This window comes from Rhipicephalus microplus, chromosome X (genome assembly GCF_043290135.1).
Source record: "Rhipicephalus microplus isolate Deutch F79 chromosome X, USDA_Rmic, whole genome shotgun sequence".
Classification (NCBI taxonomy): Eukaryota; Metazoa; Arthropoda; class Arachnida; order Ixodida; family Ixodidae; genus Rhipicephalus; species Rhipicephalus microplus.
The window spans coordinates 213,225,790-213,369,968 of NC_134710.1; the positions used below are offsets into that span (position 1 = coordinate 213,225,790).

The 144,179-nt window shown below is 45.4% G+C and overlaps 1 protein-coding gene and 2 long non-coding RNA genes across 3 annotated transcripts; all 3 read left to right on the forward strand.

Moving 5' to 3' along the window:
- Positions 1 to 21,013: 21,013 nt before the first annotated feature.
- LOC142775953 (uncharacterized) lies at positions 21,014 to 117,111 on the forward strand. The gene is made up of 3 exons (XM_075878559.1): positions 21,014 to 21,158; positions 114,433 to 114,482; positions 114,819 to 117,111. Exon 3 carries the CDS (start codon positions 114,858 to 114,860, stop codon positions 115,290 to 115,292), a length of 435 nt encoding a protein of 144 aa, XP_075734674.1. The 5' UTR covers positions 21,014 to 21,158; positions 114,433 to 114,482; positions 114,819 to 114,857; the 3' UTR covers positions 115,293 to 117,111.
- Positions 47,892 to 50,471, forward strand: LOC142775954 (uncharacterized). Its single transcript, XR_012887177.1, has 2 exons — positions 47,892 to 48,518; positions 50,171 to 50,471. It is a non-coding gene; the product is annotated as an uncharacterized LOC142775954 (long non-coding RNA).
- Positions 117,112 to 140,618: 23,507 nt separating the features above from the next.
- LOC142775958 (uncharacterized) lies at positions 140,619 to 143,881 on the forward strand. The gene is made up of 2 exons (XR_012887181.1): positions 140,619 to 140,945; positions 141,915 to 143,881. It is a non-coding gene; the product is annotated as an uncharacterized LOC142775958 (long non-coding RNA).
- Positions 143,882 to 144,179: the final 298 nt, after the last annotated feature.

Here is a 144,179-nt window from a genome sequence, read left to right on the forward strand (position 1 = left end):
CTCATCCTTGTCCACTTACGGTTCCTTTGTTTTCGGTAGAAATTGTTCAAGATCAGTAAATAATTGCATTCTGCAAATTCTACTAATAACTCCCCTGTGGTGTTTCTGGTACCAATGCTATAATCTCCTACTGCCTGATCTCCAGCCTGCTTTTTCCCTACCTTAGTAGTCGAATTGCCCATCAGTATAGTATACTGTGTTTTCACCCTACTCATCGCTGATTCCACGACCTCGTAGAAGCTTTTAACTAGTGTGTCATCATGGCTGGATGTAGGCACGTAAGCCTGTACCACCTTCGTATTGTATTTCCTATTGAGTCCAATTACTATACCTACCATCCTTTAATTAATGCTATAGTATTCTGTTATGTTACCAGCTATATTTCTGTGGATAAAGAACCCTATGCAGAGTTCTCTTCTGTCATCCAAGCCATGATGGCAAAGAACATGCTCATTCTGTAGCACTGTATATGCCTCATATGTCCTTCTAACCTCACTGAGCCCTATTACATCCCATTTAACACACTCTATCTCCTCGAATAGTACAGCTAGACTTGCCTGACTTGATAAGGTTCTAACAACAAACGTTGCCAAAGTCATGTTCCAATGGTGGCCTGTCTATACCCAGAGATTCTTAGCACCCTCGGCTGCTTTGCAGATCTGACCACCGCCGTGGTCAGCTGCTTTGCAGCCGCTGCGAACTGAGGACCATGTTTTAATTGACATATCATGTGGGAGGTAGTGGCAAAATACTGCACAGGGGGGCCAATCCTTCTCTGATGAGGGAGTGCGTTACTGGTGGTGGTCACTGGTGAGGCCGCATCCCAGACCTCTTAGGGCAGTACCATCATCACGCACATTTTTTTTTTTTCCAGTTGAGAAATGCTTGGCACCGGGATTCGAACCACGAACCTCTTGCACGCGAGGCTCATACTCTAACCACTATGTCGTCGCTGCTATTGAAGGACACGTATATACATTTACAAATGTAATAATATCCGTGAGGTGGCAGGTCGAACCTCCCTAGCCTCCTTTTAGCTTCGCCACTGAACTGGTCTTTTGAAATCTTCGTTTCTTTAGGTTTGGTCCAACCAATATTGGTTCTTCGGTACGTACGTAACCCCAGTGATAATTGGAAAGGAAAAGCGCTGCCCACAGTCTTTTTGAAGAGTTTTGATAAAAAGTTTCCTTTCCAACTAATCAAACATGTCAGCCTCCAAGCTTACACGGCGAGTTTTTATCAGTAGATATCTGAATGAAAGAACGAAAGGAATTAACTAAGTGCAGGCTATCTTGCAAGGCTACATTATCCTTTTCAAGTGACAAACTCGTTCAAAAACTGCTTTCTTCCATCAAACTGCGTCATCCCTACTGATTTTTCTTTGTGTATCGGTTCTTAACCCCGGACATTTTCCTCAATCTGCGTGCATAGGTTGGCATCGCTTATGGGGGATAAAGTGTCCAAAGTAATTCTTTTTTGAAGACATTGAGGTGTTTGCGTCTTATGATAGAGATGACGAAGTAACGTGTGAAGTCAATGATGTCATTCACTAAATTGATAATTCTGTCACCAGTCCGCAGAGAAAGTCGCCCTCTTGGAAATGCGTGCAGCGAATGCCTGTGTGTCTCTCTGGCTAATTGCTCTTTCTAAGCTAGCTTTATCAGCTATGCGTCCTGATGTTCATTATTTTTGGGAGGAAAAAACCATAAATGTGAAATTGTACCCTGCTCTGTTGCATGTGCCATGCACAAATTGTGGCTTACAGCACCACTGAAAACATTAGTCATGCTTTCTAAGCTTTTGTTGTTTCCAGATACCAGTGTACAAGAACTGTTTATGAAAGGAGGCTGCATGAAGGGGTAAACTCTGAGAAAAGACACGCTCGGGCCGCTGGCTACCTGTCTTCAGAGCCATGTTCTGTGAAGCAAGGGGGCATCACCTGATCATAATGTCGCAGCATGTCGACTCCTACACCCGTGTCTGCATTGGTGGGCCTCTTGTAAAATAGTGCAAAAGCAATTCAGGAAGTGCAGTTGCAATGGCAATTTATCCTATTATTTATGGATTCATGTCGTTATTGCTGTCAACTGAACTTTACCAAGTGAAAAAAATGCCAGAGACTGAAGGGAATATACGTGTGCTATCGGCATCAAATGAAATGCAAACAGTGACAAGTAATAGAAACCATATAGTACGCTCCATCGAGTGATCACCATTGATAGGTGCACATCAGTTATGTTTGGTAGCACTGTGCATGTCTGCCGTGATGTCTCGACGGGACGCTCTAGAAATTGCAGGTGCTTGCGGCTGTTTGCCTTTCATTTGATGCCGATAATACTAATGCTCCTTTCCATTTGTCTCAATGATCACAAATGCAGTTCAGCCGTGATTTGCCAAGAACTATTTATTTTGATATCTTCCTCATATTTTTGTTTTGATTTCTTCCTTCTGCCGGTGAGCGAATTAGCAATAACAGCATCCAGGTGTAGCTTGACTCCGGTAATGCCGACGTCCTTTAAACGAGCAGGCCTCGCACCGATTCTGCGGCTGATTTCACTCGTGTTCTGCCTCTGTCCTGCAAAAAAAAAAAATATGTGGCTTTGATAGTTTTGATCTCATGGTACATTTCTTTTCATTGGTGCCCACTCACCTGCTCCTTGGATAAGTGCCGTATTCTAGGGGTGGGTTGAGTAGCTATGCATGGCTCTGCTCTTGCTGCTCTTCCACAATTTTCATCACAGCATCGGGCCTCTGCTCGAGTTCTCCAAAAAGAAAACGGTGTTAATAAAAATGAAAATTATAAACTTGAGCGATCATAAACAGTATTCAGCAACGCGACATCGTAAAAGAAAACGACGCTTTGCTTTCCGTCGGTTTGAGTCAGGCTTCGTTTGCAAAAAGCTGCTGCCGCCGCAAAAGTGTGGGGGATCCTTACACACTCAATGACATGCAATCTTACTTCTATGTGGTGATCTTCAAGGCAAGGTTGAAAGTCTACAACGAGATTAAACGTGGCAATATGAAAACCAAGGCATCACTTCACCGCGGCCAAACAGTGGCTGATTCAATGTGTGTGGTGTCATGTGATTGCACTTTCTTATTGCCTGAGAGCAATCTGATTCATGACGACATTCCTTCAGCACTGAGTCTGAGGCAAAAGAATTTGAGTAGGAGATTCGCGGTCTACGCTTTATCTCCACTAATAACTTTTCTTCTCACACCCTAGCAAAACTGGACGCGTTCTTCAATGCTCTGCTCATTTCACCTCAACTTCATACTTATTGTTAGCGTACGTTTAAGGTACGGCAACAGGCAACAGGCAAACGGCAACAGGCAAAAAGAAAAGGGCTGTGACTATACTGACAGGGTTCGTCAGCGCAGTACTATCGTGACTACGGTGACAGAGCTCATCAGTGCAGTACTATCTTTAAAGAGAGGGGGCCAGTCATAATTGCAATGCAGCTATAACGATGGGCCCTGTTACTGTAATGCAATGACAACGGTGACGGAGCTTGTCACTGCGGTGTAATGGTAAAAATTAGGGGCCGTTGCCTTAAGTTTGTAGTTGTTTAGACGCATCATCTAGCTTTTCTGGTGCTGTAGTGGGTTGCTGCGCAGTTGGGAAGCGGTCGTGCAGCAGGTCATCAACTCGAACCCGTTTTGTTATTTTTTACATTTTTTAGGAAATGCTTGAAGAATCACGTTACTGCTCCCAAGGAGTGGTAGTCTTGCTTTTGTACAAGAAAATAATGTCACTGTTTGTGCCGGTTGTTAGACAGCCCTACCGCATTTATTTTTCTAAGCGCAGTGGGTACGTTATTGGTGTACTGCAACATGATGCGTTGTTGACGTGCCACTTAAGTTCGAATCGTGCTGACCAAGTGAACTTTTCTCTTTCTTTTATGCTTTCAATACTCTTTTGAGTAATGTTGCCTATTATAAAAAAATAATCGCGTAGGGCAACATTCTACAATGGAGTGATGGGAGCAGCTGCTGGCCAGCAAGAACCTAGACGATCAGCTGAGTCGATGGTGGTGGCTTTAATTATGATGGTTTTGATCACCATAATTAAAAGTGCATGCACAGACTTTACCTCATTGAGACAAGTGATACACCTATAATGATATAATTGTGAGGTGGCATGTTAAAATATCTATGCCTATAGTGACAGGCCGAATATAGCGCTGCTGTTTCTGCTCTTCCAGAAGTGATTGGAGAAGTTTTTTTTTTTACTGCTGTGTAAGGTGGGTGCATTTGAGCTCCTTATGGCTACCTTTCCTCAGCATAGGATACATCAGTGCTGCTAGATGCATGTTCATTCTTTCATAATTTCTTGTTTCATCGACTCCATCACACCTTGTAATTTACCCAAGCCCGCAGTCACATCTGCCTTAACTTGGATGGATGAATGGAAATGACCTTATTGAAAGTCTCACGATGTTTACAACCTGTTTTTCTAGTTAAAATTGGGATTCCTCAATCAGCGGGAATTGGGAAAGCGTGTCCATTAAAACCTGGAAGTTTTGGTATGGTGCCCACTGTTTACTGAATGATTATGACGTGAGGCTTTGGTTGTGCGTGTCGTACACATTGTTGCAGCAGTGGTTGCTTCTTAGTGAAGCCCCGACAGTTCTACTGCCACACCACGAGCTCGTTAGTGGAGCTGGCCGTTGTAGTGTTCAGCGTATGCGCTATCTGAGATAGGGCTATTGTGAATGACGGTAGGGCCCACAGGAGGCATCATTGATCAGCCTTGGCGAAGGCTTATGTGAGTCTTGAATTTGTCATTGTGAAATTCTACCCTGTCTGCGCAGGCAGTGTGGTTGTCGATTGCAACGCCGATGTTGCGGATCGCACATTGAATGTCAGTGAGCAGTTTTCTCATTTCTTCTTGTTCATTCCACCATTGACCTGTTTGTGACCTGTTTTATGCACCCATCTCTTACTGTAGCTTCAAGATTGTCGTGCCATCCAGATTCGGAGCTGGTTGCCACTGGTTTGTTTGCTGTTGGCGCTTCACTATCAATAATGCTCGCAACAGGAGTTTCAACTGAAATAGGCTTATGTATAGATGACTGCACCATCGACTGCTTAATCTCGTGGATTTTTTGTGTTAACTGCTGCACTACCGTACGTAAGTGCGCATTTTTGTGCTGTACAGCTTCTAATGCCGCGTCTTTAGGGTTTCTCATATTGTTAGGTTCTTAGGCAGTAGCTCCTTGAGCCCCACGTCTTCACGTGCCCTTAACCGCATCTGTGAAGCTCTCGTTGCCAGGTAGATTCGGGTCCTAATGACCAGCTTGCTTCAGACGCCGCGACCTGGAACGGCCATGACTCCCGAGGCCGGCTCCGAAGCTGGCTCTGCTGGCGAGATGGGGGCCCATTGACCGCACCTAGCTTCGAGCGTGGGGGCTGGAACGGGGAGGCGGTGCGGACTGTTCGTCGTAGTTCGGCTGCTGCAGCTCGAGCGCGGCCTCCGCTGCTGCCCTTTGTCGGTCACCGCGTCGTTTTTGACAAAATAAGGGGTCCTGAATCAAGCCTTGCAGGTCTTGTCTGTAGTAAGATGTGCTCCCCCGCAGAGGCGACACGTTGGCATGCATTTGTGATTGGAGTCTGGGTTCGAAGCTCCTCAGCCTCTACAGACACAGTCTTTGGGGTTTGGGCAGAAGTCCATGCGATGACCATCATGCCCGCACTGGTGGCACATGTTGATCTTCTTTCTGTACATGGTGCACCTCAACATTGCATCCCCGTAGTACACCCATGTTGGGACCGGGTCACCATCAAAGGTAATGATGACCGAAGCACATGCATGATAAACCATGATGCTTCTGAACTGGTATACAGAGCTTTGTTCTGAAGGTACATATAGTGAAGAAGCAGTTGGCAAACCACGATTTCTTTAAGAGGTCTGATCAGCAGTAAATGTCCGATAAACTTGTGGACCTTATACTTCTTTCGGTTCATTGCATGCATTTAGTGTTTAAAAATGCTTAAAAAAATTTTAAATCTGATAAAGTCAATGCCTAATCGCTTCCTCACTCCCAGTTACTTCATCCATCTGAGAACTTCTGATAATTCAAACTTCTTCATAAGTCAAACAAAATTCAGAGGTCTCTTTGAGTTTGAATTAACGAGAGTCGGCTGTACATGTACTACAAAGTGGTAGGATCAGGAGAAACAAATTTAGCATGCGAAAATCGACGAACCAAAAGGTCGATCACCAGTGATCGATTTGAATAAGCGCGGTAAGGAAAGATTTAATTCACAAGCATACAGTGAAACCTACCTGCCCAGCATTGTATCAATCGCAAATCATCTGGGAAAGGTGATCCTACATTGGACGTAAAAGACTGTTGATAGTTTTATCCCCGATGAATAAACACAATTATCATTTAAAAACAACTAACAATACTTGAAACAATACTGAGTACAGAAAATAAAAGAGAGTGATTTGAACCGAAGTTGGACACCGACACTGCACCACGAAATCCACAGGGCTGTCTAACAACCACCGTAGACAGCGACATGATTTTTTTGTAATAGCAAAATTACGACTCCTTTAGAGCAGTCACGTCACTGCCAAAAAAAAACTGTTGAAAATTTGCCATTATGGCTACTAGCAACGCTGACTAACGCTCCCAAGTTTAATTGCACATAGTGGGGGCATTTATAGGATGCTTCATCACCCTGTACATAAACATCATCAGATAGTATTCTTTATCTTCACTGTTCGTGGGGATAATTATTGAGTCTTTTTGGTGCTTTGGTAGTGATCTGAATTGGCCACGTCTTCCAGGCTTAATAAAGATGCGTAAAGCACTACGTTGCAACGTAAATTGTACAAAGGAATCCCAAGAAAACGAACATGCAGAAAAGCGGAGCCTTCATTTCTTCTCGTATGATTGCGCGGCCGGATCATGGCTCGAAATGAGGGGCCAGCAGTAGGGTTGTCGGGGATGGCTGCAGGAGAGTTGTCCTGCTGGAGCCACGTGGATTCGAGCTCGTACGGGTGCTGGTATGTAGCTACAATGTCAGCAACCTGTAGCAGGGTCCTTTACCTTCAAAACATTGGAGGCAACAGGCTCGATGCCTTTGAGATGATGACACATTTTGTCCCGCTCTGCCATGGAAGCATTGACACGTCGACGGAGTGAAAGAACATCCTCCATTTAAAAGGTATAAGACTCGCTGACTTGTTGTTTGCGAGCGTGTCCTCTTCGCCAGGCTGCATCAAACGTCCGGAGCACCAAAGACTAGTCAGAGATGTTCTCTGAAAGCATTTCATTCGGAAAAGTCGATCTGGTGGTTAAAAAAAACTAAGTCTTTGCCACGCTCGTAAGATAAAAAGAGACGTGGGAGAGCTTTTGTAGATTGTCCCAACATTTTGCCGCATTCACAATATCATATTGGTGTAGCCAATCTGGCACGTCCTCATTGCAGAGTCAAGCAAACAGAGCTGGCTATCCAAGAGAGAGGATCTACGGCAGTAACAGCCTGATAGTAGATGAACTTTCTGAGGGTTTGACCTGCAACATGCTGGTGAACAAGTGGCCCAAACAGCGACCTGAGGGAAGCTCCAGGAGTTAAAGCAGGCAAGTAGGGACAGGGAATTGAGGAGCAACCTCCACCACTTACGACGTAGTGCTTTACATGCCTTCTTTAGGCCTGGAATATGTGGCCAAAACAGCTGCATTCGAGGCAGAGACATGACTTGAGAGACTTATTGTCACATACTATGAAGATGAAAAACATTATCTGATGATGATCATGTGCAGGTGATGGTGAAGCGTCTTATAAGTGCCCACAATATATATACCTCATAAAGTAAAGATGTGAACGACCATGGCTGTACCTCTGTCAGGAGAGCATCATGCACTCGAGTCCCGGCTGCGGCGGCTGCATTTCCGATGGAGGCGGAAATGTTGTAGGCCCGTGTGCTCAGATTTGGGTGCACATTAAAGAACCCCAGGTGGTCTAAATTTCCGGAGCCCTCCACTATGGCGTCTCTCATAATCATATAGTGGTTTTGGGACGTTAAACTCCACATATCAATCAGAGCATCATGCACGTTATTAAAAAGTCACAAGTTCGGTCTCTGCCAGCGGCAAGTTATCTATGCGTCCTGGTTTTTTTTTCACGTTTATGTTACAGTTACTACTACTGATTGCATCCCCTATATTTTTCTTGGCATCATTGCCTGTCAGCTCTTATTTACATTGAGTCGAACAAAAAAAGTTGGCCCTTAAGTTTTTGCTTCTTTTTTTCATTTATTGCACCTGTGTCACATGTTGTTGCCTAAGACTAGAATGGTTCGCCTATTTTTTCATATTGTGACATGAACGAGCAGAAGGCATGAACCTCATACGCATTATTGCTCATAATCTGAAGTTTACTGTGTTGTACATTCTTTCATATAATATATTGTTATGCATATGTGATTTGGGTATGAGCCTCTGGGTAGCAGGGAACAGGCAGATTAAAGAAGAGGACATTCGGCTAGCGAGATAGGCCTCCGGTGCACGACCCCTTCAAGTCTACCAGTAAGCCACAACGTAATGAACACATTACTAAATGTAACAGAGTAGTGGAGGTGCTGGGTACAACACCTCCACCACTCTGTTACGTCGACGAACCATGGAGCCACAGCTGTTTAAACTTCGCCAGAGCCGTCGTCTTGCTGGTCTGCCACCGACAACAACCGTCATGACCGAGAGCGAAGGTGACGGCTTCTCAACCACGCAAAGGTCAGTGCCGGCTGCACCTTGGTATCGCAATATGAAACCCTGCCCATTCGCGGGAGGAGCAGGGGAAGACGTGGATGCGTGGCTGACACATTACAAAAGGTTGTGCCGGTACAACGGCTGGGATACCACCGACCAACTGGGAAATATCGCGCTGTTTCTCACGAAAACCGCCTTGATGTAGTACGAAAACCACGAAGATTCCTTAACAACGTGGCATCGTTTCGCCGAAGAACTAAAGAAATGCTTCGGCGACTCTGATTCGAAAAAAAAAAGCGTGGAGCGCACGTTGGTTCAAAGAGCCCAGACTCCTGGAGAAACGTGTACCACTTACATAGAGGAGGTTCCGATGCTCTGCAAGATCATAGACCCATATATGTCTGAAGAGGGCATGGTGGGACACCTTCTGAAGGGTATAGCAGAGGGCAGCTACAATTTTTTGATGGGCAGGGAAGACCTCACTTCCGTCTCCGCCATCCAACGTCACTGCCGTACTTTCGAGAAGCTGAAGACCCGTCGTATTGCCCCGAAATTCGGTAGGCTGGCAAATGTCACAACGACCGCCAGCGTCGACGTAAGCCCGCCTGCCGACCTTGCGATCGCTGTAGCGAAGAGCTACAGCGACAAGACACAATGGTCGACGACACCATCCATCATCCGCCTACCTGTTCATCCTACTACCCGACGCCGTTCGCTTTTCTGCCAGCATCGGTATGTGCGACGGACTTTAGCGAAGGTGGAACTTCCTGGCCACAACGAAACTCATTCGGGCCTGACTTGTGGTATGACCGACGCCTTCGTACCGGCCCGCTCCGCAGAGGCGGGCATTTCACGTTCAGCAAGCTCCTCCACTCCATTCGGTTAGGCGACCTTACACAGCGGAGCGCTCTCAGCAGTGGTTCGGCGAACGACCCCTACCCGTCTGCTACAACTGTGACGTCGAAGGCCACATTGCCAGGTACTGCAACTACCGGCAGCCATTAAGGTACGACCGCTCACCGAGATCCCACTTGTCTGGTTTTGCACGAGCACACACGTTTCCTGGAAGCGCATCCCACGAGATACCAAGGCCGCTGCGACACCGTTCTTTGGCCTCTGACCGCAGTCTGACACCCCCACCAGTCCCTCGCTCCAATCGGTCAGTCTCCTAGGCGCTGCTACCCTTCACCGCCGCCGGAAAACTAGTTGGCGCGACCGTTGGAGGTGAGGTCGCTCGGCACTCTTCGATTTCCATAAAAGTGCCTCCTTTAATTTACATGTTTCGAAATGGGTTTGTCTACTAATCGACTGTGTCTCAACAATGGCCTTAGTGGACACAGGCGCAACTATATCAGTAATGAGTCTGGCATTTAAACTCCTTCTTGGACGAAAGATTATGTTCTGTTGGGACCGTGCTTATACATTTCGTGGAGTAAGCGGAGATGTCTCACAACCTGTTGGTGTCTGTACAAAGACTGTTAGTTTGGGTGGCCAGAATTTTAACGCTGATTTTGCTGTTCTCTTTCATTTAACGCATGATGTAATTCTAGAACTCGATTTCCTGAATCTTTGTGGTGCCACTGTCGATATCTGCACAGGAGAGATTACAGTAGATTCAAATGTTCCAGTAGCGTTTATGGAAAGCCCACCTTGTATGGAAAGCACCCTTTGCGTGTCCATGGTCACAACTGTACCACCCTTGTCTGCCAAGTGTGTTCCTGTCGTCAGTTCACCTGCAGCCGAGATGACATTTGATGGCACCGTAGAGCCCATTCACCTCAGCTGCATAAAGAAAAATGTTCTAATACCCTATTGTACGTTTTCGATTGTGCAAGGGCATACTGGTTTGTGGGTGATCAACGGCTCCAATGAACCTTCGGTACTGCCAGAGCGTCTACAACTTGCTAAGATCCGTCAACATCAGGTGTTCTTCCTTGCCGTTCTTGCAGAGAGCAGTGATTCTCTGGATAAGCCCGATTCCAATCATTTGCATGCCAAGGACAGCTCCATAATGGCAATGATTGACAAGAGTCTTAGCACCATTGAGCGTAATGACCTGGCGAGTATTCTGCGCAAACATGCTGGTCTTTTCGATTTCATACAGCTACAGGCTCTACTGTCATTCCCTGCTTCTCATGTAAAGCACCGCATAAATACAACATTCCATAGACTTCTCCGACAAAAGCCATACCGGGTATCCCCTTCAGAACGTGCAGGGATAAATGAACAGGTTGGCGAGATGCTAAAGAAGAATGTGATTCAGGAATCATGCAGTCCGTGGGCCTCTCCCGTAATATTGGTCAAGAAGAAAGATGGAACATGGCGATTTTGCGTTGACTACCGCCGTCTCAACGCTATCACAAAGAAGGACGTATACCCACTATCACGTATTGATGATGCTATAAACTGTCTTTCATCAGCCTCCTACTTTTCGTCTGTTGATTTGAGGTCAGGGTATTGGCAGATTCCAATGCATGAGGAAGATAAAGAGAAAACGGCATTTGTTACACCATATGGTCTTTTTGAATTCAATGTGATGCCATTCGGACTATGCAATGCGCCTGCAACTTTCGAGCGCTTCATGGACAACATTCTGCGTGGTTTGAAGTGGGAAGTATGCATGTGTTATCTGGACGATGTTGTGATTTTTGGGCGCACTTTCTGCGAGCACAACACACGCCTCGACCTCGTGCTGAACTGCCTAAGCAAAGCACGCTTGGTGCTCAACTCAAAGAAATGTCATTTCAGAGAGCGCCAAACACACGTCCTTGGACACTTGGTGAACAAAGAAGGCATATCCCCGAATCCCGCGAAAATGGCTGCACTGGAGGCATTCAAGCGACCTCACTTAGCGAAAGAGCTACGCAGCTTTTTGGGCCTCTGCTCATACTTGCGTCGATTCATCCCTGGATTTGCTAATATCGCGCACCCACTCACGTGCCTGCTTCAGAAAAGCATGCCATTTGACTGGACTCCGGAATGTACGTCCGCTTTTTTTGAGTTTAAATTTCTTATGACATCCCATCCGATTATTCGACACTTCGATCCTCTGGCTTCTACAGAACTTCACACAGATGCTAGCGGTGTCAGTGTGGGCGCCGTGTTGGTTCAACGCTTGGATACTAAAGAACATGTCGTTGCGTATGCAAGTCGCTCACTAAGCAAGTCCGAGCGTAAGTCCTACCTGTACGGACACCCCTTTACCATCATGACAGATCATCATTCGCTCTGCTGGTTGGTCAATTTTCGTGACCCATTTGGTCGACAAGCGTTCTGGGCCCTCCGTCTACAGGAATACGACTTTGCAGTTTCCTATAAAAGCGGTCGTCGTCACGCTGATGCAGATTGTCTTTCGCGACTACCGCTTTCATCGACAGACTGCGACGCGGGCAACTTCGACCCCTACATCGCGCCATGGGACCTGCCATTTCCTGATACCAACGCCGTTAGGATTGAGCAGCAAAGGTACCACATCATACAGGAGCTCCTTTTTACCGAGTCAAGACCATCGGCGACTCGCTTCTGCATGTGCGACGGGCTTGTGTACAAAAAAAACTATGCTACGACTGGCTTACGATATCTTCTCGTAGTTCCAAAGAGCCTTCGCGTTTCCGTCTTGCAGGCTATGCATGATGACCCAACGTCCGGCCATCTAGGCACAGCGAAAACTCTTTGCCGGCTTCAAGAAAGATTTTATTGGCCGAAAATGTGCCAGACGACGGAACAGTACGTCTCTAGTTACAAGTGCCAATGCCGCAAGCGCCCTCCAGAGCTCCTCCAGGGCGACTACATCCTATTCCACCCCCTAGAACTCTATTCGAGCAAGTTGGGATTGACCTTCTAGGTCCCTTTCCTAGGTCTTCTAATGGCGATCGCTGGATAGTCGTATGTACCGATCTCTTAACACGTTACTGCGAGACAGCTGCTATACCATCGGCAACTGCAGCTGACGTGTGTTTATTCATGCTGCGTTTTGTGGTTCTACGACGTGGACCTCCTAAAATTGTTATCAGTGATCGTGGGCGACAATTCACTGCAGATGTGGTGGAAGAGATGCTTCGTCTATGCACTTCAAGCTTTCGGCACTCTACGCCATATCATCCCCAAACAAACGGCCTGACGGAACGAAGTAACAGGAGTCTCACAAACATGCTTTCTATGTATGTCGCAGCAGATCACAAGAACTGGGATGGCGTGCTACCTTTCATCACTTATGCATTTAACACCTCACAGCATGAGACTACCAGCTGCAGTCCGTTTTTTCTTCGTCATACCTTGTCATACCCTAGATACCGCCTTCCCGTTGATAGGCCACCATGATTCCGGTATATCCGAGATCGTCTGTCTTGCAGAAAAAGCCCGACGTCTTGCTTACCTGCGCACCCTCGCTTCGCAAGATCGCTTGAAGACACGTTTTGACCGTCAACGTCAACACGTGACGTATAATTGTCGAGACCACGTGTTGCTGTGGACGCCAAATAGGAAACGTGGGTTGTGTGAAAAATTACTGGCACACTATGCGGGACCTTATGTTGTTCTAGACCGCATAAGCGATGTAACTTACTGCGTAGCACGTCTTCATTCAAATGGCCGACAATCTGCAAAGACTGAACTTGTCCATATAGCACGTTTGAAGCGCTATATTCCCAGAGAGACTCTTTAACTCGCCCGGTGGGCTTCGTCTGCGCGGATGAAAAGGTTATGCATATGTGATTTGGGTATGAGTCTCTGGGTAGCGGGGAACAGCCTGATTAAAGAAGAGGACGTTCGGCTAGTGAGATAGGCGTCCGGTGCAGGGCCCCTTCAAGTCTACCAGTACGCCACAGCGTAATAAACACATTACTAAACGTAACAATATTTCTCTTTATTATGTATGAAAAATATTGCCACAAGGCAGTAGTGGGATTGGGGCATAAATTGGTAGAGGGTCTCTGCTTAGAAGAAAAGACTACGAAGTGGATAAAGACTGGTCCCAGCCCACCAGTGTGTCAGCCATTGCCATCTCAAGTAAACATCGTAAATATCCGCAATTATATGTTTCCTTGTAAGATTATTGGTGGAGGTGTGGGGCAGCTTTACCTGGCTCTCCTGGCAAACCAACACAGAACTTCACAGTGGTCCCTACCTTAATTTTCCTGCAATGGCTCGACAGGCCTACCCACAAGAGCAACAACAGCCGCAGCAACAGCAGCAGCTGCAGCTGCCTCCTCTGATACTCCTGCCTCCACGACACCCCAGAACCTTCTTGGGCACAGACAAGGACAAGGTGAATATCGAAGATTGGGTCGCATAGTACGAGCGCGTGAGCGAATACTATAGGTGAGACTCCACGTTGATGCTGGCCAACGTTGCTGGCCAACGTTGGCCAACTTGCGATATACAGCACTCACTTGGTATGAGACGCATGAGTTGGAGTTGACCAGCTGGGACATTTGCAAAATGAAGCTTGTCGAGTTGTTCAGCAGGCCATTTGCGCGACAGCAGGCCGCGAGGAAAGACTGGGAAGGCCGCGTGCAGACATCGACGGAATCGTATGTATCTTATATACAGGACGTATTGAGCCTCTGTCGAAAGGTGAACGAGAACATGAGCGAAACTGACAAAATCGCCCACATATTAAAAGGAATTGCCGACGATGTCTTTAACCTGTTGATCATTAAAAATTGCACCGCCGTCGACGCAGTGGTGAAGGAATGTCAGTGCTTCGAGCACGCCAAAAACCGTCGTATAACCCACCAGTTTGCGCTCTTGCCCAATACTGCAGCCACTTCGACCTGTGAAGAGTGCCCCAGGTTCACGCAAGCTACATCATCCGAAAATGTCACCCGGATCATTCGCCGCGAAATCGAAGCAATGGCTCCTGCAACTATCGCTTCGAATGGCCCTCAAGATAGCGCATCCACTATTTCCCTCATTCAAACTGTCGTTCGCCAAGAAATAGCAAATCTCGGCATCGCACCTGTTTGCGCTGTTCGCACTATTGACAGTTCGGTTTCGGTTAACCAGATCCCGCTGTGCCCTTTACGCTACCCTTCCCGCTACTGGAACCTTGCTGAATAGAGGACGCCGGATGATCGACCGATCTGCTTTCACTGCTCTCGCGCCGAACACCTTGCGCGCTACTGTTGCAATCGTTGGACGTCCAATTCATCCGGAAACACTGGGGACGTCCAATTCATCCGGAAACACTGGGACATGGCGCCGCTTTGAAGACAACTCTCGTCGGTTTTCTACTCGGTATGATCCCTAGCCTACTGCTACTAATGTTCAGGGCCGAAGGTGCAGCCGGTCACCATCACCCCAAAGCCGCCGATCTCTCTCGCTGATGATTCCTCGATTTACGTCCCCTGCACGACCTGGGTCCTCAATCTCGGGAAACTAGACCATGGAGCTCCTGGAGGTGACGCTGCCTTAACGACCCGGTCTGCAAATCCTCTGTCGGCGATTCCTACACGCCGCAATATTTTGGACCTTTTGGTTGATGACGTAACCGTTACAGCCCTCATAGACACTGGCGCACAAATTTCAGTCGTGAGCGCTGCTCTCTGTATGAAACTGCGAAAAGTGATCACGCCTCCTCTTAAGTGTGCAGTAATTATTGCCGATGGGAGCACATTTACCGTTCTCGGCATGTGCACCTCTCGCATGTGTATTGCTGGCCGTCAGACCGTCGTATTGTTCACCGTGCTTAAGCAGTGCCCACATGACGGGATTCTCGGCCCCGACTTTCTCTCTGCACACTCTACTCTTACCGATTGTTCAATGGGCCTTCTTTAGTTGGAACTGCCTTTTGACGCCGCTGTTGCCCCTGATGCTGAAAGTCGCCTTTGTGCCACCGAGTTCCTGCATCTTCCGCCGCAAGCCGCGACTTACGTGCAGCTCGTGTGTGATCTGCTTGTGCACGATGGTGAATATGTCGTTTCACCCATTACCGACGTTGTACTAAAGCATTCCATTGCTGTCCCGCACACCGTCATGAGAGTACGCCACAACCAGACCTATTTGTCTCTTTTGAACTTTGCTTTCTTCACACACGTGCTGCCTTCTGGCATTAAACTAGGCATCACGTCGTCGTTGAAAGAGTGTGATATCTCTGAACTGTCAGCTGAGCAACCTACTCCTCATGTCAACTTGCTTACTGCGCCTAACCTCTCAAGCATTGACATTGCCAAAATGATAGCGCCAGATCTTTCGCCCTCCAAAGCACAAGACCTCCACCGTCTCTTGACATTCTATGCGGACATATTCGATCTAGACAACCACCCTTTAGGCCAGACATCAGTTGTGACCCGTCACATCAACACTGGCGATGCCAACCCAATACATCGCCGCCCTTACCGTGTCTCTGCTGCCGAACGTTCTGTCATCCAGAAAGAGGTCAAGAAAATGCTCGCCAAAGGCGTTGTCGAACAGTCATCTAGTCTGTGGGCATTCCCGGTCGTGCCTGTCAAGAAGGACAACACATGGCGGTTTTGCGTCGATTTTAGACATCTCAACAAGGTCACTAAAAAGGACGTTTACCCCTTACCAAGAATAGATGACATCCTTGACTGCCTTCATGGTGCAAAGTTTTTCTCGTCTATTGACCTTCGATCTTGTTATTGGCAGATTGATGTTGACCCACGAGAATGAAAAAAACAGCATTTGTAACCCCCGATGGGTTATATCAATTTAAAGTAATACCGTTTGGTCTTTGCATTGCTCCGGCCACTTTTGAGCACATGATGAATTGCCTTCTGCGCGGCTTCAAATGGTCTACTTGCTTGTGCTACTTGGATGATATAATTGTTTTTTTCACCGACATTCGCGAGCCATCTTGAGCGACTGTCCAGTATTCTTCAAGTATTCCGCAACGCTGGTCTCCAGTTGAACTCCTCCAAATGCCGTTTCAGCCGTCGCGAAATAACTGTCCTTGGTCACCACGTTCACGCATCTGGGGTACAGCCCGACCAGGGCAAAATTGGCGCAGACTCAATTTTCCGTACCCTCTTCTGCCAAGGATGTCCGGAGCTTCCTTGGTTTGTGCTCAGATTTCCGCCGCTTCATCCGGAATTTTGCTGATCTTGCACGGCCTCTCACCGAGCTTCTTAAAAAAGACGTCCCATTTGATTGTAATTCGCCTCAACGTGCTGCATTTTCGGCGCTCAATGCAGCCTTCACGACTACGCCAATATTAGCCCACTTCGATCAGACCGCACCGACAGAAGTTCGTACTGATGCGAGTATCCACGGAATTGGTGCTGTTTTAGCTCACCGTCAGCATGGACGTGACTGCGTCATCGCCTACGCCAGCCGCCTTGTGTCCCCTGCCGAGAAGAACTATTCTATCACCGAAAAAGAGTGTCTTGCTTTTGTTTGAGCTGCCACTAAATTTTGCCCGTACCTGTTCGGCCGCAGTTTTACTGTTTTAACCGATCATCATGCGATCTGCTGGCTTTTGTCGCTAAGGATCCCACGGGACGTCTTGGTCGTTGGTCTCTCGGCCTCCAAGAATACACCTTCTCGGTTGTGTATAAATACGGTCACCTCCATCAAGGTGCCGACTGCCTGTCACGGTATCCAGTGGATCCGCCAGACGCCACAGAGAGAGCTACTGAGGCTTGCGTCCTATCAATATCAGACTTTTTTGATATCGCTTCTGAGCAACGCCGCGACCCGGATTTACTTCCCATCATAGAAGGCCTGAGTTCCGCTACTCCACCCACTTCTCTGAACTTGTATTTCCTTCATGAAGGGGTTCCCTACCGCCACAACATGCGCCCTAATGGTCGTGATCGCCTTCTCATCGTGCCTTCCCATTTGCGTGTAGATGTTCTCCAACAGCTTCACAATGAATCTGCCACTGGTCACCTGGGAGTCGCCCGCACTTATGATCGCATCCAGTGCCGTTTTTTCTGGCTGCGTCTATATTGCTCTGTGCAAAAGTATGTCGCCACTGTGACTTTTGTCAACGTCGAAAACGACCAATATTGTTTCCAGCTCGCCTCCTTCACCCTATCGAGATCTCTGCTGAACCATTCTACCATGTAGGGCTCGACCTTCTCGGGCCATTTCCCACTTCTCCATCCGGGAACAAATGGGTTGCCGTGGTGACCGACTTCGCGACACGTTACGCGATCACCCGCGCTGTCCCAACCAGCTGCGCTACCGATGTCATCGACTTTCTACTGCACGACATCATTTTGCATCATGGTGCTCCTCGACAGCTCGTTGCTGACCAAGGCCGATACTTTTTATCTCGCGTTGTCCAGGATCTTGTACGTTCCTGTTCCACAAACCACACGTTCACAACGGCATACCATCCGCAATCTAATGGACTTACAGAGCGCCTGAATCGCACTATCACCGACATGTTGTCGATGTATGTTTCTGCAGACCACCGCGACTGGGACGCAACGTTACCCTACATCACCTTTGCATACAACTCCTCCAGACATGACACCGCAGGCTATTCCCCGTTCTACGTTCTTTATGAACGTGAGCCCTCTCTGCCTCTCGATATACTCCTTCCCGCTGGTTCAAGCTCCCCTGTCACATACGTCTGCGATGCCATACAACGAGCCGACGCAGCACGGCAGATTGCCCGAGAACGATTCATACTTTTTCAAGCCCCTCATAAAGATCGGTACGATCGTCACCACCGTGAAGTTTCATATGCACCTGGTTCTCTAGTACTCTTGTGGACCCCATGTGGTCACATCGTCCTTTCAGCAAAGCGCTTATTTCGCTATGGCGGACCATACAAAATCCTACGCAAAGTCACTAACCTCACCTATGAGATACAGCGAGTCGTCGATGAAGAGCTCTCAACACCACCACCAATCTACTCTTGTGCACGTCGTAAGACTGAGGCCTTATATGTAGGCCAACACTCCACTTTCGTGACAAGCGCCGGGTCGGCGCTTTTTTGCCACGGGGTAGTGCCAGAAGGCAGTAGTGGGATTGGGGCATAAAGCGGTAGAGGGTCTCTGCTTGGAAGAAAAGACTATGAAGTGGATAAAGACTGGTCCCAGCCCACGAGTGTGTCAGCCATTGCCATCGCAAGTAAACACCGTAAATATCCGCAATTATACGTTTCCTTGTAAGAATATTGTAGTTTGATAGCTTCACACGCCAGCAGGTGTATACATACTTACGCCATTAGTTTTGTGCCAACTGCACCATTTAACTCATGTGGCATTAAACTACTGATCCAACCATACTCATAAAAATACTCATACTCATTAATACTCAAATAGGCACTGATAAATGGAGCCAGTTTCAACTACATTAGAAATTCCCTCTATTTTTTTTTTCAATTAGGAATGCTATTGATCTGTTGTGGAGAAGACCTTTGCTTGGGATCAGCCTATGATCACTTTACCTTCACCACAAGTAATGTTGGTGGACATAATCTTCACCTCTTGAAATATAATTAGCAGATGCTATTCTAGTTGATCAAGTGAGTTCTGGAAAAGTCTGCAATCTGCTTAGTGAAACATGCATTTTAGTGTTTGTGAACACTTTGCTGTGTGGTTTTTAGTTTCAATATAGCATAGACACACAAAGGTATTAAGGACTAATTAGGGGACATCGATTTTTTACTTACGATTCCGCCGCTTTGTCAGCCTTCTATGCATCTTCCATAAGTACCACTAGTATTTGTGAACCAGTCGTCTCTGGATTGAAATTCCTTCGTATATATATCGTCTTTATATTCATCTCAGTTACAGACGCATCTTTGGCCACACACAGTCATTCAATAATTCTGCTTTGCCTTACCTCATCGCACTTTGGCATAATCTTCTTCGTGAAATTGTTTCATTAAGAGACCCTGAGAAATTTCATAAGCATTTGGAAGTTTGTACATTCCCTAATTTTTATGTAGACATTTGTTTTTTTTTTAATTTTGTATTTTACTGCATTATATTGTAGTGTTTTGTTCTTTTCTCTTCCATTGTACAAATTTTCTTCATTTAATTTTTCGTGTAGTATTTTTTATGCTTTATTTATTGTGATTTTCTATAACCCCTTCATCTATTCGATGCTTTTTGGGGCCAATGGGGTACAATGCATAAATAAATAGCTAAATAAATATATAAATATATTCCGGATCAAAATTATAGAAATACTTATGAGAATTTGTTCGTAACACATGTAATATCTGTGAATATAGCATACATTGTGTGAATGTGGCTTATATAGGTGGCTACCATAGTTGTGGTTAACCTGTAGAAAAATACCTGGAATGCATAAATACCTAGTGTGCTTCTTAAAATAGCAGAGACTGAATAGGGGCACAAAGGTACTTCACATGAGCGAAGCTTGTGCAGTAAAAAAAAAGACAGACACATCCTGGAAAGTGCAGTTGTTCTCAGTTGGTCCTATTTGGTGTGACTCATTATCCAAAGGCTCTTTGCTGAAGTTTTTTTTACCCAGTTTGCATGACAACACAGCTGGATGATCTCCACTTGTGATAAATTTTTATGCATGAACTGTGTTCTAAATTGCAGGTAATAAATGTTTAAATTCAATGTTCCCAATTAGTGCCTGTGCATGTGATGACCACCTTATCACTGTACCTGACTGAGAAAAAAATGCAAAAATTTTTGCACACCGATCTTTCACATTCTTATAGTTCCGAGTTATTAGCAATCATGGTTACAACGGCAGCTACAGAAGCGATGAGAGAAAGGGCAGCAGTGAAGAACAAGATGCTTCAAATTTCAGATTGCCAGGAACTAGAAGTTCAATGAAGTGGAAGAGGAAAACGTTAAAATTTTATAATAATTTAGAATCTCAAAATATGCCTTGTTCAGTGGGTACAACTAATTGCTTTTGGTACCTTGACTGTACTTGACCAGAATGTTCTAGTGACAGACAGATAGGTGGGTGAAAGTGCACCTGCTTGATGTAATTGCAAAGTGCAACAAGTTCATGGCCATGGTTGGCCATGAACTTGTCCAATTGGCCAATTTGCGCATTATTACCACAATTCATTACACAGATCAAAGTTGACTGTTTGCATACATTTGCAAAGATTTTGGGTATGGCATATTGTTGTGGCAGGATGAAAGGAAGTGTGCAGTGATCTCAAAAACTCAGACATGACCTGGACATGGCGAAGTGAGCAAAACAGCAATGCTGACCATGTCTGTTCCCTTTGCTATCCAGGCAATCCTGCTTGGTAGCGCTTTCTTCGAGTTCGTCTGTCATCAGAAGTCCATATTTCTGCCCTCGCCTGCCTCGTCATCGACTACCGCACCACCGCGCATGCCTGAACCCAGGCACGTGCTGTATAGTCTCCTGCCCGTCGACTGCTCCATGGCGCTCCTGCCTGTGACGTGAGCCTCAGCGCGGGCTATAAAGCCTGGCCTACAACGCTTTCACTTCAGTGGGCATGGCGAAGTGAGCAAAACAGCAATGCTGACCATGTCTGCTCCCTTTGCTATCCAGGTTAGTAGCAAACACAGCTGCGTACATTCTAATAATAGGCTTTCGATTGTTGGGCCATGCCCACATAAGTGCATCTGTATTGCGTATGATTGTTTCCATGCTTGGAAACATGCTTTGTGGAGATGTAGAGCTGAATCCCAGTCCTCAAATAGAAAAGATGCTTACTGAAATCCTGGCGCAGCAAGGTGAAATTTTGAAAAGCGTAATCGATTTGAATAGCAAACAGGCTGTCCAGAAATCCTCTCTTGCGGTTATGGCCGAAAAAATTTCTCTGTTAGAAAAAATGGTCACCGAAACAGAAGACACAACAAGCAAGATCGATCTGTTCGATTCAAGCTTTCAAGAAATAAGGACTTCCGTAGTAGGAACATCAGAAAAGATCGTTGATATAGAAGACCGCAGCCGCCTTTCAAACTTAGTCATGTACAGTGTTGTAGAAAAAATAGATGAAAAGGAAGTTCACCTAAAAAATGAGGTTGTTAAAGAACTATTTGGCAAAAAGCTTGGCGTTGAGTGCAAGCCGATTGGACGTATACACAGACTTGGAAGGGAAACTGGAAATCGTCCCATAATTCTGTACCTACAAGATTACAACGAAAAGCAAGAAGTACTAATGAATGCCAAGAAGCTCAAAGGCACGGAAGTTTTTATCCACAAGGATTACTCCTGCTGCACGCTCTGCAGGTGTAAACTGCTGTGGGACAGTGCTAAAAACTATAAGGCTAACGGCAAGAAACCCTATCTTTTGCATGATAAACTCCGTATCGATGACGACACGTTCATGTGAGATGACAGCAGCAGTCGCTGAGTAAAAGATCCAACCATTACCCGTCCAAGTTTATCATCGGCACTTAAGCCCCCGGAAAACGCCTGACAAATCCCGCCTCCACATAATCAAACCTTGTGTCTTGTTAATATCAACGCACGAAGCATTATCAACAATGTTGCTTAACTAGAGAGCACATTGTTAGCATACTCTCCTCACATCATGGTCTTGACTAAAACTTGGCTGCACGAAGGTGCCAGTGATGCTGAAATTGTTCCTTGCAACTTTAAAGTGTATAGAAGGGACAGACCATCGCGTTGCGGAGGTGTTGCCGTTATTTTGAGCTGTCATGTGATGGTTACGCCTTTGAAACAAATAGATGGCCATGAAAGCTTATGTTTGAAACTGAACGTGTTTGGAAATTCTAATATTTTAGTAGCGGCCTACCGCTCTCCGACTTCAGATGATGATTTCTTTTTTCTGAAATTTATGATTTCTGTGTTGAATATTCTGGAAGCCACCTAATATTAACAGGGCATTTTAATTTACCCAATAATAATTGGTCCAAACTATGTTCTTCATCCTCAAGTGACCACGATGTTTTTTATTTAATGCTGGCATGCAATCTCGAACAAGCTGTGAATGTGCCGACAAGGGGGCAGGATGATACATCGTCTATATTAGATCTTGTTTCATGACAAATTCTTTTCTGACGTACATGTATCTGTTTATTATGGTCTGTCTGATCACACTCAGTCTTGGTAATCGATCTGACAATATACACGAGAAACAGAAAGTGTTCAAACATATTTTAGAGCCTATGATGAGACAGTTCTAGATTATCTTGATGTAGCCTTTGATCGCTTTCCTGGTGATGATGTAAACTATCTGTGGAATACCTTCCGATCACTTTGTAGCTATTGCCTTGACAATTTTATTCCTAACAAAACTAAAAACCAACATCCCAAAAATCCATGGATAACTAGAGAAATAATTCAAATTGCATGGAAAGTAAAGCGTATGAGAAAGCATAACTCAAAAGAATTGCCAATTCAGAAATTAAAAAGAATGCTTTCAGAAAGAATACGGTCTAGCAAACACGTATTTTATTCTGTTAAATTACCCCAATTCCTTAAGAGTGATCCAGCCAAGTTTTGGCGTCGCATAAATTTAAGCAACAGAAAACTACAGATTGCATTGTGCTTGGGGATCAAATTATTCAAGGTAAGAAACAAATGGCCACAGAATTTAACCGTTACTTTCGCTCTGTTTTTTCCAATCCATGCTCATTTAATAGTGCCATTGGCAGTAATTCAGTAGAATTTGATCCTGACTTCATAACGTTTGAAGGTATCTTTTTCATGCTTCTGAACCTTAAAACAAAATCTTGTGGTCCAGACAACCTGCTAAATAATTTTTTACGTCGTTACGTTGTATCACTTCCCGCTTCCTTGTAGTAATCTTTCATTTATCATTATCTGAAGGCATTGTTCTTTTAGACTGGCGCATCGCTCGAATAATTCCGGTACTTAAAAATGGAAATAACACTTTTTTGTCTAACTACAGACCAATATCTCTTACTAGCACTTGTTGTAAACTTCTAGAGCACATAGTTTCTAACTATATGATTAATTTTCTAAACGAGCGCAATGTACTATCACCATTCCAGTACGATTTCCATAAAGGTCTATCGACGACAACCCAATTAGTTTCCTGTATACATTCTTTCTCCTCAGTCCTAGGTAAATCCGGCCAAACTGACATCATCTTTTTTGACTTCAGCAAGGCATTTGATAAAATGCCTCACTCCAAATTAATTCACAAACTTAACTTGTTTGGTGTTCCCGCAACCATTGTTAAACGGATAACATCGTATCTGTCTTCTCGCACACAGTTTGTTGATATAAACGGTACCTACTTCAATCCTCTTCCCGTTAACTCCGGAGTTCCCCAGGGTAGCGTCCTGGGACCACTGCTAATTTTAATCTATACCAATGATTTTACATCCTGTGCTAAATATGGTGTTTAAATGTGGCTGTTTGCCGATGATTGTCTTCTGTTTAGTTCAGTTAAATCCACAGATGACCAAGTGTTATTGAACCAAAGTGTTGATGCACTTAATACCTGGTGTGAGTGCTGGGACATGTACCGTATTTACTCGATTCTACCCCGCCCTCGATTGTAACGCGCACCCGATTTCCAGCGCGAAAAAAAAAAAAAAAACGTAAGACATCGATTGCAACGCGCACCCATTTTTCTCGCTGGCCAGCACGACCACACCACTCGAAAAAACGACTCCTTTCGGGAGCGTGTTCCATTTAAATATGAGGTACGGGCGAAGCTTGTGCCCATCTGACGTGTAACAGAGCATTGCCATCACTGTAGTTTTACCATGGACCGATGTCAGCACGCGAACTTGCTTCGCCCCCTTCTCCTCGACGGTTGTGGTGCCAGGCATGTCGAAATAAAGAGGCGTCTGATCGGCATTCCCGATTTGCCCAAGCAGGCAGCCGTTGTTGCGCCGCAAATTTAGAACGAACCTCTGAAAACTGTGAAGTTTTTCATCGTAGTCCACCGCAAAACTTTTCGCATATGCATGTTCCCCTTCGAAAGGAAAAGCCTTTCCTCTTCATAAAGTTAGTTAGCCAGCACCTGCTCGCTTTAAACTGGCTCCGCATTAGACCTTTTTCTAAGATTGCATAGCCCGCACTTGGAGCAGTTTTGTCGTCAGGGGCCCCTGTGCCGCTCGCTGCTCAAGCACATACTCGCCGAGCAGCTCTTTAATTTGCGGAAACCGACCCTGCTGTGGTTCACTGAAGCCTTTGCGTGAAGCTTTGCTGTCGACAATCTTCTGCTTTTGTTTCCGCCGGTCCCGCACGCACGTTTCGGGAACTCCGAACGACCGCGATGCGCCCGATTCCCGCCCGTTTCTGCACACGCGATGACTTTTCTTTTAAAAGCGGCATCGTGGTGCACTCGAGTTTTTGGAGTCGGCCCTTCCACGCCGTCGATGCTAATGCACTACTACATGACGAACTCCTCAGCACACGTACGAAGTGCCGCACATGGGAAACACATAGGCTGAAATGGCCGACGCGCCATGCCGACGCACATAGGAGGCGGCCATTTTGGATTTGCCGATGGCAATAGATTGACCGTAATTTTTTTGTTCGTACTCGATTCTAACGCGCATGCGATTTATGAACTCGCTTAACCAGAAAAAAGGTGCGCGTTAGATTAGAGTAATTACGGTACATGAATCCAGAGAAAACTGTATCTATGCACATTACTAACAGAAAACAACCCCTAATTTACTCGTACAGTATTAAAGGAACTCCAATTTCACTTACACAAAGTTATAAATATCTTGGCATCACAAGCACCAACAACTTAACTTGGTCCTGCCACATTGAAAAGATTTGCTCTTCTGCCAGTAGAAAATGAGGGTTACCAAGGCACACCCTCAAAAGCTTTCCCCCTAAAACTAAACTGCTTGCTTTTAACACAATAGTCCGACCTTGTTTAGAGTACGCATCTGAAGTCTGGGATCCGGGCACTAAAAAAGATATTAATAATCTTGAGAAATTCTAAAGATTAGCTGTTCGGTTTATTTACAATGGCTTCCGCCTGTCTGACTCCCCGACAGAACTAATCTGCGTCGATTACCGTGCGCTAAACAAAATAACGCGCAAGGATGTTTATCCTCTCCATCGGATCGACGATGCACTGGATTCATTACAGGGCGCTGAGTATTTTTCTGGCCTCGACCTTAGGTCAGGCTACTGGCAAATACCAATGTCAGAGCTTGATAAAGAGAACACCATCTTTTCAACGCCAGATGGGTTGTACGAGATTAATGTGATGCCTTTTGGACTCTGTAATGCGCCTGCCACCTTCGAGCGCATGATAGACGGCGTATTGCGTGGTTTGAAATGGAAAACATGTCTGTGCTATCTCGATGACATAGAAGTGTTTTCATCCATGTTATCGCAGCATCTACATCGTCTTGACGAAGTCCTCACATGCTTTGCAAAATCCGCTCTTCAGCTTAACACCAAGAAATGTAACTTTGCTAGCAAGACAATCAAGGTTCTCGGCCACCTCGTCAGCAAAGAAGGAATTCAGCCGGACCCCGAGAAGCTTGCAGCCATCCTCGATTTTTCTCGTCTACTATGTCAAAAGGACCTGCACAGCTTTCTTGGCTTATCTTCTTACTTCCTGCGCTTCATACGTAGCTTCGCGGAACTTGCCTCTCTGCTTCATCAACTCCTCGCAAGGAACGTCCCCTTCATTTGGTTCGAAGACTGCGAAAGCGCGTTCACGGCATTGAAGCAAGCCCTCACGTCGGATCCTGTACTGTGCCACTTCGATTCCACTGCACCCACCATCCTTCACACCGACACAAATAGTCATGGTCTATGTGCGGTACTCTTGCAGCGAGACAAAAACTCACGCGTCGCTGCTTACGCAAGTCGTGCTCTTTCTGCTCCAGAAAAGAACTACACTATCACCGAGCAGGAGTGCCTTGCTATTGTTTGGGCACTGAAAAGATTCCGACCATATCTTCGCGGCCCTCATTTTACCGTCGTCACCGACCATAACGCCCTATGCTGGCTTTCAACGCTGAAAAACTTATCAGGACGCCTCGGTCGCTGGGCGCTTCGCTTGCAGGAGTATGATTTCGATGTCGCTTACAGATCTGGGAAGAAGCAGATGCTGATGTTCTATCGCGCTGTCCTTTGGCCAGCGGAAGCCACTCATCATCGATACTCCAAAATGACAGCATCTCTCCAATCGCAGCGCTAAGTTCATCACCTGCAATCTTATCCATCCTTGTTTCACAACGACGTGTCGACCCATACTGCCGCACCATCTTTGACCGCTTGACCGGCTCTACTACTCCTCAAAACGCAAGACTCCGTCGACAACTTAAACAACTTAAGCTTGTCGGTGGTGCTTTATATCTCTACATTGATGGCAACAAGTGGGTACTCGTCATCCCATGTTCTCTGCAACGTGAAGTTCTGGAAGCCTTTCATGATGATCCCACCGCCGCCCATCCAGGCTATCACAAGACTTACTACAAAATACAAAGTCGTTGTTTTGGCCTGTCGCTAAGTACGTTGCCTCATGTGTCATTGCCAATGGCGAAAACGACCGACAACTGCTTCGGCTGGCTTAATGCAACCTCTTCCTTGTCCCGCCTCGCCTTTTGAAGTCGTTGGAATCGACTTGTATGGCTCTCTTCCTACTCTTCCTATATCATCCAATGGGAATCGCTGGATTGTCATGGCCGTCGACCACCTTACCCGCTACGCAGAAACAGCTTCTATACCATCTGGGACTGCCACTGAGATTGCCAATTTCTTTCTTCGCCACATCTTTTTGCGTCATGGAGCTCCACGCATTCTCTTCAGTGATCGTGGCAAAGTCTTCCAATCTTCCATTGTCGAGCAACTCTTGCGCGCCTCGAACACTGTTCACAAGACCACTTCTAGCTACCACCTGCAGACCAACGGATTGACTGAACACTTTCATCGGACCCTATCGGACATGATCGCCATGTACATTCACCCCAACCTAACGAACTGGGATGCGATTCAACTCTTCGTGACATTCGCCCATAATACGGCTGCTCAACGCACTGCCAGCTTTTCTACATTTTTTCTCGTCCATGGTCGCTCGCCGAGTTTCGCTCGGGATGTCTCTTTTCTTTCGACCCCTGCACCCTCGACGACTCCTTTCTCTGAAAAGTTTTTATTTGATCTCCCACACTGCCGTCACCAGGTCCGTGTTAACACCGGCCTCCCTAAAGACACTCGAAAATCTCGCTACGACACGTCTCGCCGTGTTGCGAGTTTTTCCCCTGGTGACGAAGTTCTTCTATGGACTCCACTACACATCTCCTGTCAATTACCACGTTTCTCCTATTAGCGCTAATCCTGATCATCGTTGCCGAGGAACAGAGATAGTGCACGTATCTTGTTTAAAGCCTTATGTGCGACGCATTTCATAATACTGTCAAGCGACCAGGTGGCCGCTTTCAAATGCGCGGGGGATTAGTGGGAGCGCAACAAGCGAATGACTCTTCATTCTCTTTAGATATCATCATCACCTGTACATCTTCATCATCTGTAAATATCATCACCAGTGTGATTTAGCTCGAGCCCGGCTGAATAAACCGGTTCCTCACAATATTAAGGAAATTTGGAAAAAATAACTGTGCACAGTAAACTGGAATGTAGGGGGTGGAGTAACTGATCCAAGCAAGCATAAAGGGGATATTCTTCAACGCAGCCTTGAAGGAAGAAAGTCCACTTGCCAAAACATGGGCTTCAGTGGCACCACCACGTGTTCATGATTTTTTCACCTTAAAAGGCCCCTCACCAGGTGAGTAGCGAGGGCTCTCGAGCAGCAAAATTTTTCATTTTGGAGTAATCTGAAACAACTAACTTCAAATCCTGGGGTAAAAGCAAGTTGCATTTACAGTTAAACCTGGATATAACGAAATCGATAAATTCCCCGAAAAATCCGATATAAAAAGAATTTCGTTATATGCATGTTCGATATGAAAATTCTAAAAAGAAACGCGCAAATTGAACAAAAGGACAACTGAAGGCAGAGCTAACCCAAAACACTTATTTTACAGTAAAAAAATACCTTATTATTGCGATAGCAATTATATGAATAATCTCGGTTTTTGCCGTCGCCGCCATGCTCGGTAACAAGTTCAAATCGATAACATGCCCTCGCGCAGCTTAGCTTTCACCATCAGGTAAAAGCGCGCGTGCGCTGCTGAAGCAGAGATCAAATGAGTCTGCCTATCCCTGTCACCTGGGAAGTGCATAGGACAGATCTCCCGCGTGTTAGAACTGCCGTCGAATGCTCAAACAGAAAGGAAACCACGCGTCTTGGGCGAGCATGCAACAACGAGGGGAGAGGGGGGGGTCTCTCGAGTAGCAATAATGAACTTGGATTTTAAGGGCGGTTGCAATCGCTGGTGCGCTTGCTATCTCGGCGAGTATCTGTGCGGTTTAAACGCGAAGGGGCCATGTGAAACGAGCACTTCTTTCTAGAGCGGCCGTATTTGTCCACACCAGCGTTTTGTAGGAGTTCCGTGATATCGGATCCAAAAGAGTTGGCTGCCAGCCTTACTTCTTATACCATCATAATTTTCTGCTATTGCGTTCATTGCATTGCATTCAACGTGCCCTCGTGTCACCAGGACAAATCGGCTAATCGCGAAATACACCAGAATGTAAACTCGCGGCGTAAGACGGGAGCGCGTGACAAGACGACCTCCGAACATCCGTCGTCACCCTGGTGTCGGAGAGTTTCCATCAGTGTCTAATCTTACATCGCCTCGGTGGTGTCGACACGGTTGTTCGAAATTAAGAAAAATCACAGTTACTTTGCAAGGGCAAAGCAATGAATGCGATAGCAACAACTTTGAATGTAACGCTGAGAACGGCAAGCAGATCGAAAGGTGCAGCGCGCTGCTCACGCACAAATGACGCCGGAAAACAACATACACAGGACGAGAGTGAATCAACGTTTACCGCTGGACACTTAATGCGCTGTTTAACAAAAAAAGGCACGAAAAGTAATATATGGTACAGATATGAGTGCAAACTAACAAGTGCCCAGTTGTTACTTCGCTGTGTTTGAAAAGCTCTCTCTTTTCACAAACGGTGCCTGTCCAGCGAGCAAAGTGATCTTTGTGCGCCAGGCAACTAAACGCAATTGTCAAAGTCGAAGACGCGCGATTCTCCCCACCATAAGCGCACGCGCACACAAGCATCTACCCCCCCCCCCCCCCCCTCCGCCATTCGCGGGGCGAAGTACGTGTGAGAGATAGACGCGCGTCGGCGCATCACGACAAGCTGGGCACCTAGTTGACTGGCAGAACATGGCAGAACCTAGGTGACTGGCAGGACCTAGTTGACTGGCAGGACCTGGTTGACTTGCAGAGCATGAGAGAGGCCTTTCTCCTGCAGTGGGCGTAGTCAGGATGATGATGATGATCCTATGGTGAAAAGCATTTGAGGGGGGGGGGCACGTTCTTGATGTGTCCCCCTTGGCTACGCCTCTGGTCATCATGTTTTGTGTAATGTCCCAATCTTATTCTCCGCCCCCCGCCCGCATCATCTGCTAAGCCATAGCCTCCTTTATTTTCTGTGCCTGCGCTTTGCCGCCGGGATCAAAGGGAGCCGACCGTCAGGCTGAGTTCCCGCAAGCACCACCAGGCGGCGCTGCCTTCCCAGAACCGGCAGAGCCTGTTCACTGACTCCGGTGCTACCGCCGGCACTGACGGATAGGTCCTTCGTTGTGCGTTTGTAAGCGCGGCAAGCTTAAAAAACAAAAGTGTGATACCACTCCCGTGTGCCACTCAAATATTTAGGAGAGAACATATGCAAGAGAGAAAGAATAAGTACGCAAGATAGCACATTGAACAGAACACCATACCTTCAAGGAAACGGTAGAGAAACTTGTTTATTGCGTATTAATTCGTTGCCCTCGCTCAGGTTCTCTGATAGCGCTATTAACGCTTCTCTCGGGAAATGTTCCGCAGCCTGCACAGCAATGACTGGTCGCCGCGTCACTTTTCGGGGCTTTTGTCGAAGGCTGCAAGTAGCGCGGATATTCTTCGAATACGCTAGGCACCACACCTTTCATAAGCCTTCGTGTTTTACATCCTTGCTTGAAATCAGAAGCAGCGAAATGACGACTGCACACGGTTGAGTAGCAGGAAGTGGTGTTCGGCGTCCAGTTGTCTCGTGAAATGACTTTTATCCACTTTTGCCGCAACTCCTCGTCGCTTGGAATTTCGTGGAATGAAATTCCTACTTCCTTCTTTTTGCTTGAAGACTTGCAACCGGGCACGCAACAGTACGCCATCGCACCTGACGCGGGTCATCACAGCCGAATGAACCACGGAGACTTGTGTGCGTAGGCCGCTGCACGGGACAGAAACGAGAGAAACCGTAAACTAACATTCCAGATTACTTAGCGAAATTCGCTGATAGGTGCGCGGAAAAGCCTCACGAGAAAGAAGCGCGAAAAATGATAGCAAAGCATGAAACCGGCCCTGCAAACACGAGGTGCAAACGACGTTATTTGTTTACACGCACTCACTTATTGTCGCGTGTCATCTGTTCACGCAACACAATGAAGCAACAGTTAAACATCATACTTGCTGAAAGTACTACGCTGCGAAGATAGGTGCACGGAAAAGTATTGCCAGAAAGAAGCGCGAAAAATGATAGCCGCGCTTGACAACGGCCGTGCAAACGCGGGGTACAAACGACGTTGTTTGTTTATACGCACTCAGTTAATGCCGCGTGTCATCTGCTCACGCAACACAATGAAGCAACAGTTAAAATTATACTTGCTGAAAGTACTACGTACCGTTTTGGTCGTAAATAATTGGTGTTGCAAACGTATGCGACACGAACAAAGGTTTCTTGGAGATGCGTCGCCGCGGCTGAATGCGCCGACTCGATTCTGGGATGCGAGCGCCCCTGGCGGACAGCAGACGCAAAAAGAGAGGAGGATGCGGGAGGCGGCCGAACGGGCCCGGCGGACTGACTGCGCGGGCACAGAAAATAAAGGAGGCTATGGCTAAGCCCAATGTTATCAACTGCGAAGTGTTAAACAATACCGTGCATAACTGGTGTTATCCTGTCTCATATATTTCAACAGTCATTGTTTTCCAGCATTCTGGCGCATGATTGGAAATTCGGTAAGATTGTTTCAGTGCCTAAGACAGGTCCCTTGAGCTACCGCCTAATATCTCTAATCAGTATCTGGTCGGAAATTATAGAAAATAGGATCTATACCCATACTGTCAATTTTCTAAATTTTTTGAGCTTGTAAAATCGAGGTCAACATGCGCTTCGAAAACTTCTTTTCCTGCGAAACCCAACTTGCATTATTTCTCCACAATATTCATGTCGGCCTTGATCAAAACATACCCATAGATGCCCTTTTCATTGCTTTCGAAAAACGTTTTCGATAAGGTGCCACATAAACGCCTAATAATTAAACTTTCCTGACCTAACTTACATTCCCTTGCTTTCGTTCACATTAATAAGTTCCTCACTAACCGACAGCAATTTTTGCATGCAAATAATTCAACATCGACTTTATCCCCTGTCTTATCCGGTGTACCTCAAGTACTGTTTCGGGTCCACTCCTTTTCCTCATTTAGTTCAACTACCTGGCCAGCAACATTTCTTCAAACATATGCCATTTCGTTGATGACTTTGTCATTCATCGCTCGATCATCAACATCATCGATAACTTAGCGCTCCAAAACAACTAACGAAAATCAGATAAATGGTGAAGTGACTGGTTGATGGTAGTGATTACTCACAAAACATCCCTGGTTTTGTGTAGTAGACGGCATGAGTACAAGGCATTCAAATATTCGCTTAGCGGCAGCGTCATTTCCTCTGAACCTAGTGCTGCGTAGTCTGGTACGACCTCAATTGGGCCACTCACGTAACTAATGTTACTAATGCCGCCAGCCGTGCTTTAGGCTATCTTGAGCGAAATTTAACACATGCATCTCCTTCAGCGAAATTGAAAATACTGTATAGCTTATGAAACAATAATCCGACACAAATTTGAGTTTAGATGCTTGTTCTGTCTGGGATTTCCCTGAATGCGTTTTAACCGATCTTATAGAATTAATGCACAATGGAGCCATTAGATTTATTTTGATTATTCTGACATTACTAGTGTAACTAACCTAAAAAAAGGCAGGTCTGCCTATTTTGCAGATGCGTCGCTGAATTGCAAGGCTTTCACTCTTTCATAAGTTTTTCATGTTCTGCGTAATATTTTCTCCCATCCATCCATCTCTCAATGCTTTTGGCATGATAAAGACGCCTATACCCTCCCAAACGCTCACTGCCATGCATTTTCAATCATTCTTCTTGACGACTGCGATCGACTGGAACAATCTTCCCTCAGACATCGTCCTTCACATCAACCATGCTCATTTCAAGAATTTCCTTGAGTCACATTTTGTAAATACTAACTTGTTGGCATCTCCCACTCTCGTGTAAAGTCGTGTGTACAGGGTCCTTGAGGTATCTTCAATAAATATATAAATGGGTTTTATTCTCAGGTAAAAGTGCGTGAGTGGGGGCGACGAACACAACTAAAGGATAGATAAAAAATAACAGTATATCCACGCAGTTAATGAGGATGAGTGGGGCGAATCGTCCGTGCATCTGTTCGTCTTATTGCACACACACATTTATTGGACGAACGCCATCTAGCAAATGAGATGAGAAATGGTGAGGAGACAGCGCCATATATATTACTGTTCACGTGATACTGCCGGTTACGCCTGACGCAGGACAAGGTTATAGTAAGAGGAGCTCAACCTCATAAAAGAGCCGACCTATCTGTTTTGCGCTAAGGGCGGATGCGATAACATCACCCCGCGTGCCTGGCCTATAGCACTTATTGTTTCTCAAGTAGCGAGGAATGCGCCGCCCGTCCCCAACGCAAGAAGGGTTGGTGGAAGGGGGGCGGGTGCGTTGTATGAAATTATGGGTGTGATCGCTGGCGCACGCGCGCTATTTTCGCAGGCATTGAAAATGGCTGGTATACCCTTCTACCCTTTACTCTCTGCACGAACAGACTGTGCGAAAAGCGCTTCACTTTGTAAAGCGGCCATATAAGGATATGCACTGAGCTTTGATTGCATGGTGGTGACACCATCGTCGTGCCATTTTGCAGGTCCATTCATATGCATTGTTCGTGCTGTACAGATGGAATCGCACTCGTAAAGCAGCGGAGCGCGTGCCTATCCGCACTGTTGTTGGCCGCAGCTCCCTCACGTTCTACATGCATACATTGATGCTTACATTATAGCACAAGTTCCTAACATGCAGTCAAATCATGTTTGGTATCTCTTACATATTTCTGAAAAAATTTAACGGCAGCGGGAGTGGCCGGCTGGAGGTGCTTGACTAGACAAGTCTGATTCCATCTTTACGTGCATCGGTGTGCAAAAGGTGTTCCGGGCGTGTCTAGTCATCCAAGTCGCTGTACCAATATCGAACACCGCGCGTGCAGCTAGTTTGTGTGAAAGCGGCAAGTGAGCGAACCTTTGATATGGCAACCTCGCTGCTAGCGCTCTTCGCGGATCACGTTGTGGCGGCAGCCAAGTCAAGCCAAATTTTTTGGTGTCTTATTGCTGATAGGCTAAAGGGTCACTAAAGTCAAAGAACAGTTTATGTCAGAGTGAAAGGTCAATGTATGACAGCGTCTAAAACGACATTATTACCAAGAAAGATGCTCTACTTACCAAGAAATTAAGGTAAATGCATGAGCACACGTGCGCTACGATAGGATATTCGCAAAAAGATCCCCATTACGTCAGCGGTTTACCGCCTACAATTAATCACTAGTAATTGAACTAGCTGCACTAAATAAAGAACCTTCCATGCATCAAGAAACAGAATAAAATGCTGCTTGTTTGTTTCTGTTTGATTCATGAAAAGAAAAAAAAAATCGCCATGCCTGCGCAGAAAGCACGGCATAGTCAGAGCGAAAGCTAGAAGAGCGGCCTTTCAGAGCCTTTTCAAAACACTCATTGGGTAACTGCTGCAAGCACATTTGCTGGGGACCCGCTACGGCGTTAATAATAACAATTTCTGGGTATTAGGCCAGCATTTGCTATGCTATATTTTTTGTCATTCTTCTGAGAAGCGTGGTATTCGCTACACACTTGCAAGGAATTTCGTGGCAATCGTTCATGGTGTAGCACAACGATGAGGCGTTATGCCTGAAGGGGGTATGCGCACCTTGATTAGGTGATCAAGAACAAGCTTTGCTTTTTTATTGGGTTTGAGCATGGACGACCCACTCGTTACGCTATTCGCATTGTGTGACATCTCATTTTTCTTTTTGCTGTTTTAAAATACTTTATTACTCATATTAATGGGATTCCTTTCACGACATCAGTCCTGCGTGAGGCAAGTTTGTGAACAAGTCCCAAGCACTGGCCTGGCTCAGTGATAGAATACGTGGCTAGCACGCAGCGGACCCAGATTCAAGCCGAGCGTTTCTTTTCTCACAGAATCCATGCGGGTAACTTGGAACAATTGGAACATGTAGAGTTATTTATCCCCAGGAAAACCTGTTGCTTCATGGCGGGTGTGTTGTCTGCGATTTTTGTATGCGCGTGGATGGTGTCTTATGGTGTCCTGCTGGCAAGGTGGGTATGATCGCGTACTCCTGTCACGCTCTCGCTCTCTGTCGGTTCCAGTTAGAGTTATTGTATATGCTACCTTTAGGTAGCTTAGAGTAATTCTATTTCCGGTTTTTACAGCCATCAAGCGTTTCAAGAGTGCTGGTTGCTTCTTTGCTTTATTTTAGGGGCCTTGCAATTAGTCGTACACGTAGGTGAACTCTTTGCATGTGGGTATGCACTTGAAATAAGTAGCGTATCTGGACGAGGCGTGGTACACATGTTATCGTGGTAAGGCAATTGTATAAACGATGGTTAAGCTTGCGTCTGGGAATCCGGGACAAGTGTTTGATATTCAACACGCTGCGGAATTAATGCAGGGGCGGTTGCATTGTGGGCTGTTCGGGGTGAAATCCCGCGTACAATATGCATTTTTTAGAAGTGTAATTTCTTTGTCAGCGATACTACTTCGTAGGAAGCATAATTTTTCTATTAAAATATAATCGCAGTAGTTTCAACATTTGTCACTGACAATCCCGGTGGTCCCATTACAAACGACATATCACGTCATTGTGTTTGGCCTCTGTGGGTATCACATTTCTGAACAGTGATCAACAGATGCTTTCGTCAGCCAGGAAAAGAAAACACCCCATCATGACGAAGAAATTTTATGTGGATCAGGCCCGATTGTGGCCGCAAGTGGGCAGGATATCTATAGCCGGTGTCGCACGTGCACTTTTGATAACGACCAGGGTAGAGCTGGACCGGATGCTGCTATAGACGCCAAACTATGCCCAGGTAGCGTTGCAAAAACGCCACCAACAGCGCCCCAGTCGCCGCGCCGCCCGTAATTTGGTAATGCACAGAGAGCCGTAAGCAAGCAAACGTGCTAGGCCCTCCTTTTTCTTTGTCTTAAGGTGCGGTTTTCTGAAAATTGAGGACCTCGCAAGCTTCTTCCTTCAATCCAAGCTCATTTCATAAAAGTAAGAAGCTCATCAAAACGAAGTGCGGGCAGAATGCAAAATATGTTTGATTTATTTCGGATTGCTGCACCTGTCCATTTAAGTGCAAGTGAGCATTGCATGACATCTAGCTAGTTTTGTGGCAAGCACTAAACTAAGTGCATACACGAACAATCTATGCGATCAGTGGTACGAATCCCACTTTATCCGGCACTAATGACCCTGGTGGGCCCTGCCGTGGTGGTCTAGTGTCTAAGGTACTCGGCTGTCGTCCCACAGATTGCGGGATCGAATCCCGCCAGCGGCTGCTGCATTTCGATGAAGGCGGAAATGTGTTAGGCTCGTGTACTCAGATTTGGGTGCATGTTAAAACCCCCCAGGTGGTCGAAATTTCCGCAGCCCACCACTACGGCGTCTCGCTTAATCAAATGGTGGTTTTGGGACGTTAAACCCCAGATATCAATCAATGACCCTGGTAATTTTCGGTTTGAAGTTGCATTCTTGCTTGCAGTTGCTTACTGTGCATTGAAGGGTTTTATTACGCATGCTCGAGTGCTCTGTTAACAGTTGTCTTCCGTGTGTATATACTGCAAATGGAGATACATAAGTGTCCACTTTCTCAGTGTACAACAAAAGGCGAAACCAATGCCTCCGAGATAGCAGAGCGGTAATGCCGGTGACAAACGAAAAAAAAAAACAGTGTGGTCGTGATCATATTGCGATTTACCTGTTTGATGCATGTGTTTGCAGTTCCTAGTTAAAGCCGGCACTTAGACCCTTCAAAACCCTAGTGTGCGTAATGCTGTGTGATAGCGAAAACTTCAGATTGTCGGTTGTTGCAGCGTGTGCGATGTTTATTGCGGCCGGGCGTCACCTGTCTACTGTTGCACGTTGCGAACCGCGGTAGAGGGTATGTTAAGCTTCATAATCAAAGTTACCATGGTTCTTCGTCAAGGCTACTCAAAACAATAGCATGACACCTACGTTATCACAGTTACTCAAGCGAACGGCTGTGGAGAACGCGAGTATTCGCATACCCAACACGTTCGCTATGGCCTGTATTTAGCACTCTCGCAATTATGCTTTGCGAAAGCTTCGGAAATCAGTAAAACTGAAGTCATCTACGTACGTGGCAATTCCCAATACAACAGTAGCATAAACTAGGGTCTTTTTTTCGTAAAGCGCGGAGCTGTTGCGTTTGATCTTGTTCTCGCCGTCATTTAGACAAGTGAACCAGTAAGCACTTCACGGCGATTCGGTGATGCGCCCGACTTGCGGAGATAAATTCAAAGCTTTTTTTCTGAGTATTCATTGTGCAAATACATTTAATATTTAGCTCAATCGTTGTTTCGTATGCTGTAGTTGCACCTGGTTGTGCAGCAAACTGTGCAAGGGAGTCGGATCTTGCACTACTCAAAACTGCGTCGATAGGTGGTGCTGCGTGTCTACAAAACTCCAGAGTCGGACGTCTATACTCGGTTCAGACTAATCTGGATCGAGTTTTGTGCAGAAGCCATTCAAATCTGGATCCGGTGTCTCGGTGCCCGAATTGCGATTGATAGTGACCATGAATCGGCACACAATACAAATCGAGACTGATCGCAATAAAATTTGTCCGTGTGACACCCGTAATATGATGAGTGAAGTGCTTTTTTTCATGTCAATTCAATGAACACTGATACATAATGGCAAGAAAACCCATCTGGTGCCGTCTTTGGATGCTCTCAGAACGGTACACGGAAGTAAAAACAAGCACGGACGTTAAGTGACGGCACGGCAGGGCTACACACCTCGGTGGCAGACCACGTATGCACCACCCTGTCCGTCAGCAACATCAACAAACCTCTCCCGCCAACGCCAAAAAGACAGCAACAAGCTGGCCTAGAGATAAAATTCCATCGCACATGTTCATAGATAGTACCTAGGCATATGAAGATCTTCAAGGAAAAAGCGTGGCGAAAGCTTCCCAGATCCTAGTTACCCGGATGGATTCTGTGAGAAAAGAAACGCTCTGCGAGTTCAAGCCCTATGGTGTCCTTGGTACTAGGTACCTTTTTTTTTTTTATTTCGAGCGATAGTGGTTATGGACACCTGCAGCTTCGAACAACTACGGCGCCGCGCGTGACCCAAGTTGTGATCTCGTAACAGCTTTCGCTGCAAAAAAACTGCCGGACTGATGTGGAATGTCTATGTGGAATCTCGCGAGTGGTTCAAAAGTTCAATTTTCGCCTGGGTAAACTTAATTCCATACGGGAGCACAGTAGCGCATAACTCCACCATCTTGCCTAGTTAGCAACACGGCGAAGGCACGTTCTGTTTTTGCAGGCGACATTCTTAAGCTTGTTCTAGAGCCATTTTCTACAGAACGCGGCACGAAGGAGCCGAAATGCACTGCTTCGGGTCACTCGCATTGTTTGCGAAGTTCGCGCACCGCACCAGAATTACCTGGCACCACGATTGTCGAAATGACCGTACTTGACCATAAAAAAAAAACTGTCATCACAGTGCTGCTAGACAAACTCGTATTAGTCTGGCCGTGGTTTTTTCTTCCGTGTGCACAAGCTGGCTGTAATCACTTGTCACAACGTCACGCCCTAGTGTCCCTGACACGATCCGGCAAGAAGCATCTTCACTGTGCCACATGATAAGCAAGAAAAAAACACTTTCGGATATCTGGACAACCTACGATGTACGATGCGATACGCCATGGGCCATGGCTATTGGTGTGTAATATAGAACTATAGCACATTGCCAAGTGAGTAACACACATCCCACTTGCTCTTGTGCTTTGCCGTTTATATTCAAATAATAATCACTATCATCAGCCTGAACTTAGCTTTTGTTAGCGCGGCACATATGAAAATAAAATGGGAAAGACGACAGAGACGTCTGGAAAGATCTACGTCCACTGCAGGACAAAGGCCTCTCCCATGTTCTGCCAGCCAACTCGGTCTTGTGCTTGCTACTGCCATTTTGTACCCGAAAACTTCCTAATCTCATCTGGCCACCTGACTCTGTCTCCCCCTAACCCGCTTGCCTTCTCCGGGAATGCAGTCAGTTATCCTTAATGACCAGCGGTTATCCTGTCTTTACACAATACATTACTGGCTCATGCCCGATTCTCTTTGATTTCAACAATGATATTCTTAACCGGGTTCGTTCCCTGATCCACTCTGCTCTCTTGTTTCTCAAAGAACCACTGACACCAAATTTGGAAACTCTGTATGATTATGTTGTTTGATAGTCCTGGATGCGGGGACGCCTCTGACTGAATATTAGTGGCGAGCGTTGCCTAGAAGTTATTTTAGTTGGTTTTAAAATAAGGGTGCGTGCTCCTCTGAGTATTCAGGTACAGTCGACATTTTCTGTGGCTTCACGTAGATAGGGGATCGCCTCATAATGTTGCAAAGGTCAAAAGCATTTGTGGGGTGTATACAATGCAGCAACTGGCGCCCGGCGAGAACTTTTGTTCGTCACCCTTCTGGCTCTGCTTCTGCTCCGTAGGTAAGTGCCGGCAAGATGCAGCTGTTTTATACATCCCTCCTGAGGGATAGTGGCAATCTGCCAGTCATGATTTGAAAGTGCTTGCCAAATGTTCTCCACCCCATTCTTATTCTTCTAGTTCAATCTTGTGGTTCGGATCCACGGTTATTACCTGTCCTAAGTAGGCATAGTCTTTTACAACTTCAAGCCCACTATTACCTATCTAAGAGTGCTGTTCTCTTCCGGGGTTATTGTACATTAGTTTTCTGCAGAATACTTTTAAGACCTACTTTTCTGCTCCCATTGTCTAACTCTGTAATCATGAGTTGTAATTCGTCCCCTGAGTTACTCAGCAGTGCAATGCCATCGGCAAAGTGCAGGTTACTAAGGTACTCTCCAATAACTCTTATCTCTAACTCTTCCCATTCTAGGCTTCTGAAAACCTTCTCTAAGCACGCAGTAAATAGCATTGGGGAGATTGTATCCCCAATGGTATTCAAATAGGTAACCGTTTATTCTACGACCCATTTCTTTCCATTTTGTTTTATTCAGATCTATTTGCCATAGCAAATAAACCAAAACCTCCTCTTTTTTTATGAAGGTTTTGAACCTTCTAGGGAACTCTCCAGGCACATGAGTGAGGAGGAAAGGGGAAGTAGTGCTACCTTGGATAGCTGTTTCGTCTAGGGACCTTATCCCCACTAGGTCTACAGCATTGCATATTTCAGTATGTTTTTCGAAAATGGTGGCAAATCTACGCACATACTTTAACATCAGAGCTTAAGGACATTTATCTGAATCAATTAAAAGCACCAGTTTGTCATAGCTAACGAGCTACAGAGCGCACGATGGTCACTTGCCAGATTTCGCGAGGATGGCAACCATGCACTTTCAGCGGTGCGGGCGGTGGACCAACTTCTCTGCAGTGCATGGTTGCTAGTGGTGTTGTGAACCAAATGCGCTACTCTACTACCTAAAGGTAGCGTATACAATTACTATAGGTATCCTGTTCACTATACTTAGTTGAACTAGGTAAACTGGACAAGTCGTGCCATCTATCAGGGTTCACTTGAACCGCGCAGGTACAGTCTAGTTCGGTTGTAACCTGCAATCTTGAAGACCATGGCTAAACACTGTTCAATGGCCATTGTTGCTGCTGTGGCTCACGCTACTTTCCTTCTGCTGCTACTAGTGTCGGTGGCCGCGCAGTAAAGCCGGGCAATGCTTTACGACAGTGACGGCAGACTCTCCGTATAAGCGGAAAATTTGAAGTGAGCGAACGCAATGCAGACCAGTAAATTTTGATCTAATTTCAAAGCTCTTCCTTGGCAGAAAAGTAACACTGCGGGGTTTTTGGACCACTATTTCAAAAATCAACTTCGACCTAATAGTTGCCTTAAGTGTCCCTTTAAGCGAAAATAACAAATTGTATCTTTTGGACCCAATATCGCGTAACTCAGAAGAGCACTGGCTTACGGGCAGTGATAACTCCAGTTGCCGAAGCGGTTTTCGTGCTGTACGTTATCTAAACGTGAAGCAGATGTTAGTAATTTTGAATTCTCCTTCCAATTTCTACTTCTGAAGTGTAGGCTTTTTTTTTTTCAATGCGACAGTGATTACAAAAGCGGACGTTATGCTGCAGGGAATTACGAAATAGCTCTTCTGGCTGTGTTCATAAGAACATCGGTGCATGTCCATTGACCCCCTTTAATTTTGCCTGAAAAAATATGTTTTGTTTTTCAAGTTTCCACAACCACAAAACCACTTTTTGTTTTGCAAAAAAAGAAACTTTTACCTTAAAAAAATTCGCAAGTGTTCACTGAGCTGCAACCGTTTCTTTTGAATTTTGTGAAAATAGGATTTTGATGAATTCCTGAAAAAAAAACTGTTGTGGCTATAAGTCTGAAAAGTTTAGGCCACATACTGAGAATAGTTTGATAAAAGGTTATTACCTTGCAGTTTTGGCACTGTTCTTTGAAGCGAAAAAATCACGAATTTCAGTCATAGTTCAATATTTCTCAAATTTTATATTTTTCTCCGCGCATATAAATGTCAGAGTTCCCAAAATTTTCAAGAGCATTGCCCCATGTTATGTTAACAATTTTTGTAATGCTATTGCTGAGAGCGATGTCAAACGTTAAGCAGGAACATTTAACTGAGGACATGTTTCTGAAAATGCAATATTTTGAGGACCATTAAAAAAAAGCCATCTTCGATTTCTTTCAAACTCTTCGGAATCAAACCCAAGCACATGGTCTAACGTAAAATGTAAAAATATGTTGCATGACTTTTGTGCGAATGAAGTTACAAAGCATGAAAAGTGGTAAAAAATTACGTAAACTGAATAACCATGACATCGAGCGAGCAGGAAGCTATATATAGTTGCCTTATCAATCATTTTAGGTCGTGAATGTGTTTTGTGTATGTCAATAAATAACGGATTTACCAAGAAAAATACAAGAAGAGATGGTTTCAAAGGCAAAGACTACATTTTTCTGCACATTTCACAAAAACTTGTATGTGGATCTTAGCCACCGAGTGTGCCGCAAGGCTTAGTCACAAGCTTCGCAAGAATCGGTTTCAAGGTTTTTTTGCGAATGCAAGCCTGTGTACACACCATGAAGAGTGTATCACCATGTAGAGGATGCACCGCTGGATATTTATCGCTTCCCGTGGCATGACGGTAATCTAATGACGCAGAAGGTGCATGGTGGCACAAGCAGCGTGCCTGCAACTTGATTGCGCTCAGCAGCTCGCTGTGGAAAATAGCCGCTGCTCCAAAGTGTATTTGGTTCCTGCAAGTTTGTAGAGTTTGTATCTGTTCTTGAGATGACTCGGGGCACCGTCACTGGCGTATCTGACATGTGCATATAACACCATGAGCAGCACCCTCGAGCCACTCGTGCACCATTGCGAAAGTGCAGCTTGCGTGGGCGGTGTCATGGTAAGTGGCATCGCTGTTCTCGGCAAGACTATAGGTTCCTTTTGTAGTCCCAACGACGCATGTAAGTATGGAGGCTTGTGTCTTTTTTTTGTCAGTGATACCACTGAACTTTTCCCGGTAGAACTACGGTCAAGTTTTTTGCGAAGAAAAAGTAAAGGAGAACGTTTCTTCTTTCGAGGGATTGTTTAGCTTCACGAATGGCTCTGCCCTGAAAGCACCGAATGTACTCGTGTGGCACCAGTTTCTTTAAGCACTGTTAAAGGTGTTCCACGAAAGTGTCCGGATTTACTTGTCTTCTGAACAAGTCTCCTTTATGCCAAGTTGCGAACAAAATTTCATATTCTTCTGGGATCCCTTGGTCACAGGCGGTAATAGCTGTGGTAGTATTAAATAATAATAATAATAATAATGATATTTACTCGGATTTAACATCCCAAAACCATCATAAGATTATGAGATACGCCATAGAGGATTGCTCCGAAATTTCGACCACCTGGTGTTTTTTAACCTGCACCTAAATCTAAACACACGGGCCCGAAGAATTTCCGACTCCATCGATAAAGCGGCCACAGCGGACAGGATTAGTTTCTGGGACGTGCGGGTCAGCAGCTGAGTGCCTTAGCCACTAGACCACTGTTGAAGTTTCAGCTTTGGCAGACAGCCGTTTCATGTGGCGCAATTGGCCATATTGTAACTTATGTTGCCTTTAATAATTTCAAATAATTAATACTATTACCCTGTGGATGCACCAAACTATAGTTAGAAGAGGAACAAGTGAAAAGAGTGAAAAATGATCTTCAAGCAAAAAGAAAAAAAGGCTTTGTGTTAATTCATTCGTTAACCTGGGGATGCACTTCTCAAGTGAGAACATACTTTTTTCGGTGCTTCGGATCTATAGCCTTCAGCCACAAGAACACTTGTGAGAACACTTGTGATGCCGTTTGTACTTACTTTCATGAAACTAAACAAATTAAGTTCCTACTTGTGTGAATAATATTCCTGGAACAATATTGCCATGTTCCATTTCCCAAGTTTTTGTTATCGTCCCAAAACACCACACGATTCTCAGCGCAAACCGCGCCTGCAGTTTTTGAGAAAGTTCCGCAGAATCGGCGAGGGTGAAAGCCTTGACGGCGAAAGCTCATTTACCGAAGGTGGCCTGACGGTGCAACATGGAAGCAGCGGAACAAGCCGACGCAGCCGTGACCCGACGCCACGCCCTAACTGTAATGCGAGACGGCGAACTAGCGACCTCGACGTTCTTATCGACGACCACAGTGTGACCGCTCTCGTCGATACTGGAGCCGACTATTCTGTCATCAGTGGGTCGTTCGCTGCGAAGTTATAAAGAAAGTTAGGACAGCTTGGAAAGGCCTTGAAATCCGCACAGCCGGAGGTCATCTCGTAACGCCTGCAGGAATCTGCACAGCGAGAGTCACCATTAACGGCCGTATTTATCCTACAGACTTCGTGGTCCTACAGCGTTGCTCGAGAGATGTCATCCTTGGCATGGACTTCTTATGGCTCCATGGTGCTGTCATCGACCTAAAAACAAAGTCGATAACGTTATCCACAGAAGCACTACCGCCGCACACGCCGTCAGGACACCATGCCTTGAATGTGCTGGAAGAACAAGTCACCATTCCGCCTCGCTCAAGCGTCATTATTTCCGTCGGCGCTCCTTAATCACCTGACTTTGAAGGCGTCATTGAAGGCAGTCAGTATCTGTTGGTCACCCGAAATATTTGCGTCGCAAGAGGAATCGCAGAGCTGCGGGGAGGCAAAGCAACGGTTATGCTCACGAATTTCAGCAATGAGTACAAACATGTTAACAAAGGAACGACGGTCTCATACATCGAAGAAATTGTCGAAGCCACCATTGCTTTCGCCCTCGTCGATTCTGCGGAATCGTGTGGTGTTTTGGGACGATAACAAAAACTTGGGAAATGGAACATGGCAATATTTTTACATAAAAAGGGTTTCTTTGTTCATACAAATTTCTGTCACTGATTACGACTATACTGGCTTATCTGAATGATTGAAAAACAGTCATTGCACTCCTTCCGTTTTACGTACGTTGTTTTTTTTTTTTGGGGAATAGATATTGAATACCGAAAATGTCTCACTTAATTATAAAATAAATTCTTCCCTGATCCCCCATGAGTAGATATGAGTTATGCTTGAAAATTCATCATCTTCATAAGTTCGCTCCAGTACTGCTTGCAAATTATTTACGTGCTTGTGGCTTTGCCTGGCAAGATTGGCCAAAAAGTGCTGAACGATTGCGTCCTTGCGAATGAGACATCGTGATGCTGAGTATCCGCAGCCAAGCGAATCAAGCCAATATCGAGAAGCGCATCACGGGAAAGCAAGACAGTTCGAGTGCAACAATAGGAGCTCTACGAAGGGAAGTCCAGAAGCCAAAGCGTGAGCTTATTGACTACAAAAACTTACAATGTTTGTTAGGCAAAGACCCCACAGAACAATTCAACGACATCTTGTACGAGAAGAGCACGTTCAACACTGTCAACACATACTTCCGCTCCCGTATGAAGGCTCTCCAAGAAACCGCTGAGCGCCTCACTATCAAAAACGCGGAACTTTTTGGCACAGCAACCACGTGGCGCCGTCTATCGCCACGTGCCATCACCAGAGCATGGAGAGAGGCAACGAAGCGGCAGTACGGCGAGAATGCCTGCCAAATGATTGAGGCGCGCCTCAGATCCCCGCATCGTCCATTAAAAATAAAGGGACAGACAACTACCCGGAACATAAAATAATATGACTACACGGATGGAAAGATCGTCCCTCATAGCGACTCAAACCAACCCTGTTTATCGCGCTAGGAGCTGTATTGTTACCTGGAAAATAGACCCCGTGGGCGCAGACTTTAAGGTATATGCATATATTACACACACAACTGTTTTGTTCAGCTAACTGCCAATGCGAAGAGCTCGCGGGCAGTTTATCTGCTGTAGTCCTCTTGTTCGTCGTGTTTATCACTATGTCAGTGGTACGGGGCAATATCTTTATTTCATTGAAAATCGTGAGAAAGGGCCAATGGCGCCACCTGGCGGCAAGAGTTCAATTATTCAATGTACCCTGTCACGTGACAGTAGACTGGTGCACGTGGTCAACAATTTCCTTGTTAATGTTGAAATATTGTTTGCTTATTTGTAGTAAAAGATCTTTGTCCACAAAAATGTACATATATGCATGTGTTAGTAGTCATTGATGAACCAACTCTTTCGTTAGTGGGAAGGAAATACTCTCCCTCACTCTTCAGCCAGACGCAATTGCACTGTGTGGTTTTTCATACACACAGCGCTGGTTGAAAAGCGTAAAAAAGGGACACGTAGCTAGATTTAAACGGCAAGCACTGGGACAACATGTGTATATATGTATGTCTTGCGTCTTGCACATAATAGTATTACATAATACGCTTTTTAAGCACTATCTCGCAACTTTCCGCTCGAATACAGTTATAGTATTGCCGGCCTCTCTAACACAATATATTTGCAATATTGAATGAATGTTCAATGATTAGAAGCAGGTCACTAAAACATGGCATTTTAAATCCAGGGCAATCCCTAGAGAACCAAATTGTTTTGAGCATTTATAGCTGCTTATTTATATATCTCGTTAGCTACGTGTTAATACTCTCGTATTTGCCTGATCACTTTAGTACAGACCGAAAGCAGCATGGTACGGGGCACGAAAACATGACAACATGCGTATGCTGACGAACTAACGTGAAAATCGTGTGTACGTCATGAAACTCTTTCTTTCAGTCATATTTCCTATACCTGTACATCACAGGCTGCGGCATGCGGGTATGCGCCCTAAAGTTTGTATCTACGTAGGAACAGCAACAACAGACGTTTTAATCTAAACACGAGAACCTTTCAAAAATCTGGCATTGGCAGCGTTGACACTATGAGTGCTAAGAATAAAAATCGGGTTCCAGAAGGAATCCAAATCCAGCATTTCGTGTGGCAGTCATGTATTCTACCACAGATCTGCTTTGGTAAAGTAAAGTTTAATCTGCTTTGGTAAAGGTATTGTGCAGATAACGAGTTGGTGCAAAGTGATTATGGCTACTATGCTACCTATATAAATTTATGACAAAAGATTGATATTCCATATGTACTCCTACTATACAGATGCACGCCATGTCTGGCTAAACTTCTACAATATGGATGAACGTCATGTCCTGATAACATCACTTGTATATATTCAGTATCGCACAACAAGGAGCATTCAGGGACAATTGTCACAGCAGAAATTTCGCAAAATGTTTTCTGTATCAAATCATCCCCTGGTAACATTTTCATTTTGATATGTGAAGTTTTACGTCCCAAAACCACCATATGATTATGAGAGACACCATTTTCATTTTCTCGTAACAACGGTAATTTAGCGATTACTGTGGTGAAGCAAAACTTCACCTTAGTTCTTGGTTTCCCCAGCATGCAACCGACAGTGACCACGGTTAAATGTAGCGGGGCTCAGTCCCCCCAACTTTTCTCTGTGGGGCGAGCGAGGGGGGTTGCGCTTCTCTTGCCTCCCCCCTCCTGGCTAATACGCCTATGTTTGTAGTACGCATTAAAGTGGCGCTGTCCTTGCATAACATAATAATCCCATGCTATATAGAGGTAAAATGTAGGAAAGCTGTAGAAAGCCACATCGTCTCATTGTAATGGCTCAGAAGTAGCTGTAAAGCTCAGAATAAACGTGATTAAGCATAGTTACAGGAACTCCGGCAAACGCAGATTAAGTACAGCATGCACGCACAAATCGCTATAAGGGCTAAGGGCATACTATATAGAGGTAATATGGTAGAAGTTCTGGAAACTGACTGATAGCAACACCACACTTGGTTTGAAATCCAACTCAGCTAAACGAATTTATGCACTCTTTAACCGCAGGAAGCAACAGATTATGAGGAATTATTTGTATTATTCTATCCTGCATGATGTGTTGCTTTCTGCGGTTGAAGAGTGCATAGATTTGCTTGGGTCTGTTAGATTCCAAACCGAGTGTGGTGTTCCTAAGAGTCGGTTTCTAGAAAGTTTCATCATTTTACCTCAAGTCGACGTACATTTCATGGGATGAGAAGCCTTTTATTCAAAAGGGCGGAATTTGTTTGGGGTTATGCATAGTGCCCATTTTAAGCGACATATTCTAAAGTAGAATTGACAGATCGATTAACCTATACGTTTTGATAAATTGAACGTCAAGAAAATATTCAGGATGTGGGAATTGAGGCTGGCCCGCTGCCTTTGCGTGGGCTTTCCTGCCTTTTCTGCCGTTCTCGTGTCCCGACATGCCTGCCCTCCTTTGTTGTCTGCCGTGCTGGGAAGGGCGGAGTGACGTTTAACTCCCTCACCCGGAAGCGGATGTGGACTGTGGCGCCGCGCGCGGGGACTCCCGAGAGGTTTTCGCGCGCTGCGTCGGGAGCGGACCGTCAGATACTCTCCGGGACAGCAAACGGTGAGCCACGCAATGTTTCCGTCCATCGACTCCCGTCTCTCGGGGGCTCGTCAGATTTCGCTGACGGCGCCTCGCGCCAGCGGAAAACGCTCACCTTTTGTTGCCCCGCTGCGTATGCACGGCCGAAGGGCGGTACGGTGTCCTAGTGCGTGGCCTCGCTACGCCGACCCGTCTCCCTTCGAAGCCAACGCGAGCGCCTTCGCCCTCGCTGGAGCAACCGGGCCTTTGTTCCGGTGTCTCCGTGGATCACCTTAACCGCGGAGACGTGCTCGTGGCACCCTGTGTAGTACTTTGTGCCCGTGGCGTGGATAAGCCTACTTGCTTACCCGCCGCGCCTTTTTTCAACGGGCTGTACTACGTTTGGTGATGCCACAATGAAGTGTTGCGACGTTGAGCAGTATCGTGTTCTCGTCACGGCGACGGTTAATGCGTGCCCTGCGGCTCGCTAAGACCGGACCCACGCTGGTGGCCGTACTCCTTCGGGATACGTGTACCCCACAAGGTATGTCGATGGTTATCTTGTTTTGCTAACTACACAGCATATATGAGGCAAGTTTGGTAAAAAAAAGCTTAGCAATTTTCTTAGTGTTTTAAATCCTTGACTCTTACTTACGAACTGTCTGAGAGCGATGCTCTAAAATTCCTCGTTATCTTCTTTACCTTTTACCCTAACTGTATTTGCTGGGCAAACCAACCATGCATAAACAAACCGCGGTCCTTCCTTACCAACAGGCTCATTCCAAACTAGTAAAAAGAGGCATTATCAATCATTATTTCCGTCATGCATTAAGCAAATTTTGTGAGCACAAAATCGCTAAAAGTTTTCATAATCAGGGAGACTGATTGTCAAAAGCAGGTTATGCTCTGCATGTTCAAACTTTCGTTGCAGCAGGCTTGCTTCGTAGGCTTCGCAACCCGGGATCTACAGCGCCTCATGATGCCGAGAAACCGAAGCACCTAGTCGTCATAGCATACTATCACAAGATATCGCACAACCTAAAAAAATGAGCTAAGCGCTTTGAAGTTCGCGGTGTCTTTTCGACTCACAAGAAGTTGGCCAGCCTTTGTGGCCTTCATGACCACGACGGAAAACCCAAAGGTTGCAATAAGAAACATCAAACTGTTTTTGTTCCCTGCGTCATTTGCATTGTTTATCTGTCCCGCTATCTTGTGGTAAATAGTGTATTGCACAGATGAGCCGTTGCTTTAATGATAGATTAAGAGAACATTGTAAGAAAATGAAAAATGGCCAAGGGAGTTGGCTGGCCAGTCAATGTAAATCCTGCGGCTGCTCACCGATATTCAATGCATGTACAGTTATCAAGAGAATGTTTGACAAGCTGACTAGAGATATTATTGAGGCTGAGGCTTTCGCATCAATTGCACAGATGAGCCGTTGCTTTAATGATAGATTAAGAGAACATTGTAAGAAAATGAAAAATGGCCAAGGGAGTTGGCTGGCCAGTCAATGTAAATCCTGCGGCTGCTCACCGATATTCAATGCATGTACAGTTATCAAGAGAATGACAAGCTGACTAGAGATATTATTGAGGCTGAGGCTTTCGCATCACTGGGGTCCAAGTGTGTCATCACTCCCTCGCTTATGCTCAGTGATAAGGAATTGTATTTTTTAGGAAATTAATGTTTTTTTGCTCATCATATATGTCATGTGACATTCTTCTGGTGATATAGGCGAGTGTCCGGTGGTAATAAACTTTGTTTGAAGTTAGCGCCTGTATCGTGTGTCCTCTTCGTGAGTCTTTATTTATTTGCAAATACTTCAGGCCCTATTAAGGCCCAAGAAGGGGTGGGTGCAGAAATGTCAGTGAGATTAAAAAAAATCAGTAGACGGTACGAAAGTTACAAAAATTTGCAACATGAATGAGGAATGTTATAAATATGTAGAAATACAAAACTGCAAGAATTCGCAGCAAGAATGAGCTTTAGGTGCATGTTAATTAACATCGGCCAAAAGTAAGCTCGATATTCCACAGTGTTGCGCTTTCTAATCATAACACCATTGAACTTATTAAGTTTTTAACAGTAGAAAGGCAGGAAGTTTAACTGAAGCGAATATTCATTTTGTTGATATTTATTCATGCCGGTATTCAGTCATGTGATGTTCATCATTTGCTTATTTGCTTTTTATTACAGAATGCCTACACCTCATTGGACCTGAAAGGCCCCGAAATGCAGTGGAGATCGTCGCAAAGTTTGAAGACTTGTCAGTGGAGATCCTGGATGTCATTGCTGGTGTGACAGCCCTTGTGCAGATATATTATGCATTTATAGTGCAATATGCACCGCACAATCAAAACGCATTTCCTGTGCTGGGACGCTTCTGCGGGCTAAAGTGTGTATCAACCACAAGGGAAGTGGTTAATCGCAGCTATAGAAAAGAAACATGGCGAACGATTGAGGAGCCCCACAATTTAAATAAATGTTTCATTCATAATCTGTATTTTTGTTTTTACTGCCAAGCTGAGTGTTTGTTAATACTTACTTGTTATGAAATGAATCTCCACTCATGATTTTTATCCAACCTAAATTTCTGCGAGTTAAGCTGATGCATTTTCTTTATATATAGTATCATGCAGTTTTGTATTTTATTACACTATTTGGCAACATTATAGTTCATGAACTTTAGTAATGTTGTCAAGTGTTGTCACTAGTTTGCATCGCTACTCGGCAATAGTAAAGGTTTACTGTGAAAGTTTATTTACATATTCTACTTTCCTGCTTGTATAGTAACCAACCTAGTAACCTTTTTGGTAGTAAACTTAGTAGCTCAGCTTACTACCTTCCAGTAAGTAGTAAAGAACTAGTTACCATCATGATAGTAATATTACTAGCTTAATTTTCTACCCTTCACTAAGTAGTAACAAGAGCTAGGTGCCATTATAGTAGTACATTTACTAACTTTATGTTCCTGCCTTCTGGTAGGTAGTAACTGCAGCTAGTAGATGGCATGGTAGTAACTTCACTACATTATCATTTACTACCTATAGTTACTACTTGGGTAGTGAATGTTGTGACAGCAATTTACTACCTCAAAGTAAGTAGCAGCACCTTTTTTTAAGAGGGATGGACTCGGACTGCGCACAAGACGACTTAGTGAGCATACCTGACAAATGCTTCAGCATGCACCCATCAGGGGTGCTTGAGCAGTTGCGAGAGCGCGTGACAATTGAGCAAACAAGGTCGAAGAGCTATACATATGCAAGACGCGGCATTTAGAATAGTGATTCCTAAATGAAAAGAAGATAAAAGTGAGCCCCGTTATTGTCTCTCAGGGGGAGGATACCTCAGCAGTAGCTCACGAGGGATGGGATAAGGAGGGATTAAATGGATTGGATAAAAAAGTATAGAGATTGAGAGGAGGGAAGGAGAAAGCTTGGCGCAGGGACAGCGACACCCAGAAGCAAGGAGAAGATAGAAAATATGGACACGGTCGGAGGAGTCAGATGACGGGGCACCACTCAGCGAGTGCTCTTGTCGATGTCAGGAGATGGCGTATGGCGAGCCAGTCGGCCAGAACTGCGCTGTCGTCGGAGATAGCAGAGGCACAAACGGTCGGCACGAAATCCAGCAAGCGACCGAAATCAAGCAACCCCAACTTTGTCGTTGGTGAACACGTGTGGTTTAGATTACCTCCCGTTTCTGGGAAGCTTTCTTCATAGTTCTCCACGCCAAACATAATCATTGAAAATTGTGGATATGCGCGTGGAGAACGCGTCCAAGTTAGCCACTGTTCACCCTGCAGCTGTCAGCAAAATAAGATCCGGCATCTCTGCTGTCATGAACTCTGGTCACCGGCATCCACTCAATCTTCTGCTACAGCTTGGAGTGGTCTATCGCATCCTGGGTCATGAAGATGAGATCATCAGGAAAATCTGAACTTTACTACCCCAGCCGCTGCAGACAGTGTTTGTGGTTCACCCAAACTGTCGAGATGCCAAGCACGCATTAAAAGAAGCAAGTGTAAAAGGTAGACACCACGGAAGTTTGACTACATTTGATGGCAATTTTAAATACGGAGCGTTTCTTAGCGAACTTCGGCGACTTTGAGCGTATCTATCTATCCATCCATCTATCTATCTATTTTGCCCCGCCACAGTGGTCTAGTGGCTAAGGTACTCGGCTGCTGACCCACAGGTCGCGGGATCGAATCCCGGCTGCGGTGGCTGCATTTCTGATGGAGGCGGAAATGTTGTAGGCCGTGTTCTCACATTTGGGTGCACGTTAAAGAATCCCAGGTGGTGAAAATTTCCGGAGCCCTCCACTACGGCGTCTCTCATGATCATATGGTGGTTTAGAGACGTCAAACCCCACATATCAATCAATCAATCAATATATCTATCATCTAGCCTCCTACGACTTATAGCTTCCTGGACATTTCGATGATCGAATCTACACCATAATTAGTGTGGGTTAACATGACAGTATGACGAGCAGCATAGGTGACTTTTCATAACATGAAAATCGTGACGTGTGCCTTGAATGTCATGATTTACATGTAATGGTCTTGCTGTTCTTGCTTTGGTTTCGTTCACATCACATATTGCAAAACTGGTATGGTATCAAATGACTGCATTGCCAATATAATTGACAGGCCCTTACATGAAAATCATGACATGCATGTCATGTAAGACATGACTACACGCCATACGCTCATGAAGCTCTCGGGGTCATTTCGCGTGCTTCACATATACCAAATTTGGTATGACGTGACGCGAAAGGACGACGAAAGTAAATGACACATCCGAACATGATAATCACGACATGTGTGCAGGGGCTCCGCAAGTATATGTAAAGTGTGGGGGCGAAGTGTGTGGCCAAATATATATATATTTATATTTATATTGTAGTGGGGAATTCGCAAGGCACTGACTAGTGGGACCATCCCTGAGTGCGGAGCGCGAGCGTGGGCACGAGCTGTAGACGCTGGGCTGCCCGAGTATTTGTGTCTGTACCGGCTGCCTGTGTACTACCTGCCGTCGCTATTAAACTCTCTTGCAAAGTGGTGAAAGTATGCTGGGTACGCAAACCTGGAACTTCGAAGCCGGAAGCTGCCCACTGCATCAGCAATGCCTGATCAGACGACCAAGCAAGGTACCACCCTGCAAAGCACGGCCCAATCTCAACTGGTCATCGTACTTACCACCCTGCGTCACAGGGATCCCCCCTTCTTCAGCGGCACCGAGGACCGAGATGTGGAAGATTGGTTGCAGATGTTCGAAAAAGTGAGCACCGCCAACAAGTGGGACGACCCCTCGAAATTGGAGTATGTCCCATTTTATCTTTAAGACGTCACCAGCCTGTGGTTCACAAACCACCGTACTGAATTTACCACTTGGGCCGCTTTTAAGACCACCCTTGCAGCTGTGTTCGATCGCCCCGCAGTGCGCAAGCTGCGTGCTGAACAGCGCCTACGCGGACTAGCACTAAGGCAGGGCGAAAGCTTCACAAGCTATATTGAAGATGTCATCAATTTATGCCGGCGCTTTTAACCCTGAGATGACCGAACAAGACAAGATTAGGCATATCTTGAAAGGAATAGACGATGATGCCTTTCAAATGTAGCTGGCAAAGGGCCCAAGTACCGTATTCGAACTTGTGACCTTGTGCCAGAGCTTGGAAGAGATTCGGAAACAACGTGCTTCAGTTCGGAGGTCGATGACAGTAGACGACTCTCTCGCTGCCCTGGCCGTGGGAGGTGACAGCACCCTGCTGGAGCAGATAAAAGACTATGTATGCGAAGAGGTCGCCTGACAGCTTTCGCGTCTTTCGTATCTGCCGACCACCGAAGCACCAACGAACTGCCTAACGCCGACAATCAGACAGGCTATTCAGGAGCAGGTCTCCGAGGCGTTGCCATTACCTACGTCTGCCTCTCCACCAACACCTGTTGCCGCGCCACTAACTTATGCGGCCGTCGCGGCAATGCCTCCACCTCGTATGCCACTGTATACGCCACAACCTGTGCGACCTTCCACCGCGGCATTTCCACCTACACAGCAGCACGGCGGAAATCCTTGGCGCACTGCTGACAACCGGCCCATATGTTACTTTTGCGAAATTCCAGGTCACGTTGCACGTTTTCGCAGTTAATGCACCCAGATACGCTGACTACTGGTTTCGGCCTCCATACCACACGTCTCCTGTGCCACCTGAAGTTCACGAACGCGATGCCCAAGCTGCTTTCAGCACCCGAACCTCCGCTTCTCGACGTTCTACTTCCCGCTCGCCTTCTCCTTCAACAAGTCGTCGTTCTGTATCGCCTATGCGTCGATTACCCATCTCCATTGAGACAGAAAACTAACTGCCGCAGCTCCGGAGGTACGAGCGGCGTCATCGTCTAATCGTTCGAGTCCTCGCCTGGATGGTTCGATCCGGTTCTGCGTAGACTACAGGTGCCTAAACAACAATACGAGGAAAGACGTTTACCCTCTTCCCCGCATAGACGACGCTCTCGATTGTCTCCAAGGTGCAGAATTCTTTTCCTCGCTTGACCTTCGCTCAGGTTATCGGCAGGTCCCAGTGGCTCAGTCTGATCGTCCAAAAACGGCATTTGTCACACCGGATGGTATTTACCGGATGGAATTTACCTATCGTAATGTCATTCGGACTCTGCAATGCGCCCGCCACATTCGAGCGAATGATCGACAGCATATTACGCGGTCTCAAATGTAACATATGCTTGGGCTATCTTGATGACGTTGGTCTTTTCACCCGATTGCACTTCGCATCTCACTTGTCTGCGCAAGATTCTACAGTGCCTTATAAACGCCAGGTTTCAGCTTAAGCTGAAGCAATGTCACTTTGGGGCTAAACAACTCACCCTACTTGGTCATGTGGTCTCGAAAGCCGGCATTCTTCCTGACCCTGACAAGTTTTGTGCTGTTGCCGAATTTCCTAAGCCGACTACAGTTAAAGAACTACGGAGCTTTGTGGGCCTGTGCTCCTATTTTTGTCGGTTTGTCCGGAACTTTGCTTCTATCATCGCTCCGCTCACCAAACTTCTTGCCAGCCCTGCAGATCTGTCGAGTTGGACGGCAGCCTGTGACGAATCCTTCGCAACACTGTGCCAACTCCTTACCTCGCCACCCGTACTGCGTCAATACGACCCTACTGCACCGACACGGATGCAAGTGGCGTCGGTCTTGGTGCAGTACTCGCGCAATGCAAACCAGGTTTTACGGAGTATGTGGTCGCCTATGCTGCCAGCCGCGCCCTCACTAAGGCAGAAGCCAACTATTCCGTTACGGAAAAAGAGTGCCTGGCGATTGTGTGGGCGTTAAACAAGTTTTGCCCCTATTTGTATGGCCAAACTTTTGATGTGGTAACTAACCATCACGCACTATGTTTGTTGGCTTCACTGAAAGATCCTTCTGGTCGCCTCGGAAGTTGGGCACTACGCCTCCAGGAATTCGACATACGCGTCGTCTACTGATCGGGGCGAAAGCACTCTGACGCAGATGCGCTTTCACGATCACCCGTGAAATCTGATGATACGGAAATATCAGCCCTTGACCTTCCCCTTTCTACCGTCAGCGTCACAGACATGCCATCCAAACAGCCGAAGTACCCTTGGATTGGCTCGCTCTTGAATATGCTTTCTGACGCATCAACTTTCGGTTACCCGCGAGCTCTTCGCCGCCAAGCAACGCATTTCACCATACGGGATGGCTTGCTATACCGTCGCAACTACTGAGTGGTGGGTCGTAAATGGCTGCTAGTCATACCCAGCCATATGTAGTTATATATATCTGGGAATATTTTCATGCTGAGCCGCAACACGCACACGCTGGTGCGCTAAAGACGTATGAGCGGATCCGCCAACCTTATTGCTGGCAGGGTATGCACACGTTTGTACACAAACACATTCGCTCATGTTCCCTGTGTCAGCAGCGCAAGACATTTCCTCATTCACCCGGTCAACTGCAGCCTTCACCATGTCCTGCACGCCCATTTGATCGTGTTGGGATTGACCTTTACGGCGCACTGCCGTGCTCTGTTGGTGGTAATCGATGGGTGATTGTGGCTGCCGACCATTTGACAAGGTACGCCGAAACGGCTGCACAACCTTCGGCTGGTGCTCGTGACGTTGCAACCTTCATCTTGCATCGGTTTGTTCTTCGTCATGGTTCACCACGGAAGCTCCTGAGTGACAGGGGCCGCGTATTTTTGTCCGAAGTTCTGCAGCAGCTTTTACATTCATGCCGTACGGTACACCACACATCAACAGCCTACCACCCTCAGACGAACGGCCGAACAGAATGTTTCAATAGAACCCTCGAAGACATGCTCGCTATGTATATTGATTCCGACCACTCCAATTGGGACGTTGTTCTTTCTTTCGTGACGTACGCCTACAATACGGCGATTCAATCTACAACAGGCTTTTCTACATTTTTTCTGTCATATGGTCGTGACCCATGTAGCACACTCGACACAAATCTGCCATACAATCCTGATGCCTCCGAGTTCAGCCCAGTTTCTGAAATGGCCGGACATGCCGAAGAGTGTCGTCAGCTTGCATGGTCCTTCACAGCCGATAATCAAGCCCTTCAAAAATATCGCCATGACCGTGATCTTGTTCAGGACACTTTCCCCGTCGGTTCTCTGGTGTGGCTCCGACTGCCTTTCCACTCTCCTGGTCTGACTCCCAAGTTTGCACCGAAGTATACTGGCCCTTACTGCTTCATACAGCACCCTTCTTCTGTCACTTATGTGATTGAACCACTCAAGCCGTTCACAGACAAGGGTCGCCTTGGTCGTGAGACGGTCCACGTCAGTCGCCTGAAGCCCTGCTATGACCCTCCTGTTCTCTCGTCACCTTGAGTCGCAAGGATGGCTCGTCTTCGTCACCGGGGTATTGTAGTGGGGAATTCGCAAGGCACTGACTAGTGGGACCATCCCCGAGTGCGGAGCGCGAGCGTAGGCACGAGCTGTAGACGTTGGGCTGCCCGAGCATTTGTGTCTGTACCGGCTGCCTGCCTACTACCTGGCATCGCTAATAAACTCCCTTGCAATATATATATACATATATATATATATATATATATATATATATATATATATATATATATGTATATATATATTGTGGGCATTTAGTATACCAATCCTCTTCATCTGTACATTATCATCATTATCATGTGTTGCTCATGCATCCTCATCGTTGTCACGTAGCATCATCGCATCATCATCTTGGTCCGTTCATCTCAGCTGTCGGCTGCCGGTTCTTCGGGCCTAATAAAGGTCTTCCAAACCAAGACTTCATACGTGGTGGAGGTGCTGTTGGATCCCCCGTCATCCTCTCGACCACTCTACCCCCTGGAGCTACGTTCAGGTCGCCGCTTGAGCCAGGTGTCCGGAAATATGTCGCACCAAGAAGAGGTCGGTGCTGCAGCCGTTCCCACTCCGCCACCGCGTGCAGCGCCTTTTCACGTCATTAACAGCCTCCAGCGTGAGCCCCATCCCTTCGCTGGTATGCACGGGGAAGATGTGGAGGAATGGCTGGACGATTTCGAACGTGTCGGCGCTGCTAACCGGTGGGATAACACCTACAAACTCGCTTACGTGTCATTCTACCTCACGGGTGTCGCGAAGACGTGGTTCCTCAACCACTACATCGACATCCCCGACTGGTCAGCCTTCAAAGATCAGCTTCGCCATGTCTTTGGCACACCGGCTGTTCGTTCAGCTCTCGCAAAGAAAGCTCTTGCGACTCGGGAAACAGCACATCGGGGAGTCGTATACATCCTACATCGAGGATGTCCTTTCACTTTTTCGCCGGGTTGACACCCCAATGACAGAGTCAGACAAGGTACGCCAGCTTCTTAAGGAGATTGAACCCGTCGCATTCAATGCCCTTGCAATCCAGAATCCGGCTACCGTTGCTGACATTGCGACAACCTGTCAGCGCCTCGAAGAACTTGAGTCGATGCGCCTACAACCGGACAGTGACGCGGCCCGTATTACGACTGATCCAAACCTACGAGAAACGATAAGGGTGATAATACGCGAAGAATTAGAATCAATGGGATTCACACTACCTTCAGTATGTACCATTCAGCCTTCTTCAACGTCATTGCGGGATGTCATCAGGGAGGAGCTTACGTCCATGACCCATAAGGCCCACCTGCAGCCCACTGTCGATCGTACTCTCCCATCGTTCTCGCATGCCGTCGCCACACCATCAGGCACCGTCAGCTTGACGTCGCCACCACGAACGTACGCGTCGGTTGCTGCCGCACCTCCCAGAAGCTTTCCCACGAGCTTTGCATCACCACCGCCTGAGCCATCATCTGTCCCTCTCACTGCTCTCTCTCCCGGTGCATCTAACACAAGCTACCACCCGCCTTATCGATCGACTCGCCCTACGTGCTATTATTGCGGCTATCGTGGTCACATTTCACGCTTTTGCCGCAAGCGCCAGCAAGATGAGCGCCGAGGGTACGACATACGCGAACGAGACTATATCGCAGGAGCCTTGTACCAGGGCCGTCGTTATTCGTCACCGCCGCGTCGGTCTCCATCTCCGCCAGCATCCGGTGAACTGCGCAGTAGTCTTCGATCAACCAGACGCCGTTCACCATCGCCCTACCGTCGCTCCTCTTCTCCTCTTCAGCCTGCTTTCCTCGCTTCTGATCGGCGTCCGGAAAACTGAGCAATGCAGTTTTTGGAGGACAAACTGCATTTCTACACAGTACTCCAATTCCTCCAGCGCGCCCTTACAATATGATTGCAGTCTCAGTTGAGGGCGTGGACGTTGATGCTTTGGTGGACACTGGGGCTGGGTTTTCTATTAATAGTGCTGATTTGTGTACCCGTTTTCGAAAAGTCACGACGCCTTATGATGGACCAACACTGGTTACAGCCCAGGGAACGATGATTCGCCCTTCCGCTCTCTGTACTGCCCGCGTGCTAATCGACGACATTCTTCATCACATACAATTCGCTGTGCTATCCCCGTGCTCCCACGAACTCATTTTAGGCTGGGACTTTCTTTCGTCTGCTTCCACGGCTATTTGTTGTGCACAACGTGTCGTCCATCTTACTGACACAGACCACTTGCTTAGTGACGAAACCTACAGGCCACTTCGACTCATCGCTGCTGTAGACATCGAGTTACCCCCGAACGAACATCAATTAGTCACAATTTTGTCCAACGACGTCGACTCTGGTGACATTTTGGTCACTCCATCACCCCGTTGCCTTAATAAAGGCATAGCTCTCGCATCAGGTGTGGCTCGCTTCAACAATGGATCAGCTGTCCTCGCTGCTACGAACACCACACCAGATAAAATTTTACTGCCGCGGGGCACTACTGTCGCCTGCGTTGCCGATCTGGAGCCTGTGTGCGTCGTGCCTCTTACCCCTGCCTCCTCTAAAGGCCATCCTGGAGATCATGCTGCTTCCTCGGCCTTTACAGCAGCCATCAACAAGGACTTGACAGACTCGCAGAAGCAGCAGCTGCTTGATTTGTTGCAAAAGCATGCAAACTGTTTTGACTTTCATTCATCCAGCCTGGGTCAGACAACTGCTACAGCACATCGTATTCAGACCGACGGTGCATCCATTGTGCATCGTCGTCCGTACCGCGTCTCCCTAGCCGAACGAAAAATCATTGAGGAAAACGTAGACGATATGCTGCAACGGGAGATAATCCGACCCTCAACCAGTCCTTGGTCGTCTCCAGTGGTTCTGGTGCGTAAAAAAGACGGTTCCGTACGATTTTGCGTCGATTACCGAGCACTCAATAAGATCACTAGGAAGGACGTATACCCCCTGCCACGTATCGACGACGCCCTCGATTCTTTACAAGGTGCTGAATTCTTTTCAAGCCTCGACTTGTGTTCCGGCTATTGGCAAATCCCCATGCACGAAGAGGACAAAGAAAAAACTGCGTTTGCAACCCCGGACGGCCTATACGAATTCAATGTTATGCCGTTTGGTCTATGCAATGCGCCCGCAACTTTTGAGCGCTTGATTGACACCGTACTGCGTGGCCTGAAATGGAAGACTTGCCTATGTTACCTCGATGACATTGTTGTATTTTCATCGACGTTTCCTCAACATCTGCAACGCTTGGACGAGGTCCTGACTTGCCTTGCGGGCGCTGGTCTTCAAATTAACACCAAGAAGTGCCATTTCGCCAGCAGATCTATCAAGGTCCTCGGTCATGTTGTGAGCAAGGACGGAATTCGTCCAGACCCTGAGAAAACTGCTGCGGTGCTTCGCTTCCCTCGCCCTGACAAGCCGAAAGATTTGCGAAGTTTCCTTGGTCTCGCCTCTTATTTTCGGCGATTCATACAAAACTTTGCCTCCATAGCCGCACCACTACATAAGCTACTTGCTTCTGGTACGCTCTTTCAGTGGTCTCAGGAATGTGAATCGGCTTTCGACAAATTGAAGAGTGCCCTCACGACCGATCCTGTACTTTCTCACTTTCACGATGGTGCACTGACCTTCCTCCATACAGACGCTAGCGGCCACGGTTTAGGAGCCGTCCTCCTCCAGCGCGACAACTCTTCGCGAGAGCGAGTCGTTGCGTACGCCAGCCGCGTCCTCTCCACAGCCGAGAGGAACTACACGATCACCGAGAAGGAGTGCCTTGCCATCGTTTGGTCAGTGCAGAAATTTCGTCCCTATCTTCATGGCCGCCATTTCACCATCGTGACCGACCACCATGCTTTATGTTGGCTTTCGACAATCAAGAACTTGTCGGGACGCCTCGGCCGCTGGATTCTACGCCTACAAGAGTATGATTTTGACATCGTATACAAGTGTGGCAGAAAGCATAGCGATGCCGATGCTCTCTCTCGCTGCCCACTACCAGCGGCTCCCCTCAGCGTTTCCGCAATCACTTTGCACAACACGCCCTCGGAGACCACGTCTACGGCGGTTTCCTCTCTCGCCTCTATGGACCAGCTGCCTTCGAACGACCCGCACGATTTTTCTTCTCGACTGCTGGCTGACCCCTACTGTCGACGTATTATAGGCTACCTCACTGGCAGTTCCCGTCCACCTAATGCGAGGCTCCGTCGCCAACTCTCGCAGTTTGAGCTGGACAACTCGGTGCTGTACCGCAAAATTTACCATCCTGACGGTCAGCGCTGGGTTCCCGTTCTACCCCGATCGCTTCGGTCCGAAGTCCTCAGAGCACTTCATGACCATCCGACGGCAGGTCACCTTGGTTACCACAAAACCTACGATCGCCTTCGAAGTCGGTTTTATTGGCCAAGTATTACCACTAGTGTAGCTCGGTACGTTGGGTCCTGCACTACCTGTCAATCTAGAAAACTACCCACATCTACTCCAGCCGGTACACTACAGCCTCTTCCGTGCCCAGCCACTCCATTCGAAGTTGTAGGCATCGATCTTTATGGCCCCCTTCCAGTCAGTGCTGCTGGAAACCGAAGGGTAGTAACAGCCGTTGACCATTTGACGCGCTACGCCGAGACGGCATCCGTCACTACCGGTTCAGCTTCTGAAATTGCCGATTTCATCCTCCGAGCCATTATACTGCGTCATGGTGCTCCACGTGTATTGCTCAGTGACCGTGGAAAGACCTTCCTTTCACAACTAGTGAACGAACTTCTTCGCGCTTCTGGCACAACTCACAAGACTGCCTCTAGTTATCATCCCCAAACTAACGGCCTCACTGAGCGATTTCACCGCACTCTTTCTGACATGATCGCCGCCTACATTCAACCGGACCACAAGAACTGGGATGTAGTCCTACCATTCGTCACTTTCGCCTACAATACGGCTATTCAGCGGACAACCGGCTACTCACCATTTTACCTAGTTTATGGACGCTCCCCTACTTCTCTCCTGGACGTCTCTTTCTTTACTTGCCATGTGGATTCATCTCCATCCTCTTCAGAGGAATACGTTCTACGGCTCGCAGAGAGCCGCCAACGTGCTCGTATAAACACTGAAGCCCGACAGCAAGACAGACAGCTGGTTTATGATGAATCCCATCGTGCTGTATCCTTTCAACCTGGAGACGAAGTGCTTCTTTTGACGCCTATTCGCACACCTGGTTTGTGCGACAAATTCCAGCCACGGTTTATTGGGCCGTACACAGTTCTTGAAGAAACTTCACCAGTGAATTATCGTGTGACGCCACTTGTAGCCCCAGCTGATCGCCGTTATCGAACTACTGAGGTCGTCCATGTCTCCCGTATGAAGCCCTTCATGCGACGTTCTTTGTCCCCTTGACTTGCCGCGGCCAGGCTGGCTGCTTTCACGTGGGGGGAATTAGTGTGGGCATTTAGTATACCAATCCTCTTCATCTGTACATTATCATCATTATCATGTGTTGCTCATGCATCCTCATCGTTGTCACGTAGCATCATCATCTTGGTCCGTTCATCTCAGTTGTCGGCTGCCGGTTCTTCGGGCCTAATAAAGGTCTTCCAAACCAAGACTTCATAATATATACATATTTGTATATATATATATATATGTATATATACATACATACAAATATCAAAGTGATGTTGGGCTGATATTAAAGTGACATATCAACCTTCATCATTCGTGCTTCGCATATATCGTCGATTCCCACATCACGTAGGATCCCCCTGTTTTTTTTATTTTTCATGTTATAATGCGTCAAGATTGACGTTACTGTTCTCAAGTTGTCGTAATTTTGCTTTTTTTGCAAAAAACATATTGTCGCTTTTTCTGCCGGTTGTTCACTGTCATGACTGGGGACTTGCAGTGCAAGAGATGCCCATCAGCTGAGCTCTCTCAAGCGGTGCTCGTCGACGAGAACGCTGTCTGCGTCCCACCAGAGCGCGGGAACACTCCCAAGTGCACTGCAAGGAACGCGCACCGGCGTGCCAGTGATACCCGGTCTGCGTCGCACACGAACGCTGTGACAAGCTGTCGGTGTTTCAGGAAAAGCGCGGGCACGGACAGAGGGAAATAAAAAGCGTGTCGCATGTGCGCAGGGGTGCTCTCCCTCTGTGGCCACGTAGCATTCACCGCATCAAATGCTTGACAGTCACATCGGCACCATCACAGTCACGTGTCGAACTCGGGCCTTCTCAAAATAAACGAGTTTGTATACGAGGTTCTGCATCTATCATTTTGATTGGCAGACCCCCGCGGCAATTATCGAATCCCCCCCACCACATTTGCCCTTGCCGAGGAGCAGTGTTCACGCCACAATGCCAGGGAACGTACTGTTCATCTACTAGCTTTATCGAGCCGGTTATGCACACACACACATGCAGAAGTAAAGGTTATGTCACCATGTGGCTACTAGAACGGATGTTTAGAATAGCGCACCGCGAGCCCTTGCGGTGCGGTCGCTGCCACTGCGCATGTGTCGTGACGCGAGCCGCCGTTCGCGTTCGTGGCATGCCCGCAGAAAATCCGAAATAGCGTTCCCCCATCGCGGCCCGTGAGGCCCGCGAAATGCTGTGTGTAGCTTCCGTGCATTCGGGTTTGCAGTCGGGGCGAATTTCTCTAGATTTTTTCTAGAGGAAGCAAACGCTATTCTAAAGCTCTTATATGGTGCCCGTAACTAAAGCGACTCTCGCAACACCGGCGAACATTATTCTAAAAACCGCCCTATGTCTCGAATTAAATTCAACTAATTGGAGTTTCATATCCAATTGCAGCCGTGTTGCAGACAAGATGCGAGCCCCCCTGGCGACCACCTGTCCTTGCAATTATCCGCAACACTTGATAGAAGCGAAACGAGCAGCACGAGGGTGCTGCCTGTGCAGTCTTGCTGTATTCGAGAGTGGAATTTTCCTTGCTGCAGGTGGAACTAAAGAACTCGGGCGAAAGAGCATATACGAATACGAACACGCCTGTTGGAAGCGCGTGTTGAGTCGACAAAAACAGAGCACGGCAATCACGCTGACGTCGCTGCACTGCTAAAATTTTGAGTCGGAGGCAACGCTGACGTGCTAGCACGGATGTTTCTTTGATAATTACCCCAAATGTCCCATATGCGTTTCCAACGCCATGCGCGTTCGTGTAGCCATTTTTTCAATGCTGCCATCACGCACCCCGCACTGTCTTCATGCAATGGCCACCGCAAGGGAGCTCGCAGCAAACTCAGCTGCCTGAGAAGCTTGGGCTATCTTGCATTGCAGCCCTGGTCTGAACTCCCTCCACCGCAAAATTGAGTGCACTACTGCAAGTATAACAAGTTCCCACCATCACCATTAGGAGCGCATGCACGCACTACCGCGTCAAGGTATAATGCAGCCGTATGATGTAATTGTGAGATGGCCTGTTTTAACAGCACTGCCTATACGGTGACAGGCCCCAACATGGTGCTGCTGTTTGCGCTCCTACTGAAGTGGCTGGATAAGTTTATATTGCTTTTTCTTTACTGCTGCGTGGAGCTTATACCTATAACGCCGAGGCAAAAATATTTTGCCCCACCTAAGATTTCAATTGAATCCTTAAGAAAAGTTTGTTAAATAACGTTTTTGTTATTCAAAAGAACGCAACTGTTTGTGATATTCGTTTCTCTTTTAAACAATGAGAAAGTGCAAAGAACTCCTCATCTTCTCTGCGATAAGTTGTCCCCAGTGATAGTCCCCGAAATATAGTTTAACGCAAAGAAAAGGTAGAAATTGCGGCATCCTTCGGACTTCTCTGCAACGTCAATGTGCTTAAAATTAAAAAAAAACATTCATATTGTATAGACCTAAAACATACAGAGGTCATATAGTAGTTTTAAAATATAGCGTTCGCAAAGATAGCGTTCGCGGTGGTCCCCCGCTTTTTACCTCCTTTAACAGGGGCCTGCAAGAAGATATTGTGCTACGCATGCAGAGAGGTGACAAACCTTAACGCAATGCTTTATGTGCCCTATTTTAAAGCTCCTTATTGGGCAATAGATTTGACGGCCTCCATATACGCGGCAAGCAATACTGATACCCCACGTGGTTTTCACCATACTATTATTGGTACATCTTGATGCCTGGAATATTTTCCTACTTCATCCGGTTACGGGCGCAAATGTTTAGATCTTTTCGCTGGCAGCCCCCTGCGCGCCGCCATATTCCTTTCTGGACAGCGCTAATTTGCCCCCCCCCCCCCCAAAAAAATGAGCTGCCTGTGCTCTGACGTCAGCCTTTGTACTCCGGCGCGCAGCATACCATCACTGTTTTTTTGTCCTGCCTTTTATCCTTTTTTATGGAAAGAGTAAGGCGCGACTGAAACGAGCATATAGGAAGAGACATGGCTGGACGAATGCCTAAGGTGTTCGTCTACGTCTCCTCTTATGTTTCTCTCATTTGTGCCTTTTTGGTTCCGTAAAACATGCACCAACTAGACCAACAAAAAGTTCCACTTTAATGTCTTTTCTCTCCCTCTCAGAATGCATATATCATTCTGCCTTGTTTCTCTAGACCAAATTCTCGCTTCTTTTTTCGCAAAGACACGTTCACTGAGCCTGTTTCACACGCAGGCGCACGCCTCTGCACGCGATGCACATTGATGGTTAACGTAACAAACCGACGACTTCCATGGGCACTATCGCGTGCAGCCAGGCCATGGCCGGGCTATGTATTGTACAGCGGAAGTTGAGCGCAAGATTTGAAGGTTATTTCACCACAGCTGTTACATATTTTCAAACATTTTTGCTGTCATTCATGAAATAAGATACTATGTGCGGTGTGAAATGTGGGAAAAAAACTGCGGTACGAACGAAGCTTGACTATCCCCACATCCCCATAGTACAAGGCTTAAAGAGCAACAGCAATCATGAAGCCGTCTAAACAAGTAAGCAGACACAAATATATAGTTAAAAATACCCGCACTCAGTAAGAAATGTGAATCAGAAATGTTTACAAAACTATACTCTTCGAAGAAATAATAAATGTAGAAATAAGCAAAGTACAAAAAATATCTTCGGAACCACCAAAATTTCTGCTAAATTTTCCCAAAATGTCTGCCTTCTTTAAATCACCAATATCTTCCGAATTATTTTCTTTTATTTTTTCGAAAATGCTGATAACTTTGTATTAATCTGTTGGGGAAACATAAATCCACGATGCTACTGCTTGTGCGGACATGTAACATAATGCGGTAATGTCGCTGGCACGATCCACTAAAGAAGAATATTAGGCGATTGTTAAATTTCTCAGCCAATTACTTACCTATGTATGTTCGATTGCTTTAAGTTATCCCTTCTACACTAAATTTAGCTTCATGTATTGAAGCCAAACCTTTGCCTATGTATGTTCGATTGCTTTCAGTTATCTCTTATACATTGAAGTTAGCTTTATGTAATGCAGTAATTAAATTAACTAGCTCCTCATCTTCCTGACCCCTGAAACATCCTTGAGCATGCAAGAATAATTAGTGGGTTTCGGTTTTTTCTCAAATTCAGTCGAATTATTTCTAAATTTGCGAAAAGAATTCCTAGCGCCTGGATAACGATTTTCGAGAAGAGTTGATAAATGCCATTTTTCTCATTCATCATGTTCAACACGTTCTTTGTAAGCCATTGTTTCCGCAAACATTTTCAGTCTTTTATTTCTTTGTAGGGAAAACACCGCTTGTAAATACAAGAAATTATCTGCATAAAGCTGTCAGCGACCGCCAACAGTTTGTGGTTTACGAAGGCGCATTATCAGGGACGGCTTCTGTAAAGTCAGGTGTGCCCCAAGGCTTCGTCCTTGGGCCATTATTATTTCTTATCTAGATAAAAGACACTATAGCTGGCATAGACCTCAAAACTAGGCTTTTCGCTGATGACTGCATTATTTACAGGGAAATTAAAGACAGCGATGACCACAATGCACTAAATAGTTGATTGGAAAAAATTGCTCCCTGGTGTGAAGAATGGCAAATGTCGATAAACTTGAAAAATACAGTCTGTACGACGGTGACCAGAAAAAAGACACCCTCTGAGTTTACTTACACAATAAACAACACACCTTTACAAAGAGTCACGCTGCAGAAATATCTCGGTGTCACATTAACTTCTGATCTGAGATGGGAAGCGCACATAAATAACGTCACAGCTGCCGCTTCGCGCAGGCTGTTTTTTCTAAGAGGGTGTCTCCCACTTGCACTGACACAAACTAGGCTCTTAACCTACACAACATTGGTTCGTCCAATTTCATAGTACGCCAACGCTGCTTGCTTTTCTCGATATGCCACTCATATCGCAAAGTTAGAACGGGTGCAAAGGAAGGCCATAAGGTTTATTTAAAACAAGTATATAAATGCACCGACTCGCCCACTAACCTTTTAGAATCTTGCGGTCTTCCTACGCTAGCGACAAGAGCAAAACGGGCGCAAATAAAATTTCTACACAACCTGCTTCATAATTGCAGCCGCATCGATGCATCAAAATACATCTCCCTGGCAGAACCCAGAGAACTAAGACACAAACATTCATTCACCATTACAGAATACACCTTTACTAACGATTGCTTCAAGCATTCATGCTTTCCCCTGTCAATAAGAGAATGGAATAATCTATATTCCTCGATTACCTGTATACAATCATTGTCAGAGTTCACCTCGAAAATCGAGGACATGTTCAGCCAATCATTTTCCAGTTATCTTTTTCTCATTTCATAAGCCATATTATAGTTTTTTCTAGCAGTTGGTTTTGTGGAATAAATGCTCGCGTTCAATGGCGCGTAAACGAATTTGTTTTGTTGAGTGCAGTAACTGGTTGTAAGTTACCTAAGTGTGTATTTTTCTGGTGTATTGTTCCCAGTGCTCTTGTGTTTGTGTACAACTAGTGTTGTATTGTCTACTAGATAAGAACGGTCTTGTATGCCATCTTTAAGTATGTACCGATTGTTCAGTGTTTATATGCAATTAACGCCATTTTTTCAAAATGTACTTGTTGAATTTTGTAACGGCCTCGAGGCCCCTTCAGCCATTTCTGCCTCCAGTCACTCTTGAATGTTCTGACAAATATGGCACTGTACAAATGTGAAACTGAAAACTGAATTGTGTATCCAAGAACTGATGCCCTTCTGCTTTGGTCTCGTATGAAACTGGCAGTATCGAAAAAAAATAAAATAAAAAAATATGCTGGGTTGACTGATGAGCCAGAAAACACTGCTGTCCAAGTAGTTCTGGAGATTTGACGAATTTCATCTCGAAACTGCGAATGGGGTTTTTCGATTATATTCTAGTACCAAAAGTTTTATTTAGGGCTTGATTTGATTTGGCGTTTATTACTAATTAAACATATTTATTTTATTTATTTATTGGAAATACCTCAAGGACCCTCTATACATCACAGTGTTTTACATGATGGGGTAGGAGAAACAAACAAGTTAGTTAATATTTACAAAGCGTGACTCAACGCAGTTCTCGAAATGAGCATGGCTGATGTGAAAGACGATACCTGGGGAAGGTGGCTCCAGTCGATGGCAGTCTTGACAAAGAATGATTGCTGATGCGTGGCAGTGCGGGCGTGGGAAGGGTATACGGCTTTATCATGACTGTTGCGTTGAGAGATGAGAGATGAGCTGGATTGATGGGAGAAAAGTTACGTAGCACATGAAAAAACTTATGAAAGAGTGAAAGCCTTGCATATTTGCGCCTAGTCTGGGAAGCAGTTAGACCTCCCTTTTTCTTTAGGTAAGTTACACTAGTCGTGTAACAATAATCAGAATAAATAAATCTCACCGCGCGGTTTTTGAGTGATTCTACTATATTGGTTGAAACGCGTTCAGGGGGATCCCAGGCGGAACAAGCATACAGTAATTTAGACTGAATGAGTGTTTTATAAGCTAGTGATTTTACGGGAGGAGATGCATTTGTTAAATTTCGCTCAAGATAGCCTAAAGTACGATTAGTGGCATTAGTAATTTTAGTAATGTGAGCAGCCCAAGTGAGGTCGTAATGAAGAATAATAATCAAGTATTCAGCAATAGGTTCTGAAGAGATGACGCTGCCATTAAGAGAATATTATAATGCCTGGTAGTCATTCCATCTAATAAATTAAACCAGAGATGTTTTGTTAGTATTCACCACCGTCAACCAGTCACTGCACCATTTATCTAATATTCGTAAGTTGTTTTGGAGCGCTTAGTTATCGGTGACGTTGATGATCGGGCGATAAATAGCACAGTTATCGACGAAAAGGCGTGTGGTATAAGCAATGTTGCTGGGAAAATTGTTGATGTAAATGAGGAAAAGGAGTGGGCCCATTACAATGCCTTGTGGCACTCCAGATAAGGCAGGGGATGAAGTCGATGATAAATTATTTACATGCAAAATTGCTGTCGGTTAGTGAGTAACTTCTTAATATTACCGAAAACAAGGAAATATAAGTCAAGTCGAGAAAGTTTCAATAGCAAGCGTTTATGTGGCACCTTATCGAAAGCTTTTTCAAAATCAATGAAAAGTGCATCTAGGGGGATGTTCTGATCAAGGCCAACATGGATAATCGTGGAGAAAAAGCGCAAGTTTGGTTTCTCAGGAAAAAAGCCTTTGAAACCCATGTTGACCCTGATTTAAAAAAGTTTACAGAATTTAGCAAAGCGACAGTGTGGGTATATATGATATGTTCCATGATTTTCTAGCAGACACTGGTTAGATAGATAGCGCGGTAGCTCGAGGGGCCTTACTTAGGGACTGGAACAATCTTACCCAACTTCCAATCATGTGGCAGGGTGTTGGATGACAATGGCTATTGAAAAATATGAGACAGAATAACACTGTTTATACACTTGGTATTTTTTAACACTTTGGAGTTTATACCATCGGGTCCGGCAGATGAACTTACCTTTAGTGAATCAATAATTTTGACGATACCTTCGGATGAGACTGTAATTTCGGGCATAATGGGGTGATTAGGGAGCGGAAATTGAGGAAGGTTATTATGATTTTCTTTGGTGAAAACAAGGCAAAACACGAAATTCAGGGTATTCGTAACTGCAGCATTGGGAATGGCATTACCAGTGTCGTCTTCGAGATATAAGGAGGATATATGCTGTTTTGGATTGATAATCTTCCCAAATTGTTGGGGGTTATTAACCAAGAATTGAGGCGGAGTGAAATTAAACAAAAGAGCGCCTGGTCTGGGCTATAATAGCGTCGTATACCTTAGCTGTAGTGCGATATTTTGCCGAAAGCGCGCGGGTGTTAGAATTTTTCGCCTGCCTGAAATGTCTATTTTTTAATTATTCTTCAGCCCTTTTAGCTCACGGTTAAACCAAGGTAACGTTGCACGGTCTTGAACGGAAACTGTGGGAATGTACTTTTTGATAAGCCTGTGTATTTTTGTTTTAAAAAAAAGGACCAGTTTGTTTCAACAGACCGTGATGAGAAGTGAACTGATGAAGAATGCCAAAATTCATTAAGCTCCCTATTCATATTTTTATAATCTCCTTTTTCATGAAGTCTGAGCATTTTTTTTTAGCTTTTGGGGGACGTGTAAGTTAGCAATGGAAGGATCCATGAACGATTAGGTAGTCACTTAATCCATCAAGATAAGTGAGAGGGGGTATGTTCTCAGGATCGGACGTGAGTATGAGATCAAGAATGTTCGATGTAAAAGTGCCACGAGTGATGGAAGAAAAACTTGAGATATGCTGAATGTTATGCACGTGTTTAGAAAATCACTTTGTTTTGTTTCACTGTCGCCCATGACAGATTGGACCAAGTAATTGCAGCGTAGTTAAAATCACCAAAGAGCAAGATGCTAGCATGACTGTACACAGATGTTACGTGATGAAGGGCGTCATGAAAACGTTCGACGAATGACACCTCCAAATCGGGCGGCCGATAGCACTCACCTATTACGATAAGAGGATAGAGGCCTTGCAGATGACAAAGATGATTTCGAGGGTTGATTGATTGATTGATTGATATGCGGGGATTATCGTCCCAAAGCCACCATATGATTATGAAAGACGCTGTAGTGGAAGGCTCCGGAAATTTAGACCAGCTGGGGTTCTTTAACGTGCACCTAAATAGGAGCACACGGGCCTACAACATTTCCGCCTCCATCAGAAATGCAGCCGCCGCAGCCGGGATTTGATCCCGCAACCTGTGGGTTAGCAGCCGAGTACCTTAGCCACTATAGACCACCACGGCGGGGCGATTTCGAGGGTTGAGGAAACTGATCTAGGAATGCAGTTAGGTCACAGTGAGTGGCAGTGAGTACGCGTCCTCCTCGTTTATTTTCACAGTCTCGTCTAAATATGTCGAAGTTAGGGCGAGAAGGCAGAATTTCGCATACATTGATGAAGGGCTGAAGCCATGTTTCAGTTAATAGCAAGAGATGTGAATTTGGTGATTTTAGCACGCTGCACAGTTTTCCATGCTTGGGTAATAAACTCGTAATGTTAGTATATTGAAAAGATAGATCCTTGTCTACACAAGAACTGGCTGGCTCTTTAAATTGCCAGGATGTTTTACGGACAACTTTGTTTCTGGCATGGTGTAAAACATATGGGTCTTTACTCTCAGTAAGTCTATCATGTCGCAGCTTTGATTCAAAAGGCTGCAACTTTTTAAATTCATTCAGGTGTCAACGGGCGAGACGCGTGTTGGCAGAAAAATCCTCTCTAACAATAGTCCCAGGAGCTTTGCATTTTCTGCTAGCTTGAAGAATTCGTTCTTTGTATTCAAAATTAGCCAGTTTTAAAAGAATGGGTCTGTTTTATTTTGCAGTAAAAGATTCAAGTCTGTGTGCGCGCTCAATTTTTGGGGGGAGGATTGCTTCTTTGAAATGGATTGAACAAACATCCATTACTTTTTCTCAGAATCCTTCCAGCCTTCCCCTTTTACATCTTCTTATCCAAAAAGTATTAAATTACAACGACGCGTGCGATATTCCGCATCATCTAAACGGGCCATGAGAGATGCCATCTTGACTGAGTTGCCTTCTGCGAAAGCTCGCGCTTCCTACACCTGAGTTTTGATTGTACCAATCGAGCTACAGTCCTCCTCTGTTTTGGCAAGTCTTTGTTGAATTTCGTCCCGCAGGTCGCGGGTTCAAATCCCGGCTGCGGCGGCTGCATTTCCGATGGAGGCGGAAATGTTGTAGGCCCGTGTGCTCAGATTTGGGTGCACGTTAAAGAACCCCAGGTGGTCGAAATTTCCGGAGCCCTCCACTACGGCGTCTCTCATAATCATATAGTGGTTTTGGGACGTTAAACCCCACATATCAATCAATTTGTTGAATTTCGTTTAATGTGCTGTCATTTGTCGCCGGTTTAGTTCGAATCCATTTTACTTCGAAAAAAAGCTGTATTTGACCATCTTTCAGTTCCTTTGGGACAGCGAGAAGGTCAGACTCAGAAGAGAAGACACATCGCCAGGAGAGCATGTATTGGGTCCGGTATTTTGTTCAATATCTCCGGACTGACAAACATGTGATACGACAGAAGCGCAATCATTAACAATAGTATAAGAAGAGTGTGTTTGCTTCGTAGCCCGACTAAAGCAGCAAAATGAGTCCGCTTAGCAAATAGCCAGTGGCAATTGGTTACCTGCATGAAAAGAAACAGGTTGCGTTGAAGCATGCTCGTTGCTTGCGTGCCACCAAGCACACTGGAAGCGGCCACGGGATGCACACGTGTTTTATCGAAAGACAGCCATATAGGTGGCAGATCAGATGTTCCGGTCTTGGGAGCTGACATTCGCGGAAGGGGAGGTGGCACAGATTGATCCGGGGTGGGACACCCATGCTTTAGGCAAGGCTGACCGCTAGGTAGTAGCCATGGGTTACTAGTCGAAGGGGTCGCCCGGTATAGGTGTTCCTACAGGCATGCCCTCGATGCCGTAGCCTCCCCCAGGAGAGCGTGCTGCCCGCAATGGCATGAGGACACCACGGGATGACACCGGTTGACTCCGCGCCGAATCAGGACACGCGAACAGCACACTATGGAAAGCAGCTGCATGAGAAGAAACGGGTAGCGTTAAAGCATGATCGTTGCTTGCATGCCACCAAGCCCGGCAAATAACTAGGAATTATGTCGACTGTCAAAGAAAGCAGGTTTTCACGTGTTAAGTCTCTCTGAGAAATATTTCGATTACTGTGAGTGAGCTCAATTCATTCTATGTTCGCGAATTTCTCTGCTTGGACACCGCACTTGCCTCGCTAAAATGACAATGAGAGGTGAGAAATAAACAGGTAATGGCCAGATGGCGAAACTAAATAGGCTGACCAGCCAAACGACACAGAAATTACCCTTGAAAACACCGCAAGTGACGTACGGAGAAAAACACAAAATACAAAACAAGTGCTTGTCCCGTGGTGTGTGTGTGTGCTTCTCCTATGTACCTCTTGTTACTTCATGGTCTAAAGCCGATCACCCACTACAAAAGGCACATTCACGGCGCTTATTCCCCTAAGGCCACGTAGTGGGTGTCACGACGAAAACCAGCCCCTTCAGTAATTTAGAGGTGCATTTGGAAGGCCTCAAAATACGTCGAAAAAGGCTGGGATAGTGCACAATCACCGCTAAAAACACACAGGAAATTTCAAACAGCTCTAAAATTGGACAACTATATCCACCTTGCGGAAAACATGTCATTACTTTTCAGAGGCATTGATCAAGCAAACAGCGAACGCTAGATAATGTCTGTGAGGCATTGTCAGACTCTTTATGACCTCCGAGATGGCAAGCTTGCTGCGTGTATCTAGGAGGCCCTGCGACTCTCGCTTACATCGAAAACCTATACATATCATTCGCGCACGCGCGCTGGTACAATCTACTGTGTGTGTGTGTGTGTGTGTGTGTTCGTGCATGCGTGTGTGTGTATGTAACAAAACATATTAGTATGCACTTAGCGGGTAAAGGGTGCACTAAGGGCCGGATTTCGCTATCGCATTAAACTCCTAAAAGCGAATTAGGGTCCCCCAATTTATTTTTCATGAGTTTTTTCTTGCTTTTACACACACACACACACACACACACACACACACACACACACACACACACACACACACACACACACACACACACACACACACACACATATATATATATATATATATATATATATATATATATATATATATATATATATAGGTATGGGATATGGCACAACGGGAGCGTTGTCAACAAGGATAAATATATTTATTTCTAAACAGTTTTTGGAGGGGTCCTCCCTTCATCAGGAGATGATATATATATATATATATATATATATATATATATATATATATATAGCTGGTGGACCAGCCTTCGTCAGAGAAGCTTCGTCAGGCTTGCTGTGCACGCATTCATAAAAACATTATCCCGCCATTGTCTCTGCTCGAATGCCCCACCGCGGTGGTCTAGTGGCTAAAGTATTCGGCTGCTGAACCGCAGGTCGCGGGATCGAATCCCGGTGGCGGCGGCAGCATTTCTGATAGAGGCGGACATGTTGTAGCTTGTGTGCTCAGATTTGGGTGCACGTTAGAAACCCCAGGTGGTCGAAATTTCTGGAGCCCTCCACTACGGCGTCTCTCATAATCGTATGGTGGTTTTGGGACGTGAAACCCCACATATCAATCATATAAATCGATTCTCTACTTGAATGGCTTAACCACAATGTTTTTGTTTAGGTTTTAGGACGATAGAACTTTTTGTGTTCGTTTGATATCAGTCACAACAAGTAGGTGGCCCGCCCACCTTTTTCCCAATATGTATTATCACTTCAACAAGGTCTTTGGAGGACTATTAAAGAGTGCTTTTCATTTTGGCAATTGCCCTTCGAGAATACCGTTCAGCCCCATGTACTCTAATAATAATATCTGGAGTTTAACATCTCAACGCCACGATATCATTATTTGAGGTGCCGTAGTGGAGAGATATGGAAATTTAGACCACTTGGGGTTCTTTAACGTGCACTTCAATCTAGTACACGGGCCTCGCACATTTTCGCCTCCTTGGAAAATGCAGCCGCCGTAGCCGGGGATGGATCACGCGACCTTCGGGTTACCAGTCAAGCACCTTGAACACTAGAGCATCGTCGAGGGTCCAGAAGTGTTCTATTTTCAAAGTCATTCTCCTGCCGTGCGAAATCAAGGCACTACACCTTTAGTTCAACATTTGAGGTCCTTTGGGCTTAGTTTTCTTTCCAAATGTTTTCATTTTTCTAGTTTACCGTAGCCAAAAACGTTTTATTATCCCTTAGTTCCTTGCGAAAATCTAACTCGATGGTTTCCTTGAAGTATATGAACTCCTCCCATGTTCCCGGTTTATCTTGTCAAAAAGAGTTTTGATCTCCTTCATCATCCTCTAAACAAACAGCTACGCCAAGACTAGAAAATGAAACAAATAACGGCAATGTGAACAGTGCCAGCAGCTATCAGAACAAGAAGTAGACTGGTTTCCAAACTGCGAAAAAGTCTGTGAGCACAAGAAAATCGAACTTGCACCCTTGCTGCTAAGTGCTATCGCTTTCTCATAGTTTAAAAAAATGATAACATATATGACTGCCCTTGGGTTGATAACAAAAAAGTTAACTGAGTTCTTGTTAATCATTCACTTCTGTGTAACTTTAGGTGCCGCAAATATTTTTGGCCAGCACTGTTCGTGCACAAACATGACAGGTGCCATCAGCAGGTGACTGGGATGTAGCATTTTTAATAAATATCTTCTTTACCTATTTAAAAACGTCCTGCATAAGGGTATTGGTGGGAAGACCGCTTGCCCGTCCATAAATCATTGTGATTCAATGCCACGAGGGTTGCCATTGGGTGGACTGGAAAAGGAGCCAGAACTCAAGCTAAAAGTTGCCATACTGGCCAAGCCGTTCAATTCATCGCCCAGTTTGCAGCCAAATGGTCGAAAAGCGGCCTGATGAAAAAAAAAGTTTGTGGCATGGAACGATGGAAAATATCATTTTCAAAGAGCGATTGAATAGAATTGGCTCACAGTTCTTTCTTTTCTTCCTTGATCTTCGAACCATAACAAAATTGCAAATAAATGAACAAAGCATAAGTTCAGGGCGCCCGCATATAACTCATGTAGAAATATAAGGAGTAATTGCCAGAAACAAAGAAAAAGCACCAGGCCTGTGTGGAACGAGCAGGGCTGTCATAGCGAAAGCTGGAAGAGCGGCCTTTCAGAGCCTCATTAAGGGCGAAACTCATCAAGTCTTTACATGCTTGTCTCGAGCGTCGCTACTTTCCAAAGTTTCAGGGGTTTTAGGTGAAAGGTCGTCACAGCACTCCCACCCCCTATTATGTAAATGTGGGACAGCGTTTTCGCCCTCGGTGACTAAGACACCAAGACACCCCCCCCCCCTTAGCATGTCCCCGCCCATTGCACACGCCTACGACCATTGTACTCAATTTCGACGCCTCCTTTTAAATAACCATGGAGCTGTTGAAACAGTTCACTTTGCTTGATTTGCTGGAAAAAAGACAATATTTCTCTGCGGAAGGCAAAAAATAATACACGCTAAAAAGTCTGATAAGCAAGGCCTTCACCTCCTCGGAAAGTCTCCGATTCACATTCGCAAACACTGTGATGCCTGTTCGCGTTCTCCTTCATTTTCTGCTTGGCCACCCAAACAAGTGCACCTGGCATGCGCTCACCCGCTGGGCGTGCTCACTTGTCCGACGTGAAGTGCAGTAACACGGATTTTCGATATAACCAGCACAGGGCGCAAGAAATACTTAGAAACATAGAGACATAGATTGAAAACAAAGAAATAGAGCAAGCAATACAAAGAAACACGAAAAAAAAATATAGAGAGAAAAAACAGGCATATTATAGAGCCAGAAAGGCAGAGAGAGAGAGAGAGAAACAAAGTAACTAAATGCACCAATTACAGAAAGAGAAAACGATAGAAACATTCATTGATACATGTGGAGAGAGTGAAAAAATAGACAGACACGCAGACAAAGAAGGAACAGACAAAAGAAATCGCAGCATATCGCTGGGGTGAATAATGGTGAGTGGGCGACACTCGCACTGCACGGTCCTCGCGGCACGGCCACGCAGGATGACGGCTATGGCTTCGGCCTCTCGCGCCCGCACGGCGGGGTCGCTTCTTGCAGCGGGAGCCGCCGCTGCGTTGCGCGCACGCCGCTCGGCAGCCTTGTTCCTACTTCGTCGACGAACCTCATTTGGCACGCGCGCCAACACGGCACCACCGAAGAACACGCAATCGCCGTGGTGTTGATCTCTCTTTCCTTCCGTACGTGTGATGTAAATCTTGTTTTCATAAAACTCCGCTTTAATTATTATCTTTTGCTACAAAACGCCATCTCATGTGGGATGATTTGGCGTTTCTCAGCGTATATGATTTCACTACATAGTACAAGGAGTGCCCTTTCTGGATGGAATGGAGACTCAATAAGCAGTGGTTACAAGCGATAACGCGGACGAACGGGTGACGCCTTGAAGAGCTTCGCCCCTCAAAAAACGGAGCGAACAGAAAAATTAAAGTGGATCAAGGAAAGCCGCCCAGCTACGCAGTTGGTTCAAGCCTTCTGCCACAAATGAAAAGGTGCACCAATTTTTCTTTGTACAGTACTCGCCAGTGAATTGCGGGATATGCGCAAGTCTACCACACAGCCACGCTTCTGCTTGTGAATACAGCGAGAACAACTTCCTCTGTTTGGAAATGCAGTGAAAGTAATTTTCATGCTTTACAAACAATCGCGTCCTGTATACAAGCTTAACAATACAAGTTGAAATAGGGCGACAGAGCATGTGAGTAGAAATAACGACTTCATGGTCTAAAGCCGATCACCCACTACAAAAGGCACACAATTCACGGCGCTTATTGCCCTAAGGCCACGTAGTGGGTGCACCGCAAGTTCAAATATATTTTAGTGCTTGAAGTATGCAATAGGGACAGGATATATCACTAAATGTTCGGGAAAGCATACATATAGATTGAGTTTTTGCTGCAGGGCTGGCACGTACGCGCCTTATTCTAGCCACCGTGAGGCCTGCACTTCGCGTATGATAATGACGATAATGATTCCCGTAAGAATGGCACTACCCGCAACGGTGAATCATCCTTAGTGCTTTCGTTGGCCTTCCTCTTTTTCTTAATTGCTACGTAGATCTTAGCGAGCGAGCGTGTCATATGCGCGTGGTCGTTCGTTCTGCAAGGCGTTCCGCGTCAGCTCGCTCGTTATCATGTTGGAGCCTCCGAGTCAAGTCTTCGACCTGCATTTTTCAGCATGTGCTCGTCGCGACTTTCGCCAGGTGACCACAAGCACGACCGAGGCCTTGTTGTCTCCCCCGTTTAACGTAAAGCGTCGTGAAGACACAAGACTACGCATGTCTTTGCTTCGTGAGCCTCCCCAGCGACACCGTGTTTGCATCGGACAACACGACTGCGGCATCACCATCTCGAAGCGCAGAGCGCAGGGTGACGGCGAAGACCTGGCGTTTGTGTCAGAAGCGCCGTTTTTTACTTGCGGGGTTCATGCGGAATGTATGGGACATCGTCATGCACGGCCGCGAGCCCATTCACAAAGTGCCTCGGCTCCGCACCTGTGCCTTCTTGGCGAAACGCCTTCCGGTAGTGTCCTGCTGTCACCCTCGGCTGTTGTGGAAGCACTACCGTGGGGACGTCAGCGAGGGAAGCGTTCTATGTGCTTCAAGGCCGGCACATGCATTCAGCGTCAACTACCCGGCCTGAGCTACGTCAAGCATCTGCGGCTACTCACAGAGTACTTCACCGGCCAGCATCATGGTTTTATGTCCAGTTTCTTGCTGGGCCACATGATGACGCACAGCTCCTTGAGCACCATGTGCGGCTGGATTGGTACCGCCATGCGTGTCGAGTACCACATTTCTTATTCCTTGAAGAGGCCTGCGAGATCCTGCACAACCATCTTAAAAACGCACGGACTGCAGGGTCGCCGTGAGTGGCTTCTTACTTCCTGAAGGCTTCCTGCAGGATAGCAATGCGCCTTTTCAGGATGTGTGTTGGCCATGTGTGCAGCGGCTGCTCAGGGGACTCACGGCATGAATTCGCCGTGTACTTGGACAAATTGAACGTTAAATACGGATGACCAACACGGGTGTGCTTTATGATACGCCGTACAGTAGCAAGTACTGCATCGGGAAAGTTGTTTACCTTTTGGTCACACTGGATTTATAAATAAACGATAATATTGCAGTCTCGCCTGATTAATTGTGACGTTAGGCCTGGTTATAGTGTTCCCCAAACAGCTGAAAGCTCTTTTTTTCTCGAAGCATCTTTCATCTCCCACTGTCATCTCCACGCCGCCTTTATTACGGGCAGCAGGGCTGGCACCCAGATTTTCATATTGTTGCTATGAATATCGACAATGAGAGTAATCAGCGCTACGGAGGCAAGGATGGTCATGATTGAAGAAGGCGGCTTTCTATATAGAGTGCACAGAAAAACATTATTGTCAATAAAGCCATCATTACCGTTGAGGTGACTACAGCACGTCAAGTTAACAGGAACATCACAATGAAAATATCCATATTTTAATAAACTGTAGGGCATTTTTAGATATCCATTCTGTTGCAAAAGACTAACTTGTAAGGTATGTGCTGTGTCTTTTAGGTCAGCGATGAAGGTAACGTGGGCATTACGTGTGTGTTGTGGATAAGTAAATTGTTGTTAGAATCGTTGTCCTGACGCAAGCAGCACAAATGTGGGGATAGGAATCCTTGTCACGTTTTTAGAAGCCACTGGACTGGATGCACGCCTGTAGAATTACCCCAACCTAACAAGACCATCTTCTCATTATCTACATTAGCATCGTCAGTCACCACTTTCTCACTCCGCAGTCACCCTTCACCACTCTAAAGAAGCAGGCCAGAGCAAACTGTAGCTCAGATTTTCCTAATTCGCTTTCCGCTCTAACGCAGCAGACAAGTCGCAAATATTGTGTACTGCCACTTCTCACACAGGTTTTAATAATTATTTGTGGGGTCCGCTTTTTGTTACTACATTACATGGTTACAGAATTGTTAATCACGATGGTGGCCGATCGCAGAATGGTATCCTTGAGCTCAATTACTTCAATGGGAGGGGAATACTTTTTCGAGTACTTCCTCGAAAAAAAGAAGTACATGTGCAACAATTTGTAAAGTTTTTAAACGTTTGAATTTCAATACACAACAGCACGAGCTGAAGTCTATTAGTAACATTCTGAGATCTCTCAACAAAAAGGATTTCGAACCAATAGATTACCTGCTTCGAGAAGCTTATTCTTCATTCGAAAACATAGAAACAAAGGAATGAAAGAAAAAATAAATAAACGAACGAACAAAGAATTGAACAACCAAACAAATAAACAAATCAAATAATGATTGCCATCATAATCTTCACCCTCGACCGGTTCCAGGTCCAGTGCAGGACGAAGGCCTCTCTGAGAAATATTTCGAATACTGTGAGCGAGCTCAATTCATTCTATGTTCGCGAATTTCTCTACTTGGACACCGCACTTGCCTCGCTAAAATGACAATGAGAGGTGAGAAATAAACAGGTAATAGCCAGATGGCGAAACTAAATAGGCTGACCAGCCAAACGACACAAAAATTACCCTTGAAAACACCGCAAGTGACGTACGGAGAAAAACACAAAATACAAAACAAGTGCTTGTCCCGTGGTGTGTGTCTGTGCTTCTCCTAAGTACCTAATGTTACTTGTAGTCCGAGTATTCATCAAATGCATGCCATAGGAAGTACTTCTCTGGAAATGCGTCGAAATGTTCAGTGTTTATATGCAATTAACGCCATTTTTTCAAAATGTACCTATTGAATTTTGTAACGGCCTCGAGGCATTTCAGCCATTTCTGCCTCCAGTCACTCTTAAATGTTCTGACAAATATGGCGCTGTACAAATGTGAAACTGAAAACTCTATTGTGTATCCAAGAACTGATGCCCTTCTGCTTTGGTCTCGTATGAAACTTGCAGTATCGAAAATAAAAAAAATAAAAAAGTATGCTGGGTCGACTGATGTTACGAAAGACGGCGACGCCAACACGGTCCCGAAGGCACCACTGCTTCGAACTCCGCAGGGAAGGTCACCAGCCGTTTGGTAGCGTAGGTTTCTCAGCTCGCGACTGCTTCTGCGCTGAGCTGATAGACGAGCGGACGAGACGACGGTGAGTTAAACAAGGTTTATGTACAGCATATATACACAGAGGCGTTACAAATTCGGCACTGGGGCCGACAGAGACGCGAAGAGCCGAGCTCTTCTCTCTAACACATAGCTCTACTCTCAAATGGGTCTGCTGTCAAAGGGGGTCTCCCTCGACGCGCCGCAGGGCTTCTTTAATATGCACCGGGTCCAAACCAAATGTCCAACCAGAAGCGCCGCTGGTCGTCAGGTCAGACTCCTCCAATGGGGGTCGCTCTGGGCCGCGTCATTCTTTCTCACCGAATCTGGAGAGGCTGCGCTGCAGGTGGCTGCACCCAAGGACGAGTGACGTCGCCGCGCATTGCGTCAGACCCCCAGACATGAAGACGCCCGTTGTTTACTCGTCGGGCTCGCTTGCTAAGGTGACTCGCTGCACGTGCACGCCAGAGAGGCGCCGTGGCGTGACGATGCCGTTAAGTTGTTCGCGTCAGGCGGGGCTCGCGGGCTGGCCTTGACACAGATTGCCTTTTTCAGAGGCACGGACGTTCGCTGTCGACTCGCAGGCATAACAGCACCCCCGCCGCCAGACATTGCGCCGAAAAGACGAGCTGCTTCCATGGGGCTCGTATGTCAGGTGCGCTCGTTCGCCATGTCCCTCCAGGTTCGCCTCCAGGGCCATGGGGAGAATGCAGCTTCAGACTCCGTTCCGGGAACACATTCCATTCTTGAAAACGCATCCCAGCTCCACTGGCTTGTCGCCACAACTTGCCGGCCAGCTTCGCTCGTCTCTTCTGAGGATCCTTGGTTTCAGCACTTGTCGATGGTTCTGCAACTTGTCAAGAACGGTTCGACAACAGACAACACACGACACAAGCAAGTGCCCTCGGTCACCCGACAGAACACCAGACAAAGTATAGTACAACATATACCTATCTACGTGTCTATCGGAATTTCGTTCCCTCTACATCAAGAGGCACATGTGGGACACAAGACTCTTAAAATGACAGCTCAATTTTTTTTCTCACGTACAACAACGTAACGAATTAGTATACAACATAAAGTTGGCTCGTTGAGAACACTCTGAACGAGAGCGCTCAGCAAAGGTCGTGATGAGGTCAAAATTTTGCCCCGAATCGCCAGCGAGAAACCGAAAGGTTGAGAAGGTACTAACTAAATGCACGGTTCAATGCGTCGGCATTAGCATTTAGCTTTCCTTTTTTTTAGCGAACGTCAAAGTTGCGCTGTCGGAGTATCACGCTCCATCTCAGTAACCGGCCACTTTTAGGCGACGATACCTATGCGGTACCACGAGCGGCTCACACTTGCGACGTTGCACAGGGGAACAACGATACGGCTTGCTACGGATTGACTCCTCACCGCTTAGCTCGATATCGTGTTCGATCACCCTCGTGTTTCCGGGGCGGTCCGAAAACGCGTTTCCAAACTCGGAAACACTCCTTTTCAGGTCCTCCTTCTGGACTTCTCTTAACGTAGGCGCTAGGTTTATCTGCTCCCAGATTACTTTCGATCCCCCTTCGATTACCTCACAAGAACTAAAAATTTCTGCTCCCTCTTCCTCTGGAGCATTCAACAGCAGATTTACAACTGCTTGACGTTAAACGTATGGTTTCCTCAAGTTGTAAATTTTGTTCGGCCGCCTTCCTAATTTCACCTCATAATTGGTATCGGAAAGCTTCGATATCACTTTGGCGGGTCCTTCCCAATGAATCTCAAGCTTGTTCCTTTTGGACGGCTGCAGCAGCATTACCTGATTATAAACTTCAAAAGTGCGCTTCTTCGCCGATTTGTCGTAGTACTCTTTCGACAACACTTGTGAAGCTTTCATGTGGCTTTCCACTGGAGCTTTAATCGAGAGGTCCTCGCGCTGCTCTTGAATGGGCGTCTCTCGATCATCCCTCGACAGCTCGCTTCAACTTTCCGCTACAGGCGAGAGCGTTGCAACCCTCTCGCTCTGACTCAATGGCGCCATGTCGTCTCCCTCTACGCATACCGCGCCGGTCGCTTCGGCAACGGGCCGCTCGCGTGACTGCTCACATGACTCACGCGGAAAATTTCCTTTCTGGGGTTCCGTCGACCCGCCGACAAGGTCACTTTAGAGTTCACCGCATTGAACAAGATCAAGCTTCTGCGAAAGCTTCCGCGCTTGCGATCGCGTGAGGGCCATGTACGCTAAGTTGGGGAAGAATGATTTACCCTGCTCTTTGAGAAGCTACTCTGAGTTGTTGGAGAAAAGATAAGGAAAACGATCGTTTAGCGTGGTAGACACAGCCGCTTCGGTGCGAAGCTTACCGAACGGGCCTTCAATGACAACCGTGGCGATTGGTAAGCGAACACTCAGCTCCTCAGCGACTTCCCTGATACACGCGCATTCTCCTGTAAAGTCATCCGGAGACACCAATGAAGGATGGACAACATCCATGGTTGCCGCTGAGTCTCTAAGTGCTCGGCACGTTTTCCCATTCACCCTAATTTCTTGGAGATACGGCTGCAACAACCGCATGTTTTTTTTCTGATTCTCGGATTGTTGGGAAGGCAAACTTTTCCTGACAGTTTATCGCGATGTGTCCTTCCTTTTTGTAGTTGTAGCAGATTAGCGGCTTCCGTGATTCAAATGCCCGTGTGGTATCAGTGCGTTGTTTAGGAACCTCACTCGATTTCTCCGCTTCTGTTTGCCCTTCCCCTACACTGTCCTCCGTAAGAGACGGGTCCTTCTTGAAATTACGGTGCGGAGTGGGTCTCCGTTGATCAGGTTTCTTTGAAAAGCCCTCTTTTCTCTCATCCCTTTCAACGCGCACTGCCCTGCTGTGCAACTTTCGGCGAGTACAATACTCCTTAGCTAACTCTGCTTCCTTGTTTAGCTGTACTTCACCAAGTTTGTCCTGCAGCCAAAGTTTGACATCCTCCTCGATGAAGCGGTAGATTTGCTCCAATGCAACGCATTCCACCACTTTATCGCGGTCGTCATAAACACCTTCGCCCTTGAGCCATTCAATTGAATCGGCTTTAAGACGAAACGCGAAGTCAACGTGTGACTCATTCCCCTTTTTAGCATACCGGAACCTTTGCCTGAAAGCCTCGGGTGACAACTTATAACGTCTCAAGAGCACTTCCTTAACCTCGTCATAGCTCTCAAACGCTTCCCTCGACAAGCAAGTTATCGCGTCGGACACTTCGCCGGGAAGAAGAGCTAATAGGTTCTGCGCCCAAAGAGACCGCTCCAAAGCGTTTCGCTCACAGACGTGTTCAAACTTGACGAGATACTTCGCCATGTCCTCGCCTACTACGAACGGTGGCAGTTGGTCCCGAATTCTAAAACCACTGACCTGAATCGTCGGAGAAGCTACGCTAGGCGCCTGTGAACACTGTAGTATTGCCAATTTTAGTCGTTTCGACTCGAGGCGCTCCTGTCTCTCGGCCTCCTCGCGGTGTTCTCGCCTTTCAGCTTCTTCACGTTCGCGAACTTCTCGCCTTTCAGCTTCTTCACGTTCGCGAGTTTCTCGCCTTTCAGTTTCTTCACGTTCGCGAGCTTCTACTTCTCGCCTTTCAGCCTCTTCGCGGCGTGCTTTCATATCCACCCAGGCCTCATCGACTTCCTCAGCCGACACTCCCTCATCCTTCATGATCTCAAGGATCGCTTGCTTTCGTTTCGCACGGCCCAAAGTATTGCCGAGTTCCTCACAAACTTCGATGAGTTCCTTCACTTTAAGGTTCTCCATCGTTCACACTAGCCTCTTGCTGTTTGCCCCTGTTAACAATTTACTTGCCGTACCCACTATAAGTCAACTAGCAAGACGCGCAAGCAATTTTTCACACTCCTGTGTTTACCCCTTCCGCATTAACTTTGGTTTCAAAGCGCTTCGACTTGGCTTGAAACGATCAAAGCTCACTCTAATGCTTTACACAGCCCTTCTCTAAACTACTATAACCTGAGCTAGAGTAGTCTGGGGAACTGAGGGGAAAACATCAGGCACTTAGCGCATCGATGTCGCTGACGCCGGCCCGTCCCGCAGCTGCCAACCACTGTTACGAAAGACGGCGACGCCAACACGGTCCCGAAGGCGCCACTGCTTCGAACTCCGCAGGGAAGGTCACCAGCCGTTTGGTAGCGTAGGTTTCTCAGCTCGCGACTGCTTCTGCGCTGAGCTGATAGAAGAGCGGACGAGACGACGGTGAGTTAAACAAGGTTTATGTACAGCATATATACACAGAGGCGTTACAAATTCGGCACTGGGGCCGACAGAGACGCGAAGAGCCGAGCTCTTCTCTCTAACACATAGCTCTACTCTCAAATGGGTCTGCTGTCAAAGGGGGTCTCCCTTGACGCGCCGCAGGGCTTCTTTTATATGCACCGGGTCCAAACCAAATGTCCAACCAGAAGCGCCGCTGGTCGTCAGGTCAGACTCCTCCATATGGGGGTCGCCGCTAGGCCGCGTCATTCTTTCTCACCGAATCTGGAGAGGCTGCGCTGCAGGTTGCTGCACCCAAGGACGAGTGACGTCGCCGCGCATTGCGTCACACCCCCAGACATGAAGACGCCCGTTGTTTACTCGTCGGGCTCGCTTGCTAAGGTGACTCACTGCACGTGCACGCCAGAGAGGCGCCGTGGCGCCATGACGCCGTTAAGTTGTTCGCGTCAGGCAGGGCTCGCGGGCTGGCCTTGAATCAGATTGCCTTTTTCAGAGGCACGGACGTTCGCTGTCGACTCGCAGGCATAACACTGATGAGCCAGAAAACACTGCTGTCCAAGTAGTTCTGGAGATTTGACGAATTTCATCTCGAAACTGCGAATGAGGTTTTTCGGTTATATTCTAGTACCAAAAGTTTTATTTAGGGTTTGATTCTATTCGGCGTTTATTACTAACTAAACATCTTTATTTTATTTATTTATTGGAAATACCTCAAGGACCCTCTATACATCATAGTGTTTTACATGATGGGGTAGGAGAAACAAACAAGTTAGTTAATATTTACAAAGCGTGACTCAACGCAGTTCTCGAAATGAGCATGGCTGGTGTGAAAGACCATGTCTGGGGAAAGATTGTTCCAGTCAATGGCAGTCTTGATAGAGAATGATTGCAGATGTGTGGCGCGAAGGGTATACGGCTTTATCATGACTGATGCGTTGAGTGATGAGATGATGTATTGATGGGAGAAAAGTTACGTAGCACATGAAAAAACTTATGAAAGAGTGAAAGCCTTGCATATTTGCGCCTAGTCTGGGAAGCAGTTAGACCTCCCTTTTTCTTTAGGTAAGTTACACTAGTCGTGTAACAATAATCAGAATAAATAAATCTCACCGCGCGGTTTTTGAGTGATTCTACTATATTGGTTGAAACGCGTTCAGGGGGATCCCAGGCGGAACAAGCATACAGTAATTTAGACTGAATGAGTGTTTTATAAGCTAGTGATTTTACGGGAGGAGATGCATTTGTTAAATTTCGCTCAAGATAGCCTAAAGTACGATTAGTGGCATTAGTAATTTTAGTAATGTGAGCAGCCCAAGTGAGGTCGTAATGAAGAATAATAACCAAGTATTCAGCAATAAGTTCTGAGGAGATGACGCTGCCGTTAAGAGAATATTATAATGCCTGGTAGTCTTTCCGTCTAATAAATTAAACCAGAGATGTTTTCTTAGTATTCACCACCATCAACCAGTCACTGCACCATTTATCTAATATTCTTAAGTTGTTTTGGAGCGCTTAGTTATCGGTGACGTTGATGATCGGGCGATAAATAACACAGTTATCGACGAAAAGGCGTGGGGTTTAAGAAATGTTGCTGGGAAAATTGTTGATGTAAATGAGGAAAAGGATTGGGCCCAATACAATGCCTTGTGGCACTCCAGATAACCCAGGGGATGAAGTCGATGATAAATTATTTACATGCAAAAATTGCTGTCGGTTAGTGAGTAACTTCTTAATATTACCGAAAACAAGGAAATATAAGTCAAGTCGAGAAAGTTTCAATAGCAAGCATTTATGTGGCACCTTATCGAAAGCTTTTTCAAAATCAATGAAAAGTGCATCTAGGGGGATGTTCTGATCAAGGCCAACATGGATAATCGTGGAGAAAAGCGCAAGTTTGGTTTCTCAGGAAAAAAGCCTTTGAAACCCATGTTGACCCTGATTAGAAAAAGTTTACAGAATTTAGCAAAGCGACAGTGTGGGTATATGTGATATGTTCCATGATTTTCGAGCAGACACTGGTTAGATAGATAGCGCGGCAGCTCGAGGAGCCTTACTTATGGACTGGAACAATCTTACCCAACTTCCAATCATGTGGCAGGGTGTTGGATGACAATGGCTAATGAAAAATATGAGACAGAATAACACTGGTTGTACACTTGGTATTTTTTAACACTTTGGAAGTTATACCATCGGGTCCGGCAGATGAACTTACCTTTAGTGAATCAATGATTTTGACGATGCATCGGATGAGACTGTAATTTCGGGCATAATGGGGTGATTTGAGAGCGGAAATCGAGAAAGGTTATTATGATTTTCTTTGGTGAAAACAGAGCAAAACACAAAATTCAGGGTATTCGCCACTGCAGCATTGGGAAGGGCATTACCAGTGTCGTCTTCGAGATATAAGGAGGATATATGCTGTTTTGGATTGATAATCTTCCCAAATTGTTGGGGGTTATTAACCAAGAATTGAGGCGGAGTGAAATTAAACAAAAGAGCGCCTGGTCTGGGCTATAATAGCGTCGTATACCTTAGCTGTAGTGCGATATTTTGCCGAAAGCGCGCGGGTGTTAGAATTTTTCGCCTGCCTGAAATGTCTATTTTTTAATTATTCTTCAGCCCTTTTAGCTCACGGTTAAACCAAGGTAACGTTGCACGGTCTTGAACGGAAACTGTGGGAATGTACTTTTTGATAAGCCTGTGTATTTTTGTTTTAAAAAAAAGGACCAGTTTGTTTCAACAGACCGTGATGAGAAGTGAACTGATGAAGAATGCCAAAATTCATTAAGCTCCCTATTCATATTTTTATAATCTCCTTTTTCATGAAGTCTGAGCATTTTTTTAGCTTTTGGGGGACGTGTAAGTTTGCAATGGAAGGATCCATGAACGATTAGGTAGTCACTTAATCCATCAAGATAAGTGAGAGGGGGTATGTTCTCAGGATCGGACGTGAGTATGAGATCAAGAATGTTCGATGTAAAAGTGCCACGAGTGATGGAAGAAAAACTTGAGATATGCTGAATGTTAGGCACGTGTTTAGAAAATCACTTTCATTGTTTTGTTTCAATGTCGCCCATGACAGATTGGACCAAGTAATTGCAGCGTAGTAAAAATCACCAAAGAGCAAGATGCTAGCATGACTGTAGACAGATGTTACGTGATGAAGGGCGTCATGAAAACGTTCGACGAATGACACCTCCGAATCGGGCGGCCGATAGCACTCACCTATTACGATAAGAGGATAGAGGCCTTGCAGATGACAAAGATGATTTCGAGGGTTGATTGATTGATTGATTGATTGATTGATATGCGGGGTTTAACGTCCCAAAGCCACCATATGATTATGAGAGACGCCGTAGTGGAGGGCTCCGGAAATTTAGACCAGCTGGGGTTCTTTAACGTGCACCCAAATCTGAGCACACGGGCCTACAACATTTCCGCCTCCATTAGAAATGCAGCCGCCGCAGCCGGGATTTGATCCCGCAACCTGCGGGTTAGCAGCCGAGTACCTTAGCCACTATAGACCACCGCGGCGGGGCGATTTCTAGGGTTGAGGAAACTGATCTAGGAATGCAGTTAGGTCACTGTGAGTGGTGATGAGTACGCGTCCTCCTCGTTTATTTTCACAGTCTCGTCTAAATATGTCGAAGTTAGGGCGAGAAGGCAGAATTTCGCAATCATTGATGAAGGGCTGAAGCCATGTTTCAGTTAATAGCAAGAGATGTGAATTTGGTGATTCTAGCACGCTGCACAATTTTCCATGCTTGGGTAATACACTCGTAATGTTAGTATATTGAAAAGATAGATCCTTGTCTACACAGGAACTGGCTGGCTCTTTAAATTGCCAGGATGTTTTACGGACAACTTTGTTTCTGGCATGGTGTAAAACATATGGGTCTTTACCCTCAGTAAGCCTATCATGTCGCAGCTTTGATTCAAAAGGCTGCAACTTTTTGAATTCATTCAGGTGTCAACGGGCTAGACGCGTGTTGGCAGAGAAATCCTCTCTAACAATAGTCCCAGGAGCTTTGCATTTTCTGCTAGCTTGAAGAATTCGTTCTTTGTATTCAAAATTAGCCAGTTCTACAAGAATGGGTCTGTTTTTGTTTGCAGTAAAGGATCCAAGTCTGTGTGCGCGCTCAATTTCTTTGGGGAGGATTGCGTCTTTGAAAAGGATTGAACAAATATCAATTACTTTTTCTCAGAATCCTTCCAGCCTTCCCCTTTTACATCTTCTTATCCAAAAAGTATTAAATTACAACGACGCGCGCGATATTCCGCATCATCTAAACGGGCCATGAGAGATGCCATCTTGACTGAGTTGCCTTCTGCGAAAGCTTGCGCTTCCTACACCTGAGTTTTGATTGTACCAATCGAGCTACAATCCTGCTCTATTTTGGCGAGTCTTTGTTGAATTTTGTTTAATGTGCTGCCATTTGTCGCCGGTTTAGTTCGAATCCATTTTACTTAAAAAAAAAGCTGTATTTGACCATCTTTCAGTTCCTTTAAGACAGCGAGAAGGTCAGACTCAGAAGACACATTGCCAGGAGAGCATGTGTTGGGTCCGGTATTTCGTTCAATATCTCCGGACTGACAAACATGTGATACGACAGAAGCGCAATCATTAACAATAGTAAGAAGAGTGTGTTTGCTTCGTAGCACGACTAAAGCAGCAAAATGAGTTCGCTTAGCAAATAGCCAGTGGCAATTGGTTACCTGCATGAAAAGAAACGGGTTGCGTTGAAGCATGCTCGTTGCTTGCGTGCCACCAAGCCCACTGGAAGCGGCCACGGGATGCACACGTGTTTTATCGAAAGACAGCCATATATGTGGCAGATCAGATGTTCCGGTCTTGGGAGCTGACATTCGCGGAAGGGGAGGTGGTACAGATTGATCCGGGGTGGGACACCCATGCTTTAGGCAAGGCTGACCGCAAGGTAATAGCCATGGGTTACTAGTCGAAGGGGTCGCCCGGTATAGGTGTTCCTACAGGCATGCACTCGATGCCGTAGCCTCCCCCAGGAGAGCGTGCTGCCCGCAATGGCATGAGGACACCACGGGATGACACCGGTTGACTCCGCGCGGAATCAGGACACGCGAAGAGCACACTACGGAAAGCAGCTGCATGAGAAGATACGGGTAGCGTTAAAGCATGATCGTTGCTTGCATGCCACCAAGCCCGGCAAATAACTAGGAATTATGTCGACTGTCACAGAAAGCACGTTTTCACGTGTTAAGTTTAAATGTCTAATAACGTACAATGTAAAAAAAGATTGAGTAAAAAAGGTGTCTTTTTGTCCCACAACAATGATCATCATCCAACGAAGCGAATCATGTACCAACTGGCCCAGGTAAGCGCTTTAGTGTAATCATCATCTGGCCCCGCCACGGTGGTCTAGTGGCTAAGGTGCTCGGCTGCCGCAGGTCGCGGGATAATATCCCGGGTGTGGCGGCTGCATTTCTGATGGAAGCGGAAATGTTGTAGGCCCGTGTGCTCAGATTTGGGTGCACGGTAAAGAACCCCAGGTGGTCGAAATTTCCAGAGCCCTCCACTACGGCGTCTCTCATAATCATATGGTGGTTTCGGGACATTAAACCCCACAAATCAACCATAATCACCATCTGGCTTGCGTTTACATTTTGAAAACTCAGTGCTGCCCACATTCCTATCAAGAAGGCTATTGTACCCCTGATAAGGCGCAGGTCGTTCGTGACTTGAAAGCGCCGGCCATGCGGCGATAGTCAAAAGACAGGAACGCTAGATATATATATGATGATTATTTTTGTGGGACAAATAGGCGCCCTTGTTTACTTGATCTTCTCTTTGAGTGTTGCGCTATAGTTGCTGAAACAAGAGTTGGTTGCAGTGTCACGATTGACAACAAATACGAATCAAGAAGCGTACAAAACTGAACCTGTTTTGATGTATTTGAAAAACCGTCAGTGCTTAGGTCACCACGCTGAACTAATTTATATTACTGTGTATTAACACGAGAAAATATGTCGTCGAGATGCTCCAAAAATTACTTAAATTATCATCGTATGGACCGCACAAGACAGTGAAAACAAACTTTCCACATTTAAAACATATTACCTCTCTATCTGAAGTACATAAAAATAGATCATAAAGCAGTTCATAATTGATACCATGTTTACTGAACATGCATACGCCTCCACCTGTTCTGAGGCATTTCTCTTTTCAAACTGTGTTATATATCTCTCCCTGTGTATTTCATAATCAGGCGAAACCCACGTTTCTGTCGACATAATAAAAGAAAACGAGAAGCCGAAATCACTAACAAATATACATAAATCACCCTGTTTGCAGCCTGTTGACTGCACGTTAGGATGAATAAAAGTAAGATGTGAATCGCATTTCTCAACCGTATTAGGCATTAACTCTTATGAACTCATGGTAGAAGTGCTCACTTTAAGTGCTGATTGGTCAACAGGAACTCGTGCGCAGAAGGGCATAAAACCGTGCAAATCGCGAAAATCATGCATCCTAAAAGCGTGCGTTGGGGTGACAGATCAACACATAATTAGCGACAATTATTCTTATTGAACAAAGTTTCGAGTCAAGATAGCTGCACCATTGAAAAAAAAAAGTCACAGCTTTGCCGCAAAGGCGAAGTAATCAATGCGAGAGCAACAAATTGGAAGGTCGTGCAAAGAATGGCAAATAGATCATGACGTTCCCCGCATTTCTCATGTAAAAATGAAGCACGAAACGTACTCACAGGTAGACATGAATGCGAACGTAGTTATACAGGAACGTCTCAGTTGTTACTTCGCTATTTCTGAAAAGCGCGCCCTTTTCAGAAAACGGAGACAGTACAACGGTTGCACTGACCTTTGTGCACCCGGTAACTAACAGAATCGTTCCCGTGAAAGGCATAATTTCTGCGTTTGTCCTCACCGCGAGATAAGCCAGCGCCCGCGAGAGCGTCCCCTCTCCGCGGGGCAAAGTACGCGAGAGAGATGAGAGCGAGCGCCGCCGCGTCATGACAATCTGGCAACGCGAGCTCGCTGCGTCGTCTCGCTGCTACTGCTGAAAACATGATAGTAGTTTCGCACGAGATGCCTGGGACCAGCGGTAAGTGGTAGGTATAAATAGCTTGCCGTTTAAACTTTGAAAGAGGTGGTCCTCCCTGATGCAGTGGTTAACGCCTCGCACTCACGATGCAGAGGTCCCAAGTGCGATGCTGCGAGCCGTGGTCAGAGCTCGTGTCGTGAAAATTCCGCCGTCACCTCAGCTCCGTTGGTTGTGAGAGTAAAAATGTCCGTGATTGAAAAAGCTCGTTACAGAAATCGCCGTGGGAGGCCGCTACATATACACGCGTGTGCGCGCGATTACACTGAAAAGCCTCATATTCGAAGAAAAAAAAAAGAAGAAAAAAGTGCTCAAGGTCACGAGGCGCGGGTGTTGTAGTTTCTTTGCTCGTGTCACCTCTCCCTGCTTGGCTTCGAACGCTTTCGTCGGGACGAGAGAAGAGAGAATGCAATTGCAGCATGTGACCAGCCTTTGTAACTCCACTCGCAATGGACCGATTCTTAAAATTTTTGCGGCGTTGAATTCGTGAGGCAGTAAGCTCTTATAGTGAATATATTTCGTGGTTATTAAAAAAAACTGTGTCAGGGCCCCTTTAACGAATTTGTTTGACAGGTGTCACGACAAAAACCAGCCCGTTCGGTAATTTATAGGTGCATTTGGAAGGCCTCAAACTACGTCGAAAAAGGCTGGGATAGTGCGTCAATCACCGCTAAAAACACACAGGAACTTTCAAACAGCTCTAAAATTGGACAACTATGTCCACCTTGCGGAAAACATGTCATTCCTTTTCAGAGGCATCGATCAAGCAAACAGCGAACGCTAGATAATGTCTGTGAGGCATTGTCAAACTCTTTACGACCTCCGAGATGGCAAGCTTGCTGCGTGTATCTAGGAGGCCCTGCGACTCTCGCTTAGATCGAAAACCTATATATACCATTCGCGCGCGCGCGCTGGTACAATCTACTGTGTGTGTGTGTGTGTGTGTGTGTGTGTGTGTGTGTGTGTTCGTGCATGCGTGTGTGTGTATGTAACAAAACATATTATTAGTATGCACTTTGCGGTTAAAGGGCGCACTAGGGGCCGGATTTCGCTATCGCATTAAACTCCTAAAAGCGAATTAGGGTCCCCCAATTTGTTTTTCATGAGTTTTTTCTTGCTTTTACACACACACACACACACACACACACATATATATATATATATATATATATATATATATATATATATATATATATATATATATATATATATATATATATATTGTGGGCATTTGTAACTTACATCGTCCTCATCCCTGCATAATCACAATCACCATCATCCGCTTGTCTCTTTGCCCTCATTGCCACTCTGGATCATCATCATCGTCATCGTCTGTGTGCTGGCTCTGCCTGTTCGTTTTGCGAGGTCCTTCCTCAAATAAACGCTGTCGCAGCCAAAACTACCAAGACTTCATGCGTGGTGGAGGTGGATTTTCGGTCCTCTGGCCTCCCGCAGCCCGCTATACCCCCTGGAGCTTCGTTCAGGCCGCCGCTTGCGCCCACAGTCAGGCAGCATGTCCCAGACCGAGCCTGCCGGCACTGATGTCATCAACCACGCACCGCCGCAAGCTGCCCCTCCTACTTACATACACGGACATCAGCGGGAACTCCCGCTCTTCGCTGGTCTTCGGGGAGAAGACGTAGAAGACTGGCTTGATGACTACGACCGCGTAAGGGCCGCTAATAGGTGGGACGAGGCCGCCAAACAGCGCTACGTGCCTTTTTATCTGGTTGGAGTCGCGAAGACATGGTATTTTAACCATGTCGTTGACTTACCCGACTGGGCTACCTTCCAGCAGCAGCTGCGGCACGTCTTTGGGACACCAGACATTCGATCCGCCGTCGCGAAGAGGACACTCGATACTCGCCGACAACATCCCGGTGAATCGTATACTTCATACATCGAGGATGTCCTCGCACTCTGCTGGCGTGTCAATAAATCCATGCCGGAATCTGACAAAGTGCGCCACATATTGAAAGGCATTGAGCCTGTTGCCTTTAATGCCCTCGCTGTGCAAAACCCAGCTACCATCGCTGATGTCGTGGCGACATGCCAGCGCCTTGATGCGCTGGACTCCGTCCGCCTTCAACCAGACATCGGCGACCACCACTCCACGTCAGATGGCCATCTGCGTGACCTCATCCGGGACATTATACGCGAAGAATTGCGGTCTATGGGCTTCACACCTTACACCGCGACCTACACAGCCTTCGGGAATGCCCTTACGTGACATCATCAGGGAGGAACTTACATCCCTGACTGGCTCTGCGCCCGTGCAGCCACCTGCTTCTCACCCTATAGCCACGTACCCTCAAGTTCCGGCCGTGCCTCCCAGCGACGCCCACACGACATTGCCACGTCCATCCTACGCGCCAGTTGCTGCCACAAGGCACTACTGTGGCCCGTGTTGCTGACTTCGAGCCTGTACTCGTCACGCCACTTCAGGCCATCGCGTCCAAAGAACCTTGCCTCGGTTAGCATGTTTCTTCCTCCGCCTTTACCACCACTATCAGCAGCGAATCGACATATTCACAGAGGCAGCAGTTGCTCGCATTGTTACAGAAACATGCAAATTCTTTCGATATTTGCTCGTCTAAGCTGGGTCGCACTAATACTACAGCACATCGAATTCAAACTGTTGGGACATCTATTGTACACCGCCGACCCTACCGCGTGTCTCTAACTGAAAGAAAAATTATAGAAGAAAACGTTGCGGACATGCTTAAACGGGAAGTCATCCGTCCCTCATCTAGCCCTTGGTCGTCTCCTATTGTTTTGGTCCATAAAAAGGATGGCTCTGTGCGGTTTTGCGTGGACTACCGGGCGCTCAATAAGATCACACGCAAGGACGTGTACCCTATGCCACGCATTGACGACGCCCTTGATTCCCTACAAGGCGCGGAATTCTTTTCAAGCATCGACTTGCGTTCTGGGTACTGGCAGATCCCCATGCATGAAGACGATAAGGAGAAAACGGCATTCGCAACCCCCGACAGGCTATATGAATTCAACGTGATGCCTTTCGGGCTCTGCAACGCACCCGCGACTTTTGAGCGCATGATAGATACCGTGCTGCGCGGCCTGAAATGGAAAAGTTGCCTTTGCTACCTGGACGACATTATTATCTTTTCGTCAACGTTTCCTGAGCACCTAGAACGATTGGATCAAGTTTTGACGTGCCTTTCCGGCGCCGGGCTTCAAATAAACACGAAGAAATGCTCTTTCGCTAGCAAATCTATCAAGGTCTTAGGACACGTCGTTAGCAAAGATAGTATCCGGCCCGACCCTGACAAGATTTCTGCAGTCCTTCACTTTCCGCGCCCCAAAAAACCAAAGGAGCTTCGCAGTTTTCTTGGCCTCGCCTCCTATTTTCGCCGGTTTATCCAGAACTTCGCTTTTATTGCTGCTCCATTACACCAACTACTTGCTTCTAACGTCCCCTTTCTGTGGTCTCAAGAATGCCAAACAGCATTCGACCTGTTGAAGCGGGCACTCACGTCTGAACCTCTGCTCTGCCACTTTGACGAAGCCGAACCAACTATCCTCCATGCCGACGCTAGCGGCCTTGGTATAGGAGCCGTTCTTCTACAACGCGACAAGTATTCCCTAGAGAAAGTTATTGCATATGCCAGTCGCGTACTCACCGCTGCTGAAAAGAACTACACTATAACTGAGCAAGAGTGTTTGGCTGTGGTTTTGTCGGTCTAGAAGTTCCGTCCCTATCTCCACGGGCGTCACTTCACAATCGTTACGGACCACCATGCCTTATGCTGGCTTTCTACACTGAAGAACTTGTCCGGACGCTTGGGTCGGTGGATACTACGCTTGCAGGAGTACGACTTTGATATAACTTACAAGTCAGGCAGAAAACATCAAGACGCCGATGCTTTATCTCGTTGCCCGCTTCCAACTACCCATATGAGCGTTGGTGAGAACTCAACCGCCACATCTACCAAAGTTCATACGCTCGCATCAATAACGCAACCCTTTTCGGACGACGAGCCAACATTTATCTCCCGCCAGCGGTCCGATTCATACTGCTGACGCATTATGGACCACCTTTCGGGAGTTTCTCATCCACCAAACGCGCGACTCCGTCGTCAACTCCTGCACTTTAGGCTGGACAATGGGGTTCTCCACCGCCACGTGTACCACCCTGACGGTCAGCGCTGGGTTCCTGTACTGCCACGCTCTCTTCGACTTCAGGTGCTCGAAGCCTTCCACGACGACTTGACTGCTGGTCATCTTGGTTTTAAAAAAACTCTTGACCGCATTCGATGTCGTTATTACTGGCCTGGCCTTTCTTCTAGTGTAGCTCGGTACGTCGGTTCCTGCTACCCATGCCAGCGTCGTAAACTCCCCACGTCGGCACCTGCTGGACCTCTACAGCCACTTCCGTGCCCTTCAATGCCGTTCGAGGTTGTAGGTGTTGACCTTTACGGGCCTCTCCCCGTCACATCTGCTGGCAAACGATGGATAGTGACTGCCGTGGACCACCTGACACGCTACGCTGAGACTTCCTCTGTTATTACAGGCTCAGCTGTGGAAGTTGCAGACTTTATTCTTCACGCAATAATACTGCGTCATGGGGCTCCTCGTGTACTGCTTAGTGACCGCGGCAAAGTGTTCCTGTCACAAGTTGTAAATGTAGTACTGCGCGCATGTGGAACTACTCACAAGACAGCTTCAAGCTACCACCCTCAGACAAATGGTCTCACAGAAAGATTTCACCGAACCCTTGCAGACATGATAGCCGTTTACATCCAACCCGACCACAAAAACTGGGACACTTTTTTACCATTCCTGACATTCGCTTACAACACCGCTGTTCAGCGAACAACTTGCTACTCACCGATTTACCTCGTGTACGGACGCACCCCGACTACCTTTCTCGACGTCTCCTTCTTTAGCAGCCATGGGAATTCATGTCAGTCTTCTAGCGAAGAATACATTTCCCGCCTGGCCCAGTCTCGCCATCAGGCTCGCATCAATACTGAAGCGAGACAGCACGAGCGGAAGATCATCTATGGCGAATCCCACCGCGTTGCGTCTTTCCAACCTGGTGACGAGGTGCTGCTTTTGACACCTATTCGCAATCCTGGTCTCTGTGACAAATTCCAACCACGCTTCATCGAACAGACGTCGCCGGTTAATTATCGTGTCACACCACTCGTCGCCCCAACAGACCGCCGCTACCGCAGCACAGAGATTGTCCACGTTTGTCGCATGAAACCTTTCACGCGACGTTCCCCATCACTTTGACTTACGGCAGCCAGGGTGTCCGCTTTCAAGTGGGGGGGAATTAGTGTGGGCATTTGTAACTTACATCGTCCTCATCCCTGCATAATCACAATCACCATCATCCGCTTGTCTCTTTGCCCTCATTGCCACTCTGGATCATCATCATCGTCATCGTCTGTGTGCTGGCTCTGCCCGTTCGTTTTGCGAGGTCCTTCCTCAAGTAAACGCTGTCGCAGCCAAAACTATATATATATATATATATATATATATATATATATATATATATATATATATATATATATATATATATATATATATATAGCTGGTGGACCAGCCTTCGTCAGAGAAGCTTCGTCAGGCTTGCTGTGCACGCATTCATAAAAACATTATCCCGCCATTGTCTCTGCTCGAATGCCCCACCACGGTGGTCTAGTGGCTAAAGTATTCGGCTGCTGAACCGCAGGTCGCGGGATCGAATCCCGGCTGCGGCGGCAGCATTTCTGATAGAGGCGGACATGTTGCAGCTTGTGTGCTCAGATTTGGGTGCACGTTAAAAACCCCAGGTGGTCGAAATTTCTCGAGACCTCCACTACGGCGTCTCTCATTATCGTATGGTGGTTTTGGGACGTGAAACCCCACATATCAGTCATATAAATCGATTCTCTACTTGAATGGCTTAACCACAATGTTTTTGTTTAGGTTTTAGGACGATGGAACTTTTTGTGTTCGTTTGATATCAGTCACAACAAGTAGGTGGCCCGCCCACCTTTTTCCCAATATGTATTATCACTTCAACAAGGTCTTTGGAGGACTAGTAAGGAGTGCTTTTCATTTTGGCAATTGCCCTTCGAGAATACCGTTCAGCCCCATGTACTCTAATAATAATATCTGGAGTTTAACATCTCAACGCCACGATATCATTATTTGAGGTGCCGTAGTGGAGGGATATAAAATTTAGACCACTTGGGGTTCTTTAACGTGCACTTCAATCTAGTACACGGGCCTCGCACATTTTCGCCTCCTTGGAAAATGCAGCCGCCGTAGCCGGGGATGGATCACGCGACCTTCGGGTTACCAGTCAAGCACCTTGAACACTAGAGCATCTCGAGGGTCCAGGAGTGTTCTATTCTCAAGGTCATTCTCCTGCCGTGCGAAATCAAGGCACTACACCTTTAGTTCAACATTTGAGGTCCTTTGGGCTTAGTTTTCTTTCCAAATGTTTTCATTTTTCTAGTTTACCGTAGCCAAAAACGTTTTATTATCCCTTAGTTCCTTGCGAAAATCTAACTCGATGGTTTCCTTGAAATATATGAACTCCTCCCATGTTCCCGGTTTATCTTGTCAAAAAGAGTTTTGATCTCCTTCGACATCCTCTAAACAAACAGCTACGCCAAGACTAGAAAATGAAACAAATAACGGCAATGTGAACAGTGCCAGCAGCTATCAGAACAAGAAATAGACTGGTTTCCAAACTGCGAAAAAGTCTGTGAGCACAAGAAAATCGAACTGGCACCCTTGCTGCTAAGTGTTATCGCTTTCTTATAGTTTAAAAAAATGATAACATATATGACTGCCCTTGGGTTGATAACAAAAAAGTTAACTGAGTTCTTGTTAATCATTCACTTCTGTGTAACTTTAGGTGCCGCAAATATTTTTGGCCAGCACTGTTCGTGCACAAATATGACAGGTGCCATCAGCAGGTGACTGGGATGTAGCATTTTTAATAAATATCTTCTTTACCTATTTAAAAACGTCCTGCATAAGGGTATTGGTGGGAAGACCGCTTGCCCGTCCATAAATCATTGTGATTCAACGCCACGAGCGTTGCCATTGGGTGGACTGGAAAAGGAGCCAGAACTCAAGCTAAAAGTTGCCATACTGGCCAAGCCGTTCAATTCATCGCTCAGTTTGCAGCCAAATGGTCGAAAAGCGGCCTGATGAAAAAAAAAGTTTGTGGCATTGAACGATGAAAAATATCATTTTCAATGAGTGATTGAATAGAATTGGCTCACAGTTCTTTCTTTTCTTCCTTGATCTTTGAACCATAAGAAAATTGCAAATAAATGAACAAAGCATAAGTTCAGGGCGCCCGCATATAACTGATGTAGAAATATAAGGAGTAATTGCCAGAAACAAAGAAAAAGCACCAGGCCTGTGCGGAACGAGCAGGGCCATCACAGCGAAAGCTTGAAGAGCGGCCTTTCAGAGCCTCATTAAGGGCGAAACTCATCAAGTCTTTACATGCTTGTCTCGAGCGTCGCTACTTTCCAAAGTTTCAGAGGTTTTAGGTGAAAGGTCGTCACAGCACTCCCACCCCCTATTATGTAAATGTGGGACAGCGTTTTCGCCCTCGGTGACTAAGACACCAAGACACCCCCCCCCCCCCTAGCATGTCCCCGCCCATTGCACACGCCTATGACCATTGCCCTCAATTTCGACGCCTCCTTTTAAATAACCATGGAGCTGTTGAAACAGTTCACTTTGCTTGATTTGCTGGATAAAAGACAATATTTCTCTGCGGAAGGCAAAAATTAATACACGCTAAAAAGTCTGATAAGCAAGGCCTTCACCTCCTCGGAAAGTCTCCGATTCACATTCGGAAACACTGTGATGCCTGTTCGCGTTCTCCTTCATTTTCTGTTTGGCCACCCAAACAAGTGCACCTGGCATGCGCTCACCCGCTGGGCGTGCTCACTTGTCCGACGTGAAGTGTAGTAACACGGATTTTCGATATAACCAGCACAGGGCGCAAGAAATACTTAGAAACATAGAGACATAGATTGAAAACGAAGAAATAAAGCAAGGAATACAAAGAAACACGAAAACTAATATAAACAGAAAAAACAGGCATACTATACAGCCTGAAAGGCAGAGAGAGAGAGAGAAACAAAGTAACTGAAAGCACCAATTACAGAAAGAGAAAACGATAGAAACAGTCATCGATACATGTGGAGAGAGTGAAAAAATAAACAGACACGCAGACAAAGAAGGAACAGACAAAAAAAATCGCAGCATATCACTGGGGTGAATAATGGCGAGTGGGCGAAACTCGCACTGCACGGTCCTCGCGGCACGGCCACGCAGGATGACGGCTATGGCTTCGGCCTCTCGCGCCCGCACGGCGGGGTCGCTTCTTGCAGCGGGAGCCGCCGCTGCGTTGCGCGCACGCCGCTCGGCAGCCTTGTTCCTACTTTGTCGACGAACCTCATTTGGCACGCGCGCCAACACGGCACCACCGAAGAACACGCAATCGCCGTGGTGTTGATCTCTCTTTCCTTCCGTACGTGTGATGTAAATCTTGTTTTCATAAAACTCCGCTTTAATTATTATCTTTTGCTACAAAACGCGCCTTATTCTAGCCACCGTGAGGCCTGCACTTCGCGTATGATAATGATGATGGTGATTCCCGTAAGAATGGCACTACCCGCAACGGTGAATCATCCTTAGTGCTTTCGTTGGCCTTCCTCTTTTTCTTAATTGCTACGTAGATCTTAGCGAGCGCGCGCGTCATATGCGCGTGGTCGTTCGTTCTGCAAGGCGTTCCGCGTCAGCTCGCTCGTTATCATGTTGGAGCCTCCGAGTCAAGTCTTCGACCTGCATTTTTCAGCATGTGCTCGTCGCGACTTTCGCCAGGTGACCACAAGCACGACCGAGGCCTTGTTGTTTCCCCCGTTTAACGTAAAGCGTCGTGAAGACACAAGACTACGCATGTCTTTGCTTCGTGAGCCTCCCCAGCGACACCGTGTTTGGATCGGACAACACGACTGCGGCATCACCATCTCGAAGCGCAGAGCGCAGGGTGACGGCGAAGACCTGGCGTTTGTGTCAGAAGCGCCGTTTTTTACTTGCGGGGTTCATGCGGAATGTACGGGACATCGTCATGCACGGCCGCGAGCCCATTCACAAAGTGCCTCGGCTCCGCACCTGTGCCTTCTTCGCGAAACGCCTTCCGGTTGTGTCCTGCTGTCACCCTCGGCTGTTGTGGAAGCACTACCGTGGGGACGTCAGCGAGGAAAGCGTTCTGTGTGCTTCAAGGCCGGCACATGCATCTAGCGTCAACTGCCCGGCCTGAGCTACGTCAAGCATCTGCGGCTACTCACAGAGTACTTCACCGGCCAGCATCATGGTTTTATGTCCAGTTTCTTGCCGGGCCACATGATGACGCACAGCTCCCTCAGCACCATGTGCGGCTGGATTCGTACCACCATGCGTGTCGAGTACCACATTTCCTGTTCCTTGAAGAGGCCTGCGAGATCCTGCACAACCATCTTAAAAACGCATGGACTGCAGGGTCACCGTGAGTTGCTTCTCACTTCCTGAAGGCTTCCTGCAGGATAGCAATGCGCCTTTCCAGGATGTGTGTTGGCCATGTGTGCAGCGACTGCTCAGGGGTCTCACGGCATGAATTCGCCGTGTACTTGGACAAATTGAAGGTTATATACGGATGACCAACACGGGTGTGCTTTATGATACGCCGTACAGTAGCAAGTACTGCATCGGGGAAATTGTTTACCTTTTGGTCACACTGGATTTATAAATAAACGATAATATTGCAGTCCTGCCTCATTAATTGTGACGTTAGGCCTGGTTAGAGTGTTCCCCAAACTGCTGAAAGCTCTTTTTTTCTCGAAGCATCTTTCTTCTCCCACTGTCATCTCCACGCCGCCTTTATTACGGGCAGCAGGGCTGGCACCCAGATTTTCATATTGTTGCTATGAATATCGACAATGAGAGTAATCAGCTCTACGGAGGCAAGGATGGTCGTGATTGAAGAAGGCGGCTTTCTATATAGAGTGCACAGAAAAAGCATTATTGTCAATAAAGCCATCTTTACCGTTGAGGTGACTACAGCACGTCAAATTAACAGGAACATCACAATGAAAATATCCACATTTTAATAAACTGTATGGCATTTTTAGATATCCATTCTGTTGGAAAAGACTAACTTGTAAGGTATGTGCTGTGTCTTTTAGGTCAGCGATGAAGGTAACGTGGGCATTACGTGTGTGTTGTGGATAAGTAAATTGTTGTTAGAATCGTTGTCCTGACGCAAGCAGCACAAATGTGGTGATAGGAATCTTTGTCACGTTTTAGAAGCCACTGGACTGGATGCACGCCTGTAGAATTAACCCAGCATAACAAGACCATCTTCTAATCTCCCTACATTAGCATGGTAAGTCACCACTTTCTCACTCCCCAGTCACCCTTCGCCACTCTAAAGAAGCAGGCCAGAGCAAACTGTAGCTCAGATTTTCCTAATTTGCTTTCCGCTCTAATGCAGCAGACAAGTCGCAAATATTGTGTACTGCCACTTCTCACACAGGTTTCAATAATTATTTGTGGGGTACGCTTTTTGTTACTACATTACATGGTTACGGAATTGTTCATCACGATGGTGGCCGATAGCAGAATGGTATCCTTGAGCTCAATTACTTCAATGGGAGGGGAATACTTTTTTTGAGTACTTCCTCGAGAAAAAGAAGTACACGTTCGATAATTTGCAAAGTTTTTAAAAGTTTGAAACTCATTACACAACAGCACGAGCTGAAGTGTAATGAGTTTCTGTAACGAGCTGAACCTTCTGAGATCTTGCAACTAAAAGGATTTCGAACCAATAGATGACCTGCTTCGAGAAACTTATTCTTCATTCGAAAACAAGGAAACAAACGAATGAAAGAAAAAATAAATAAACGAACGAACAAAGAATTGAACAACCAAACAAATAAACAAATCAAATAATGATTTCCATCATAATCTTCACCCTCGACCGGTTCTATGTCCAGTGCAGGACGAAGGCCTCTCTGAGAAATATTTCGAATACTGTGAGCGAGCTCAATTCATTCTATGTTCGCGAATTTCTCTACTTGGACAGTGCACTTGCCTCGCTAAAGTGACAACGAGAGCTGAAAAATAAACAGGTAATAGTTAGATGGCGAAACTAAAAAGGCTGACCAGCCAAACGACACAGAAATTACCCTTGAAAACACCGCAAGTGACGTACGGAGAAAAACACAAAATACAAAACAAGTGCTTGTTTCGTGGTATGTGTGTGTGCTTCTCCTATGTACCTCATGTTACTTGTAGTCCGAGTATTCATCAAATGCTTGCCATAGGAAGTACTTCTCTTGGAAACACGTCGAAATGTGTATTTTGGGGCAGGTTATAAAATACTTGCAAGAAACCGGAGTGTTGACTAAAGCTGAATAGCAGCTTATAATGTCATTGCATATTTAGTCTTCACAAGAAAGGTGCAACAATTTTTTTTCCGGTGAGCGAGGGGCGGGGGTATTGTTGTAATTGTGTCCCATACTTGTTTACGTGTTTTATGTGCTGTGCCTACATGTGAAATGGTTACGTCACATATTCATGCGCATTTTCATTCAGAGTCTTGTGCTGCTTTATCTCTAATAAACACATCGTGGTGTTTGGACGTTAAGCATCAGGAGTTATTAATAATGTTGCTTCCAGATCAATTCCTCGAGATTAACATACCTCGTGCAGCTAGTAAAATGGTTTATTTTGTTTGTTATGTTGCTCCTTGCGGCACAAGGAGAATTGATCCTCCTTGTTGGAGCGCGACCAACATCTTGATATTTTAGAAAAAGATTACTCCACCGTACGACGATACGAACACACGGAAATTGTGTATAGAACAAGAAAAGAGCATACACAAATGACTAAGCACAATATAGATGAAACGTTTTCAAGGCAATCTGCAAGTCCACAGGGTGTCTGAAACACATGCTAACAAGAACCAACATACACACACCTATAATATGCGCAATGTATGTGAGGATCGATAGTATTCAATAGACAAGACTTGGCACGCTACATCGCCAGTCTGATAGCCAGAAGGCGCGAACAATTTTCTTCTTTATTTGCAAGTTAAAATTACACCTTCCCGTTTTGGATTTATATGCTAATGTGCAAAACCACTAAATTCTCCGATCCCACACAATGTTCGTGACGAGCACTGAGTGGACAATCAGAAGAACAACTTCGTCACTCCTCCTTGGCAGGCGCGCTGCGCGTTGCGTTGAGGTGTGTGGACGAGCATCAGATGGCTGGCGGGGGGTGGAGTACTGCATGCATCGACATTACCTTCAGAACAGCTTAGAAACAAAAGGTAGCTACTGGGCTTGCTCGGTATTTTATCTGGAAACAATAAAAATGGCTATGAACTGCGCCCCTATATAAGTCGAAAGTCGCCAGAAAATAGCCTTGGCCCTAACCTAAATTTTTTGTCGCTATAGTCGTTTTTGTCGCTAAGTCGTGAAGTAGCCATTTTGGCACATAATATATACACTAACAACAAGCCTGAACCTGTGACAGTGAAACTTCCAGAAACGTGAGCACAATGAAAGTGCCGCGGTGTCGTGCGCGGAGCAGCAGGGTACGAAATAAAGCCTCTGAAACTTCGCAAAGTAGCGACGTATGTGATACGCGCGCCTCCTCTTCTATCTAACTCAAGGCAGGCGCTGCGTCGGTATATGGCGTATTCATGTGACGTCACCACAGACGTCACATACTGCTCTCCGCCATTTTGGCGTCCTTGGATCGGTGGCTCTGGCGGCAACAGTGGTTCAGTCATCAACGCTGTGTAAACATTGTAGGTAATTCTTTGTGTTTTCGGCTCTTCAAGTGGTAATTACGTGAGTGGGAAGGCGACACAATGCGGCGTTTCGTATATAAGTAGCTTGTGCGGTTCTGACAGGCAGCAATACGAGGGAAAAAAATGAACTGTGGCCCCGCCATGGTGGTCTACTGCTAATACTCGGCTGTTGACCCGCAGATGGCGGGATCGAATCCCGGCTGCGGCGGCTGCACTTCCGATGGAGGCGGAATATGCTGTTGACCCATGTGCTCAGATTTGGGCGCACGTTAAAGAACCCCAGGTGGTCGAAATTTCCGGATCCTTCCACTGCGGCGCCTCTCATTATCATATGGTGGTTTTGAGACGTTAAACCTTACATATCTATCAAAAATTCAACTGTGCGGCATGGACACTTTCGATACCGGCTTACAATATGTTGTGAACGTCGACCTTCGGCCACGCGTGGACAAATGCGACATTATAGGTTTTCTTGTTCTGAGGACAAGTTTCGTCACTCGAAAGCAGCTCAATGCATACAAATCTATGGATGGCCAGAATTGCGTGACCAGCGGCTGGGTGAACTTGAACTTTGAACTTTATTTATTCCAGCATACCATCATTTAGGATGCTGAGGGCCGGGGTCAGAAAGCCTCTTCACGAACTTGACCATGACCCCGTACAAAGTGGCAGGGATAGGCAAGTGTACATTATAGTATAAAGTAAATCAGACAACACTATGTCGCTCAAATAGACCTGTAAAAGAATGCATAAACATATACATATGAACATATATAGACAGATAATCCAAGTGAAACAGACCAAAAAATAAACCTTTAAAACAATGTACCAACTTTAATTTTGATAATCACATAAAAGAACGATGAGAGTGTACAAATGAAAAAAGAAATACAATGGCATTAACACAGGTAGGACGAAAACACATCTCAAGCAATATTTTCACAGTGTTCGTTGATTCAGATGGAACGGCAATAGAAAGCGCAGCATCTCCTTGCCGTAGTTCGTGCGCGTGCGTGGAAGAAACCACGTGTGAATATGACGAGTGTTCTAAAAAAGGGTCCGCTGGTTTATACGAGCAAGTGTGCCCAAAAAGTTATCACTTTTCAGTCCTGCGTAATAGCGTTTCATAAGACTTGCTTGATAGTAATCTAGTAGGGTTAATAAGTTCATTTCTGCAAAAAGCGGTCACGTGTGACTTCCATACGGAGCATCTGCAATGGCGCGAACTGCCCTTTTCTGTATGAGATTTAATTTGTGAATGTTCGTTAATGTTGTTGTGCCCCAAACCAGATGACAATAATTTATGTGTGATAAGAACAACGGTTTGTAGAAGAGAAGTTTAACTTTTTTAGGGAGCAGGAAATGCACCATAGACAAGATTCCAGTTATTCTGGATAAACTTGAAGACAGCTTTTCAATGTGGGAATCCCATGACATATGTTCATCGAAGATTACACCTAGACATTTAACACTTGGTACTATCTGAAGTTCCGAGGTGCCGAGCATTAACGGGGCATGCAAAGGTAGTGGTTCATTTCTACCCTTACAAAAATCCTATATATGGACTTATATAAAAATCCCTATATATGGCTACATCAGGAATTGGGCATATCTGGCCCATATATGGAATCCCCATATATGGGCCGTATATAACCTGATATGTCCAAATCCTGAAATAGCCATATATGGGCCTTATATCCCCATATATGGGTGTTGCTGTATATGGCCATATATGGCTATATATAGAAGCATCCATATAAGGTCTTATATGGATGCTTTCATATATGGTCTTATATGGATACTTTTATATAAACCATTCAAATGATTCATCTATATTAGTTCAGCCTGTGTCACCGGCAAAAAATATAGCTGCTCAAATCATTCTTCAGCTAGAAATATACCTGTTTGTTGAAAGGTCTGCATGCAGTCACTATCATCTCCAAAATAAAGGCAGTACATACCCCCTGAACATTCTTGTTCAATTAAGTTATCCTCATTATATCTCAAGTTATTCTCAACAACTATTTGCTAGAATGTAACTTGGCATCATATTTAAAGTTTGTGGTGGGCACATGTCACTGTTAGTCCACTTTTCCTGAAGAGATAAATTCTTTGTGCTTAAATTTATTGCTTACTTATCGACACTTTTATTTATCTATTTATTTCATTACCCACAGCACCAATTGGCATTACATTGGGGGAGCATTTACGAAAAGTAGAATACAAAAAATACATAGTCAGCCAAACAAATAATCAAAGTCACCTGAATCACAATCTGCATGAGAAATTCATATATAAATCGGAACATGTTCTAACATATAAATCGGAACAATTTTAACATGAAATAAAACAAATATTTGGGAGTGTAGAGGCAATGCTAGAAGGCAGCTGGTTCCATCTTGTAATTTTTTTTTGTAACAATCATTTTGAAGCACGTCAGTCTTGCATGCGATTATTCTTATCTTGAACCTATGGTCAACACGGTCTGAGAAATAGTACAGTGCAAGTAAATATTCCGCTTTATCGATTCTGACTTGACAAAAATGAATAGCATAAAAGAGCTCAATTTGAGTTTCGTAAAGATATTTTTCACAGTGTGTTATGTTTAAAACTTTTCTCGCGTGTCAATGGAGCGTCCATAGTCAGTCAAAACGAAATATTGACTTGATATTGACCGTATGAACTGCGTGTGCATTGAATAACTTAAATGGGTTGATAATCAACTTTTAAGGAGTTCGGTCGAAAGTGATTCGTATGCAAGCTTGTTATGTACAAGTATTGTGACTAATGACCTATAGAACGACTGCTAAAACTGGTGTCTATAGGTCTCTGTGCGCGTGGGAATGGAGGCATTTAACAACATTTCTTGCCAACGGGACACTAAAAATGTACTTTGTAAACGTAATACGCTTTCCATTTTGCCAATAATGCATCATTAACGTAACAGTGGTAAAGAGCTCATTCTGCAGAAATTCCGGCGTAGGCATCGGTGGCTCTCTGTGAAAAATCGTCTTGTCAATGATCGAAAATTGAGAGAATGCAAATAAAACAAATATTGTAAATTTTAGGGTTTGAGTGATGATCGAAATCATGCAGGCAATTTGCATGGCATGCAAGTGCTCTACCACACAGCTATGCATCTGCTTGGAAATAAAGCATGAATAACTTCCTCTTGTTGTAAATGCAAGGAAAATAACTGTCATGCTTAACAAATACATGTATCCTGCATACAGGTTTCACAACACAACATTTATTATCGCAGCTATATTGCATGATACAAGCGTGCATTGTCATCAAGCATCACAACACGTTATTACCAACGTGACTTTGCGGTCTAAAGACAGCCAACCATTACAAAAGGCACACTGGTTACTGCACGTATTCCCTCACGACTGCGTAGTGGGTGCATAAAGTTCTAAAACATTTTACACACGTTATATTGAGAAGCACGTTCTGCTGGGCGAGTTGGTACTTCATCTTAACTTAGTTGCGCGAAAAAATTTGAAGTGCGAAAGGAAGACACCTGGACACAGCGCACACTAACTGAAACTTCATTGGAGAAAACAGACATATGTATGCGGTTACGACAATACGTGAGGTGGAAAAAAATGACTAGATGAGCAGACATCTGATCATTTTCTTTCACAGTGTGGACATCGTGTGGTGGACGGCACTGCGCTGTCGTGTGGGAAGTATTATTTAGAATTTATTTATATAATTGTATATCACAAAGCTTCTCTAAAGGAATTAACAACCATTCTCTAACCAATCATCATATTGTAGAGAGTGTGGCTGCGCGCCCTTGTTTGGAATACGGTAGTTAAAGCTAGATTCAGTGACACGGTATAGCGCGGGAAATCGGAGAGGCGTATTTCATAAACAAAGCTGGGTATTCATGTGTCACGTAACTCTCACTTATGTTGCTTGCTACTGAGGTAGCTTTCCTGGAAGCGCATCATTTATACAATCTGTCTGCTCATCTAAACCTTTTCTTTCACCGCACGTGTTCTCGTAACCGCATATATACGTATGTCTGTTTTCTCCAACAATGTTTCAGTTGTCAGTGTGTGCTGCGTCTAGGTGTCTTCCTTTTGTATTTCAATTTTTTCGCGCAACTCGGTAATTACATATATTTCTTGTTCTTTAAACTATGTTACCCCTTTTTTACACAAAATGCAGCCATGTGCGAAACCTTCATTGAGACACTTTCAACCTTCTCAATTACACAGTACTATTCCACAATTAAATTTGTTCAAGTAGCATCATGCAATAAAGAGTACACACTAAGTGATTGAATTACGCACAAGAAACAGGATCGATACTGCTGTCACGTTCAACTGTGAAAAACGGAGCTTAACGGTCCCCCAATTTTTTCACAGAGTAGCAAGCCCTAATGCATCATACCAGTTTATTTGTCGGCTTGCGTAAAACTATCTACAGTGCTCACGGATTAAAACGTGACATCGCATTATTTTGTGTAACTATGTATGCGGGTATGCGCAGTTCCTCAAGATAACCATGCGATGTTGCGACATCAGTAACGATAATGTCGTCTGTGATGTACGCATTCCAGTCAAATTTACACTTATATCACCCTGATTGTAGATGGCGGAAACGAAATTACAGGCTATTCTTAAGTTTTTCCATTTGGATCCGTGACATAGCACCCTGTTTTGAAGAATCAAACTAGCAACAAAATTTTAACTGCGTGTCCTTATCAAAACACACGTAAATATAAAAACAAGTGGAACGTAGACGAGGAAAGATAAATTCAAACGCAAGACAAATTCAAACGTAGGCTCATAAATCTCATGACACCCTTGGAGTTGGAGATATGCAACTCTTTTTTATTTGTAATTGCGCAAGTTGTAATTTATCCTTGGTTTTTCCTCAAGCGTTAAAATGAGACAAATACAACACAAGTATATTTACATCAATATATTTATGAAAAGTACAATGGCACGAAACCAACAATTTCCTGGCGTAGATTTTTTGATTAAATAGAGCACTGTCTGGATCAAGAGAAAAAAAAAGAAAGTGTTGTCGTATCGCTTAAACAAAACAGCCTAATGACGTAACCACGATTAGCATAAAGTTATTTACTCAGCAAGCATGCAATGTGGTATGTTTTCGAGTTATCATTATATTTATGAACAACGTGCGAAGGTAATGAAAATGATGAACTTACCTTAACATTTAACCGAGACTTGTCTTTCAAGGAGCCTGTTAATCCTGATAACCTATTCACACCTTAAAGCCACCACGTCCATTCGTACTGCTTTAGGAAGAAGTTTTGAAGGAACGCTTGCCGCAAGCATGGGTATCCATTTTTTCTCGCACGAAAAGTTGACGATCGCCAATCCAGCAGCGTACAGACGCATACGCACACAAAAACACTTCCACGTCCGTCCACAATTTTTTCGCCACGTACAGCGAAGTAGATTCCTGAGAGCTGCGCGATTATCTTGTGTAAATTGGAGCAGCAGTTGAACACGAAATAAGAGCAAAAGGAATTAAAATTAATAAACTCGATCAGCACGGCACCCATGACTCCGGCGAGCAAAAAAGCAACAATGGCGCGGATGGATACAGTGCATGCCATGCACATCACAATGAACATTACAATACTCTTTGAGATCAATGGTTTACGCACTTTTCACTAGAACTAAATTTTCCTGAGCTTATTGGCGAACGACGTTTCATTTTTTAACAATTATTGACGCAATGTTATTACCATACGACTGAATGTTTGTGCAAACTATTTTCTTCGTCGTTACTTGAAATGGGCCGCGGCACTCTCTTTCCTGCTGTGTCGACAGACTGGTGTAAGCCACGGCAGGGCTGCAGGGCGCCTACGTGCACTTCTTCGAACTACGTTCTCCGAATTGTCCACCCATCCGATGGGCGCCCTTTTTTGTATTTTTTTTTACTGTGCGCACCCCTTGCAACCAATGCAGTCAGGCGAGGTTTTTCGGACAATGGATTTCAACTTACTCCCGCGAGCCGAAAAAGCTACACGTGGAGGACCTTTGAGACAGGCATTCGGTGGAGCTGAAATCACTGCTTCGTGTACGCTGGCTACGAAGACGCGTTTCAGCCAAATTTGCATCTTATTTCGCAAGGACTTATAATGATAATAATATTATTCAATCAACCAATAGTCACTCAATCATTTTTAACGTATTCAAGAACAACCACAGGGTTTTTCACGCTGGCGCGCGCGAAAATAAAACAAAAATAAACAATACATTACAGACTGTCCACAGAAAAGCAAATCAATGAAAAGAGCAAAAACGAGCTGTCGAAAAAAAATAATGCAAAATGGGAACAATAAACAAAAGAGTAGATATTCATGGAATGGGACTGAAAAATAATGTGAAATATACACAATCGTGGCTTCCTGAAAGACGGAAAAGGAAAGAATCTGTGCATATGCAAATCTACATTAGGACAGGGCAGCCTTCACTGACAAAACAAAATGACTGTAGACTATGAAAAACATAACGAATCAAGAAAGTTGACGTTAGAGAGACTCGGTATTCTGTAAAGGATAGAGTGTTGAAAGAAGCTGGTAGGTACATGTAACGGTCGATTCTCTCTCGATAACTTACGCAAAGTTTGAAGATTATTACAACCGAGAAGGGCAGAATATCTCACCCTGAACTAGCTTGTAAATAAATAACAGCTCAGCGCGATTTTGCCGGCCATTAACTGATGGCAAATATAATATTCCAGCAGTATTGAAAGGATTCTAGTGAAACGATGGGGATAAATGCTTATGAAATTTTTCTGGACTCACTCAGTGGCGCTACTGCTGGATTTAGCAAGGCCATTCCAAATCAGATATGCATATGTACTCATGTTGAGCACAACATATCACGGTGTACCATTTGTAGAAGGCTGTAGGAGAACCAGATTCTCGCGAGATGTTGAGCCAACAGGAAGAGAATGAAGGCCTCGCATGGCAGCACATTTAATGCAAGTAGGAAAAATTCAGCATGCTATCAAAAAGAACACCAAGATAACTGATCTCATAAAACTTACATAACGACACAGTATGACAGCATATGGATTTGCTGTTGGACGTTTTTCGAAATACAACAACAACAACAACAACAACTATAATAATAATAATAATAATAATAATAATAATAATAATAATACACTCATATCATTCTGACATGGCCGAAAATATCTAGCCACATTGAATGAAATGCCAGTGTCCTGGTGCCCATGAATCTCTATACGCGAGTGTGCTCTTGCGCAGTTTGGTGAGTATGTACCGGCATACATATCTTATAAGTAAGTGCACTACCGTGTTGGTGTTGAAAGGATATGTTCGCAAGCAGTTTGAATCGTTACGCGCCTGCACAGCAAGGGGCTGTTTACATAATGTAGAGTTAGGCTTAGGTAACACGCCAGCCCGCAAAAAAATGTGTCATACTAATTGTATTCACAAGGCAATGTTTAGGCTAATCCTGATGATGGCACGTGCGCTTTAGTGACCTCGACCAAGTAATGACACACCGACACAAAATAGAAGTTTTGTGAATTCGGCAGCCTACGTTAAATGTTGCTATAAAGCTTCAGCATTTCATTACATGGTCCATTAAATATGTATCTCGTGTGAGTCAGTTGCACCTTTCTTAACGTACATGTCTATGACGTGAGATTTATTTGACGCTTGCAAACATTACAATAAATTAATTGTTCACTTGTAATTGTTCACATTAAATTTTTGATAAATTTATTATGTGCACAGCCAGGAACATTATACATAGCCGAAGGAAACGCAAGATGTATTTTTGCAATAAATTAGTACAACTTCCATCTTGAATGTAATCATAATAGTGCCTGCAAGTTGCATTCACGTAAGTTCTTTTTGTTTTTGAAAATACTGCCTTAAAAATTGCACTGCGCATGCAATTTTAGTAAATGGCTGCTGAAAGCAATCGCAGATGAGGGGTCAACAGGATTAATAGAAATATTGTTATATGAAGGGAGCATATAGCCATCAAAACTTTCAAATAATCAGAAATTTTGTCCACCGATGTGGAAGCTAAAAGTGCATTGAAATTACTATTTCTTGCTGCCACTTTAAACAATGCATTAATGTGAACAATATAACTTGCATGCATTTTGTCTTTACATATACTATATAGGATTGCTCTATAATAATAGCGAGGTTCGGAAGCTTCAATACGTTTTGTGACTTGACACGATTCCTTCCTCGTAAAACATGTCTGCTCTTGTATACAATATTTACGTCGTAATAATTGCAACCTATTGTTTCAAACCTAAAGCCATGAAAAATGTACGAGTTAAATTACATGAATGCATGCATATATGTATTCAACTGAGTTGCAACTATCACGTACACAAAGCTGACCTGAAATTTCGGTTTTTTTGCATGGCAGAAACAACATATATATTTAATACTCCTATTGTTATGAAAAATAAGCAGGTCAGCTTTGTGTACAAATTGTTATATATTACAATTCGCATAAAAGTGTGATCACGGTGCCAAATATATACGTGGTTCATCCCAAATAAGAGAGCACTTCCACATATAAGGACCCACTTGATATGTTATATATGGTGTGGCCGTGCCTTATTTGGCCGGATTTGACTCCTTATATGGGCCAACCGCGTCATATATGGCCGTATATAACCCCATACATGAACCGACTCCGCCAGATATACATCCATATAAGCTTATATCTGGCCACATATGCTGCCATATATGCTTATATGTGGCCAAATATGCTGCCATATAAGCTTATATCTGGCCACATATGCTGCCATATATGCTTATATGTGGCCAAATATGCTGCCATATATGCTTATATGTGGCCACATATGCTGCCATATATGCTTATATATGGCCAGATATAACTTATATATGGGCCATGTATGGCGTTTCCGTAAGGGTAGGCCTAAAGTGAACAGCTCTCGTTTTTGAAGAGTTTAATTTTAAAAAAAAATATTGCATGTCCAAGACGCTAGCTTTATTATTACCTGGTTTGTGTCATTGATTAAATCTTTATAGTGTTGAGCAGTGAAAAGTAAGGCTGTGTCATCTGCGTGTATAACATACTTTACGGATGCGTCAATGTTTACGATATCATTAATATATACGCAGAATAAAAGGGGTCCCAAGATACTGCCTTGGGGCACACCTGCTAAAATTTTTTGTAAATTGGAGGTGTGATCGTTGATGACCACCATTTTGGCAGTGGCGGTCACGGCGGCTGAATTTTGCAGGAACCGCTGCTGGGACGAGTCTCTGCGGACACGTTATCGTAATCGTACAAGTAAGCGCTTCTTTTTGTCGCATTTTTATCTCCTCGCTAAAGTGACCAACTTGCTGAATTGCTAGTTTTATTGACTAGGTGGCCACGAGTAGCTGAATTTTGTTTTTTTGTTTTTTGCCGCTGTGCTGTATGCTGCCCATCGCGGAGAGTGTTAATTTTATTTACTCGCTGTTTTATGTTGTACGCAGATAAACCACTCATAGAGCTTGTCAGCTCCTCTTGTCAAGGCATGCATTTTGTCCAAAAGCGATGGCGAAGTAGTCGCAGCCCTCTGTGTGTATGGCCGGCAATGGCGAGGCGTGTTCTCATATGGCAGCCCTGCTGTTTCACTTATAGAGTACGGCGGGCGCGCGCAAGACGGTGACTCCTGCACATATGTCGCCAACAGCTGGCTCCCACCATACGGCTCCCACCATCATAGCGTGGCCAGTGGCACAAATGGACTTTTCTTCGTCTACGATGAAGAAGATGATTCTGGATGGCGAGTGTCGCTCAAGGAACACGCCAAATGGTCGGTCGAAGCTTGCGGCACCTTCCCCAACAAAAGCGGAATGGAAGGTACTGTATGACGTTGTAGCTGTCTCAGGACTTCATCCAGCAATACTGAGTACCCATCCAGACTACAGCGACATGTTTGTACCGGTTATAAGGGCCTGCAACAGCTCAAACTTTCGCCTCATCTGCGACTGCCCTGCAAAGAACTTGGACTACAAGGATCTTATGCAGCTGTGTGAAAGATCTTTGACAGCCTCGTCATCACGCAACAAGCCTGTGAGAGCATTCAGACCAGGACGAGGAGTCAGGCATTAAGCGTCAACTGGTATGCATATCGCACCGGCCACATCACTGCATCAAAGTTATATGATGTGTGTCACACACGTTTAGAGTCACCATCTCCGTGTCGCGTCAAGAGCATATGTATTCCTCATGTATACGGCTAGCCCTCCACTTTTCCAATAAAATATGGGCGGGAGAAGGAAGCAAAGGCACTTTTGAAATATAAAAGTGTGAGTGAAAATCTGCATGAAGGTGTCCATTACAAAGAAGCAGGGATTTTTATACCAACTGAGCACGTGTACTTAGGTGCAACACCAGACTTGCTGGCTGAGTGAAACTGTTGTGGGGCAGGTGTTGTAGAAGTAGGGTACCCTTGGAAAGTAAAAAATGGGCAACTCAGCGACCTGCTAAGTGACACGAATGGCTGCGTGACAGAAGTAGACAGGCAGCTTCAAAAAAAACTCACCGGTATTACTACCAAGTTCATTTGCAAATGTTCGTGTGCAAGACAAGTTACACTGACTTTGTCCTCTAGAACAAATTGAGATAAACGTGAAGCGCATTTACATTGATGAAACCTTCGTAACCTCACAAGTTGACAATGCCAGAAAGTTTTTCAAGAGTGTTTTATAACACAGTTAGTTGCACACTGATTCACCAACCATAAAAAGAATGACTTGAGCAAGATGGCCTTTCAACAATGAGTGTAGACACCAGCTCTATTAGAGTCTTGCCCGCACGTGATGGTCAGAATGCCAATAATAGCAGTCCTCACAGTGACATGGAGGATCCTGATACCTTTTGTGTATGCAAGGGGCTGGAAGAAAGAAGAATGATTGCATTCGATGGTGCCAGTTGTGAAGTCAAGTGGTTCCATTTTGACTGTGTCGGGATGAAGAGAGTGCTGAAACGCAAGCACTGGTTTTGCGAATCATGCTCTGAGTATAAAGCTCGAAATCAAATCTATTTACACAGCTGTTGTCAAAACGAATGCAAAAAATGTTGCCAATGCGCGTTTATTGAAGAACCGTCACTTGTATCTTCATCAAAGTGGTAATATTTACACTAGACCTTACAGGTGGCAGCATAACACAATGAAAAACATTTAAAGAATGGATATGCATGAAAAGTAAAAAAAATGCATTGAGTAACACTGTTCATTTATCCATTCAAAATTACTTACAGGTCCAATAAAGGGCATTGAGTAAGGGGGGCATCAGTATATACATTGCGAAAAAATAGAAAAAAAGTTAAAAATAACAAGGAAACAAATAAACAAAAAGCAAACAATTTATAAACACCAAGGTGCAACAAATTTATACACAATAAAAACGCAACGAAATCAGGTTATTATGAAATGGTTCACTAATAGAGATGGATAAGATGTCATCTGGAAGGCTGGTCCAATGTGTTCTGGCTTGATATAATGGTGGTTAGTTAAGTGCCAGTGTGTGACTATGAATGCGTATGAAACTACGTCCGTTGTGAATGCGTCGAGATGTGCGCAATGGGACATGAAGTGGCAAACAGTGTCATTTGTTACTGTAGATGTACTTATGGAATAAACATAAAAGGGCGACTACGTGGCATTACCCAGTGACAATAATGCGAGGTCTTGTTTCATTAGGGTGATGCTTGAATAACAGCAACATGTGTAAAAAGCAACAGGCCAATGCGTATCTGTGAAGTCAGATTCCACAACACACAAACGATACCTAGCCAACTGGAACCACTGACGTATACAGGTTAGTTACTGCACAGCAAACTTTTGCTATGTTGTCAAAACGCACATCGTTGTCACTTCTGTTCATGAACTCTACCGGCAAAAGGAATTTCGCGGTGATCTGGCAGCCGTAATAAACGCATTTACTAGTATTGCTATGTATCACGGTGTCTTGTCAGTGCGTTTTAGAGGGATTCATGTTTATGAGTTGCACCAGCGGATTATATTTTCATACATAATATTATGAAAGCTGTTAACTGTGAAACTACAAAAATAAGCATTGACACACGAGCAATCACATACAAAGTCATAGTACTCAAATATATGTAAATGTTCATGTACAACCGAAGAGATAACACAACGTAACTGCATAAAACCAAAATTCTACGTCATAGACCTAACAAAATGGCCCACACAGCATAATTCTTCAAAAGATTTTTACACAGCATATGTTGAACATTTTCAGACAAGGTTCCTTGATTGCTGCGATCGTGAATACCACAGTCACTTTCCGAGATGTTTAATTGAATGGCACGTCAAAGTTGCCCAAGTTCGTTAGGGTACAAACTACCTATACAATTCTGTCAATATGGCATTCATTCGTACCGCAATTCTTCAGCATTTAAACGGGCAATGTGTGTTTCAGTAGAGTATATTTATTTCGTACCGTTCCGGAGACTCGCTCCACATGAATCTGGACATTGGTGATTTCTCTCGTCTATTCGATCTCTGTGCTGGAGAACTGCTTTTGTTCTTTTGTAAAAGCAATAATGGCGAGTGCACCACAACACATCCCAACACTCCCAGCTATTAGGAAACCCCTGTCTGCTAATACAACATCGCCTCTGTCTAGATGCTGGAGTACCGCTCTATCCTCTGTGATCATTTTGTCACTGTCATGTCTCTCTCTCCCTCCTGATCTTCGTCTTTTCTCTCTTCCAATCTTTCCTATCATCTCCTCCCTTCTGTTTACATCCATCTTCCAGGTGGCAAGGGTTAACCTTGTGTATTGATTGATATGTGGGGTTTAACGTCCCAAAACCACTATATTATTATGAGAGACGCCGTAGTGAAGGGCTCCGAAAATTTCGACCACCTGGGGTTCTTTAACGTGCACCCAAATCTGAGCACACGGGCCTACAACATTTCCGCCTCCATCGAAAATGCAGCCGCCGCAACCGGGATTCGAACCCGCGACCTGCGGGTCAGCAGCCGAGTACCTTAGCCACTAGACCACTGCGGCGGAACCTTGTGTAAATATGCACTCTCTTGGTCATATATTATTGGGTTATAGTTGCTTTGTACAGCTGGCGCTGGCATGCTTTTTAATTGTGCTGCCGCGTCCCCATGTTGGGCTCGATGGTGGGTGGCTGGCATGGCTGCAGAATTCATATATACTTTATGGCCTCTTTTTTCATTTACTAAACTGTCTGATCGCCCTCTTCCTAAGAGGGGGCGCCCCGAAACAACACTGAATGTATTCATAAAGCTAAAGAAATTCTCCCGCGCTTCCATGTGATCCACTGTGAAACATAAGAAAAGATTGCAAGAACCATCTCTCCGTTTGTCGTTTTCAAATGTCTCACCAGTACCCTTGGTGCAGGGTATCAGGCTACACGTATGGCTAGTGCGAACCTTCTTCTCGAAGTCCAACCCGAAACCATGCATGAAAGTTTGGCAAAACTTACCTCTTTTGGAATCACACCTGTACCTATCACACCACACCGTTCCCTGAACCGTTCCCGAGGCATAGTGTCTGATCAATTGTTTGATTGATATGTGGGGTTTAACGTCCCAAAAGCACCATATGATTATGAAGGACGTCGTGGCGGAGGGCTTCGGAAATTTCAACCACCTGGGGTTCTTTAACGTGCACCCAAATCTGAGCACACGGGCCTGCAATATTTCCGCCTCCATCGGAAATGCAGCCGCCGCAGCCGGGATTCAAACGCGTGACCTGCGGGTCAGCAGCCGAGTACCTTAGCCACTAGGCCACCGCGGCGGGGTTAGTGTCTGATCAAGACCTAATTATCATGACAGAGAGCGAGCTCCTTGAGGGCTAGAACGAACAGCATGTAACGCATGTACAGAGAATTAGGATAAGGCGTGACAAAAACAGCAAAAAAAGCCCCGACAAAGCACCCCATTCTTACATTTTGCACAAGCACACTTCCAGAATATATCGAAACAGACTCTTTGAAGTTAAAGGTTCGACCCTAACTCCCCCACTCCAGACGTTGTTTTAAGTGTCAGCGATTCGGCCATGGTTTTCAGAGCTGCTCCGGCCGTCAAACCTGTGCAAAGTGCAGTTAGCATGAACATGCTATAGACCACAGTATATCCACTGCGCGAACTGCGATGGTGGACACCCCGCTTGTTCTCGCACATGCCCTACATGGAAACATGAAAAAGAAGTACTCACACTGAAAGTAAATGAAAACATCTCGTTTAGGGAGGTGCGCAAGCGTCTACTAATGCAGGGTGCTTCGTTGGCGGAGGTGGCACGAAAGGGGGCAGTGCCACCAAAATCCGCGGCGCCCGCACGTACCACACAGAGTGGATGAGCGGCAGCGCATTCACCCCCTCAGTGGAAGTAGCACAGGCTCTTCCGCCACCAAAAGGCTTCCAGGGCTCCGGTCTCTAAGCCCCAGGGCCTTTTGTCTCGACAGATAGCCCTAAGACCTAGCTCCGTGCTGTCACGTGCGAACCGAGACTGGGCATCTAGCGCCTCGTCCGATTTGATGGACACAACAGCAAGTCGTTCAACGGTGTCTTCGGCACCGAAGGACAGGCGCGACTCTTTGGAGCGCGCCAGAAAATCAAAAACCATCATTACGTGGCCTGACAAAGGCTTTTGACTTAATGCAATACTTCTTTAGTACACACAGCACTCATTTACACTCATAATGGATACACAAATAATACAATGGAACGTCAGAGGACTGCTTAGAAACCACGACGATACTCAAGAACTCTTACACAAACATTCCCCAAAAGTGCTGTGCGTACAAGAGACACACTTAAACTCCAGGAACACCAATTTTCTACGTCGTTATGTAATATTCAAAAAGGACCGCAATGACGCTGTAGCGTCATTTGGTGGTGTGGCCATTATAGTTGATCAGGGCGTAGCATGTACACATCTACCACTACAAACATTCCTTGCAGTGGCTGTTCGAGTAGTTCTTTTGAACAAACTTGTAACCATCTGCTCTCTTTACATACTTCCACAGTACCGTGTCGAAAACACGAATTCCAGTCACTGATACATGAACTACCGGAACCTTATGTACTCCTTGGGGACTTCAGTGCACACAACGGTTTAGGGGGCGACTCTCGCTGCGATGCACGAGGTCGCCTAATCGAACAGTTTCTTTTTTCTTCGGGTGCGTGTCTGTTGGATAGAAAAGAGCCAACATACTTTAGCCTCGCCAACAAAACCTGCTCATGCATAGTCTCAGCATTGTGTCCTCATCGCTTGTACCCCTGGTTCAATGGAAAGTAATTAGCAATCCTTTCGGAAGTGATCACTTTCCGATCATTCTAAGTACACCACTAGAAAAAGGTCCCCGTCATGTTCCCAGATGGCAGACAAACAAAGCGGACTGGGAAAAAGTCAGAGAAGCTACTCGATTGAGTTGGTCGGACATATGTCAATTAAGTATAAATGCAGCAGTACACTTCCTGACAGCACTTATTATTGATGCTGAAACAAAGTGTATCCCACAAACTGGACGCTCTACCAGGCGACACTTTCTTTGGTGGAACAGTGAGTGTCGGTATGCACGTAGAAAGCAAAATAAAGCATGAAAGCTGCTTCGAGATTCTCCGATGGCGGAGAATCTTACAATTTTTAAAAACATAAAGTCTGAAGGCAGGAGGACGCGCCGACAGGCAAGAAGAGAAAGTTGGCACAACTTTATTTCAGGCATCAATTCACATACACAGGAGGCTAAAGTCTGGAACATGATTAGGAGAATAGCAGGAATACAATTACATTCACTCCCTGTCGTAAACACACAAGGTAACAGCTTGGAAGATCCAGAAAACTTTCTCAGCGCACTCTTCGAAAAAGTCTCCGGCTCGTCACACTATAGTGAAGCTTTCCAAAGATACAAAACAAGACCTGAAAAGCAGAAAATAGAACACAAATGTACAAAACACGAAGCATACAACCAAGCTTTTAGCTTAGCTGAGCTCCAAACATCAATAATATACTGCAGCCATTCCGCCCTAGACTCTGATCGTGTGGTGTACAAAATGTTGAAAAACCTACCAATCAAAAAGCAAGAAACCCTACTTTGCTTGTACAATGCTATCTGGTTCTCTGGCGCTATCCCTATTATTTGGAAAGAGGCTATAATTTTTCCCATTTTAATAGAGGGCAAAGACGCTTTCTCAGTTTCAATCTATAGGCCCATTGCACTTACAAGCTGCCTTTGTAAACTTTTTGAAAAGATGATGAACCGCCAACTTTTGCATTTTCTTGAAACACACAATCTGCTCGACCGATTCGAGTGTGGGTTTCGAGAGGGTAGATTCACCACCGACCATCTGGTGCGTATAGAGGCAGAGATCCGAGATTCTTTCGTCCACAAAAATACTTCGTCTCTGTGTTCCTCAATTTTGAAAAGGCTTACGACACAACATAGCGTTTTGGCATATTAAGAGACTTGTCTCACCTGGGAGTGCGCAGCAGAATGCTTTCCATAATCTAGAGTTACTTGTCCAATGGGACATTCCGTGTCTGTGTGGGCAGTGTTCTCACAGAAACATTTGTCCAAGAAACGGGAGTACCACAAGGCGGTGTACTTAGTTGTATACTTTTTATTATCAAAATTAATTCCTTGCGCCTGTCTATCCCCCGCAATATGTTCTATTGTAGTAATGTCGATGACGTCCAGCTTGGCTTTAAGGCATGCAACCTGGCAATGTGTGAGCGGCAGGTTCAGCTAGGTTTAAACAAGGTCTCCAAATGGGCAGGAGAAAAGGGATTCTGACTGAAACCACAAAAAAGCACGTGTGTCTTGTTCTCCCAAAAGAGAGGCATGTACTCAGAACCTTTCAACTGAATGATCAACGTCTGTCTGTTCATGCCGAGCATAAATTTTTGGGCCTAATCTTGTACCACAAGCTAACCTTCATACCAAACATCAAGTATTTAAAAACGAAATGTGTGAAAGCCATAAATGTTCTGAAAGTGTTGTCACGTGCTACGTTGGGTAGTGACAGGCAATGTCTCATAAATTTGTATAGAAGCCTCACTTGCACCCGCTTAGACTATGGGGCCGTTCTTCGTCAGTCTGCGACTCAAAGTATTTTGAAGATGCTGAACCCCACGCACCATTTGGGCATCCGCCTTTCTACTGGTGCTTTTCGCACCAGCCCCGCAGAAAGCTTTTACGTTGAGTCAAATGAGTGGTCGCTTCATCTGCAGACAACTTACATGTCCTTTGTATATTTCTTTAAGGTGAAAGCACACAAGAAGCACCCCTCATACTCCACTAATAATGATTTGTCGAGCTCCATTCTGTTTCAAAACAGGCCTTCGATGAAGCAGCCCTACTCAGTTCGCCTGAAAGGTCTAGCTGAGGAAACTGGTGTGTTACTTGATTACAGTTTAATGACTCCTGTAGAATACCCGCCACCGTGGCTGAGGCAGATTATCGACTGCGATGTGCAGTCGATAATCTGCCTCTTAGTCTAACTCCTCTGCCTCTTAGTCTAACTGTCTGCCTCTTAATCTCTAATAATCTGCCTCTTAGTCTAACTCCTCTGTGTCCTACGCTGCGGTCGGCCCATCCTTCTCGTATGCTGGCCCTCTACGTCCAGACACAAGTATCTTCACCGCGGAAGGTTACGCGATACTCGTGGCCGCTAAACGCATCCAACAATTACAACTACAAAAAGCAGTCATTAATACGGACTCCCTCATTGTGGTAACAGCACTGCAGACACTTAAAAAAAACCCTGTCGTCATCTAACTTTACTCTATTTTATGCACACTCTACACACTCAAACAACATGTTGTAGTGTGCTGGGTACAAGGGCACCGTGATATCCAAGGCAGTGTGACGGCGCCGTCCGCTTGCTGCATCCGTCCACGAAAGCACTGCCACTACACTCATATCAATCCCGGCCTTTGATCTTAAACCGTCTATCAAACGAAAGCTCAGGGACTACTGGCAGAGCGAATGGGACAGACACACAAAAAAACAAACTACACGTGATTAAGCCACACCTTGGTCATTGGCTGCCAGTATCAAAATCACGTCGTAATGAGGTAACACTTACAAGGTTCAGCATAGGACACACATACACGGCACACTCATATCTTTTGTCCGCTGACGATCCACCATTGTGTGACAGATGTGGAGAAGCACTAACGGGTCTTCCCATTTTAATCCAGTGTGAACAATTGACACTCTAAGAAGACAACACTTTTCATTACCCCACCGACAACATATACTGTTACACCCTGCCATGTTCGTCGGTGGATAACCACTTTTCACTCATAAATCGTTGCTAGCTTTTTTAAGAGATGTCCTGATGACATTTAAGCGCTGATGAAGCATTTGTGCTAGTGCAAAATATTTTTACACATGATTTTACTATCAAAACCTTTTGTCACCCGTTTTTGCTATACATATCACGCCATTGTCATAATTTTAATACTTACATTTTAACCCACGTTGGCGTGAGAAATTTTAAGGCCCCTATACAGCCACGCATCATATCATTGTCAACTTCTCTAGTTACTTAAATAGCGCTCTTTGGCCATCGATTGGCCTTTGCGCCATTAAGCCCTACACATCATCATTATCACTGTCACGTCCACCAAAGGATTTTGAAATGAATGTAATCATGGGTGGTGGACAGATGCCTTTAAGAAATTTCACGGTATTGTGGAGCTCGTATTGTGACAGTGTCTCTGCCCTTTTAATAATGATCTGGGGCTCTGAATGAATATTTCAAAACAATCCAAGATTACCCGTACCTTCAAGCCGAAACTCTAAAAAAAAGCAACTAGCACAGTTTTCATAATGTGTTCTTTCTCTGGCCAATACATCAGTAAACCGAGCCAGTCATAGCAGACATTTAGTCACTACTCAAGGATTCCACATGCAGTGGGCTGTGACACGCTAAAACGATATGTAAGATTCTGAGTGTGGAGCCCCAACCTCAGCATCATAAAGAAATAACATCATTTCATCAAACTGGATGAGGGCATTCCTTCAGCAGTGCGAGGCGTGATTTTTCAGAATGTTGAACAATGAAAGCAACATTACAAAATAAGGAGAACTGGCGTAAAATGCCACTTTTTTGTCATTTTCCTAAAGCTGTCTTCCGAGAATTTAGATGCTGACAAGTTCAGCGTGACATTTGTGAGCTCGTTCAGCAGATTGGGTGTCGCATCTTGAAGGTGCTGGATGTCGTTGCCTGTCGAATCTGTTTGGCAGCTGATGCCTAGCCAGAAAAGAAATGCATAGCAGACAATTCAGTTTCAGAAGCTCATTAGGTGGAATATAAATTGAGTGGCTACAATGACAGGCCAGGAAAAACGCATTAGCTGATAAAACAGCATGGTATTTTGAATACGCCTGGTAAATGTAACTTGACAAATTCATTTTATTGGATGTTGAAGGCCTCGAAGAAGAAAATTACGGTGGCAAAGTTCTCTGTCAGGCACTGCTCGCTTCTTGTCCACGCTTATTCCACCTGGGATGTCCACACTTGCAACTTGAAAAAAAAATCATCTACGTTGTTTTTACAGGCAAATGTAAGTGGATATAAAATACTATAGCCAATTTTCACCTGCAGAAACTTGTTGCTGGCTCCGGTTTAGCCGTGTTTTCAGGTAATTGTACCTGCCTTCGTGTTGGCAGGCGTTGTTTCATAGCCCAGGTTTAGTGAAGAAGACCAGTCAAGGCTACATTCATCAAAAAGCTTGGCAGGTGAACCTGCGTTTTAAAAGAAAAGACGTTTTTGATACACAGACATGTACGACCACAGTCGTCACGGAGTTTGGTAAGTGAACCTGCGTGCGAGAAAAGGGGGTGTCGAAATGCGTGAGCGCGCGCGCACACACACACACACACACACACACACACACACACACACACACACACACACACACACACACACACACACACACACACACACACACACACACACACACACACACACACACAGCTGAATTCTCAATGTTTCACTTGGGTGTGACTTATCCAACAGTGCTTTTGCAGTCTGGGCTCGAAATTTTCTTGGGCGTCGTTCTGACGTGCAGCCCGAACGACTGCTAGCTTGCGAGCTACCACGAAAAAGTTTCTTTCCACAGCCCCCCCCCCCTCTTTTTTTTTCGCATGCCATGCTACGTCGCTCTCTCAAAAGCAGCAACCTTGACAATATTTATTGTTTTATTGCTAATAGGCTGCTGTTAACTTAAGCTCCCACGATACATATTTTTTTTTACCCCGCTACGCCCTACATACATCTTAAAGGCGCATCGCAATTTTCTTCACGCAGTGAGCACAGTGATGTTGCCACTCGGTCTCTTGTTTTTCTTTGTTTTTTTTCTACACACGGTGCTAAACTTGCGAAATGACGCTTAAGTATCCGATATAAAACGTATTTAACACCCTCGGTACTTGTCGATGTCAGTCGTTACCGGGCGGTTCATCCGGACGATCCACTCACGACAATGCTCTTCCGACAGGAGCCTCGTCTTCTCGAACTACGTTGCGCGCACTTTCGGGACTTTCTTTGCTGCTGCTTTTTATTTTCATCTGTTTGCTCTGCGCACGGCTGGTGCAACCGACTATCGCACAGTAAATCATTGCCGCACGCAGTATTAGAATACACGACCATGATAAGTTTGCTGAGTGCTCTCGTTAACGTGTTTCCCGTGTTCCACCGGCTGACTGAAAACGGAGTGGCTATTAAAAAGAGAAAAGAAGAGAAAAGCGAGCCCCGTTATTGTCTGCTTCAATGAGCGACACCGCCACAGTAGCTCACGAGGGATGGGGGTAAGGAGGGATAAAAAGGATAGGAGTAAAGATGTGGGAAAGCCGAAGAAGGAGAAGAGAAGAAGAGACGTGTGGTGAGCCACAGCGAGCGAGGACAAACCGAGGGGATAGAAGAGATAGGAAAGATGGAGCACGGTCACTGGAGTCCGAGGACGGGGCGCACCTGCGAGAGCTCCTTTCGGCGTCGGTGGATGGCGTAGAACAAGTCCAGTAAGTCAGAGCTGCACTGTCGTCGGAGGTGGAAGGTCGTCGGCGGCAGGAGATGACGTAGGGCGAGCCCAGTCGGCCAGAGCCACGATGACGCGGGAGATCGCAAGCGCGCGGAGCGCGCGAGCGCACGACCGGTCGGCCCGAAATCCAGCAAGCGAGAGCTGACTGAAAACTTCAAAATGGTGAATTCCTCATAACGCGTCGCGCAATGCGCGTCAATGAATACCCCCTATTGGCTACATGCCGTCAAATGAGACAGCTCGACGCGCGTCGGTTTGTTACAGTCGCTCTCGACTACCATCTTTGCTCTCGAAACGCGGACTCACTGTGGTAAAGCGCAAATCTTTTGACGGATACGAACTTGAGCTTCCGGGCACTTTGTGCTGTGAAATACTTTTCACTAAATAATTATGTCACTGTTGGTTGTCATGTGCGGCTGGTGCATCTTCTTATGCCAGAACAAGTATAGCAACAGCAAAGCTCTCCATGATACCACCCGGTAAGAGCAACGAGTTGCGACAAAATACATGGTTGCTTAGAATCCGGCCGGTTTAGACTCAATTTTGTGACGTTGCGAGTCTCTCACTTTGAATATTTGTCGAAGTTTGCTTTATTAGCTTTATTTCCGCTATAACGCACCAGACAAGTCGCAATTAATGTGCAATACGCTGCTACCTCTCACACAGGTTTCAATAATTATTTGCGGGGTCTATTTTTGTTGTTGACAATACATGATTACGTTTACTGCATGATAATCAGCGCCAGTTTGTGCGCTTAGCACGCACGCGAAAGGATGATCGAAAATGTTATTTCGAAACTTCATATACCGAGCAGTTCATCCGAATAAATAAAAGGTGAGTTCATAAACACAAAATGAGTAGCCTCCATTGGCCTTTGTTGTGTTCTCGTATGTTTCAGAGGAAGTTGCTTTCTCTGGCTCTCTTACGAGGACTGTTCAGCAGAGGGACTTTCCATGGGAGGGCAGCTAAGCGAAGAATCCATGCCTTCGAGTCGTTGGTGCTTGCATCGTTTACGAACGTCATGTGTACGTGCCATTTCGTGCGATGGTTAACGTACTATTTCGTGTGAAAGTATAAATTCGCGACCGAAGCTCTCGCAAGTTGCGGTGACACGCTAAGTTGATTCACTCGCTAGCTGGTTCTTTCAATGATGCAGTTCGCAAGTCAGATACGTCCTCAATTTGCACTTGCAAAATATGATTATATTGTATAACCACCTCACAAAGCAACTACAGCTGATTAACGCATTAACTATACACGGCGTACGCCTTATAGCGTACGCCGTGTATAGTTATTATTATTAACATTGTTAGGGTGAAAAACTTAGATGCCTCAACAAACGCTAATTGTCCATCGGCGACTTCGCCATCTCGTTTCGAAAGCGTCGACGAGAGCTGTTGTTTCCACCGACGGTCATTTCGTGTGTTCTCTGCACATATTGTATACCATATGTGACACTACAGAAATGTGTCGTGCGCCAAGGCTGCACACATTTAGATAATTTTAGAATGAGTCGAACAGCTGGCGCGAATGCTCTGATCGCGCTGTCTGGCAAGCAAGCACTCTCTTCAAGAAAGGGCCTCTGCTATGCAGGAGATAGCCAGGTGGCGCCACGTTCGAAAAGAGAGTGCGGAGGAGAGGATGAAGAGGAAAAACGAGAGCGGAGAAGGAGAGTGTTTATATTTTGCGAAGTTTCGGAGCCTTTAGGCCAAAGGTCATCGCGGCGCCCCCCTCCTCTTTTATGCGAATTCGCGGCAACCTTTGCGCCCTAAAGAACTAGCAGACTCCACTCCCCCCCTGCACCCGTCCCAGCCCCCTGCCTACGCCTACAGTCGTTACGCTCAATTTCGGCGCCTCCTTTTAAGTAACCACAGAGCTGTTTAACCATTTTACTGTGCTTCATCTGTAGGAAAAAAATTAGTAAATTTCGGCGGAAGGCAACAAATAATACAGACTAAAACGTCCGACAAGCTAGGCTTTCACCTCCTCGGCAAGTCCCCAATTCGCATTCGCAAACACCATGATGGCGGTTCGCGTTCTTCTTCATCTTCTGCTTCGCCACCCAAACGCGTTCACCTGGCGTGCGCTCACCCGCTGGGCGTGTCGACTTGTCCAGCGTGAGATGCAGTACCACGGATGTTCGATATAAGCAGCACAGAGCGCAAGAAATATTTAGAAATATAGACACATAGATTGAAAACGAAAACAGGAAAAAAGAGAAAGATTCACAAAGAAATTTGAAAGAAATTGTATGAAAAGAAAACAGACATATAGCCAGAAAGGTGCCCCGCCGCGGTGGCCTAGTGGCTAAGGTACTCGGCTGCTGACCCGCAGGTCGCGCGATTGAATCCCGGCTGCGGCGGCTGCATTTCCGATAGAGGCGGAAATGTTGTAGCCCCGTGTGCCCAGATTTTGGTGCACGTTAAAGAACCCCAGGGGGTCAAAATTTCCGGAGCCCTCCACTACGGCGTCTCTCATAATCATATGGTGGTTTTGGGACGTTAAACCCCACAAATCAATCAATCAATTATTCAAATCAAATCAAATTAGCCAGAAAGGCAAAGAGATAGAAACAAAAAAGGAATCGCCAGTTAGAGAAAGAATTAAAAGATGGAAATAGTTAAAAACCAATAGATGTACGGGGATAAAAGAAATAGACAGAAACGAAAGAAAAGAAGGAACAGAAAAAATGAAAGCATATCCCAAGGGTGAATGATGATGAAGGGACTAAGCTCGTACTGCAGGGTCCTCGCGGCACGGCCTTGCAGGATGACGGCTAGCTTCGGCCTCCCGCACTTGCACGGCGGGGTCGCTTTTTGTAGCGCGAGCTGCCACCGCCCAGCGCGCACGTCGCTCGGCAGCCTTGTTCATCGTCCGTCGACGAGCCTCATTTGGCGCGCACCAACACGGCGCCACCGATGAACACGCAATCTCAGTGGCACGATCATCTCTCCATCCTTCCGTACGTGTGATGTATATCTTGTTTCCATAAAACTCACCTTTAGTTATGACCTTTTGCTACATACAAAACACTTCTAATGTGGGGGTGATCAGCGTATATGTATTCGTTATATAGTACAAGGAGTGCCATATATGGCCGAATTGGAGACTCAACTAGCGGTGGTTAAAAGCAATAACGGGGACAAACGCGTGACGCCTTGAGGAGCTTTGCCCTTCAGAAAACGGATCGAAGAGAAAAAATAATAAGGATCAAGAAAAGCCGCCCAGCTTCAAAGTTAGTCAAGCTTTCCGCCCTAATGCAAGGTGCGCCAGTTTTATTAGCACAGCATTCGCCAGCGAATTCCGTAATAATCTCAATTCTAACACACAGCCAAGCTTCTGCCTGTGAATACAGCGAAAACAACTTGCTTTGCTTGGAAATGCTGTGAAAGTAATTTTAATGCTTTACAAACATGCGCGTCCTGTATGCATACTGAACAATACAAAGTGAAATAGCAACGTTACTAGATTCTTCTTCGGTTGTCAAACTCCGCTGGGACGATGCGGCGAAACGCGGCCCCTTTCGTTTCCCTATCCCTAGGTGGCACTCGCGATGCCATTTGACCGGTCGCCGCGACGTAATGGATCCTATGCACAGTGTTAAACGGAGTTATTGCCATTAATTTGGCATTGCGGGAGTTATTTTCCGTGATGGTGCACTAAGGTTATTACGAGGCAATTAAAGCACGAGTTGTGCGGCTAATGTGGTGCCACGTGGCGGAGATGCGAGTGCGATGCCTGAATCTTGCGGACAGTGTGTTAATTTAGCCGTATTGAGTTCTTGTTGTTTAAAATTGAACCGTATATAATAAAAAACCGTTGCAGTCGGCGTAAGGGTAAACGCTGGAGGACTGTACAATTGAATTCAGGTGCATGTTAGAGAAACCACAGGCGGCCAAATTTTTCAAAGCTCTTCAACACGACGTGCCTCATAATCGTATGACCTTAGTTATTGTTATGTGATGAGACACACACAACATTCATCTGATGCCGCCGGATATATTGGAAGTGTAAAGCATTGAACAACTTGTTAGTTCAAATTACCTGAAATTTACGATCCGATCGTTTTTTTAAAGAAAAGATACCACACGAACTCAATAGATGTGTGTCTCTTATAAAGCTATAAAATGAAAAACACAATGAGTTCAGCAAAGTCTTATAAACACAATTTATTGAACGCTACAACGAACAAACTGGAAGTCACTTTTGTTCACGCGGTATCAAAACTACTACATCGTGAACATTGTACACGTGGTCCTTCAGGATATTGTCCTCCTCGAAGTGGTGGTCGCACACAGCGCAAGGTTTTGATAGTTCTTATTCCAATCTCGGTATTGGTCATTGCCACTCTTGAAGACCCTCCTCATCAATGGGTGGCTTGAAAAAATGCCTTTTTTTCGGTCGCAGATTTCGTTGAGTCGTAGCCGCTTCGGTAACCAGTGATAAAGCAGTGAGGGATGTTTTAGAACATCGAAAAACCTTCACACGACGGATGAAAGCTATGCAGCTAAAAACCGGTGCTATAACACAACAGAGCTGACAGCAAGTGAGACACAACGTCAATTGTCACCATGATATCGCTGTAAGCATCAAGGGGAGCACAAACTGCGTGAGTGTCGTCGATCTCGCCGAGACACACAATGACAGCGATTGCCATGGAACACTCTTGCACTATATTTGCACGCTACGAAGAAGCATTTGTTTCGCTTCGCCGGCGTGGTCGGTGGCGTGCGCCTAACCACCGAGAGCCTCGTGAAACTGGTCAAAAAACGGCGAGCGTGTCCCCTAGTGGGGGTGCATCGAAGGGTGACACCTAGTTGCGGCGGCGCAGTTTGCAAACTGAAAGAAGGATCTAGTAACGTTGGTGAAATAGTGCGTCAAAGCATGTGATTAAAAATAACGACTTCATGCTCCAAAGCCGATCACCCGCTACAAAAGGCACACACTTTACTGCACATATACCTCTACGGCCACGTAGCGTGTCCACAGTAAGTTCGAATATATTTCAGTGCTTGAACTATGCACCAGACACAGAATATATCGCTAAGTTTTCAGAAATGCATACATATAGATTAAGATTTTGCTGCAGGGCTGGCACGCGCATGCATTATTCTAGCCAATGCAAAACCTGCAGTGCGCGTATGATAATGATGATGATGATTCCCGTCAGAATAGCACTACCCACAACGGATTATCGGCCACGGTGCTTTCGTTTGCCTTCCCCTTTTTCTTAATTGCTACGTAGATCTTAGCGAGCGCGCGTGTCATATTCGCGTGGTCGTTCGTTCTCCAAGGCGTTCCACGTCAGCTCGCTCGTTTTCAGGTTGGAGCCTCCGCATGAAGTCTTCTACCTGCATTTCTCTGCAAATGCCCGTCGCGACTTTCACCAGCTGACTACAACCACGACCAAAACCTTGTTGTCTGCCCTGTTTGACGTAAAGCGCCGCCAAGACACAAGACTACGCATGTCTTCGCTTCGTGAGCCTTCCCAGCGACACCGTGCTCGCACCGGACAGCACGACTGCGCCATCACCACCTCGAAGCGCCGAGCACACGGTGACGGGGAAGACCTGGTAATCGCGTTTGAGAAGCGCCGTTTCTTACTTGCGGGGTTCATGCGAAAAGCATGGGACGCCGTCATGCATGACCGTGAGCTCATTCGCAAAGTGCCCCGCCGCGGTCGTCTAGTGGCTAAGGTACTCGGCTGCTGACCCGCAGGGCGCGGGTTCGAATCCCGGCTGCGGCGGCTGCATTTCCGATGGAGGCGGAAATGTTGTAGGCCCGTGTGCTCAGATTTGGGTGCACGTTAAAGAACCCCAGGTGGTCTAAATTTCCGGAGCCCTCCACTACGGCGTCTCTCATAATCAAATAGTGGTTTTGGGACGTTAAACCCCACATATCAATTATCATTCGCAAAGTGCGTCAGCTCCGCACCTGTGCCTTTTTCGCGAAACGCATTCAGGTCGTGTCCTGCTGTCACCCTCAGCCCTTGCGGAATCGCTACCGTGGGAACGTTGGTGAGGCAAGCGTTCGGTGCTGCTTCAAGGCCATCCCATGCATTCAGCTTCAACTCCTCGGCCTGAGATACGCCACTCATCTGCGGCTACTCACAGAGTACTTCGGCGGCCAGCCTCGTGCTTTCATGTGCGGTTTCTTGCTGGGCCACATGATGACGCACAGCTCCCTCAGCACCATGTGCGGCTGGATTGGTACCACCATGCGTGTCGAGTACCACATTTCCTGTTCCTTGAAGTGGCCTGCGAGATCCTCCACAACCATCTTAAAAACGCATGGACTGCAGAGTCTCCGTGAGGGTACTTCTCGCTTCCTGAAGCCTTCCTGCAGGATAGCAATGCACCTTTCCAGGATGTGTGTTGGCCATGTGTGCAGCGGCTGCTCAGGAGACTCACGGCATGGATTCCCCGTGTACTTGGACAAATTGAACGTTATATACGGATGACCAACACGGGCATGCGTTATGATACGCCGTACAGTAGCAAGTACTGCTTCGGGGAAGTTGTTTACCTTTTGGTCACACTGGATTTATAAATACACGATAATATTGCAGTCTCGCCTGATTAATTGTGACGTTAGGCCTGGTTAGAGTGTTCCCCAAACAGCTGAAAGCTCTTTTTTCCTCGAAGCTTCTTTCATCTCCCACTGTCATCTCCACGCCGCATTTATTACGGGCAGCAGGGCTGGCACCCAGATTTTCATATTGTTGCTATGAATATCGACAATGAGAGTAATCAGCTCTACAAAGGCAAGGATGGTCGTGATTGAAGAAGGCGGCTTTCTATATAGTGTGCACTGAAAAAGCATTGTTGTCAATAAAACCATCATTACCGTTGATGTGACTACAGCACGTCAAGTTAACAGGAACATCGCAATGAAAATATCCATTATTTTTTAAACTGTAGGGCATTTTTAGATAGCCTTTCTGTTAGATAAGTCTAACTTGTAAAGTGAGTGCAGTGTCTTTTAGGTCAGCCGTGAAGGCATGGTGGGCTATTCATGTATTTAGTGAATAAGTACATTGTTTTTTTAATCCTTGTCTTGACGCCAGCAGCACAAATGTGGTGATAGGAGTCCTCGTCGTGTTCTTAAAAGCCACTAAACTGGATGCAACTCTGAAGAATTACCCCAGCCTAACAAGACCATCTTCTCATCTCCCTACTTTACCATTGTTAATCAACACTTTTTCACTCTCTAGTCACCTTTCCCCAGTGCAGAAAAGCAGGCCAGTGCAAACTGTAGCCCCGGCCGATCTCCTTGCTTTTCTGTAAAAAAAAATAAATCTCTTTTTGTTGTTCTTAGGAACCAACAAGGACGATTATATACCTCCATATACGCGGCAAGAAATACTGATACTCCACGTGGTTTTCACCATACTATTATTAGTACATCTTGATGCTTAGAATATTTTCCTACTTCATCTGGTTACGGGCGCAAATGTTTAGATCTTTTCACTGGCAGCCCCCTGGGCGCCGCCATATTCCTTTCTGGACAGCGCTAATTTCACCCCCCCCCCCCCAAAAAAAAAAATAAGCTGCCTATGCTCTGACGTCAGCCTTTGTACTCCTGCGCACAGCATACCATCACTGTTTTTTTGTCCTGCCTTTTATCCTTTTTTTATGGAAAGAGTAAGGCGCGACTGAGACAAGCATATAGGAAGAGACATAGCTGGACGAATGCCTAAGGTGTTTGTCCACGTCTCCTCTTAGGTTTCTCTCATTTGCGCCTTTTTCCTTCCGTAAAACATGCACCAACTAGCCCAACAAAACGTTGTTCCACTTTAATGTCTTTTCTCTCCCTCTCAGAATGCATATATCATTCTGCGTTGTTGTTTCTCTGGACCGAATTTTCGCTTCTTTTTTCGCATAGACACGTTCACTAAGCCTGTTTCACACGCAGGCACACGCCTCTGCATGCGATGCGCATTGATGGTTAACGTAACAACCCCATGACTTCCATGGGCATGATCGCGTGCAGCCAGGCCATAGCCGGGTAATGTATTGTACAGCGGAGGTTGAGCGCAACGTTTGAAGGTTATTTCACCACAGCTGTTACATATTTTAAATCATTTTTGCTGTCATTCATGAAATAAGATACTATGTGCGGTGATAAATGTGGGAAAAAAACTGCGGTACGAACGAAGCTTGACTAGCCCCACATCCCCGAAGTACAAGGCTTAAAGAGCGATAGCAATCATGAAGCCGTCTAAACAAGTAAGCAGACACAAATATATAGTTGAAAATACGTGCACTCAGTAAGAAATACGAATCAGAAATGTTTACAAAACTATACTTTTCGAGGAAATACTAATTGTAGAAATAAGCAAAGTACAAAAAATATCTTCGGAACCACCTAAATTTCTGCTAAATTTTCCCAAAATGTCTGCCATCTTTAAACCACCAATATCTTCCGAAATATTTTCTTTTATTTTTTTAAATACTGATAACTTTGTATTAATCTGTTGGGGAAACATAAATCGACGATGCTACTGCTTGTGCGGACATGTAACACAATGCTGTAGTGTCGCTGACATGATCCACTAAAGAATAATATTAGGCGATCGTTAAATTTCTCAGCCAATTATTTATCTATGTATGTTCGATTGCTTTAAATTATCCCTTCTACACTAAAGCTAGCTTCATGTAATGAAGCCAAAGCTTTGGCCATGTATGTTCGATTGCCTTCAGTTATCTCTTATACATTGAAGTTAGCTTTATGTAATGCAGTAAATAAATTAACTAGCTCCTCATCTTCCTGCCCCTGAAACATCCTTGAGCATGCAAGAATATTGAGTGCGTTTCGGTTTTTTCTCAAATTCAAATTACTAACTTTCTACATTTGCGAAGAGAATCCGGTGCACCTGGATAACGATTTTCGAGAAAAGTTGATAAACTCCATTTTTCTCATTCATCATGTTTAACACGTTCTGTGTGAGCCATGGTTTCCGCGAACGTTTTCAGTCTTTTATTTCTTTGTAGTGAAAACACCGCGTGTAAATACAAGAAATTATCTGCATAAAGCTGTCAGCGATCGCCAACAGTTTGTGGTTTACGAAGGCGCATTATCAGGGACGGCTTCTGTAAAGCCAGGTATGCCCCAAGGCTCCGTCCTTGGGCCATTATTATTTCTTACCTATATAAAATACATTACAGCCCGCATAGACTGCAAAATTGAGCTTTTCGTGGACGACTGCGTTATTTACAGGGAAATTAAAGACAGCGATGACCACAAAGCACAGAATAGTTCATAGGAAAACTTGCTCACTGGTGTGAAGAATTGCACATGTCAATAAACTTAACAAAAACAGTCTGTATGACGGTGACCAGAAAAAAGACACCCTCTGAGTTTACTTACACAATAAACAACACACCTTTACAAAGAGTCACGCTGCAGAAATATCTTGGTGTCACATTACCTTCCGATCTGAGATGGGAAGCGCACATAAATAACGTCACAGCTGCCGCTTTGCGCAAGCTGTTTTTCTTAAAAGGGCGTCTCCCACTTGCACCGACACAAACTAGGCTCTTGACCTACACAACATTTGTTCGTCGAATTTCAGAGTACGCGAACACTGCTTGCTTACCTCGATATGCCACTCCTATTTCAAGGTTAGAACGGGTACAAAGGAAGGCCGTAAGGTTTATCTTCAACAAGTATATAAGCGCACCCACTCCCCCACCAACCTTTTAGAATCTTGCGGTCTTCCTACGCTAGCGACAAGAGCAAAACTGGCACGATTAAAATTTCTACACAACCTGCTTCATAATTGCAGCCGCATCGATGCATCAAAATACAACTCCGTGGCAGAACCCGAAGAACTAAGACACAAGCATGCGTTCACAATTACAAAATACACCTTTATTAACGATTGCTTCAAGCATTCATGCTTTCCCCTGTCAATAAGAGAATGGAATAATCTAGATTCCTTGATTACCAGTATACAATCATTGTCATAGTTCACCTAAAAAATCGAGGACATGTTCTGCAAATCATTTTACAGTTATCTTTTTCTCTTTTAATAAGCCGTATCATCGTTTTTTCTAGCGGTTATTTTTGTGGAATAAAGGCTCGTGTTCAATTGCGCGTAAACGAATTTGTTTTGCTGGGTGCAGTAACTGGTTGTAAGTTACCTAAGTGTGTATTTTTTTTGGTGTATTGTTCCCAGTGCTCTTGTGTTTGTGTACAACTAGTGTTGTATTGTCTACTAGATAAGAATGGTCTTGTATGCCGTCTTTAACTATGTACCGATTATTCAGTGTTTATATGCAATTAACGCCATTTTTTTCAAAATGTAGTTATTGAATTTTGTAGAGGCCTCGAGGCCCCTTCAGCCATTTCTGCCTCCAGTCACTCTTAGATGTTCTGACAAATATGGCGCTGTACAAATGTGAAACTGAAAACTGTATTTTGTATCCAAGAATTGATGCCCTTCTGCTTTGGTCTCATATGAAACTGGCTGTATCGAAAATAAAAAAAAATTAAAAATTATGCTGGGTTGACTGATGAGCCAGAAAACACTGCTGTCCAAGTAGTTCTGGAGATTTGACGAATTTCATCTCGAAGCTGCGAATGAGGTTCTTTGGTTATATTCTAGTACCAAAAGTTTTATTTAGGGTTTAATTCAATTCGGCGTTTGTTACTAACTAAACATATTTATTTTATTTATTTATTTATCGGAAATACCTCAAGGACCCTCTATACATCACAGCGTTTTACATAATGGGGTAGGAGAAAGAGACAAGTAAGTTAATATTTACAAAGCGTGACTCAATGCAGTTCTCGAAATGAGCATGGCTGATGTGAAAGACGATATCTAGGGGAAGATTGTTCCAGTCGATTGAAGTCTTGACATAGAATGATTGCAGATGCGTGGCAGTGCGGGCGCGGGAAGGGTATACGGCTTTATCATGACTGATGCGTTGAGAGATGAGATGAGCTGGATTGATGGGAGAAAAGTTACATAGCACATGAAAAAACTTATGAAAGAGTGAAAGCCTTGCATACTTGCGCCTAGTTTGGGGAGCAGTCAGACCTCCCTTTTTCTTTAGGTAATTTACACTAGTCGTGTAACAATAATCACAATAAATAAATTTCACCGCTCGGTTTTCAAGTGATTCTAATATATTGGTTGAAACGCGTTCAGGGGGATCCCAGGTGGAACAAGCATACACTAATTTAGACTGAATTAGTGTTTTATAAGCTAGTGATTTTACGGGAGGAGATGCATTTGTTAAATTTCGCTTAAGATAGCCTAAAGTACGGTTAATGGCATTAGTAATATTAGTAATGTGAGCAGCCGAATAGAGGTCGTAATGAAGAATAATAACCAAGTATTCAGCAATAGGTTCTGAGGAGATGACGCTGCCGTTAAGAGAATATTATAATGCCCGGTAGTCATTCCGTCTAATAAATTATACCAGAGATGTTTTGTTAGTATTCACCACCATCAACCAGTCACTGCACTATTTGTTGAATATTTGTAAGTTGTTTTGGAGCGCTTAGTTATCGGTGACGTTGATGATCGGGCAATAAATAACAGTCATACACGAAAAGGCGTGTGGTTTAAGATATGTTGCTGGGAAAATTGTTGATTTGAATGAGGAAAAGGAGTGGGCCCAATACAATGCCTTGTGGCACTCTGGATAAGGCAGGGGATGAAGTCGATCATAAATTATTAGCATGAAAAAATTGCTGTCGGTTAGTGAGTAACTTCTTAATATTACCGAAAACAAGGAAATATAAGTCAAGTCGAGAAAGTTTCAATAGCAAGCGTTTATGTGGCACCTTATCGAAAGCTTTTTCAAAATCAATGAAAAGTGCATCTAAGGGTATGTTCTGATCAAGGCCAACATGGATAATCGTGTAGAAAAAGCGCAAGTTCGGTTTCGCAGGAAAAAAGCCTTTGAAACCCTTGTTGACCCTGATTTAAAAAAGTTTACTGAATTTAGCAAAGCGACAGTGTGGGTATATGTGATATCTTCCATGATTTTCGAGCAGACACTGGCTAGATAGATAGCGCGGCAGCTCGAGGAGCCTTACTTAGGGACTGGAACAATCTTACCCAACTTCCAATCATGTGGCAGGGTGTTGGATGACAATGGCTAATGAAAAATATGAGACAGAATAACACTGGTTATACACTTGGTATTTTTAACAATTTGGAGTTTATACCATCGGGTACGGCAGATGAACTTACCTTTAGTGAATCAATAATTTTGACGATACCTTCGGATGAGACTGTAATTTCGGGCATAATGGGTTGATTTGGGAGCGGAAATTGAGGAAGGTTATTACGATTTTCTTTGGTGAAAACAGGGCAAAACACGAAATTTAGGGTATTCGTCACTGCAGCATTGGGAATGGCATTACCAGTGTCGTCTTCGAGATATAAGGAGGATTTATGCTGTTTTGGATTGATAATCTTCCAAAATTGTTTGGGGTTATAAGCAAGAATTGAGGCAGTGTGAAATTAAAAATAAAGAGCGCCTAGTCTGGGCTAGAATAGCGTCGTATACCTTAGTTGTAGTGCGATATTTTGTAGTGCGAGTATGAGATAAGTATGTTCGATGAATGAGTGCCACGGGTGATGGAAGTAATAACTTGAGATAAGCTGAATGTTGGGAACGTGTTTAGAGAATCACTTTCATTGTTTTGTTTCACTGTCGTCCATGACAGATTGGACCAAGTAATTGCAGCGTAGTTAAAATCGCCAAAGAGCAAGATGCTAGCATGACTGTAGACAGACTTTACGTGATGAAGGGCGTCATGAAAACGTTCGACAAATGACACCTCCGAATCGGGCGGCCGATAGCACTCACCTATTACGATAAGAGGATAGATGGCCTTGCAGATGACAAAGATAATTTCGATGGTTAATTGATTAATTGATCGATATGTGGGGGTTTAACGTCCCAAAGCCGCCATATGATTATGAGAGACGCCGTAGTGGAGGGCTCCGGAAATTTAGACCAGCTGGGGTTCTTTGACGTGCACCAAAATCTGAGCACACGGGCCTACATTTCCGCCTCCATCAGAAATTCAGCCGCCGCAGCCGGGATTTGATCCCGCAACCTGCGGGTTAGCAGCCGAGTACCTTAGCCACTATAGACCACCGCGGCGGGGCGATTTCGAGGGTTGAGGAAACTGATCTAGGAATGCAGTTAGGTCACTGTGAGTGGCGATGAGTACGCGTCCTCCTCGTTTATTTTCACAGTCTCGTCTAAATATGTCGAAGTGAGGGCGAGAAGGCAGAATTTCGGAATCATCGATGAAGGGGTGAAGCCATGTTTCATGTAATAGCAAGAGATGTGAATTTGGTGATTCTAGCACGCTGCACCATTTTCCATGCTTGGGTAATACACTCGTAATGTTAGTATAATGAAAAGATACATCCTTGTCTACACAGGAACTGGCTGGCTCTTTCAATTGCCAGGATGTTTTACGGACAACCTCGTTTCTGGCATGGTGTAAAACATACGTGTCTTTACCTGCACTCTAAGCCAAAAATGGCCAAAATGGGAGCAACGGCTGTTTTTACTCTTTCAGACCGACTGTTACTCTTCGAAAAGACCAAGCGGAACAAGATGGCCGACTTGTTCGAGAATGGGGGAGCAACTGTATTCATCTTAAGGTTGTAAGGGAGCAACGGAAGGAGGAGCCGCTGTAAATGCTCTCGTCACGCAACGGTTACTCCCCGGCAGGACACCGCACACAAATATGCATGCCGCCCACATTGATATTCATGGGCCAGATTATTGTTTGTTCTGTGTGCCAAACTTCACCAAACCAAAACAGTGATTTATTTTAGCATCCGTAGATAATAAGATAGCAGCGCTGGCTGAACACAGAAGGCCTGAGATTACAGTACGGCAAATACTTAACACACGCAGCAGCAGAATGGAGAGTTGGCACGTCAAAGCGGACCGAACGCCGAAACACGTGCAAAACAACGATAAAAAAAGCCTAGACACGCCGTTCGTCCGCGAAGTAAGGGCGTCAAAGTCGATCAAGCACCGAAACACGGGCATAAGGAGCCCCCCCCCCCCCCCCCCCCGCCGAGATATATCGGAGAAGAAAAAAAAAAGCGGACTCAGACGCGCTTCTCATCAGCCATACACTTAGTAGCACGCTTCACCGTGTAGTTTGAGGGCAGAATGACAAATCTGCGCCATCTGCGCCCGCACGACAAGTGTAGCGCTAGTGTAGCAAACGATGTAAGATACAAAGTAATTTTTATTCAATGTTTATGTTGACTAGCACTAAATAAAAATTACACTCAACTTTTTATATTTATTTATGAGTTTTAGTGTACCTCAGTTTTGTTTTATAATTGTATTAGGAGAACACACTGAAATTATTGCGCTGACGCCTGTGCTGCCACTGCTCGACGTTTTTTTTTTTTTTCGGCGCAACTAGGTTCGCGTTCGCACTACTTACTCATTTTCATATGGTCTGTGGTTGGCGAGCACATGGACGTGCGAGCTTGTGAGCTATGTTTTGATCGTGTGTGTGTGTCGCAGATTTGCGTTTCTACTTATTCGTGATGAAGGTTAGTGTATATTTATCTTTATGGAGCGCGAAGTAGTTGTGGATTTTGCTGCTGGGTGGAACAAACACATCGTAAACACGTCTTCAGCTATCTGCAAGCCTGTTCGCTCGTCGGACAAAGGACTGTGCATGCATCAGCGTGCAGGTGAGTGGCATTTCCAGCAACATTTAATGCTCTTACAATACATTGTTGAGTGGTTGCGCTATTGAAAGAGAAATGATTTGCTCTTATTCACCGTATCCATTGCTAGCCGTATCGGACTAAATTACCTCTATTACCGCCTGCATACCCTCTTGCTTCCCCTGTCACCACTGCAGTGCCAGTGTACTTTTGCAGTTAAAAGTTCATTTCCGCAACACTACCTCGCTTAAAAAAACATTATGGCGGGGTTGTAGCTGCATTCATACTGGCACTTTTCTACCATTGGCTTTATGTAATGTTAACGGCTGAGTGTTGGGGCCTTGGGCCGCATTTTTTAGAGATGTAAAGTGTATGTAAATCAGTAAGTGAACAAATCATTGTCGCATCACTTCACTGGCATAGCCAGGTGGTTGCGCACAGAATTTTTTTAGGCCGGGCGTAGGGAGCCCAAATTGACGACCATATTCGCTTGCCCGGCCTATTCAGATAAGCGGACCCCGGCCCCCCTCCCCGCACGCCAAAAAAAAAAAATCTGCCCACATCACCGCGTCACTTGCTTCACCTCTGCGCTGAACGTACTATTTTATAAGCGCACCATCAAGCGAGCAGTTTACATATTGACAGAACAATTGGAGGAGGAATGACCCAAATCTTTCAGATTTCTTTAGTGATGCAAAACCTTAGCAAAACTGAATATTGTAAAAGACAATCATAAATGCTGTATGTTCTCGTTAGCGCTGTCATTATTCTGCATCATGAAATCTTTATGCGCTGTGAAAACTTGGCATGCCGTTGAAGTCACATATCGACGTTAATACCAATTGACGAAAATTTCGACAACCTCAATAACGCCGTTTGGGATTTGCCGCATGCACATAATTAGGCTGATTCCCACTTGACTGTTCTTAACCTGACTTCACTGCTACCAAATGAAACAATATTTGATGCATGTCTTTTACTTTTTTTTTTCAGGGATATGACACAAATTTGGTTATACTGCAGATAAAGATGCTCCCAACGATGCTAAAGTACAGAAAGCAAGTGAATTTTGGTAAGTGCAGACTTTTTGTACTACGTATATGAAAGCATCGCTTTTTAGGGGCAAACTGTGCATGTGTTGGCCAGAGAATAGTTCATTATGCCACATGGTTACACTGGCACTGACAATTCGACATGGCTCCGCTGGCCCATGTGTGTGCTCACACTGTTACCGTTAAGATAAAATGTTTATGTTTTCATTGCAGGGATTGCTGTTTGTACTAAAAAGCCAACTGCCAAGATTTGTTTACGCTGGTACTCCTAAAAGTATGCTTTCCCTATTTACATGGATTTTGGCTTGCACAAAGCATAACACTTGGGCCTAGATTCACAAAGCTGTTCATGCGCAGGCCTTCATAACAGCGTTTCTTGACTTGCCTTTACCCTGTTTTCTGCAGATGTTTCGTGGGTTTAAAAGTGCCACAGCATGTTGACCTCCCCCACTCTGAAATATTCGCGTTCAAAGTTCCGCAAGAGTGGGCTTAACTTTCTTGTGCACCTCTTTGCTAGTCCAAGATACTGAAGTGTTATGCTCTTACTAGAGGTGGCTGCAGTGTTTCTAATGTTTGTATTTCCATCACATTGACCAAGTATGCGATCTTGGCTTGACTGGTAGCACATCCTCAACAAATGTCTTTGTGGCACATGTAGAAGGCAGTACAAAATAAATAGGCAGACATTCACACCGGGAGCTAACTTCTAATAATGCTTTTTTTTTGGAAACCATGGTGTGCTTATTCAAATTTGTCTAACAAGCAGTAACCTGTTTGGCTGTGAACCAACAAGATGTTGAACTAATAAAAGCTTCACATCTTCTTGCTCTCAAATATATATGTATTGGCAAGCTATCTGTGACACTGTCAAACAAAGAATCAGAATATCTGTGCATGCCTTATGATATATTGCTTCGTTTACATATCTCGTGGCTGTGACTCGTCAACCGAGTGAACAAACGCACCCTAGTTTTCTAAATTTAAAGCATTTTTTGAAGGTAGCACGGTCTACATTTATTTGTCTGTAGTTTTGTCCAGCCGTTTGCGTCAGGTACAAAGAAATATACTGAAGATTATCATGTAGCCTCTGCAAATGGTTGCTTTCAAGCAGGCTTTGCATGCTTGGCTTGTGCCTACAGGTATTGCACAATTCAAGACGCAGCAGCGTATGATAGAACAGTAGAATCAAGAGCAACTATGTGCACGAGCTAAATAAGTATTTTAACATGAGCTGACAGTACGTGTTATTTGCCACACACATGACCTCATTTAGAATGCCCGTTGGTGAATGGGCTCATAGAAATGTCACTCAGCTGTGTATAGGAAACAAGTTAACTGAACCTAAGGGTATCTTTAACTGCTACAAATATGCCTTGTTGAGGTGCTGCACATTTTCTTCCAGAATATTGCTGTCTGAGACATCATGTGAAGAGCGTCTACCACATCAGCATTTATGTGGCTTGCCAAGTAACGTTTGGCCGAACCTTCCTTTTTTTCACATTTCGTTTTGCAGTAGACATCCTAGAATGTAAGCGCTGCTGCAGTGTGTGTGACTCATTGTTATGAATTGATTCTGGCATGTTTAACCTCACACTTCTATTTTTTTCTTGCAGCAATGAGATGCTTCACATATGCCTGCGGTGACGTTCTGCTGCGCTAGCCTGATGGAAACACCAGCTGCGAAACTTGAGTTCTTCAGAATTGGAGAAGTTGCCCTTCTCTCACCAATGATGACACAGACTGCCCTATGCTAGAAATTCAAGATTGTTTTTCCACGGATGACGCAGAAAAGCTTTGATGTATTATGGTGTTTGTTTAGTGCTGGCTGTGGTGTGGCGAAGTCTACTTTTACGTGTGGTCACACGTCGCCTCATCAAAAGAACAATAAAGCATTTATTTTCCTTTCAATATTGTCCACTTTTTGTGTTAGAAGCACCCAAGCAGTGCTCTTCCAAGGAGCTCTCGCCATGTGTTAAGCGTGTGACAAGCATACTCGAGATAAATACTCATTTCCCCAAGGAGTAACTGGAAGCATGTGCAGTTGGTTTTCAGAGAGTAACTGCGAACACGTGGGAGGAACGGTAAAGAGTAACTGTTGCTCTTAGAAGAGCAACTGGTGGGAGTAACTGTTGGTCTGCAGGGAAGAACTGGAGGGAGTAACTGTTCATCCCCCGAAGGAGGAACTGAAAGGAGAGCAACGGTTCCT

What these genes read in the sequence shown, in the direction of transcription:
- LOC142775953 (XM_075878559.1), top strand. Translation starts at nt 114,858, where the DNA reads ATGTCGCCAACAGCTGGCTCCCACCATACGGCTCCCACCATCATAGCG.